Source organism: Watersipora subatra, chromosome 8 (assembly GCF_963576615.1).
Source record: "Watersipora subatra chromosome 8, tzWatSuba1.1, whole genome shotgun sequence".
In the NCBI taxonomy this organism is placed as follows: Eukaryota; Metazoa; Bryozoa; class Gymnolaemata; order Cheilostomatida; family Watersiporidae; genus Watersipora; species Watersipora subatra.
The window spans coordinates 32,687,400-32,805,535 of record NC_088715.1 but is presented as its reverse complement, the minus strand read 5'-3'; the positions used below and the strand labels follow the sequence as shown (position 1 = coordinate 32,805,535).

The following is a 118,136-nucleotide window of genomic DNA, read 5'->3' as shown; positions in this document are numbered from 1 at the left end:
ATTTATACCTTATTGTTTATTTATTATAGTTTTATTTATAATATAGAAACGATAATAGTATTTGTCATTATTAACAATGATAAAATTACATTAACAATAAGTAGTATAATAATGTTATAGTATTGTTGATAATATTATAATATCATCATTAATATTGTTTAATATTATTAAACAATAATATAAAAAATTATATTATTCATAATATTATAAACAATATACAATTGATAATAATATATGTTAATTATAATGTATTTTATTATAAATATTAATATATATTATTATTTTCTTGCTATTAATTGCCATTAAATGCTAATAAATGCATTTGAACACCATATAGGTGACATATACTGCTGAGGACTGGACAAACATGTTAACTATGCTCTTATCCTTAGATATCAATGTTCTTTATTACAACCTTATGCGTGCTTTTCTTTTATACCCTATTATGTAACACTGCATATCTAGGCCTGCCTCACAGGCCTGCCGCAACACAATTATATGTTATATAATCATTATGTAAGTGGGCGGAGTAAGACCCATATATAAGGAGGAGGCGCAAGCCACCTCATTGGGATAATTATTGCGAGCTTGATGCTGTTTGACACTGTGTTACATGTATTCATGATTATATATAATAAATAGACTAAATTCACTCACACGGACTAATCACGTTTATGCCTGCCTGGGTGGCTTAGTCAGGACCATTCTACCAGAACTGATCTAGCTTCAAGTAAAGACTGCTTGGGAGATACCTAAGGAAGGCTAGGGGTTGGCTACGCTACAACTAGAGCTCATCAGAAATGCGATAGCATTAGAGATCAGGCCCTACAGTAAGCTAGCTTGGGACCTAGACTAGCCAAGATAGGGTCTCAGAGAGCAGACCGTGCTAGCCTTCCAAGTGAGCCTGAAATTGGGGCAACCAGCCACGGCCTGATCAGACCACTAGGTGTGTCAGGCAGGCCGACGAGGGGAAGGCCCAGAGTTCAGGCTGCACCGGCTTGTTAGGAAAGTAAGGCTGGCTCAGCTACCGGGGCCAGACCTTTACAATACACACCTTAAACAGATTTGCCAATTAAAATGTTACTCATGAAAAATTGTTAAATATTTAATCAAAAAGTACAGTTATTTTCTATCATTGGAAATTTTGTTTGCTGTATTATGTGATCTGACTGCTCGGATGTTTTAAGATGAAAATCGGCATAAAATTATCATGAATTATAAGCTTATTAAAAATGACGTCAATAGACATAATTTCTGTTTGTCTTTTTAGCTATGACACCAGCTATAGCATTCAAATCGCAGTGTTTTGCAACTTTATTTACACATTGTAATTTTATTTGCTTCTGATTGTTGGAATAAAACTTTAATTATAGTGTCAGATTATATTGCAATTCATGTTAGACATCGTTTTATTGCTTTTTTCAAAATAGTGTGTAAACATATCAGTGCCTGACGTCTGTAAGACTGTATATTATCACTTAAAAACATATAAGTAGTATGTAGAGAGCAGATCTACACAAAAAAGTGACGGATCCAGCGGGGGGATAGAAAAAGGGGGGTTGCGAATTAAATTGGCTAGGGGTGTAGATTGAATTGCGTGGAGTTGAATGAGATGTTGGGGTTTGGGGGGAAATTGTGGTGTAGAGTAGGGGGTTGAATTCGAGGGGGTATGGATCCGCTCCCGGCGTAATCGGCGGATTATCTGTGGATGAGTCATCCGATTAGTGGGGGATGAGTCATCCGATTAAACGTGGATTATCGCGGGATTAGTCGGGGGAATCGTTGCGGATTAGTCGGCCGAATCGTCGCGGATTATCGGTGGATTATTGGGGGGGTGAATATCTGGGACATCGAGGGCTGGTTGGTTTTCCGGAGTAGATCTCGCGGATTATCGAGGAGAGCGAGAGGAGAATGTTATATATTTGGTTGAATGAGAGATAAGTTTTTATTATAAAATATAAACTATAAATGTTACAAAAAATTCAAAATCATTCTGTCATTCGTTTTAAAAAGGAAAGTTTTGGAATACATCTTTCATCAATTTCTGTGTCACATCGAAGAACTAAAATAAGAGTTGATTTTCCCAAAGAATTGAGAAACTGAACAGGAAGTAACAAATCTAACCCTTCATTTTTTCCAATATTATCATAAATGAAGGTATCTTTAGGTGTAGTAGAATTTGAAATAGGCTGAAGATTACAGATAAAGTCAATATCTTGAAAATTCGATCCTGGAGGACATTGCAACATTGAAAGAGTAGAGTTATATCCACATAATTCTCCTCTGTAGAATAATTTGAAATCAATTAGAATATCGATTGTGGAATTTTGAACTGAATATTCACATTCAGAATATGTTAGAACTTGTTCCGATGAAGCTGACACTATAGGATTAAGGTATAGGTTTTCTCCATCTGTTTCATCTTCATTTAGTAGTTCTTTACATGCAAATCTGTGATTGCCTGGTAATGGATAACCACAATGAAAGTAGTCTGATGGAAATATTCTTCCACATGTTTCATTATTCTTGTGATATAAAGTAGTTTCTTCGAATGGAAGTAGTAATGAAACTTCAAATTCATTGAGTGTTCTGCTTAAGCAGCTATTCGCATCGGTAACATATTGAATTCTTTGATTTCCATTTATTATTCCCGTAAACCGTAAAATGAGAAATATTATAATGTGCAAATTCATTATAGTCATAGTGTCTTTTTAAAATACTACTCTCTTGACTGAAGTAGGCAAAGAAAATGAATAAAAAGTATGTCGATATAATATATATAGTTCATTCTTCAAAATTATCTTGAAATAGTATACAAAAAAGTTATTCAATTCTGTTTGATGACTCAATCCTTCTTGGAAATGAAGTGAATAAATATAAAGAATTATGCAAAGTCTAACTGTGATGTTTATCAATTCTTCCCATTGATATGTAGGAGTTCACTGAAGTAATGATTTGTAACTTGTTGATCATTGGCTTCTCCTCTCAAATATGGATAAAGTCTTGATTCGGTTAATATTATGTTTGAAGGTGTGTTCCAATCAAGTGAGGATAATAATGATAGTTGGACTTTGTCACTCCTTGGTCCGATTTGAGCAGATTCCAAACACGTTCCAATATCGAGTTCGGCAAAAGTCTCATGAAGTTCTTGTCGAGTCAATCCTTCATTTCCATATCGTACTTGCATTATTCTAATACAATGTTGACATCCTTGAGCTCCCTCGAAGCATCTACACTGACTTTCTAAATATGTTACGAAGCGTTTATAGATATAGAATCCGATAACATAGTAAAAAGTTTCTTCAGTAACTCTTCTGATGAATATTTTTGTGTTTTTCTTTACAACCACTCTTGATAATTGTCCATCCTTAAGATGAGCTGGAATAAACTCCTCTAGAAATATAACCGACATTGTTTCTGTTTTCTTTGTTTTTGGTTCCTTCACCATCAGAGCTAAATTGAGGAATGGTGGAGAATTCTAGAGGAGTAGACTTAATAACATTCCGAATCTTTTATTATTTTCATCCAACAGTTTTTTCATCTATAATTACATCATCAATTTCATGCTCGATTTCCTCTTCCAGTCTTTCTCCGATTAATGGAAATTGTGCTATATGAAGGAGTCTTCTGAAGAGCAGTTGTTTCGTTTCTTCACGTTGTGTAGGATGAGTCATGTAGTGCCGAATTCTATTCCAAAGCATGGTTTCAAAAATCTTTTCTTCCATCGTTTTAAAATCGATCGCGATAAATCTGTTAATCCATTCTAAATCAACCTCTTTTCCAATTTTACCTTCTCGAATGGTAGCTTCAAGATCAACCCATTCAAAGATCATCTTCAAATCTGAGGGTGTTATCGATATTTCTTTTACAGATATTGTTGATTCCAAACATTCCCTGCATTCCATCGCACTGCAGACACAGTTGGACTTTAATCTTTTCAATGACACAACTTTTCTAAAAGCAGCTGTTCCTAGAATGTAGTATAAACATTCCTCGGTGAGATGTGTACGAATTTGTTCATTTTCGTCAAGTTGAACCAAGATGTTATCCGGGATTATTTCTGCAACCTCGAATGGAACAAAATCTTTAATCAGAATGTTTTGAGCCATGTTACTATGAGAAAGTCTACATTCGAAGTGATTTTACATTGGATAGTATATTGAATTTATATGAGCTTAGTTATATATTATTGATATTGTATATACGAAAAGAAGAGTCAATGAAGAAAATAAAATTTTATAGTAATAATACATCGTGGAGCAAAACTCTACTATCATATATACTTAGCAACAAAATCACTTCTAAAAATTATGCTAAAATATATTCTGTGCTCACTCCATCGTTACATACTCTTCTTTTTGAATAAAAATATGTTAATCCTGTTCTGAGTTGAGTGTATGAGAACACTCTATTGTCTTTTTTTACAAAGCCTTTGTTTATCCCTTCCTTAGGAAATCTTGATTGTAATACTTTTAAAAAAGTGTCTTTTGTAAAACTATTCGTAGTTTTACTTAATCCTTTACTGCCATGCTTTGTAGAATGAGTTTCATCATTCCAGCAAAAGTAAGTCTTAGAATTTAAGGCTACTATTCCATGACCTGAAAATTCTACTTTGAATAAACCAGGAGTCCTTATATCATATTGATATACTTCTTTGCAACAATTTTGTAATTCCCACAACTTTGTAGGATCAGATTTACAGAGTTGGAAATCATCCGCGTGTCGTTCGCAATACATCCTAGGAAACCATTTTCCATATTCTTTGTAGTATATATCAGCAATCTCTTTTCTAACGATATTATCCATAGGTGCTGAAAGAGCCATGTAGGCACTATCTGTATCCATCGCCACATACTGGAAGTCCTTTCTGTCGAAGTATCTAAAATAAAAAAATTTCAATCCTTAATTCTTGTTATCTTAGTATTATAATACTCTCATTTCAAAAATTTATCATTCAAATGTTTACCATTATACATATTTTTTCTACAAGATACAAATGAGATTACTCACCTATCCATGAAGTCATAGTAGAACTCCAACATCCGAAGTTTAGCCAGTTGTAATATGGAGAATCCGATATGTACAGGTATATCCATCTTCATCTGAATAAATATATATATACAGTCTTATTAGATTCCTTTACATATATTACTCCAAGTAAATTTTTCATTATGATTCAATTATATCAATAAGATAATAAATATATACTACTAACCGAAGACTTGTGTTGAGTCAACTCATAGAAGCTATCATCGATTTCCTCCAAAGATTCAAATCTGTGTGATCGTATTCTCAAGGATGCTTCATAATCTCCTTGAATATACTTGACATTTCGATGTTTTAATTTCTCAGTGATTGTTTTCCCGTACGATGAATTTCCAATGAGTTTATTGGTTGTGGCTATCAATTCTTGGTCAGGATCTTTGTCACCAGCTCTTCTAGCATTTGAGACAGATTCTCCAAATGACTTGAAAACTCTTCTAGGGGTGTATTCTATGAGTTGATATATTTTGGTTATAATCATCCCATGATTAAGATACCATTTTGCTAAAGTGGTGAGTAGTAAAATTTTTTGTCCAAACATACTCCCCACCAAAGTTCGTTGTTCTTGAGGTAGCATTCCTTCCTTTTCAGCAAATTCTTTCATACTTTCACTAAGATGATTTCTATTCAAAGATGTATTCTTGAAAATGGGGCTCATTTCTGAAAACTTTTCGTATAAGTTTTCAGGAACAGATATATCGCATTCAATGAATCCATATATCTCCCCTTTTATAATCTGCTGAATAATCTCATCCTCGGTGGCAAAGGAATTGGAAGGATAAAACTCTTCGTTGAAGATACTAATAAAGTTCTTAATCTCGGTGTTATCCTCAATCATCTTGTCCCATTCACACTCCCAGATTCTTACTAAACGATATCCAAGTTCTTTAACATATTCTTCCTTCTTTTTCGTTTCCTCCAGAACTTCACTCATGGGTCGATTCTTATATGGATGTATACTTATTCCTTTGGTCTTGTTACAGTTATGTCCATGCCAGAAACATCCATGAAATTGAAACACTGTATTCGATTCTTCACAATATCCATCAACAGGAAGATTATGTTGTCCAATTCTAAATTCTTTATCATTGTTTTCATGTAAGATTTGAATATTGTCCTTCCAAGTCAAAAATTGTAACCATCCATGAGCAGCCTTGCTATTTTTTCGAGGATGAGTGTATGCAAATCTATTTTCGAATCGCCTTATTCTAGGGTTTCCAGTAGGCATTTCTTGCATCATACTCCACAAATATAATGCATTTGCATCAACTCCTAGAATAAGTTCACAAAGTTTGGATTCCTTTCCAAACTTTCTTTCTCGAATCAGTGTTTTCTTCGACTCATGAAGTCTGTGAAAAATAATGCTAGGTCCACCTACGATATTGTCCTTGATGGTAAAGTAAATATCTTTATCGTTTTCCTTGATCAGACAGACAGGTTGACAAGTTTTGAAATGATGTGATGAGATCGTCTGATGATGAGAACTCATAGGATGAGGAGGTGAATCTGAAAGTTTCAACATCCATTTTACCGCCAATCCAGGAAGTGAAATGGCGTCTTTCAACATATCGATTCCCATGGTTCTGTAAACTTTTTTTTGTTTTTCTACAGCTTCAACAAATGGTACTACATCGAGATTGTTGTACCATACTAGAAAATCTTTTAACGTTTTCATCTTTTCTTGTTTCCAAATGTTTAAACAGATTTCATAATCAGCATCCGAAATATGTTCATCTCTCAAAGAACTGTAAAAGCATTCTTTAGGTGGTAGAAACGGTTGTTTCAACTTCTCAAGATCATCCATATATTCATAAGGATAGAATCCTTTTTGTTGAGAACATTTGAAAGCTTTGAGATACTTTGCATAGGAAAATGCTGGAGCAATGAAGTTGGAAATATCCAAGAATTTGAATCTTCTTGATTGAATACAGCTCATCTTGTTTGTTCTTTTCACTACTAAATCAAAATCTTCATCTTCTGTGTCTTGAAGACATCGAAGTAGAGGTCCTTTCATCACATTCAGGTCGTAGTTTTGTGAATTAAATCCTAGAATCGGATTACATGAGATGAATTTGTCGAAACGTTCAAATAAATGACGAAATCCCTCTCTTGAATGGTATACTCGAGGATTGGAAAATTTGCAGAATTTAAATCTTTCTTCAACTTTTCCTTGCTTTTCAGCTTTTGCCTTCATCATCTGTCTAATGTAGTAAAGTTTTTTTTCAAGGATATCCCGGGCTTCATCAGCAATTTGGGAAATATACTGAACAAAAAAAGATATACCAGAATCAGTATCTCCCTCACTTACAAAACACTTTGGATCCTTAAATCCGGGTACATTTGAACAAACTGATATACTCATCAATTCGTGTCTCGATGTGAATGTAACCGAATTGGAATTTGGTGGAAGGTCGGATTTTGGAAGATAACACTCGATATCATAGGTGATTAAAAAAGGATAATAAGTATCTTCCTCAGCCACGGATATTCCTATCTCTCGTTTCAGTTGTTCGAAAATTGTAGGTGTTGCCTTAAACTTTCCTCCTTCGAAGATGAAGTTTGTTACTGTTTCTTGACTACATTTATGTCTCTTGAAATTTCCTCTTTTTGTAAAGCTCACTTCACAGGAAGGACAACTAAACCCTTTAGTATAAGCATTAACATCCTTGATGAAACTGAAATGAGAGTTCTGCAAATCGAGGAAGAGTTCCTTTCCCTCTTTTTGGGTCGATGTCCAGATGACTGTTGAGGTTTCATCAGCATTCAGAGATAATACGGTTATACGGATGTCAAAACACTTCTCAAGAGAAATTAAGTCTCCTAACTCAATTCCAGGAAAATTCTTCATCAGATCTTTGGAGGATGAGGAAGGAGAAGAAATGTGTTTCGAGTACTTTTGAAATAGCATCTTCACAAGTTGCTGTTTTGGTCTTTGTCTGGTGCAACTACATCGCTTTGAACACTCACACATCTCCTTCAATGCTAAACATCTGAAGAAACAGAGATTGTCTGTGTAAGGAGTGCAGCTCATAGTGATTACATGTCGATTGTTAAGAATGTGAGACGGAAGATCTGAAGCCACTCCTATTTGCCCCATTCCAATCAATTTATAGAAATAGAATGAAATATTGGTAATTACATTCAATTTCCAAGCTGTATTCGGGCGTTCTCGCATCGCTATAGCAGCAAGATCTTGTCTTGTCAATTCTTCAAAAAAATTCTGTAGTTCCTGTCTTGTTGTAATCAGTTTTGCTTTTTTGAAAATTGTAGCATTATTCGATGAAGCATGAAAATATCTTAATTCTCCTGAGGCTTTATGTTCAAGAATGCATCCCACACTACAATTTAATTTAGCTCTTGTTTGTAACCCATTCCAAGTTGTCAACATTTCGTTCCATATTTTTTCCGAATGGTTTGGAGTTGGAAGTTCTGCTTGAGGAATATTTCCATTCCAGAAATTTACGTTTAACGTTTCAACAACTCTTCCTCGTCGTCTTTTTGTTTTCATAGCATTCCAATATCTTCTTATTAACTCATCCCATGCCTCATCATCATTAACAGGAATGATATCCTGATTAACTTGTTCTCTTTCATTTTCGATAGGAACGATGGGCTCGACTCTATCATTAATACCAACTAAATTGTCATCATCAGCGTCCACTTCATTTTCGTTTCTTTCGATTTGATTTGTAGGTTGATCAGATAAATATCTATTTTCTTTGATTTCATTTGTATTTTCTTCTTCTGATACATCTGATTCATCGGATTCATCATCAGCAAGATTTTGAGTAATAGGAGTTACTGTTATCTTAGATCGTCTAAGATCTCCTCTTCCAATTTGAGTTGAAGCAGAACGAAATGAAGAATGATGAGAAACAATCTTTACTTTTTCGAAAATGAAAGGGGGATTGGAAACTTGTATAATAATCGAGGCATCATCATCATCATCATATTCGTGATATTGTTCCGAAGAATCATTAGTTGATGTTGTAAACGATTCTGAACTTTCATTCGATTGGAGATGAATGTGTTTAACATGTCTTTTGAGGATTGATTTTTTGTTAAATGAAGTCGAACATTCTAAGCAGATATATTTATTAGCTGAAACGGATGATACACTTCTTTCCCTACTTCTGCTTCTTTCTCTATTATCAATTGAAGTGGAAGGAGCAGAATTTTCCGATGGAATTAAATTATGCTCTCGTGAAAGCTTGAACATCTTTGAGGAAGATTTCCAGCTGCCAAGAATTAAAAATCTCATTTTACTATTCTCTTTACATTTATTCATTCATTAAAAATTTTTTCCACCAATTATTGTAAATCAACTCACCTCATCAGATTTGCTCCAGTCTCCTTCTGAATGGGAAGATGCCGGATACATTTCCTTGATGTATTCAAATTTCGGAAATATATAATCCAGTGAAACAGAGATAATCCAAAGTTCTGAGAGAAGATTATACATAGATATCCAAATTGTAGAATTAATCCAAACTTTTGTGAGATATATAATCCAGTTAGTTCGGAGAAATATAATCCAGTGAAACAGAGATAATCCAAAATTCTGAGAGAAGATTATACATAGATATCCAAATTGTAGAATTAATCCAAACTTTTGTGCGATATATAATCCAGTTAGTTCGGAGAAATATAATCCAAAGTTCTGAGAAAAGATTATACGTAGATATCCAAATTGTAGAATTAATCCAAACTTTTGTGAGATATATAATCCAGTTAGTTCGGAGAAATATAATCCAAAGTTCTGAGAGAAGATTATACGTAGATATCCAAATTGTAGAATTAATCCAAACTTTTGTGAGATATATAATCCAGTTAGGTAAAGAAATAGTTCGAAGATCTGAGAATTTCATGTATAATAACTCCAGGAAAAAAGTCTCGATAATGGTGAGCCCATCAAACTTAGCTGTATTTATACTAGTCAAGTTCAAGGAGGTGGAACCCGGACAAAAGTTATAAATCTCTTCTAATCCATCTTGTCTCACTCAACTTTCGTGAAAATTGAATTTCGCGAAAGTGAATTTCGCGAAATTGGATTTCGCGAAATTACACATTATATATATATTATATAGTCAACTTTCGCGAAATTGAATTTCGCCAAAAGTGAATTTCGCGAAATTGGATTTCACGAAATTATATATTATATAGTCAACTTTCGCGAAATTGAGTTTCGCGAAAAGTGAACTTCGCGAAATTGGATTTCGCGAAATTACACATTATATATATTATATAGTCAACTTTCGCGAAATTGAATTTCGCGATTTTCAATTTCGCGAAAAGTCTTCTGATATTATGGATGATGCAGCTAAATTTATCAAAACTCATTAATCATTTGATGAGGAGAATTGTATATAACCAGCAGAATTTTACTAAAACGATATCAGTTCTTCATTCAAACTCAGAGAATTAACACACTACACAACTATGGAGGATAATACTCAATCTGGAGTGATAAAACCTGGATCGAATAGTTCAGTGAAGATGATGAAAAAGAGAATTTCACCTGTAACTCTTTCTAACACGACTCCTCCAACGAAGAAGAAGAAATCCAACCAAATCGAAACGAATTTGGAGCAAAGGGCAAAAGATGTGGCAGACAAGTTAAGAACATTAAGTAAGGATACTTTAATGGAGGCAAAATCACTGCAGAAAATGACAGACCTTTCAGTAGGATTGATTATGGAGGTGACAAAAACGGAAGAAGCTCATTCGATCCATGGAGCGTGCTGTATCATTCACTTCAACTATGTGGAAAATGGGATTACTAAATCTACTGCTGTATTTGCTCCAAAACGATTTCTAGATGAATCGCTGTCTTATCCAAGTATTATGGTATATCTTGGATTAAAACCTAAGAGTAATGGACAGGGAAGTTACCATGACTTAAGACGAGTAACAGAAGGAACCTCAACTCCCTTGGACATGAAACGCACTCTAGCCAATCTGAGATCGAAGAGACTTGAAAAACTTATACAACTTTTCGAGACTCGTCATCTCAAGGAGTTCAAAGCACCATCTATTTTCTACTATCACAATGTTGGAACAAGTGAATACAAAGATGCTGAAGGCAAGGTGAATGTGGTACCAACTGTAGCATTTTCAACCAAAGTTGATGGAGAGGAAGTTCAAGGAACTTTAACGATGCCTTCGAGATATGCCCTTTCGTTGAAAGAAAATTATCCGGGTATCATTATATACAAGGGACTAGTAACATCTCACAATATTCGCGAATACTACGATGTAGTAGTCATGGGACATGAAGAAGCAAGCAGATTTTACGAGAGTTCACAATGCAAAAAGGAATCTGCTATCATAGATATTTCCGATGACGATGAGTGAATGATAAACAACTCGATACAAACTTCGTTATAAAGATTGTACATGAACATTTTCTTATTTATATATTCAATGTTTCATTTATACTATATTATCTTTATTGTGTCCTATCTACTTGAACATTTTCATATATTTCAAGTTAAACATAAACTATTTTATTTTTATTGAAACAAAATGATGATGGAAATAATGAATAATACATATAAATATATCTTTTAAAGTGAATAATTTTGTAATAAAACTGATCTTTCATTCAACATATTAATTTCTCCAACAAATTTCAATCTTACATACAAAAAAACCGAAAATAAATTCCTTAAAATTCTTAACCATTCAAGAGCTTCAACATTACAAAAACATCAAATCTTCAAAAAATAACTTTGTACATAAACACTTTCTCATATATATTCAATGTTTCAAATATATAACAATCTCCGGAAAATCAACCCCTCGGTGTCCCAGATATTAACCCCCTCACTCATCCGGTAATCTCTCGCTCTCCTCGATAATCCGCGAGTTCCACTACGGAAAACCAACCAGCCCTCGATGTCCCAGATATTCACCCCCCACTAATCCACCGATAATCCGCGACGATTCGGCCGACTAATCCGCAACGATTCCCCCGACTAATCCCGCGATAATCCACGTTTAATCGGATGACTCATCCCCCACTAATCGGATGACTCATCCACAGATAATCCGCCGATTACGCCGGGAGCGGATCCATACCCCCTCGAATTCAACCCCCTACTCTACACCACAATTTCCCCCCAAACCCCAACATCTCATTCAACTCCACGCAATTCAATCTACACCCCTAGCCAATTTAATTCGCAACCCCCCTTTTTCTATCCCCCGCTGGATCCGTCACTTTTTTGTGTAGATCTGCTCTCTACATACTACTCATATACATATATAACTACTGACATCATTTTTATATATGTATGTTTCTCCAAGTTTGTGTGTTCATCATATTGCTTGTCCAGCTATAACTATTAAAATCTTGATAATGAAATTACGCATTTCGATGGATTTGAACTCGCGACAAATACCACAAACGCATTGATAAGTTTCTTATCCGGATACTCTCCCACTGAGCTAGAACGGCATAGCGATCATACCTGCGTTTTCATATAGGGTATACACAATGCGTGTGCTAATTACTTTAGCCTTGCATCCACGAGTGACGATGCCTCTGTTCAGAAATACTTTGGGACCTAAGTATATGCAACGCGATGCTTCTTCAGTATTTTTTTGTTAGGGCTAATTTAATCTGCCGAACGATATCGACAATAAACTATCTCGAACTTGAAATATGGTGAGTTGTGTACTGATTATATACGTACAGTGGAACCTCGGTTCTCGAACGCTTTGGTTCTCAACCAACTCGGTTTTCGACCAAAGATTTTGAGAGTTGTTCATCTCGGATCTCGAACATAAATTCGGAGCATGCACATTAGAATTGGAACAGCTCTGGAAACACCATAGAAACATTCGCTAAAAAACGGAGAAGCAATTTACGCTTCATAAATCTTTTACAAAAAGGGAGGAACCATCTGGGACGACGTCTCGTCTACCAAAGAGATTTCCTAGAGAGATAACCCCTCCAGTCGAGTTACCCTAAATTGTTTTGGAAGAAGATTCTCCTTCAAAGATGTGAAGTAAACGTGCCATTGATGTTTATATTTTCTGTTTTAAACGATTTTTGATGTAATTGATCTGTTGCATTTTTGTTGCTGTTTCCTTATCAATTTCTGCAATTATAGTTATTGGATCTAAACTGGTAAGTCTTCTGATGTTTTAAAAGCAAAAAATACATACAAAAAAGTTACTTTGTTTTTTTCCATCATCTTAAATAGTAAACAATTTTTTTCAAATTGAACACAATCTATATCTACCCATTTTTTAATTATAGTACGCAGTGTACAGTTTTTGGTGTAAAATGTTGAAATAAATACTTTACCGAAGCTGTTTTCTAACATTTGAACGGATTAAAATTTACATAATTTTATTCTAATGAAAAAATTTGTTTCGGATCTTGAACCACTCAGTTTTCTTCAAAAACTGAGTTATTTGAAATTATTTTGTTAACTCGGTTTTAACATTGTTAAAACCGAGGTAACAAAAACTCAGTTTTTGTTATGGTTCCACTGTACGCTATTAAAAGATATATGTCGCTGAAAGTTATGAGATTTTAAAATTACAGCAGTTTGAAAACCTTTACAGTTGTTTGCTTTGTTTTTAATTTAGTTGCCCTGCAAAAAACTTTTTTCTCATGAAATAAAGTTTTAAAGTTACAGTTGTTTAACAAAGTTTGAAAACCTTTCAGTTGTTTTTATGTTCAGCCTTAATTTCTTTCTCTCATGATAGGTAGTTTGTATGTTAGAATGGTAAATGTTTTTATATGTTAAATACAAATCAATTTTTTTCCAAAGACCATTTTATTACCCGGGCAACGCTGGGTAGCACAGCTAGTCACTTATAAACATATACATATGACTACTGACATCATTTATAGAGATGTCTGGGCATGTATATTATGGACATTTTAATCGTGATAAAGTTTGGCCCATTTTATTCTTGAAACATTCAGGCAGTATTGTCACATAAAAAAATCAAAAAATCTCAAATGATAGAGAAATATTGATACTTTCTTATGAAATATTTTAAAAAATGACATGGGTGACCCTTAAATATCTTACAAATCAATAAATCAGTGGTGCTAAAACATACTCTGCAGGTGAATGTTCAAAAGTTACACCTAAACAGATTTACCTGTCAGAGTTGTAGTAGGACTAGTCATCCAGCTTGATGACGGAGATGCTGTTGTGGTTGTAGTCGTCTTTAGAACAACTTCGCTTTTTTGAGAAATCTGATCATCTGTGGCATTACCAGAAACAGCTACGGTAATATTCTTATCTTTCCCGAGTTTGTCAATGTTTTCTTTCAAATGTTTATTGAGAACGTCTGCCAGGCTAAAACCAGCCAGACGTTTAACCCTTCTTACTGGTATGCGCAACCACTCTACGATACATCTGAAGTCTTCATTACTTTGGTTATCCGAGGAGCAACTGACGGATGTGATGTTATGAGTCTGGTTGGAGGTACCATAATACTGCTCTAGCTGTAACAAATATTTTGGAAATAGATTAGCATTAGAACTCACAAAAATACATTGTACTCTATGAGAATATCATAATTTACTTATCATACAAGCAGATGAAGAGCAAAGCAAGAAACTAGGGTAAACATTTATTAGGAATTCTAAATGAAACTTGAAACCACAAACTCATAAAGAGATGTCACACTCTATGAAATCTATGGAAAGGGTATGTTAGATAAGACTAAAAGCTAAAGAGTACTTTTGTTGACACTATATTTAATAAGAACTGCATAACTTGAAATTTCAATTTTAAACTGGCAATAAAATGCTCAAAGCTATTATGAGAGCTGTAATTAAATAAGTAGAATACATTATAGTCTATGAGAAAATCATAATTTATTTATCACACAGGCAGTTGAAGAATAAAACAAGAGACCAGAGTAAAAAGTTTTTGAGAATTTTTAATAAGAATTTGAACCACAAATTTAATAGGAAACACTCCATGAAATTGAGATGGAAGATATGATTAAAAACTAAGGAGTATTTTTGTTAGGACTATTTGATGTGAATTTTAAATTTATATTTTACAACTTGCATTAAGATGTTCAGTAATTGTTTTGATCACCGTATTAATAACAAGATTTTTGTCATAATATGAATATTTCTTTTAATTTTAATAAAAGGAGAAGAGAGATAAAGCTAAAAGTTAAAGAGTATTTTGGACTGTTTAATAAGAATTAGTAATCAAATTGGAGAAAAGCTTTAAAACTATGGGTTGACCTACATGTAGACATTAAAAATACGCACACTATGAGGTAGTCTACACAGAAAATGGTAAACTGATTTAACTGGAAAAATTAGCTCAAATTTATTGAAGAACACAAGAGGAAGGGCAATAAATGAAATGGTCAGTACAGAAAAACCGCTACAAATGAAATTATATTATTTCAAAACCTGCTAAAGCTGTAACTAGTAAAGATAAAAATGATGAAATATATTATTTGTGCAAGAGAACTACCTATTGGACAACTCTGTTTCAGGTTTAATTGTTTTAAAACTTCGAGTGAAATAGTTTGAAGCTGTATTGATTAGCATATTCTGTATTAACTTTTGTAGTAATTTACATGAAATTTATTGTTTGAAGATGTTTGTGATGCACACGTCTAAGTCTCGCTACTTCGCGGCTCACCTTTCACGATTTCAGTACTTTGCGTGTAAGAATGTTTATTAAACAATGACAAATAACAGAAAATTAATTTTAGAGAGCATTAAAAATTGAATAAATATAAAATGTATAAATCTCTCTAAAGACTTTGTTCTCATAACAAACACAGTTAATCATAAGTACGAATATTCAGTAGTTTATGGTAAATTTGGTAGTAATTTACATGATATTTGTTCTTTGAAAATGTTTGTGATACACAAGAAGTCTAGCCAAAACGAGCAGATTAAACAGCATCATTTGTAAGTTTTAACAAGGCGTCAACAAACAGACCTTGGTTAAAAGTATTATTTTCATTGTTTTACCTTAAAAAAATTATAAACCACCATAAATATATCTGACATATCTATATATATATCTACATGTATGATGTAGATGTAGAAAATATTTTTCGCCTAACTATAAAACATGATTCTTTATTGTCTTCACAATACTTTATTTTACAAATTACAAATTTACATTTCGGCTAGTATATATATGAGCCGTATGTATACTAGGCGAATGCCGGGCATCGCACAGGTATTAAAAACAGCTTATAAACAGCGACAGGCAATACACAAGCGACAGGCGTACCGCACAGCGTTTAATTGAACATGATGGCGGTCTATTTTTCAACACTTTTTCTGACAATGTATTTTCCAAATGGCTTGTCAGATTTCGGGAAGATAAATTTAGCCCTTTTACAGGCGTAGTGAATGTCGCTTATATTTTGCCCTCTTTTTCCGGCGGAGCGATATTAAACCTTTAGAATGCAATAAATCTGATGACTTACCTCCAAATTGTCAAAGATCTTTTAATAAATATGCAATGAGAAACCGAAAAATATTTCTACCAATTGATATCTATCGCTTGCAATTAACCTACAATGATATTGTAGCCGGTGTCTGGCTTTGCAATTTGCTCGAGCTTTTAATCTTCATTTCATTTTAAGTTTGAAGACAATTTTTATTTTGTATTTATATTTACTAATGTTGCATAAAAGCTCATTGCACTTATTGATATGTTTGCTACAGTTTGCAGCCAAAAATAGTTTTTTATGAGCAATCGAAAAGGAGTTACGAGCGTCGATCAATTGTAGGATCAGATTACCACAATGATGCTATCAATGAATATGCTATAAATCTGCAAACTCATAAATTATATAATGATAATCTATCAAATGCTACAAAGATATATTCATGACTAAGAGACATAAATGAGCCATACTTATGCTAAATGCACAAACAAAAATTTAACGTTTTTAAAACAAAAATATTTGTATCGTTTGCCTGGATAGCTGCGTTTTGATGGATGCATTCGATGGAACGAACATCTTCTAGTTGTCTAATAACTTCCACCTCAACCTTTCATTTGACCTCAACTCCCCGTTTGCACAGCATAACTAGTCAACATTACCATCAAGTCATCTTTTGGCAGAAAAAAACTTTTACTCGTTGGATTTAGCGCAAGTACAATGCCTAAAGGTTTGCTCGCTAAACGTAACCTTTGTACCATCGGAAATGCAAACCATTTTTATATACATGTACCGTAGATCGGGCTTACTTTGGCCAGCTGGGGTAACTTTGGCCACTTTATTTTTTTATTAAAATACAAATGTAATTAATTCAATTGATTAATTTTATATTTTCAATCCTTCTTTCATTGCATAACTATTATTATAATGATTATAACTTATTATCATAATGTTTACCTGTAATTATCTTTGTAAAATATGTTGTTACTATTAGCTTCTTACTTTCTGACATTTTGAGTGGCCAAAGTTGCCCTATGAACTGTCAACTTTGGCTTATTACTAAAACCTATGGATGGCCAAAGTTACCCCAAATGTGGGGTTACTTTGGCCACCCCTTTATTTCTTGTGTATTTCTGAATTGGATTATTATCTGAAGTTTTGAATAGGCAGTAACTGTAAGAAATAATAGTTTCTTTATTTACAAAATAAAACAATTACTCAAATACTATTTGTACTTCTTGACCATTGAAACTATCGCTCAAAAACGGCCAAAGTTACCCCGTTTTATGGTACTTTGAAGTATCAAAACCACGCCAAAGAGAAAACTACTACTAGCCTGAGACCGTTATTAATTATTTTTATGATGCTGCGTTCAAATCTTTACAAAACAATAAGCTAAAAGCTTTAGAGGGTGACAACGAGAGCGAGAGAATTAATTGTTATTAATGTAAACGATTCATTATTAATACAATTTTGTTGACACTTTTCTACTGAGCTTTTGATATTATGGGTTCGTAAATATCAAAGACTGTCAAAGTGGCATTAAAATAAAGGTGGCGTTCAGTAAGAGGTTTTAAGGTAGTTGCCTGCCACTTGCCATTAGCCTGGCGCAATGCCAATGACTAATTTGAGTAAGCTACTATATGTATGGCGAAAGCTACTAATAAAAGCCTTGAGAGCGAGCTTAAGGGACGGTGTGCATAACGCAGAGTGCTATTAATAATTTAAACTCGATAACGACTCGGATTGCCAATGAATCTATTACATCTTGTGTAGCTTAGTGGGTTAGGTTATTGCCTGGTGAATGGGAGGTTTCGAGGTCAAATCTACTGCAATGTTTCGATTTCGAGGACATATATACTGAAAGATAGATTTTTCACATGTAAATACTATTCACTATAGGATATATTGCACACACGCAGGCACGCATACACAATGTCTAAATTGAATCTCATACACCAGTAATATTACTGATGTATGAGATTCATTTTAGACATTTTATCTTAAGAGTGTGATACTGATAGAGTTAGAAGTTAGAATAGATATGAGTGTAGGGAGTATACATTATAGGATGAGACACACACACATACATGTATGTGTGTGTGTCTTATTACATCTTTTGTTTTATATTTTATGGAAGTTGAAGTTTTCTATGTTTTTCTAGTTTTTACTATTTTATAAATATATAATTCCTATTCAAATTTAAATTTTACTCAAATTGGTCCTGAGAAAAAGCGCATTTAAAAATAACAAGTTAAAAAATTTACCGTTTTGGCAACAGCCTGTCGATAAATCTCGAGGGCTTTCAAATTGTTGTCCTCCGTCATTAAGGGCACATTAATTGAGACTATAGACTGGAATATCGGAGCTGTTGTTGTTGTGATTACAGTAGATGTCGAAGTGGTTGTTGTTGGTGGTGCTAAAAGATAACAAAGCGATGTTTATCGGTAAGTAATATAAACACAAAACATATGTTTGTTTATAGATTTTAGAGTAAGTAATTAGATGTGGTAATCATTTTCTCATTTGCAATTCATCTTTCATGGTTTCAGTACATATTGGAGTAAAAAAGCCGTTAAAAATGAACAATAACTAATGATAAAAATACATGAATCTTTCTCATACTCTGGCCCAGTGAGATCCCAGTTAATCACAAGCCCAAACATTTTGACCAGATTAAGTTCAAACTATGTACGTACTGTATAAGTGCTGTATTCTGTGGCTTAAAATACCAGAACTGAAATTAAAAGACAAGTTTAAAATCTATCAAGAAAAATTCTATTGTCTTATTAGATATGAAACTCCTGCAGCCAATACAATAAGTTTAAACAGAAATCTAAGCGTTAAAATATGCTAAATTATGATTCATGCATGAAATTTAAAAACTTTGTTTCTATTTTAGAGATTGTCACATATCGCGAGGTCAGCAGACCGGATTAAACACTGAACGAGAATGACTACTGTAACAACTACTAAGGCAAAGCTCTTTAAGACCTCTACTAGAACTGACTTGGCTACTCACCACATCATCTACATCTAATGTTTTTTATTGCTTTACTGATCACAGCATCCTCTCCTCAATGACGCTGCTCTAGTATATATATATACAATAGTTGAATGCCAGGCACTGCCCGGGTAATAAAAAAGTATTTGGACAGTAAATTTATTTTTATTCAATATATACAACATTTACCATTCCAACTTTTAAACTTCATATCACAAGAATAGTGTTTTTAGTGCAGTTTAAATGAATTAAGAGAAAAAATAAAACAACTGTAAGGTTTTCAAACTTTTTTAAACAACTATAACTTTTAAATTTCAATATCAAAATAGTTTTTTTATGACAAATCTAGTATGTGATGCCCTAAGTAAACATCTACCATATTTCTATGACTAAATACTCCAACCTTGCCAAATATGTAGCCTATTGTTGTCTTACCATTGCATATCAATAAACCATCTCCGGTGAAACCCTGAGGACACCTGCATATGAAACTTCCATTAGTATTCTCACAAGTAGCGTTGTATCCTCTGCAAACTGTAGGGTCTTCCAAACATTCGTCAATGTCTGTAATAAAAAGTTTCATAAACATTAATACCCAGTGCCCGTTTGTCCGTCCGAGGTCATACTTTGAGCATTGAGAAAATTATTGCCTTACACAGGAATTGTACTTAGGTTCTCCTAATTACAATCCTGTTGTCTGAGCACTACATCACTTGGCTGCCTTGTATCATCACAAATTAATTATGCATATCCTGATTATTGATTACTATCTCTCATGGTGCCCGTAACTTTGAGGCTATGTGCCAATAATAACTAGTAATGCTAATAATAGCAAAAATGTAACAAAAACATTTGTAATAAGCATGCTAGGTATTCCTCATACAGAAATTGCAGTTTTCATCAATCTGTCTGTCCGATGTCAAATGTAGAGTGTAAGGCAGACTTGCTCCCAGGTACTATGATTTACAGTCCTGGGCTCTAAGCTCTACACCATTTGTCTGGCTTGTACATTTACCAACTATTATCCTGATTACCAATTTTGATCTCTCATGGTGCACGTGGCTGTCGAGCGTACTAGTAATAATAACAAGAAATGAACAAGAAAAATCAAATAAGAAGGTTAGATAATACTGTTAAAGGTAACCATTAAAATACGGACTGTCATATAATTGTATATTGATCTGGTAACAGAGCATCAAACTCTCAACTTACACAATAATACAACAAGTGCTGACTAGCTGTTAACTTTATAAGATTTGACTTGTTCTCTAAAATCATAGTTTTGAGATTTTAAGCTAAAATAGAATTTTCAACTAGCAACTGACAGAAAATACTATTTTACTATTTTAACTGTAGTATTAGATATTTTCACTACTCAGATTGTTCACTGTATCCCTTTGCTTGAATATCAGTTGTTTTGTACTCATGCTATTGATCAAAGTGTTTCACCTGTGTGATATTTCTCAGACTAGTTTTTAGTGAGTACAGTATTTGGAATAGCAAAAAGTTAATACATCTACTTGCACCAGTATGAGCTAATTTAGTCTGGCTACTCGCAGTATAATCTGAATACATAATAAAGTATCTCACAAACTCAAAGCAAACAATTGATATATTATCTCTTTCGCTATCGATATGATTTGTTACCGGGACATAATTAAAAGTTCAGTAAAACCCAATATTTGAAAAGGGCGTGTATGAAATGTCATAACTTTCGAACTACATCTCAAACAAATTTTGATACCAAATTAATCATCATCAAACTTTACATCAGCTGATGCCATGAAAAATACCACAAACGTGTTTGTGGTAAGTTTGTTGTGTAAGTTTAACACTGAAGGTGCGCGTGCGGTGAGTATAAGCACGATAAGAAAAATAATACAAAAATATTATTAAAACTATATGTTATATAGTGACTAATTAATTATATATATATATATATAATTAATTACATATAAATATTCTTGAATATATAAAAACTCAAGACTAGTTTTTAATGAGTACAGTATTTCAATGAGCCAAAAGTTAATAGATGTACTAACAACATACAAGAGCAAGTTCTGACTGGCTACTTACAATATAACCTGAACGCTTAATAAAGTATCCAACAATCAATGTATAAACTCGTTCGCTACTGAACTGTTTATTTTTGCCGGGACATAATTACGTATTCGCTAAATCCTAATATTTGAAAAGGGCGCATGCGAAGTGTCATAACTTTCCAACTACGTGTCAAACAGTTTTTCATACCGAATTAATCAGAATAGAAATTTTCATCAGCTGATGCCATAAAAGCACCATAAATGTGTTGCAGTACGCGCTCGGACACTTTTTTTTGCATTTTTCACTACGACTGCGATTATGTCAGGGTCGGATAATTTATCAATATTATTACAACTGACGGCATTATTATTATTATTACTACTGCTAAAGATAAAAATATTCACTTCCTGTAGTGATATTGTTCAATAAAAGTCACAAAAAATCCATAGATCTAAAATCAAAGAAACCTTAGCAGCTGTAAAGTGTCTGACAGCACTCGCCATCACTAAACAGAAATTGCAATAGAAAATAAAGTTTTTTGCAAAATGAAACTGCACTCAGGATAGGCTGTAAGCATTATTTATATTGGCTAAATCCATGCGAATAATTGTTTCATTTTGTTTAAGTACAGGTATTTCTTTCAATTACAGGTTCGCTACACTAATTAATCAACCTATCACTAATCATAAAATGATTTCCAAGAAGCCTTCGCTATATGCAAATGCTATACCAAGCCACACTATGTGGCTCATGGCACACAAAGTTGAACAAAAACTAACGAATTGATTATTGGCCTCAGTAGCACTGATAATCGATGGTAACCTTACCTGTACAGCTTGTCACTCCATCTCCAGTGAACCCGGGAGGACATGCACATGTAAAGTTACCATCAGTGTTGGTGCAAGTTGCATTCTTTCCTGTACACGGTGAACTTGACTGTTTACACTCATCAATATCTACAATTAGTTTGTATATTTCAATATAGCGTTTTTTCAGTATGATAGTTGCTCATTTAATTACGTGTGGTATCAGTTTACAGATTATATGAACTAGCATCACAAGAGAGAAATTATGCCATTTTTGCCAATTAACGATATAGGCAAGAATAGTTAAAACACCTTCCAGTGTGAGTATTATAAAACTTGGTAAAAGCTTTCTAAGTATTGCAAAATACATTGTCATGTATTATCAGCTCAGCTAACCATCAAAAATTAAAAATGAAGGTGCTGAAAAATGATACTTATAGCGATTGGAGTGCGTGGGACAATATCAAGCAACCTTGTCTTATATCTTACTGAGGTCTGTGCTTAAATGTTTTCAATAAACAATTCAGAAGAGCGCGCTACTAGAGACTACACAGGTTTCAAGAAATACTCTTCAACAAAAAATAATTCTATGGCTTCAAGCTAAGATCCAGGCTTACTTGCTAGCAACCGCACGGTTGGGAAGACAGTTTTTATAACAATAGTAATAACAGTAATGATGATAATAATAATAATAATAATAGTGCTCGTGCACTTGTAATACTAGTAATACTCACCTCTGCAACCAAAAGCATCATCTTGTTTATATCCTTCAAGACACTCGCATGTGTAGCTACCTTCAGTGTCAACACATTGTGAACCAACTCCTCCACAAAGACGCTTTTTATTCAGGCATTCATTAATATCTGAAAAAGAAACGGTGAGAAATTCGATTGAAGAAACAAAAAACGTGTTGCATTGCAAAACCAGAATTCAGACATCAGCCAAAATATTACTTGAGTGTGTTAGCTTTTGAAGTTGTTATTTAAATGTTAAAACCAAATAATCCTTTTATACTAGTTGATAATTGATTATATTTGCCTAAAAATTGCATCCTTCATAGCAAACCAGGTTGCTATTTCATAACACCAACATGCTAAACCAATCATTAGATTTTCAGGTTATAAACTCTCTGTTACTATGACCTACGAGGATTTATAGCAAAATTTGATTTATCAGTTTGTTTCGTATGTGCTATATCAGCCATTTTACGTTTCAGGTTATAAACTCTCTAGTATCACAACCTAAATTTCACTATCCGGATTCTTTGTCAATTTCTTGTATCAATATATGTACATATATGTATATGTACATATATATACATGTATATATGTATATATATACATGTATATATATATGTATATATATATATATACATACATGTACATATACATGTACATATACATGTACATATACATATATACATGTACATATATATATGTACATATATATATATATATATACATGTATGTGCATACATATATGTACATGTATATATATATATATATATATATATATACATGTACATATATGTATGTACATACATGTATATATGTATATATGTATATATGTATATATATATATATATATATATATATATATATATATATAGCAGTACCCAATGACTACAGTACCCAATGACTACAATATAGCCAGCAAAGAAAAAGAAAAGGTAGAGAAATATCTCCCTCTTGGAGAAGAAATTGAAAAATGCTGGTATGTAAGAACAACTGAAATCCCAGTAGTCATTGGGGCACTGGGCGCAATAACACCGGCGCATAAAATGTGGCTTGCCCAAATACCAACAGCAATCAACTCAGGTGAGTTGCAGAAAAGTGCGCTATTGGGAACAGCTAAGATCTTGAGGTGAGTGCTCAAACTCCCAGGTCTCTGGTAGGAGACCCAAGTTAGAGCAGAGTTTACCACCCATATGGGGTATCCAGGGTGAGGAAACAATTTATATATATATATATATAAATTTATATATATATATATATATAAATGTATATATGTATAAATATATATGTGGCCTGACCACATATATATTTGGTCAAGCCTACTGCTAACAGCACTCTACGCTCTAAAACTAAGTGTTATAACTAACTACAGCGTTGGAATAGGTGAATGTTACTTATCTTTTTTCCATATTGGCGTTTTTCTTTGGGGTCACGACAGGTCTGTTTCGTGACCTTGTCGAAACAGACCCCAAAGACCAAAGTCGTGACCCCAAAGAAAAACACCAATCTGGAAGAAAGGTAAGTAAAATGAACTTATTCCAACCTCTAGTTAGTTATATATAAATTATATAATTTATATATAATATATATACATGTATAATATATATAGACAGCTACCATAGTAGGGCAAGGTGGCCATGTGGCACAGTAGTTGATGCACCTGTCTGCAGAAGAAGGTGTTTCCGAGTTCAATTCTACTGCGAAGTAGTTTTTTCATTCATATTCATAGTTGCTATAAACATATTGCTATAGTTGCTGGACTATTTTAGTTGCTATAACAGACTGGACATATGACAGATCAATAACGAAAACAATGAGAATTATGTTTATAGATAATATATAATATAATATATATATATATATAATATATATATATAATATAATATATATATTATATATATATTTAATTATATATTATCTATATATTATCTATATATTATTATTAATTTATTTGCTCTATATATAGCTTATTAATATATTTGCTCTATATATATAATATTATATATATATATATATAATATAATATATATATTATATATATATTTAATTATATATTATCTATATATTATCTATATATTATTATTAATTTATTTGCTCTAACTTGCCATACTAACAACCCAACATCGAGAACTATATATATATAGATATATATAATATATATATATTATATTATATGCTACCATCAATGTGCACTACACTCCTCTCAAACTAACTCCATCTTTAAACATGCAAAAACTACAATTTGATTTTGATTTTGTCCACATTCATCATTTATTCTGATGAAGTCTTTAGCAAAGTAGTCTCTATACCTAACAAAGGTTTTAGCAAAGGTTGTTGTCTGTTTGTAACATATCAACATGATAACTGATATTGTGTATTTTACTTACTACTACAATTGTAGCCGTCACCGGTGTACCCAGGATTGCAGGTACACTTTAGACCAAGCGTCAAAGAAGAAGAAAGCGTCGAGTCAAAGACACACTTTCCATCTAAGGAACAGCGGTGTGTATCATCAGGGCAGACAACTCTCGCATCTACAAAATATCTATATTTTGTACATCTCTAGTCTAAAGGTTATAAGAGTATAGGTTCTCCAACATTGTAGAGAAAGGGTAAATTATTTTATTAGATGTTGGATATGTCTTGTGTGAGTTATATGCAGACCAGCAAAACTCTATTAAACTGGTTGTGCTTAATATAATACTGCTAAGCTGAGAAATAGACCTCAGAGGTACAATCCTTACTATTTTGTATAGAACCAACATATAGCTAATGTTCCCTGTAATAAAAAATGAAACAATATTTCCCTTCGTCATCCAATTACCTTTTATACTTACAAACTTGACTGATAAATTGGCTCTCCGAAACAATTGGCTCTCTGCTTTCTAAGGTGAGTGCTAGTAAATGGTAGTAGTTAAAACTGACTAATATAATATATTCAACATTTATCTTACAAATGAACTTAAAAAAACTTTTAATATATTTTATCAGAAAATATATTCTATCATTTGCGATTGTTTTTGATAGGTGAGGTGATCTGACTGCCAGGATGTATCAAGATTAAAATTTACTAAACTTGACCGAGGTTGGAATGCTCAACTTACGCAAAAGTACAAGTTACACAATTACAAATTACAAAGAGACTGACAGAACAGAGACTAGTTACTTTGCAGCATGAGCACAATAGCCGATGTCAACTATAGCAGCTAGTGACGTCATTTTGAACTTATTTTTCTTCTAACCATTTTAACTACGATCAAGTTTTGCCGGTTGTAATCTTGGATCATCCTGGCAGTCAGATCACCTCAAACATAAAAAAATCCCAAAGGATAGACCAAAAATGATTATATCAAAATCTACTAAAATTTGTTATGAGTTCTTCCTTAGCACAACAGATAGAGTTTAAATATCTACTTTAGTTTAAGGTTTACGGTGCCTTTAGAGCTTTTTGTTTATGAGTAAAACAATTTCATTGGCCTAAATATTATCTAACCTCATCAGCTGCTAAAAAACAAGAATCTAGTCTACCAATCAAAAGCATAAATATATCTTTGAAGGTGATAGCTCACCAATCACAAACATTGATATATCATGAGAGCTAGTTCACCGATCACAATTATTGACCATCATAGTAGAAGCTAGTCCACCCATGACAAACATGGGTATATTACGCAATAAGCTAGTTCATCAATCACAAGTGTTAATACATGTATATATTGCAGCAGAAGCTAGTTCACCAACCAAAAATAAAGAGAAAAAGCAAAGAACAATTTGATCCATCTATGAATACAAGAACAATTTGATCCATCTATGAATACAAGAACAATTTGATCCATCTATGAATACAAGAACAATTTGATCCATCTATGAATACAAGAACAATTTGATCCATCTATGAATACAAGAACAATTTGATCCATCTATGAATACAAGAACAATTTGATCCATCTATGAATACAAGAACAATTTGATCCATCTATGAATACAAGAACAATTTGATCCATCTATGAATACAAGAACAAATTGATCCATCTATGAATACAAGAACAAATTGATCCATCTATGAATACAAGAACAAATTGATCCATCTATGAATACAAGAACAATTTGATCCATCTATGAATACAAGAACAAATTGATCCATCTATGAATACAAGAACAAATTGATCCATCTATGAATACAAGAACAATTTGATCCATCTATGAATACAAGAACAATTTGATCCATCTATGAATACAAGAACAATTTGATCCATCTATGAATACAAGAACAATTTGATCCATCTATGAATACAAGAACAAATTGATCCATCTATGAATACAAGAACAATTTGAAGTTTTTTTTATCAGAAATACTGTGGTGGACGGTGGGTCAGTAAACACACTGACGACTAACTCACCTCGGACCAGCGCAGCCCAACAACCGACCTGAGACTGACTCAAAAAATGATGCGGAGCCAAAGCCCTTGATAAATTATATAAAGACCAGGCAAAGACAACGATACTCAGAGTTGTTTTGCACTATTCTGCTAATGCATGCTCTCTACTATACTTCAAGTGAAGCAAAATATATGCCGATTTGAAACATACTGCTTGTTTCTGCTAGGTTTGGCGCAGAGCTAGTGAAGCTAGCACTTTTCCTATAGCGAGAAACAAAAAAAGAGGTGTCAAATAGGACTGAGATAAAATACAAAATGTTTACTATAATAAGATCCGTGGCCATCCATTTGTCTGACGCCACACGAAAAGCATCAAGAAAAATAATACCTCACATGGGAATCGAACCCAGGATGACTGACTCCAAGATAAGAAAACTACCAATAAACCACTCAGCCACCTCAACACCTCAGTATGTGATTATTATACTGATTCAATGCTGAATTGAATAAACCATAGTAATAATGACATACTGAGCACTCTTGCTGAGCCCTCACAGAGCACAGACTGACAAGTGTACTATAGTACTAGTAATAATAATAAACAGGTTAATGAAAATATAATAAAAATATAATAGAAACACTCTATTCCAACACAATTATTTAGTCCAAGTTCATACAAACCTTCGCATTCTGCCCCTTTATGACTGATGTAGCCTCTGGGACAATGACACATAAAGTCTCCTTCAAGATTCTCACATGTTGAGTTGGCCACTTTGCACGGAGAGCTCAAGCACTCGTCTGTGTCTGTTTACAAAATATACTTTCATTAATAGTTGAAACCCTGAGAAGTGTAATTAAGATAAACACTGCAAATCTGCAAGAGAGTCTTTACTATATTAAAAGTCATGTTCTTACATCTGTCTGTTTGTCCAATGCCATGCTTAGAGGTTAAGAAAAAAGATTGCTTTTAAAAGGACTCGAACTCATGACATTCACCTTGGTAGAATAAAGGTTTGGCCATACATGACGATTTTTTCATGGGTTCTGGCCGAAATCAGGAAATGAACAAAAAACACAGAGTTATTCGGTCGAAATTCACAGAATTCTCAGAGCTGCGCATGCACACCGAAATCGTCAACGAAATGCATTTAATTGGTTGAACAAATTGTTAGCGATTGCGATTTCAACAGCTTTTGCAATTGGTATAGTCCAAGAGACGTATTACGACACACAATAAAAGTACCAGCGCAATTCAACATAGTACATACGATGCAATAATGCCTTAATTGTGCTATTGTTGGTTCTTTATCGTTCGGACAGATCGTACAAAACATATCGTTTCTTTTTTAATAATGGCAAAGGTTTATTCTTAACAGCAAAAGTTCCGTTGTAAAAAGATTTGCCATATATAGCGCAATCAAGTCAGTTGCATCATATTTACTATGTTAAATCGCGTAATTTTTTTGCGTGTCGCGTTATAAGTCTTGGACTACATAAATTGCAAAAGCTGCTAGAATTGTGCTCACTATCTGATGCCTGTCAGAATAATTTTGTAGTTAATTATTACAACTGTCACCACACAGTGGACTGCTAGAGGACATGTTTTAATAACATTACTAACCCTCATCCTCGTATAAATGTCTAGTTAGAGAATAATTCTGGTTCCCTAATAGAGAATCTTAATTCCGACTATCATTAAAGCAACTCGCACAAACTTTCAGTATATTTATTAGAAAGTATCAGTATTTTTCAATCATTTGCGATAGTTTTTTTGTGTTTGAAGTCATCTGACTTCCATGAGGTTTTGAGATTAACATCGGCAAGAGCTTGATCAGGGCTAAAATTTTGAGGTCAAACGAAATTGTGATTATGACATCTATAGTTACCAAGAGACAGACAGAAAAGAGGCATGTAACACTGCAACTAGAATGGAATGCCCGGGTATTAACCATAGCAACTATTGATTTCATTTCTCTCCAACTTTTCTTCTGAACGTTTTGACGGTGATCAAGTTTTGTCAATTTTAATTTTGAAGCACCCTGGCAGTAGATCATTTCAAACATCAACACTGATTGCTAATGATATAAAAATACTGTTACCTTCTGATAAAATCTACTAAAATGTTGTGTAAGTTTATCTTTAAACCCTCTGATGCCCAAGATGTCTTCCATTTTTAATCAGATAACTTATAGGTGGACTTTTAGATGGCTGGTATTCAAAAATCAGATCAAGACTTGAAACCAAATATTTTTAGCGAACTCGTAGAAGACCTGAAAGAAACACGTGGTAAGTTTGCAGGAAAACAACAAAAATTGTAGAAACATAGTATTTATGCAGACTAACAATATGTACTGTGACATTATGGGATTATTTATAGATATTTAAAAGCATTAAATAAATCTAAAAGTTATATAAAAAAACATCAACTATGTTAAAATTCGAAGCAAACGATTCTTTTCAGTTAATGTTCTGCATCTTGTACTATTGTTATTGCTTTAGTTATTGTTATTGTTTCCTTAAACTATCAACTGAGATAACTATACAAATAAAATTATACACATAAAATACTATGTAAAAATACGCATGTTGTAAAACTGTTTTGAATGAAATATAACAGGTCGTACTATTGCTCACATTGACACTGATCAGCTGATCAAAATAGCATTAACATCATCAGCACTATCAGAGTTAACAAATAGAACATAAGTGTTAAAATATTAAATTTAAAAACCAATTAGTTTGTTCAGGTGATTTTGCCTCATTATCCACATTGGCACTGATCAGCTGGGGCTAATACACATGGGAAGAAAGTTGCCTCACCTTTGCATCTGAACTCTCCATCCTTCTCAAACCCCTTTCTACACTTGCACTCGTAACTACCTGGTGTGTTCACACATGACACATTAGTTCCTTGACATGGTTGGTTTTTTACCGAGCATTCATCAATGTCTGGAGAAAAAGAATGACACGCAGTGCATTAAACATTTACAAAGTAATAGAAGTGCACTTACATAAAAAAATTGCTTATGTTGCAGAAAATATGATGTGTTTCTGACTACAAACTCACAATCTAAAGTTCCCAATTGCGTAGGTGAGCGTTGGAGTCTATTTCACCTGCTATTCACATTTCACTATGTCATTATCTTGTCAGACTGACTTTGATTTTCCACTAACAATTTATAAGTGTAAATTCCAAGGGGAATAAAAAGCTTTAGCTCCAATGGGTCTCGTTTCTTTGCCGCCTTTGAGAACATTGATTTTTTTCAAGTGTGAATCTAAGGCTAAGAATTAGAAGTTATATAGTAAATATATACAATTTAACTCAACTCACAACTAGCAGTTGATAAGAAATAATGAACAATAATAGTTAATAACAATAATAATGAGTTATCGAATTTGTGATTCACGAAAACTGAAAGTAGACATTACCTGTACAGTTGATTCCATTTCCAGTAAATCCTTCCTTACATTTACAGTGGAAGCTAAATCTCCCATTATCGTTAGAGATAGCGCATTGAGCATTCACAGAGCAGTTAACTTTGTCACACTTTATGCGTTCTATAAGTGAAAGACAGCATTTCATAGAGCTAATTCTCCGACAGTTATAGAAGACCACCAGAACACAAACAAAGTTAATAGTGAAATGATAATTCAAGAGTTAACTTCCACTCAACAACATGAGATTCATAAGGAGCAAGATGAATCTATTAGAAGATAACAGAAATGGTTTAGTGTTGTATCAGTTATTATTTAAGAATTAAAATACATTAGTTCATAGACAGGCAATCAGTTATAAATGACCACTAGAACATTATAAAATTCACATTTTATGCCTTCAAAACAAGAAATGTTGTGAATTAAGTTGATCATAGACAATTAAAAATAGACATTGTTACATGCACTCGTAAAATAATGAGTGACTGAGTCAGAATTTAGGAGTTGTCTTCCATTCACCCGATAGTATACCTATTAGGGATCTACAAAGTGAATCAACTTTTCATTCTGAGCATTTTCAGATTTCGGATAACAAGAAAACAGATTCGTAATCAATACATTTACAGTCATACACCATATGACCTGATCCAGCAATATTTGTCCATTTAGTCACTTTTGGTATTTTAAGTAAAAAGATTCTACTATTTAAATTACTGTAAAGATTGTCCAGGTTTCAATGTTAAAATACAAAAAGATTTACTAAAATTGTCAAAAAACACAGCCCTGTCAAACTGAAAGGAAAATAAGATGCTGAAACCAATCATTGCAGTCCTATGGCAGCACGTGAATTGGCTTATATTCACCCATGATGCATCAGTAGTATACAGGAAGTGGCAGACATGCATTTGATAGCTAAAAATAATAGTATTTAATGGCCGATCATAAATAAATTGAGGAGCTGGAAATGTGCCAACATAGACCAACTTGGTACATAAAGCTTGGAGATAAGTAAAAATTATTAAAATTCCTAAAATTCTACTACAGTCGGCCATCACTTAATTAATCGGACCATGAATTGTAATTTCCGTTGCTGTTACTACTGTTATTGATATTACACCCTATTTTATATATAACCATAATCTACTCTCACATATATAGTGTATGTGCATATTGTACCATATTGTAGTCTAGTAGTTTGTGTGTGGGACTATAGAGGTTGTTTAATGTATAGTACTCAGTTCTCATTGTTCAGACTTTTTTCAAAGTCTAAACTTTTTAAATGTCCGTACATTTTCCAGTCTGTATTAATTAGAAGAAATGAGAGCTGTTCGTATAGTAAAGACAGACATTATTCACAAACACAAATTACATTTTACAACATTCAGATATAAAACTGGCAACCCATGGTTTTACAACGACTGTTGCTAACTAACATTTTGTTTAGAAGCATTCTCCGAGTAGTAACTTTTCGTTGACCCAAAAGTTTGGGTTTTGATCAGCTTTCGAACAAGCTTTGTTGGATGTCACACAGTAGATGTGGTGACACCCCGAGTTCTTATATGCGACCCCTTGTGCGGGTCTATCAAGAGAAGATTCAAACTTTTCATTAGACGTTGTCTTTATTGAATTGTGAATAACGAATATATCCAGCTAGCAGTATGTCAGTCCTTATATACTAAAACATTATTCCGGTAATTTCTAGAAAAACAGCATTATTAGTCAGTTGCTAAAAATAGAATATTGCGTAATAACTAAGTAAGTGAACTGTGTTATTAAAGAAATAGTATGACTCAACCATGGATTGTGCAATACTACATCAGCTATTTAACTATTGCGCAACATGCATGTACAAAGTTAGCAGTCTGATGCAGATTATATTGACATTGGACCATCATCATATGCCTAGCATCACGATGTCGACCGAATTGTGCTTTTCAAGGAATATAATTTTTATACAATATGAGTAATTAGTGGGTCAGGATCAAGAAATAAAAGTTCTCCAGATCGCTCGAACCCTCAAAAAAGAGAAATGTTTCACAAAACCACTTTTCAATGCAGACACCTTTTTAGGGCAAATTTTCTCTAAAAAGGTGATGTAATGCACGTAAAATGTCTGCAGTGAAAAGACCGCATTTGTATTTCAACGGGCTAAAATTTGGTACTTTTAAAAAGGGAAAGAATAGTGATTGCACATTTAGTGTACTCACTGTTATAATACTTCTTTTCCTTAGTAACACACAATATGATAAAGCATTATTATTAAAACTGTAATAAAACTTTAATAAAGTAGTAATAGGGTATTATTATTAAAAATATTAAATAATTTTTCTTATTATTTAAGGTTAATTCAATATAATTTTATTTATAATAAACAAACAATAATAGTATTTATTATCATTAATAATAATAAAATTATATTAATAATAATTAGTATAATAATATTAGATGATTGTTAATAATGCTGTAATATCATTAATAACATTATGTAATATTATTACACAATAACATAAATATTATATTACTTATAATATCATAAACAATATAATACTATTAATAGTATTATATTATACTATAATATATTACTTAAAATATTAATATGTATTATTAATTGCTGGCTATTAATCGTTACTAAATGCGATAGAACACCTTATATGTGATATCGACACACCCTAAATGGATGTGCCCTTTAAAAGGTCCCTCATGACAAATTGTTAAAGGTTGACTTGCAAGAAAATTCACATTACAGTTACTTGGTATCAAAAAATTCACCATGGCTTACTCTGCTGTGTTGTAGGTGTAAATTATGTGGAAATGTGATTACAAGCTTATAAAAGCTTAAAAACCCACAGTTAATTGCCACCATTACGAAACCGCCGTAGATTGAAATCAGTTTATCCATCTGACGTAGTCATTACATTTGGTGGTTGTTTTGTCGTGATCTCACGTAAATTGAAAGGCCAATAAAAGACGCAATATAAAACTTCTCGTAGCATTAGTTTATGACAAACACTTCGGGTTTTACCGAAGACCTTGTATCAAATATAGATGCTCGCTACTTTACAGTTTGTTTAGGCTTGGTCTAATCGTCAAGTCGTAATCTGATCATGTGACCCATACTTCGCGAAAAATTTCCGCAGCATTTTTCGACTATCACAGATGACCAACAGGCTCGTCATGTCTATCAGAGAATGATATGTACTCCTTCGAGCTAAAGTCAAAAAATTCAACGAATTTTCACGATAGGTTATAAGATATCAGTGCTGAAAGTGACAGCATTATAATGGCGATGAAATATACGCGTAAGAACAATAGACATGGTTTTATTGAATTCGCGAAGTATATTTGTAAAAACATTTCGACGAATGAAGTTGCGTGAAAGTGTAAACAGAAGCTATCTTGTACAACTACGTCCTATTTGAGCCATTTTGGAAAGACATCCTAATCTACGGCGGTCTCGTGATAGCGACAATTAACTGTTCGTTATTGAGCTTTTAAGAGCTTGTAATCATATTCCCATATATTTTGCACCTACAACCTAGCAGAGTAAGACAGTGAATCTTTTGATACCAAAAAACTGTAATGTAAATTTTGTTGCAAGTCAATTTCTAAGCAAGCAGATTCTATTAAAAAGTACAGTTGTTTTGCATCCTTGGAAATTTTGTTTGCTGTATTAAGTGATTTAGTGTATTTAGCGGTATCATGTGATCTGACTGCCAGGATGTTTTAAGATTAAAATCGGCAATACATCATCATGGTTCACAAGCTTCAACAAAAGTGACGTCAATAGACATATTTTCTGCTTGACTTTCTTGCCATGAAAATCAAACAGGAAGTACATTTCATACAGATCGCATTGCTATGCATCTTTATTTACACATAAATATTTTATTTTCATTGCTTATGATTGTTAGAATAAAACTTTATTATATAATTAATATAATATATAATAACAATTATATATAATAATATAGCCTCAGCTTATATTGCGATTCATATTAGAATTTGCCCCAATGCTTTTCTCAAAATGGGGTGTAAACATATAAGTGCCTGATGCCAATGAGACTGTATATTTATCACTTATAAACATATACATATGACTACTGGCATCGTTTTTAGAGAAGTCTGGGCACTGTTTTTTCTGGGCATTTTAACTGGGATCAAATTTGGCCAATTTTAATCTTGAAACATCCTGGCAATTAGAACAACTCAAATATCAAAAGATCCTAATTAATAGAGAAATAAGTATATTTTTGTATAAAATATTTAAAAAAATGACACAAGTGACAACTTACAAATCAACTTCATAATTTTTTGTTACTAGGTTGGGAGGCATATTTAACCCTTTCACTGCCGTAGACGCATAAATGCGTTTTCGTGGGACGACTGCCGTAGACGCATTATTGCGATATTCCCTGCAATTGCGTAGTTACCTCATTTTATTATTCGTTGACACCATAACCCACGGTCTTTAGGACTTTTATGAAATTGACAGTGTTGTCCGAATGTTTGTCTATAAAATTAGCTTAAAGTAACGAAGCAATTTTAAACTTTTGTTAGAGAATTTCTAATTTAATAACGAACATTTTTTGTGTGAGTTCATTAATAAACGCGCGCGAGTCAGAAAACAGGTAATTAGTAATGTTGATGACATTATAGCCATTTCAGATTCATATTTTCGTGATTATACAGATAATTAAAGCAGCAGCACTGTCTCTGAGAGTGTTAAAAGTAATAATTTTGTAAGAATCAGAAACATGGAAAATCGTTTTAGCTTTGCATCGAACATAGCATCACACAGCTTTATCATCGCACAAGGTATAGATCCATTGAATTTTTGCATAGCAATGATGGCTAATATGTTAGCAAATTAAAATATGTAACAAAATTGTTCTAAATAGAGGTTGAAATTGGAAAAAATACTGTTTATATATCATGAAGCTATATCGGCAATTTTCGGTAAAATGGCTGGCACTTAGCAGATAACCAAATTTGTACATGCTCGGCAGTGAAAGGGTTAAACAAGAGTGCTAGAACATACTCTGCAGGTGAAAGTTTAAAATGTACACTAAAACAGACTTACCTGTCGGAGTTGTAGTAGGACTAGTGACCAAGCTTGTTGATGGAGTTACTGTTGTTGAAGGTGTTGTTGTTATTGTTGCTGTTGTTGTAGTCGTCCTTTCAACAATTTTATGTGTTTGAGAAATCTGATCATTCGTTAATGTGACATTACCAGAAACATTTACTGTAACATTTTTAGCATGCGCGAGTTTGTCAATATTGTCTTTCAAATTTTGATTGAGAAGGTCTGCCAGATTAAGACCAGCCAGACGTTTAACCCTTTTTACTGGTATGTTCATCCACTCTACGTTACAGCTGAAGTGTTCATTACTCTGGTTAACCGAAGAGCAACTGACAGATGTGATGTTATGGGTGTGGTTGGAGGTACCATAATACTGCTCTAGCTGTAACAAATATTAAGAAAATAGAATAGCAAGGTAAATCATAAAATATATTATATTCGATGAGAATATCATAACTTATTTATCATACAAGCAAATGAAGAATAAAAAACCTAAAGTAAACATTTATTAAGAATTTTAAATGAGAACTGGAAGCACAAATTGTCACACTATAGAATCTATGAAGTTGGGAAGAAAGATAAGATTAAAATATAAGGAGTATTTAATGGCAATTGGATAAGATTAAATTTTAAGTTTTACTTTTAAAACTTGCATTAAAAGTTTTTGAAGCTGTTATGATGACTGTATCTATAGCATAATTTTCATTATAATATGAAGTTTTGTTTTGTCAAACAAGGAGAAAAAAGATTAAAGCTAAAAGCCAAAGAGTATTTTTGTTAGGAACATTTAATGAGAATTAGTAGCCAATTTTGATGAAGACATTAAAATCTATTAAATTACCTTCATAGTAAAAGTACTAAACTTATGAAGTAGTCTACACAGAAGATGGTAAAGTGATTTAGCTGGCTAAAATTTTATTAAAGAACAGAAGATAAAAGGCAATGAATAGAACATGAAGTGATCAGGACAGACAGTAACACTGCTACAAATAGAATTATTTATATTTAAAAACCTGCTAAAACTATAACTAACAGAGATAAAATGGATGAAATATTTTAATAGCACAAAATAACCACCAACCGATTACAACTCTGTTTCATGTTAAATTGTTTTGAAACTTCAATTGAAATAGTTTGAAGCTGTAATGATGAGCATATTCTGGGGTGACTTTTGTAGTAATTTACACGAAACTTATTCCTTGAAACTTTTGCGATGCACAGAAAGTCTAACCATTTGGGCAAATTAAACAACATCATTCGTAAGTTTTAACAAAGCGTCAACAGACAGACGGTTAAAATTATTATTTCCATTGTTTAAACTTCAAAAGATAAATAAACCAACGTAAATATATCTGAAATATCTATATATCTACATAAATGAATAATAAATCTATAGCTATGAAAAAAAATAATCACTTGCTACTTCGCTGCTCACCTTTCACGGTTTCAGTATTTCGCGTTTAAGAATGTTTATTAAGAAACCACAAATAGCAGAAAATTAATTCACAAAAAGATTGAACGTTGAATAAATATCAAATTCACAAAACTCTTTAAAAACTTTGTTTTCACCACAAACTCAGTTAATCGTAAGGATAAATATTCAGAGCAGACGAGGTGTAGCCGATTGCCATACTATGTACATAAGTACATTCTCTGGCTTAAAATACTGAGACTGAAATACAAACTAAAAGTCAAGATAGCTTAAGTTTACTTACTTATTATACAGAAAACAATTACAATTTGTTTATGAAGCAGTTTAGCTGTTTTGGTGTTTAAATTTTGGCTAGAACATGCACATTAAAAATGAATTTCGATTTCACAGATTTTTATTTATCAGGGGTGACACCGATCCCATTGAAAAGTGAGGGTATACTGTATATATGTAAATGTTAATGTATAGATATATAGTATTTAAATATACTAGGTGAACGCCCGACATTGCACAGGTATTCCAAAACAGCTTATAAACAGTGGCAAGCAATGTACTTGCCTACCACTTGCCATTAGCCTGGCACATTGACAATGGCTAATTTGATCAAGCTTACTAATAAGAGCTAACTACTTGCTCTCATGGTTGAGCACACATAAAACTACGCTACAGCTATACGATATAGCAACATATATAAATATTTATATACACATATGTGTGTGTCTTATTGTGTCTTTTGTTTTAACTTTTTATAGAAAGTGAAGTTGGAGTTTTTTGTGGTAGACGTTATAAATATATAATTCTTATTTACATTGCAGTTGTTGCTTGAATTTTTCCTGAAAAATGTATTTAAACAAAATGACATAAAAAAAACTTTACCGTTTGGGCAACAGCCTGTCGATAAATCTCGAGGGCTCTCGGGTTTGTGTCTGCCGTCTGTAGAGGCACAGTAATTGTAACTATAGACTGGAATGTCGGAGCTGTCGTTGTTGTGATTACAGTAGATGTTGAAGTGGTTGTTGTTGGTGCTAAAAAATAACAAAGCGATGTTTATCCTTATCTAATATAAAAAAGAGAAAATAAAGCTTCATTACAAACTTTGGAGTAAGTAATCAGATACAGTAATCATTTGCCACTTCATGATTTACTTTTCGTGGTTTCAGTACTTGTGGGGTGAAAAATAATGGTTAAACTTAAAAACAACTAATGATTAAACTACATAAATCTTTCTCATACTCTGACCCAGTGAGATTCCTTCGCAAGCACCTGTGTGCAATTGCAGCAGTTTGCTACTTTCAGTTACATTTATTTATCTGAAGTTCAGAATGCCTCTAAAATGACCAAGACTCTCAGAGTCCTCTGATGAGCTTAAAAACAAGACAATGCTCGTCGTGCTCTTTAGACATATTTTATGATGTCTTTAAAAATTGAATGGCATTCATTTTTATATGTATGTATGTATGAATGTATGTATGAATGTATGAATGTATGTATGTATGTATGTATGTATGTATGTATGTATGTATGTATGTATGTATGTATGTATGTATGTATGTATATCAATACGCTGTTAGACTCTTCGCTTCGTGATTTATTTGTTTGCACATCCATATGCAGTGTGAATACCGAGAGTTATCCTTTCTCTCATGTTCACATGTTTCCTTCTCGCAACAAACCAAGTTAATTTTAAGTCCAAATATTTTGACCAGACCAAGACTAAACTATGTATGTACTAAACAAGCGCATTCTCTGGCTTAAAATACAGGAAACGAAATTGAAACATAAGCTGAAAGTCAATTAAGAAAGATTCAGTTTACTTATTATACATGAAATTCCCGTAGCCAATACAATAAGTTTAGACCGTAATTTAAGTGTTAAAAGATGCTAAACTTTGGTTCATACATGAAATTTAAAAAATTTGCTTGTACTCCATGGATTTTTATTTATCATAAGGTAGCCGAACCTGATTAAACACAGAAAAAGAAAGATTACTGTAACAACTACTAAGGCAACGCCCTTCTAAACCTTCACTAAAACCGAGTTGATTATTCACTACACCGTCTAGAAAATTTTGTTATTGTTTTACTGATCACAACTCCTCTCCTCAATGGCATTGCTAAAATATTATTTATGGTTGAGCAATATCATGATTACAGATCGCAAGAGCTAGATGGCAGCTGTTCTGTACATGGTGCACAAACTATATGCTGTTCTGAACATGGTGCACAAACTATATGCTGTTCTGTACATGGTGCACAAACTATATGCTGTTCTGTACATGGTGCACAAACTATATACTGTTCTGTACATGGTGCACAAACTATATACTGTTCTGTACATGGTGCACAAACTATATGCTGTTCTCTACATGGTGCACAAACTATATGCTGTTCTGTACATGGTGCACAAACTATATGCTGTTCTGTACATGGTGCACAAACTATATACTGTTCTGAACATGGTGTACAAACTATATGCTGTTCTGTACATGGTGCACAAACTATATGCTGTTCTGTACATGGTGTACAAACTATATGCTGTTCTGTACATGGTGCACAAATTATATGCTGTTCTGTACATGGTGCACAAACTATATGCTGTTCTGTACATGGTGCACAAACTATATGCTGTTCTGTACATGGTGCACAAACTATATGCTGTTCGGTACATGGTGCACAAACTATATACTGTTCTGTACATGGTGCACAAACTATATACAGTTCTGTACATAGTGCACAAACTATATGCTGTTCTGAACATGGTGCACAAACTATATGCTGTTCTGTACATGGTGTACAAACTATATGCTGTTCTGTACATGGTGCACAAACTATATACTGTTCTGAACATGGTGCACAAACTATATACTGTTCTGTACATGGTGCACAAACTATATGCTGTTCTGTACATGGTGCACAAATTATATGCTGTTCTGAACATGGTGCACAAACTATATGCTGTTCTGTACATGGTGCACAAACTATATGCTGTTCTGTACATGGTGCACGAACTATATGCTGTTCTGTACATGGTGCACAAACTATATGCTGTTCTGTACATGTTGCACAAACTATATGCTGTTCTGAACATGGTGCACAAATTATATGCTGTTCTGAACATGGTGCACGAACTATATGCTGTCGGCAACTTACCTGCTGGAAATAAGCTGATATTCCATTTTAGAATGAATCTAGTATGTGACTTTCCAAGAAAACCTTTAGCATCTAAAAGTTTCAATCGTGCTAAAGATGTAACCCCTCTACAATCGTTGTCTTGCCGAATTACCAACTGAGTATCGAAATAGTTTTTCGTGACAAATGTAGTGTGTGACGTTCTAAGTAAACAGCTACCATATTTCTATGACTAAATACTCCAACCTTGCTAAATATGTAGTCCATTGTTGTCTTACCATTGCATATTGATAAACCATCTCCTGTGAAACCCTGGGGACACCTGCATATGAAACTTCCATTAGTATTCTCACAAGTAGCGTTGTATCCTCTGCAAACTGTAGGGTCTTCAAAACATTCATCAATGTCTGTAATAAGAAGATTATTAATTTTTAATACAATAAAATCAGCGTCTATCAATCCATCTGTCCGAAGTCACACATAAAGTGTAAAGAAAAAAACTGCCTCACACTGGAATTGTACTCAGGTTATTTGATTTATAGTCCTGCGCTCTAAGCACTACACCATTTGGCCACCTTGTACATTAACCAATTATTATGCATATCCTGCTTACTGATTATGACCTCTCATCCGAACGTACTAGTAATACTAATAATAACAAGATTGTAACAAGATTGTAACAAGAATATTTTTAATAAGAAGGTTAGGTAATACTATTAAAGATAGCTATCAAAATACGGGCTGCAGATGTCATATCAATGTATTATTTTGATTATATTGATCTGGTAAAAGAGCATCAAACTATCAACTTGCACAACAATACAACAATCGCTGACTAGCTGTTAACTTTATAAGACTTGATTTGTTCTCTACAATCCTAGTTGTGAGTTCTTAAGCTAGAATAACTTTTATAACTAGCAACTAACAGTTTCAAAACAGAGTTTGAGAGGAAAAAAAGCTGAGTTTTTAAGCGACTGAACAATTCAGTCAATGATGATATTAACAACAATGATAATATTATGATCACTACAAAGAAAACCCATATTAAAAAGCAGACATAGTTTTTAGATTTTTGAGAAATTTAAATAAATCTACGCGAAACATCATTATTTATAATTACAAACGACAATCACATAAAATTGAACTAACAAGAGGAGACATGGACAAGTTAGGTAAAGTTGAGGCATGAATGTGGGTACATTTTCATAACGTACCCACACTCATTTGCCTACCCATAGGTAGATGTAGGGCAGGTTTTTATAACTTTAGTTTTACTTTATTTTTGATCCTGTATCTCAGACTAGTTTTTAATGAGTACATTATTTGAATGGGCAAAAAGTTAAACCATAACTGTCACGTACAACTTTTATCGTTTGTATTAGGTAAATCAGACACGCTGATTTCTGATTTTGTACTCAAAATAATGATTGGTCCACTAACTTTCAGAGTATTGAAGGCTTTTTTACAACATTTTCATATCGGTCTTGAAAACAACACGATCGGCGCAACAAGCTCCGCCCATAAATACGTGACGTAACCTAGCTTTTTAGGAACAGAATTTAGGAATGTTTAGACCGATCTAGAATAATTGAGATGGGTGTTTTACAATCCATTGTTATCTAAACTTGGTCTTAAAAATAATCTCAGTCTTTTCTGAAAGGTAAATAAGCTATTTAAAATTGCATATTTAAAGTTGAGCTCAAAAGAGTGCGTTAACAACGCTAGCTTGTAATAAAACCACGCTTTTTTAAGCTCATTTTTCTCGGCGTTCAGCCTATTTAAACGTCATGTAACAAGCTACGAGTAATTTTAAATAGTTTATATACCTTTCATAAAATACTGAGATTATTTTACAGGCTGGATTTAGTTAATAATGGGTTTTAAGACACCCATCTCTATTATTCTAAATCGGACTAAACATCCCTAACTTCTGTTCCTGGAAAAGCTAGGTTTCGTCACATATTTATGGGCGGAGCTTGTTACGCCGATTGTATTGTTTTCAAGACCGATATTAAAACGCTGTAAAAAGGCTTTCAATACTCTGAAAGTTAGTGGACCAATTTTTATTTTGAGTACAAAATCGGAATCAGCGTGTCTGATTTGCTAAGAAAATACGATAAAAGTTGTACGTGACAGTTATGGTTTAATAGATGTACTCACAACATACAAGAGCAAGTTCTGTCTGGCTACTTACAATATAATCTGAATACTTAATAAAGTATCGAACAATCAATGTATAAACTCTTTCGCTACTAAACTGTTTATTTTTGTCGGGACATAATTACATATTCGCTAAATCCTAATATTTGAAAAGAGCGCATGCGAAGTGTCATAACTTTCCATCTACATGTCAAACAGTTTTTAATACCAAATTAATCAGTATAAAATTTTACATCAGCTGATGCTATAAAAAAGGCCACAAATGCGCTGGAGAATGAACTTGAACACTTAGTTGGCAATTTTCTCTTCGACTGTGATTACGCTCGAGTTAGATAATTTATCAATATTGTCAATATTATTATTATAATAATATTACTACAACAATATTATAACATATCATATATATTATTATAATAATATATTATATATAATATGTTATATGTATAATATAATATATATATTATATAATATATTAAATATAGTATATAATATATATAATAATTAATTATATATATTATTATAATCATACATTAATATATTATGTCTAATATGTTATATATAAAATATTGAATATATATTATATAATAGATTAAATATAGTATATAATATATATAATAATTAATAGTAATATTATTATTACTGCTAAAAAATCACTCTCTGTAGTACTATTGTTCAAGCCTTAGCAGCTGGAATGTGTCTGACAGTACTCGCCATCACTAACCAAAAACTCTAATGAAAAATAAGGTTTCGCAACATGAAACCGTACTCAGGATGGACTGTAAGCATTATTTCTACCGACTAAATTTATGCAGATAACTGTTTCCTTTTGTTCAAGTACAGGTATACTACACTAATTAATCAACTTATCACTAATCATAAGATGATTTCCAAGAAGCCTTGGCTATATGCAAATGCCGTGCCGAGCCACACTATGTAGCTCAAGGCACACAGAGTTGAACAAAAACTAACGAATTGATTATTGGCGACAGTAGCACTGATTATCAATGGTAACTTTACCTGTACAGCTTGTCACTCCATCTCCAGTGAATCCTTTAGGACAAGCACAAGTAAAGCTACCATCAGTGTTGGTGCAAGTTGCATTCTCTCCTTTACATGGTGAACTTGACTGTTTACATTCATTAACATCTAAAAGCAAAATATCAAACTGAACTTATATCTGATTAAAATCTGTTAATGATGTAATCTAGCAGAACACAACCCTCTACAAATCTTTCATATTCAACAAGTCACCACATACTTTAATGAACTTGGAAAATTTAACTGACAGATGGTTTTCATAAAATTTTAGAAAAGATGAGACTTTCATCGCTATATATACGTATATATGTATACACGTATATACGTATATATGTATACATGTATATACATATATACATATATTTCAGTCTGTCGTTCAGTCTTTCCAATTAGAGCTGATTAGTATCTAGCAATAACGAATCCGTATCGCAGAATATTTGATCTCGGAAACTCTCGTTCACCAGGCAATAAACTAACTCATTGAGCTACGCAAAATGCAAATTCATTGGGTGATATGATTGTTATCTAAATTAAAATTTGAATAGAATTCTGTGTTATAGTGCAATGTCACTAAGGCTTGCTCTCACAGTTCTTATTAGTAAGTTTAGCAATACAGATACTAGTTTATTCAAATTAGCCAATGGCAACCACATTACCTGCCACTGTTTATGAGCTGTTTTAATAACTGTGCAACAAAATAAAATTTAAAAATTCCAACAAAATGCAAAGAAGGACACAAGCAGTAATATCATCGCAAATCAATTGCAAGCAATAAAAAATAAGTGGTAAAGAAACTCGTAGTAATTATCTAATGCAATTACTGCCTGTTAAAAATCATCATCATTAAAAAATAGTAACAAAACAATATGTTAACCTTAGTAACTATAATTACCTACAAAGAAATTAGTGCATTTTGTGGGTATGATATGCAAAAAAATGGAAATTAACAATGTACTACATGCAGAGTTCCTACCTTCCAGACAGGCGTGTAAAATAGATGCTGCATCTAACTTACCGAAAAACCTCCAACTGAACCCCATGGCGCTTTATTTTTTAAACCCTTCCTCTGTAGTGGTGGTCAATTAGAAGCGGCGTTCAAATAGAGGCTGACGGTCTATTTTTCAAATGTCTTGTCAGAATTTTCGGAAGATAAATTTAGCTCTATTACGGGTAAAGCCAATGTTGCCTATATCTTGCTCTATTTTTCCGGTGGAGCAATATTAAACCTTTGGATGCATATGGAGTAATTATTAGTACAACTTTGTGAACACTCTTTTACTGATCGCTATCTGTTATGGGTTTGTAAAAATCGAAAAATGTCAATGTCGCGGTCAAATGGCTGTGGCGCTCTATTTTTCAACTCTTCTCCTAAAGTGGTAGTGAAATAGAGGTGGTGTTTAGTTAGAGGTTTTACTGTATATACCGTAAATATATATAACGGTATATACATAACTGTATATATAAAACCTCTAATTGAACGCCACCTCTATTTGAATGCCACTTCTATTTGCTTGCAACTTTGACTATCTTTGTTCTTTATAAACCTACAATATTAAGTGATCGGTAAAAAAGTGTCCACAAAATTGTATTAATAATAATCATTTACATTAATAACAATCAACTCTCTCATTTTCCAAATCCAAAGTTTCTTTGCTTTTTTTGTTAAAGGTATAGAACACCATAAAAACACTATAGAAACAAACTATAAAAATAATTAATATTTGTCTCAGATTAATAGTAGTTCCTTGTTTAACGCAGTCGTAATACGTCGAAGTCTGTATAGATATATAAAAACGGCTAAACTTTCTAATTATTAATGAAAATTTCAGAATTACCAATTCTAGATTTGTAATTACTAACTGTCACAGGCTGAGCGCTTCTTGTTTAATGCGGTCTTAATATTTCGAAAAGCATGCGTGTAAAAAACGGTTTGCAAGTTATAGGCCAATGGTTGCGTTTAGCCAGCAAACTTTTAATATTTTTGAATCTTTTGAATCTCCATATTGATAGCTGATTGATTAGCCTATTGTTGTCTCTAATTATTATCCAAACTAATCAAAAACCATCTAACTGCGTGACTGATGAGATAATCATATGTATATACATGTAGTAATAAGCTAAAGCGCTATAAGTCACCAGCAGAGGCAAACTTACTCCACAAATTGCAGAAAAAGAAATTACAGATGGAATCATATGCACAGGTACAAAAATGCATTCCAAGCTTCAGCGTATTGAAGTTGAAGCTGAGTATTCCTAGCCTCTTTACCATCTCTACATCAAAACAAGCTATAATACTGTCTAGCACACAGCTTTACTAACCAGTGCAGTGGAATGGCCCGTCTGCTGTAAACCCTGGAGCACAGCTGCATGTGAAACTTCCTATAGTGTTGGTACAGGTCGTATTTACTCCAGTGCAAGAGGCAGGATTTGTTACACACTCATCAATATCTAACAACGGCACAGGTTTTACATTTTGTGATTTTATTCAATATGTGTTCACAATGTATACCTATACATAGTGCAATCACAACTTACTAGTTTAACCGTTTCATGAGTGAGGCAATTTTTTACTCAATAATATACTCTTACAAAACATACTGTAGATTCTTGCATATTAGCTCTGTTTAATGCCAAAAAATACTAAACTAAAGGGTCAGCTTTTAGATGCACAACTCTTATCTTACTCCAACAAAATGAATTATGCTAACTTAATCCTAGCTACTACACCTCGGACCATACCAAGAATGTGCCTGGTAGTCTGTGATTTACTTTTTTAGTCTCTTCTCTTCTACCCTGAGTAACAAGCCAAGCATTTCCGAGTCAGTAGAAGTGACAGCTGTCAGTAGCTAGTTAGTAGGTAACAGGTTACCAGGTAACAGGTGCTTCGAGTTGTATTTATGACAAAAATGTGACAGCTCCAAGGCACTCTGCATTGTTATATGAACCATGTTTGTCTGAATCCATACTAAGTATGTTAGGAAAGAAGAAAGCACCATACAGAAATTGAGCCTGCATATTTGGTTTCTAAGCTAACCACTCTACTATCCGCACCACTCTACCGCCTTACTGCATTACGTGATAATTATGCACATAACTATTACACATGATTATTTCTCACTGTGCATGGGATTGCCTGCACAGTGACTTTAATTTAATCATCAAGAAAGATTCAATCAAATAGTTTGTAATTATATTCTAAATCAACTCTTCTGATAGGAGATGGTTATGAACAAATCTAACTTTTTTCACAGTAGAAGATATCATCCGATGATTCCGTTTAAAAAGAATGTTGAGTGGTGCATTGTGAGTCTCCAATTTTTAACAATACAAAATATAGCAGAGCCTTTGCAAAGGAATAACTTACCTGTACATTTATATCCATCTCCAGAGAACCCTTGATTGCACATACAGTTAAAGGCAGTACCTTTTACATCACATCTGGCATCAAGTGAGCAGCGATGATTGTCGTCAGGACAAGGAATTCTGTGATCTATCACTGTAATGTACAGAGAGTTGAGATTGTAGACAAAGCACTGTGTGTGCCGTGTGAGTGTGTGCATTCATATGTGTGCGTGTGTGGGCATGTGAGCATTCATATGTGTGTGTGTGTGTGGGCATGTGTGCATTCATATGTGTGTGTGTATGCATTTGTGCATTATATGTGTGTGTGTATGCATGTGTGCAGTCATATGTGTGCATGTGGGCATGTGTGCATTCATATGTGTGCTTGTGGGCATGTGTGCATTCATATGTGTGCGTGTATGCACGTGTGCATTCATATGTGTGCTTGTGTGCATTCATATGTGTGGGTGTTATGCATGTGTATGTGTGTGGTGTCTGTTATGTGAAGTGTTCAAGTTGATAACAGAATACTTTAACACATTAGCAATCAAAATTCAAAAAGAGCAAAAATAACATCAAGGTAAGAAACTTAATTCACACTCGACATGAAGATTCATTGTTTAAGGAAGCTGATCTTTCACATTTAATTTGTGGACTCTCAACATCTATATATATATGGTACTTCTAATATAGACAGTGTGTACACTTGGCAACAGCGTAGAGCAACTAACCTTTACAGGTGTTCACTCCATCTCCAGTGTAACCAGGAGGGCACTGGCAGGTAAAGCTACCTACTGTATTCGTACAGGTAGAATTCGCTCCCTTGCATGGTGAAACTTTGGAACTGCATTCATCGACATCTGCAACGAAAGATACAAGAATTTTATCAACCATTAAGGTTTTAGAAGTCATAATTTAAAAAACTAAGAGTATACAAATGGGTAGGTTCAGTCGAACTTTTATTGAATTGTATAATTTATTGAATAAAAATTTGGCAGTCTCAACAACTCTATCTAGTCTCTAAGTTACTTTAGTTACTATTTTGAAGTGTGCTGATAATGTTTTCTGCAACCTTTAGATAAACCAAAGCTAATCAAAAACCGGTTGAACTTCAATTATAAACAACATATATATAATAATTTATATAGTAATATATAAGCTAATCGATAATGACTATGTGACAGACAAAATTACACTAAACTTTCAACTGAAAACCATCAAATCCATTTATGTACCAGCCGACTGCGAATTTAGCTTCTAATTACATAGTAACCAACTTTGAAACATCTACTTATGAGAGCCATGATTTAGTGGCATGTACAAATTTATCTTACATTATTCAACCAAAACATTCAAAACCTCCTGCCAACCAGATCAACTGCATATTTGGATAAAATTGTAAATTTAATATATAATGGAATAATACCTGGGTTATTCCGGCAAACTTACATTTCAATTTGAGAAAATAACTTAAGAGGCAGTTTCAAACTAATGTGCAAAAAACATTTCTATGCAGGAACAAAAAAGCTTTTCAAGTGCTTATGCAATGAATCAAAGCCATGATAAAAAGTTCAGCAACTGATGAAAGTTTAGCAGTGACCAAGAGAAACGCGTTTTTTTAACATATTCAGATGTATTTATTAAATATCTATATGTGTATCTACATAAATGCATTTCTATGCTGACAGTGTCATAGACAATAAATATAATAAATATTATACATGTAGGTACTACAGTAATAGCCTAAATTGAATAATTAAGAATTAAAGACAATGATAAAAAAAGTTTTTAGCAACACTTGTACCTTTTTTATACCTTTGCCGTTTTGCATTAGAAAACAGTAAAGAATAAAAGTAGTTTATTTCACTGTCCTTACGATATAGATGAATGCTTAAAATAAATTAAGTTATTACCAATTAAAAATCATATCAATAACTTGTGTGTTGAAACCTCAAGCCAATGAAATGCCGCAACATGACAAGCTGAAGTTGCAAGCAGAACTTATCACATTGATATAAATGCCTTAGATTCATTACATACATATGCATGTACTAGGTCGGTGAAAACTCTTTTCCATATCTACATTAAAACTATCTATAATACTAACTAGTGCACAGTTTCACTAACCAGTGCAGTGGAATGGTCCATCTGCTGTAAAACCTGGAGCACAGCTGCAGGTGTAACTTCCTATAGTGTTGGTACAGGTCGTGTTCACTCCAGTGCAAGAGGTAAGATCTGTTACACACTCATCAATATCTAAAAAGAATGTAACCAAGTATATAAAACAGGTAGTGATATCTACTGACTTTAAAAATTCTCAACTCGATAGGTGAAGTGAATCAGATATGGAGCACCTTGCGATGCATGCTACAAAGTGATGGCCGGTGGATATATTTGTTTGCAATTATAACAACCGTGTCTATAATGTTTATAGATAAGTGTAAGGAAAAACTGATGAATCTTAGTAGCTCTTAGTGAAACAAGGTAAAAGTACATATTTCTATGTTCAAGCTGAGATAATAACCTTTAGTTGAGTGCAAAGAGATATAGAAATTCAAGTTTTTTGTCCTCGTGCGCCAAACTGGTTTTGTAAGAAATATTGATAAGGAATTAAAAGTCTCGCATAAACATGAACAGCAATGACTGATCTGAAAAGTTGGTGTCAGCCCTAAATACATTTATGCTAACACATGTACATTTATGTTAACACATGTACTTTTATGTTAACACATGTACTTTCATGTTAACGCATGTACTTTTATGTTAACACATGCACATTTATGTTAACACATGTACTTTTATGTTAACACATGTACATTTATGTTAACACATGTACTTTTATGTTGAAACATGTACATTTTTATGTTAACACTTGTAGCTTTAAGTTAACACATGTACACTTATGTTAACACATGTACTTTTATAGTAACACATGTCCATTTATGTTAACACATGTAAATTTATGTTAACACATGTACATTTATGTCAGCACATGTACATGTACATTTTGTTAACACATGTACATTTATGGTAACACATGTAGATTATGTTAACACATGTACACTTATGTTAACACATGTACATTTATGTTAACATATGTACTTTTATGCTAACACATGTACTTTTAGGCTAACACTTTGATTGAAGTGATGCTCACATGTCTAAGATTAGATTAATTTTAAAACTTTAAATTCAAATTGTCAAATTGTTAAATTGTTCAAAATTTTGTTCTAAATATTGTTCAAATTTAGAACAAAATAAAAAAACTCAACTCTACAAGCTACAATGACTCTAATATAATATAATCAACTAAGCTTCAGTTTTATTTCATTGCAATGTAGTTATTCTAAACCAACTCTTTTTATAGAAACTAGCAGTAGTATGTAGAGAGCAGATCTACACACGTTTGCACTTAAAGTGAGATTTTGGGTACATTTTAGCCCGAGAACCTCGGAGAATGGTGTTGTCTGATGGAAAGTTTGGGGGGGGGGTAGGTGTGTGAGTGTTGGGAGCTAAGGTTATGAAGTTTGAGAGGAATTGTGGGAAGGATGCGGTGCTGGTCGAGAGGAATTGTGGGAAGGATGACGTGAAGAGGGCGATGGTTTCGGGTTTCGATGCGATGGGTTTGGGGTTCGGGTGTCGACGAGTTGAGCGATCGATCGTCGAATGGTTGGGGTTGGGTTGGCGACCGGTGGGGTGAACGGTGTTATGTCGTTTCGGTTGAATGAACGCTGATGTTGGACGAGTTCGGCGTGTCTATTCGTGGAATCGGTTAAATCTCCCTTCGTTATAAAACTCTTTAAAGATGAGTAATAAGAAAGGGGAAAGTCGAATGATTTATTCATTATGAAAAAATTCTTTTGAGAAGACATGAAGAGTCTTTATAGAAAACTAGATGATATAATTCAAATTTCTCCAATACTATTTATTAGTTTTGGATTTTTTTCGGTTAACGGTGAATTTTTACGAAATATAATTCAATTAGAACATAACCCTCGGATTGTACTTATGGTATAGCTAGTTATGAAATTATTCAAAGGTTGGGAATTACTGAACGACTTGTTCAATGGGCTAATCCATCTTCACGGTTAGCGAGATATTGTGTAGGCAACTCAGCTCGTTCAAGGTTTTGTGGAAGGAGAGCATTGCCTATTAAGTTTGTTTGTCATCATCCACATTTCGAAGAAAATAATGGTAGATTTACAGCACCAATTAATACTTCCACTACTCGATCCACCATCAGAACTACACACACATCCAGAATTCCTACCACCACCACAACTACACTCGCTAGTACAATTCCTACTACCACCACAACTACACTCGATACCATCATTCTAGCAAGTGGAATCACAACTCTTCCATCATCTGAAAATCTTAAGGAAAATATAACTAATATCCCATTTGTACCAACAACCTCAAGATTATATAATCCGAATAATGAAGAAAGAGAATATGGAAATGAAAGTTTTTTTGTAGAAAGATCCACCATCAGAACTACACACATTTCCACAATTCCTACCAACATTGCAACTACGGACGTTACCACTATTCCAGTGAGCAGAATGACAACTCAGACATCATCTGAAAATCTTAAGGAAAATATAACTGATATCTTATTCATACCAAGAGCCTTAAGATTATATAATCCAAGTAATAAAGAAAGAGAGTATGGAAATGAAAGTTTTTCTGTAGACAAATTACAGGATGTCGAAATTTTTTATCATAATCACATGCTGCTGCTAAAGTTGTAATCTAATTTTCATGCTTTTCTAAATTTTTATTCCACAATGAAAATGACATGTGAATATTGTATTGATTTTATCTTAATAATAGTATCTTAAAATATACAATAAAATATAAATTCTCCATCTTTGGAGATGAAGATTTTATTTCTAAAGGTTCTATTGATTTGCATATATATTCATTAAAAAAAAAAAAAATTCTTTCTTATAAATACTAATTGCCAGTTTTCTGTGGAGTTGAAGAGCTTGTCACTTCAGAATATTGTAATTCTTTCTTATCGAGATAGAAGTATGTGATGCTTGACTCGCTTTTCTCATCAACTTCTTTTTGTTTTGCATCATTACTGTTTAAATATATAAAACATTGAGGATTGAGAAAGGATGAAATAAATGGATAACTATATATCTTTGGATTTAAAATTCTCAAAATCTACTTACCAAAATATACATTGAGCTAAGCCATCGTATACGTCTTGTCCACATGTACAGGAAGGTAATCCATCTATAGGATAATCCAATGGTAAATCCAATTGCAACTCCGTTTCACTATTTTGAGAGTTTGTTTCGTTCGAGTTGTTTTTTTCATCAGTTTCCTTACCATCTTCTTGATACCTGTTTAATTTTTTTTGAAAATTCATTGAAAATTGAGAAAAGATGATGTATATAGAATGAATAATTATATATTCATATAAAACTTTAGAATTTAAAATTTCAAAATGTACTTACCAATGTACACATTGTGCTAATCCATCATATACATATCCACATGTACAGGAAAGTAGTCCGTGTGTACAATATTCCCATGGTGTAGCCCAAATTTGAAGACAACTATCTGTACATTTCCATTCTGACATTTTACCCTTCTCAGAATTCTGTTAGCTTATGAAGAGTGTTATGATAATAATGATTTGTTCTCGATTGCTTTATATAGTTGAACGTCTGTAAAACGCTTGAGTGAGTTTAATGAAAATTTATAAATAGATTACAAAACATTCCTCTATGCTTACAATTTCGCGAAAATGAATTTCGCGAAATTACACATATATATTATATAGTCAACTTTCGCGAAATTGAATTTCGCGAAAGTGAATTTCGCGAAATTGGATTTCGCGAAATTTCACATTATATATATTATATAGTCAACTTTCGCGAAATTGGATTTCGCGAAATTTCACATTATATATATTATATAGTCAACTTTGGCGAAATTTCACATTATATATATTATATAGTCAACTTTCGCGAAATTGAATTTCGCGAAAGTGAATTTCGCGAAAGTGAATTTCGCGAAAATGGATTTAGCGAAATTTTACATCATATATGTTATATAGTCAACTTTCGCGAAATTGGATTTCGCGAAATTTCACATCATATATATTATATAGTCAACTTTCGCGAAATTGAATTTCGCGAAAGTGAATTTCGCGAAATTGGATTTCGCGAAATTTCACATCATATATATTATATAGTCAACTTTCGCGAAATTGAATTTCGCGAAATTGGATTTCGCGAAATTTCACATTATATATTATATAGTCAACTTTCGCGAAATTCAATTTCGCGAAAATCTGTTTACTATTTTCACCTCATTAATTCCTTTGGACACACCCATCATTCTTCAATTCATTATATAAGCGTTGCATGAACTGATGGAATATTCTGCCTCCTTAACCATCTCTTGATGCCTACTTATATACAGACTTGAGAATTTGGGTCGATCGAGCGTTGATACCATAAGGCTTGTATGCTTCAGCTAGAATTCTGTTAGCCGGCTACTCGCGATTAAGTTCGTTGAGTGTCGCTGTGTTCAGGCTGTTGTGTGGACAAGCGCCTTGGCATTTGACCTGGCATTTTTCCTAGGTTTACCTATGGAATTCTCCTGTTTGGTTTGGCTTAACCATTCCATAACAGTCTCTCGACCAGTAAATAGATGAAGATGATGAACTAGTAAAGGGGCATACATGGATTAATATGTGGATTATTTTGAGGATAGCTCCAACTCAGCGTGAGTATATCAATATATAAAACTTATATCAAAAAAGTAAATAATATTCGGTTGTATTTGTCACCAAGTTTATTTCGATATAAAGTATATATGTATATTCAATTGTAAAATATAGAAAAAATTTATGTCAGTTCTTCTCGTAATTTAACAATTTGGGAAGTTCCTTGAATATGTACATTGTCAACACCTTCATTTTCTTCGTTATTAAGACTTTTACTAATTTTTCCATTCCAATCATATCTATCTAGTATAGTTTTTCGAACTACATGATCTCGTGTATCTGTTTCAGAAATTTTTAGCATAACTGTTAGAAAATCTTCTATTGAAAATCCTCTGCTCCAAAATATTGCAAAGAGAAGACAGTAATCTCCACATGTTGTTGAAAGAAATCCTTGGAGTAGAACATCATTCCATTTAATTAACTTTATTCCAGAAAGTTTTAAGATTTGAGCGACATCTGGATATGTTGAAGGATCTCGTCCTGTTGAATCGAAACAATTAATTTCGGATTTTGTTCGAATAACTCCTATCCAGTGTTCTCCTGGTTGATAAGAATAGTGTGTGTTAAAAATATATATTCCTTCATTCGATAAAAATTGTTCTTTAAATTCATTTCTTGCACAGACAGCAAAAAAATGATTATTAGTCATGTGATCTTGGGAAAGAACATCGAAAATATTTGCTGTATTCATCCTTAGAATATGCTTCCACCACTGAGTCGAACGCTAAAGTCAGAAGCGATTTCCATCATTTTGTATATATGTATTAAGATAGACATTTTCTGGTGTTGCAGTCCGAAAACCGATATCGATTGTTAGTGAAACATGTCTCATTAAATGAAAACCTTCGGATGAGAGATCTCCTGTCAAATCGAAAGCGTATATTGCAAGTCCAGTTTCATATTCAGTCAGTCCAATTCCACTTCCTTCAGAAGAAAGATCTTTTCCCATTGCATTTAGAAGTTGTACATATGGTCGAGTATACATTCTATTTTCAAAATTTGGAGTATATCGTTTTCCAAAAGGTAGTCCATCAATTTGTAGTTCTACATGACTCACATCGTAATGACCAAATTTGAAAGGATTACGATTGTATGATCCATTTTCTCCATCGTGTGATGAAAGTGAAACAAGTATTAAATTTGGTCTAAGTGTGTTATCAGCAATTTTTATTTGAGTATGGGTTAATCCAGTATTCACATTATAAGATCTGGTGTATACCCGAGAAAGAGGATACTTTGCATTAACACCATTGAGTAGTTTTTCGTTATGTAAAAGCTGAATTGTTTGGTTGATTTTTAATTTTCGAAGATGAAGTACACATTTCGTCAACTTTACTTTTCCCCCTCCTCCAGGAGCAGCTCCTGTTGCCATCAGACAATAACTTGGTTTACTTCGGTCTAGTTCTAATTTACAATTCAATCCTGGAATGAGATATCTTTCCTGTTGAAAAATGCTAAGATGGAGTCGTCCAAAAAACTCAAATGTGTTTGATCCTCTAATAAGATTCTTTCTTGCTGTAGACGCAGTATTATCGAAATCCGCACCATCTTTTGCAAGATTATCATCTTGAAACCATCCTTCTGCTTTTAATTGGTATTGTTTTGCTTCTCTGCTATTATTGAGAAGGGTTTCTATGAACGATCTCATAGGATAATCACTTGAATGTTCAACAACGGATCCATTAATTTTGAATGTTGCTGTTTTGATTAGCGAATGAAAAAACGCATCCCCTGGTACAACATTTACGTTACCAACAGTATTGTCTAAATTGGAACCATCGTCCTTGACTACTTTTCCTTCGATTTGCAAATATGAATTACTTAAATCGATATAGTGATCTACATCTCCAGGTATTTCAATTTCAATTGGTCCATATTCACTGAGTCGTGACGGACCTAATTCACTATAATATCCGTGCTCCACCGAACTATGTGTGCCCGGAACATCAAATATACCCAAACTTTCGTTTATCGTAAAAGGAGAACCCGTTATTTTTAAACCTGTTGAACCAATCTCTCCAGAACTCATCTTTCACTATTGATGTATGTCAATAAAATGAACTAAAAATATTGAGATAATAATATATAAAACATTTCAAATTTAAAAAAATATTTGGAGTGGCTTTTCTCCGTCGTTTTGCAGGTTTGCTACGGTTATTTAATTTTCTTTTCCCAGGTTTTCTAACTCTTGGAATTACTACTTCATCTGTTTCTTCTTCTTCTTCTTTTGGTCTCTCTACCATGTTATTAAGATAATTGGATGCAGCATCTAACCCTTTTTTCCCTAATGAGATAGCCGTTTTTTTTGCTAGAGGCGCAACAGCTTTTGCTAATTTTTTAAATATTCCTGATAGTCGTCCATTTCCCATCACTCTTTTTCCTTTATATGGTGTCAATCCGCCATTTCCTGTTTGATTAGACGTGTAATATTGAATGTAAAAGTTTTTTGAGTCTTCTGGAGTATATGGAATTAATATGGAATTCATTGTTTCTTTCTGAAATGAACCGTTAGTATAACCTTCCCTCCATCAAATGGTACTTTTTCTTCATCATCACTTGTTATAAGGGTCTCTATCACATCAGTAGAAATTTTATCTACTTCAACGTAATGCACTTGACTGAATTCTGTATAAACTCGAGAGAACTTCTTTCCACTTACTGGGACAACTCGTAACAATCGTACATTTGCATCTCCAACGAGTCTGTTACTTACAATTGATGAATATACGTATAATGATGTAAATCCATAGTTGATATCCGGAGATGTGATGTTTCCGTGTTTTCCCACATTATAAGTTATCTTCGGATCTAATCCTAAGATATTTGCGAAATCTTGTGAAAACGAAACCTGAACACTCGAATCTCTTACATACAACATAGATTTGTTGGATATTTTGTCGTATTCGAATTCTATAGTTGGATGGAAATTGAAGGATTTTAGAACATCATGAGCTCGTTGAATTACTTCATCTATATCTTCGTATCTTCCATTTCCAATTTTTATGTCGAAACGACGAAATCTCCCATTAAGTTCCGCTTTTGTGATGCTTATTATCCCTTCTACTACATTTGGCCAATTATTTAAAAACGATATATCTTTTAGAGCAACTTCCCATTGTCCTTCTGTAAAATCTACATATCTGGCTAGTCTAACTGTAAAGTTTGAATTAGTATTTTTAGGAAAGTCACTAAAACTAGCATCAGAAGGAAGAGTTACGAACTCCGACATTTTCAATTCTTTCAATGAAGTTCAATTCCTTATCATCCTCTTTTATTTAACAAAATCTCTTTCATTGACCCAGCTATTGAATGAATCAGGATATCCCATCCATTTAACGAGTATTTCCTTTGTTCTTCCTCGTTTCCGAGATTTGAGAATTTTCTCGATTCGAAAAAATGTGGGTTTTTTTACTTTCTGTAGTTCATCTTCATAAAAAGTTCCATCAACCGGTTCGTTTGCCAAATCACGTAATTTATAGATAATCGGTCTTTCAAAATCAAGTACTTCTGTAATTTGAAAAACTTCAACCGTCCAATTTATTGTGAAACCTCTTTCGAAAGCTGTTCTAGCTTTACTAATACGAACGTAATCATCAATATTGAATTTGGGAGTACTGTCAGAACTATGTTCTCCATTTTCATAAATCCTATTCCAGATTCTTTCTTGATTTTCATAATTTACATCATTCGGTTTTATTCCTAATGTTGTGTGAATAGTATTGTTATATGCTTTTACCATTTGTGGTAAAACATCAATATATCTTCGTTCATCCGAATATGTCATGAATCTATACATCTTCATCCGTAATGTTTTGTTGAATCGTTCTATGATGGAAGCTTTAATTGTCTCATTCTCAGATGTAAACCATTTTACTTTATTTTCTTTCAAAACTTTTTTGACATCTCGATTATTAAACTCTTTTCCTTTGTCTGTTTGAAAAACTCTATAATTAGTTCCATCCAATACTTTTTTTAAGACTTTTGCTACCAATATACCTGATTTGTTAACAAGAGGTTCTACCCATGCTTTTCTTGAAAAAACATCAATCAATGTAAGTAAAAATGTAATTCCATCATTTTCAGCTCGATGAGATCTAACATCCATTAAATCAGCCTGTAATTGTTCACCAACTCCTGCAACAATTGTAGGTCTTCTTCTAAATTTCGTTTTTATTTGTTTGTGTAACGTATAAGCATCTTCACCACTTAACCAATCTCTAACTTCTTGTTCGCTTTCTTTTCTCCGAAGTGCTTCAATCAGTTTTCGTGCTCCACCTAATGAAGATGTTAGATCCGGGGTATAATAGAATTCATTTAGTAAGTCGTCCATTTTCCTCTTGTTCCTACATAAGGTTTTCGTGAAGACGATCTATTCGAGTTGGATTTTGATTTATTTGATAAATTCGAGTTCGACTCCTTGATAATTTTTTCAAATAGGTTAAATTGTTTCTCAAATGAACTTGGAGAAAAGGGAGAAGATACAATTGATCTATCTTTAACACGAAACTTTCTTTCAAGAAGATTTCGTAAGTTCTCAGGTTTAATCTCTCCTGTAGATCCTGTTATTTTCCCGGTTAAAGAATCATAATTTCCAGACTTTTCCAATTTTTCCAGAAGTTTTTTCGCTTTAGTTTGATCTTGTTTCGAACCGAAGTCTTCAACTATTGAAGAAATGGAATAAGATCTAGAAGATTTTGACGATGGTTCTTCTTCGTTTAACTTCGGTGGTGATAATGTGTCTTCTTTTTTTGGCGATTCTTTTAAAACTGTAGAGTCATGAGACGAATTATCTTCGGGTAATTCAGGTGTGTCTTTCTTTAGAGTTTCTTTTGAATTTTGAGGTGCTGAAGGTGTTTGTGACATCATTGAAATCGGTTTTCGAATAGTCGGAGACTGTTGAATTGGATAACTCCGAATTGATTTCATTTCATCTAAAAAAATTTGAAGTTCAGCTGCATACAAATTAACTTTGTTAGTCTGAAATAGTGTTATCGTTATTAATTTGACGCATCCTATCTCTGGTCTCCTTAACCTTACTTACTCTTGGATTTTCTATTGGATTAAAACGAAGTGACGAACTATAGCCATCATTGATAATTTTTGAATCCTGTTGACTTTTAAATTGGTTTCTTTCGTACTCGTCTTCAGAAACCAAAAAAAATTTTTTTGTGTACTTAGGAAAGCTCATCTTCCTGCTGAATGATTAATACAAGTTGAGGGATGGCTTTATAATCCGTTTCAATAATCCTCTTCCGTTTTGCAAAATCTTTCGTTTATATTTAAGAGGTTTGTTTTCATCGATAATATTCATCAACTCCTTTTTATGTTGACTCAGAGAATGGTATTGATTTTTCGTTAAAGGTACATTCCCATATATAATATTTTTAACAATTTCAAGTAATGTTCTAATTACTTCTTCTTTCATATGAGGTAAAGCAGAACTTGCAAGTTCATCTGTAAGACTGTTCAGTATTTGCAGAATTACTCTGTTTTTTTTCATTCTCTTAGAAAGTGGAGAATTATCCATGATAACTTAATTATCTTCTTTTTCTTGGTTTAAACAATCCTCCGAGCAATGGTTCAACTAATCCTGGGAGTATAGCACCCGCGATCGGACCTAGTAAAGCCGATAAAAACCCTCCTTTTTGCAAAAGTTGTTTCTTTTCCAAATTCGATGTTTCAGGACTAATCAGTCGAGCGATGTTCGTACTTTGTCGACTCAAAGCTTTATACTGAGCATCAGTTAGTCGTTCTTTTCTTTTAATGAGTAATTTCACACAATCAATAATTGCTAAAATTAAATCCGTTTTAGCATTTTTAATAATTGAATGTTGAGAAGAAATAGAATCACCAACTAGAGTTAATAAAGTTAGTAAATTTCGTTGAATTCTTTTTGTTTCAGCCATATCTATGTGATAATTTTAGTGATGTTATAGTAATCACTCAGAGGAAGATACAGAAGTAGTATGGTGAATATTTAAAGAGAACTTGGAATATATACTTGTTTTATTTAATTATGGAATACCAATCAAAATCGATTGCTTAATTAGGCTTATAAATAATCATAGGCGTAGAGTCAACAGGAGGGAAATTTCCCATAATTCTCATTGTATCATCGGTTTCTTGTCGGAGGTCCAGTCTCATGAAGGAATATGGTGAAGATGTTGCATCTCGGTAGGATTCCTGAAAATATTTAACTTGCCCAGGAAAAACTTGTTTTCCTAAAAATGTGATCGATGTAGAATCCCTGGGGTTTTTTCCTATAAAAAATAGTGACTATTCAACGAAATTGTTCTAAGTTTACCAAAGAATAAGTTTTGTGTAATAGTAAAAATACTAATATTTAGATGGTGACTTTCTCGAGTATACAAATTGTTAGCCATCTTGATATTTGATGATAATTCCTCCATTAGATCATCAATGATCATCCATCTATTTTCTCCATCTTTGGGAAAAGTACTCGGATCTTTCAATCCTTCATGAAATTCCACTCCTTTCATATCCTCAAAAGCTTCCTGCCATATTCCATAGCAATATATAATTTCGATTGGAGAAGGGGTAGATATTAATTGAGATTGTTCAATCAACCGTTTAACGAGTTGAGTTTTTCCTGATCCTGTTGGTCCTGTTATCATAGATGTGAAAGGAGAATGTAACCTCACATCAATTGATTGTAGTCCGTCTTTCTCCATGTTTTGATAATTACTAACATTGAAGTTTTCATTTCAACTAATTATAATGATGAGGAGATGTTTTCAAAAATCACACTTTCATTATTCATAAGATTTTGAAAAAATACTTCTACATAGTTCACAGTAGCATTCATCTTTTCTCCTGTAATCCGAATAAAAAAATATTCAATCAAAGATGAAGCTACAGTTATTGCAAGTAATATTAAAACCGGTCCAAAAAATTGAAGCAAACTTTGTCGAAGCGGTTTTGATGTAGATTTAGTGATGTTATCAAAATGTTTATGTAATAATACAGCATCTTCAACTAATCCATCTGTATTATCTTTTTCTTCTTCACAAGATTTGTAAACTTTAGAATTATCCTTATGAATAGTTTCCATAATTTTATATATTTTTATATTCCTTCTAGTTGAACGAAATTTTTCATAATGAATAAATCATTCGACTTTCCCCTTTCTTATTACTCATCTTTAAAGAGTTTTATAACGAAGGGAGACTTAACCGATTCCACGAATAGACACGCCCGAACTCGTCCAACATCAGCGTTCATTCAACCGAAACGACATAACACCGTTCACCCCACCGGTCGCCAACCCAACCCCAACCATTCGACGATCGATCGCTCAACTCGTCGACACCCGAACCCCAAACCCATCGCATCGAAACCCGAAACCATCGCCATCTTCACGTCATCCTTCCCACAATTCCTCTCGGCTAGCACCGCATCCTTCCCACAATTCCTCTCAAACTTCATAACCTTAGCTCCCAACACTCACACACCTACCCCCCCCCCCAAACTTTCCATCAGACAACACCATTCTCCGAGGTTCTCGGGCTAAAATGTACCCAAAATCTCACTTTAAGTGCAAACGTGTGTAGATCTGCTCTCTACATACTACTACTAGCTATGACCAAATTAAAAATTACATACGAAAAAAGATACCATTCCATGATCCTGTCTGAAAGGGAAATTTCTAGATGCATTGTTGATTTTAAATTTTTGATGGCACAAAATAAAGCAGAGCCTTTGAAAAAGAATAACTTACCTCTACAGTTATATCCATCGCCAGAGAACCCTTGATTGCACATACAGTTAAAGTCAGTACCTTTTACATCACATCTGGCATCAAGTGAGCAGCGACGATTGTCGTCAGGACATGGAATTCTGTGATCTATCACTGTAATGTACAGAGAGTTGTGATTGTAGACAAAGCACTGTGTGTGCCGTGCGTGCGTGGGCATGTGTGCATTCATATTGTGCGTGTATGCATGTGTATGTGTGTGGTGTGTGTTATGTGAAGTGTTCAAGTTGATAACAGAATACTTTTAACACATTAGCAATCAAAATTCAAAAAAACCAAAAATAACTTCAAGGTAAGAGGCTTAACTCACACTTGACATGAAACTTCATTGTTTAAGGAAGCTGATCTTTCACATTTAATTCGTGTACTCTCAACATCTATATATATATGGTACTTCTAATATAGACAGTGTGTACACTTGGCAACAGTGTAGAGCAACTAACCTTTACAGGTGTTCACTCCATCTCCAGTGTAACCAGGAGGGCACTGGCAGGTAAAGCTGCCTACTGTATTCGTACAGGTAGAATTCGCTCCCTTGCATGGTGAAACTTTGGAACTGCATTCATCGACATCTGCAAATGAACTGCATTTAAAAACATTTTTATGTTGTCTTGAAAAAGTATAAAAAATAAACGAGGAACTTTTTTTAGAAAATATTTGTCTAAATTTAGGATAGAAAACTCTGGAGACCCTAATCTTAGGAACATTGTCCATTTTGATAGCAAATTGATCGATTAGTCTTTTGTTGTCTCTAATTATTCTCCAAACTAATCAAAAACCATCTAACTTCATATCTGACGACACAATTATATATACATGTACATGTACCAGGACCTAGGTGAATGCCCGGCGTGCTGCGGTTGCAATCACTGTGAGTTCAAATCTAGCAGGCAGCGAGTTTTTAATTCTACAATTTTAATAGCAACAGCTACACAAGCAGACATCTTTACAGATGACGACAAAATTTGAGAAATATATAGATTACCAAGCTTAAGCGCTATGACTTACCAACACAGGCATACTTACTCCACACGTTGCAGAAAAAGTTATGTATAGAATCATATATACATAGATACAAAAGTGCATTTCAAGCCTCGACGCATTGAAGTTGAAGCTGAGTAATCCTACTGGAAGACCCTTTACAATCTCTACATTAAAACAAGCTACAATACTAACTAATACACAGTTTTACTAACCGGTGCAGTGGAATGGCCCATCGGCAATAAAACCTGGAGCACAGTTGCAAGTAAAACCTCCTATATTGTTGGTACAGGTCGTGTTCACTCCAGTGCAAGAGGTAGGATTTGTTATACACTCATTAATATCTAAAAAGTATATTACTGAATATATAAAACAGGTAATAATGTCTTCTGACTTTACAAATTCTTACATCGATAGGCGGAGTGAGTTAGATTGAAGCACCTTGCGGCATATGCCACAAAGTGATTGCTGGTGGCCACATTAGTTTAGTTTGGTTGGCCACATAGTACTAGCCACATTGTCACAACTTCTATTACCTAAACTGTGGGACCAGCTTGGTACAAACACGCCTTACTTTCATGAAGCATTCGAGATGAACTTACAAAACATTCTAGTAGACTTTATCAAAAAGTATGAGTATTTGTTCATCATTTGCGATTTAGATGTTTAGGGATGTTTGATGTTTAGGGTAATTTGACTGCCACAGTGTTTCAGAATTAAGGTTGAAAAAACATTATTGCAATTAAAATAATCAGATTCAAGCGGGAGTGCGATTATTAGGTCGCACTCCCGCTCATTAGTTGCACTTTGTCAAAGAAACTGACAGAATGGAGACGCGTAACGCTACAACTTCAATATAAGAGCCAATAGCAACAACATGAGATACAGGCAGCCTGGCAACTAGTGACATCAATTAAGCACACGTTTTTCTTGTGAGCGTCTCAATCGTAACATTTTTTTATTCTAATCTTGAAACATCCTGACAATCAGATCACCTCAAACATCAAACACAATCGCAAATGATAGAAAAATATCCATAATTTATGATAAAATCTAACAAAATTTCGTTTAAGTCCATTTTTACAATTAATTATGAGTTTAACTAACTGAGACTTCAGCTTAAACAGGCATTTGCCTTAAGGAACTGTTTTTTGACATATCAGCAGGCAGTCAGACTTGTAGTTTATCATGTGGTGCCACTAAGATGCTCATCCAGGACAGAAATAAAAACTTACATCACCCCAAAATTTACAAATCAGTGAATCCATCAAAATTTTAGCGCTAAGTGAAAATTCGTTTAATGCATTGTGGGTCTTACACTTTTGATAGTACAGCAGAGCCTTTGAAAAGGAATAACTTACCTTTACAGTTATATCCATTTCCAGAGAACCCTTGATTGCACATACAGCTAAAGTCAGTACCTTTGAATTCACATCTGGCATCAAATGAACAACGATGAGCATCGTCGGGACAAGGAATTCTTTTATCGGTTACTATAACGTATAGAGAGTGTAATGAGTAAACATTACCACACTCTAAACATTTGACTGATGTAGTAGTGACAAATACGGTAGCAGCTAGAACGACCTCAATGTAAAAAAAAAAAGTTTTATGTTTATAACAAAAGATTAGCAATCGAAACTCAATAAGAACAAAGACAAAGGTAACAAACATAATGCAAACTTTAAATAAAACTTCACAGTTTAGATGATGATGTCACACATTTAGTCCTTGAACTCTCAACCTGTATAATGTACTACTAATATTAACAAAGTACTGTAGATGATGCTACAGCGTGAATAATCTGTTTCAGTAATGTTAACCTTGTAGGGTATTCACGTAACGCGTCGTCGGAGCTAGGAAGTCTTGCAAAAGCTGATGATGTCACATATTTGATCTTTGACCCTAAACCTCTATAATTTACTTCTAATATACCATACATGTAGGCAGCACATAGACTTGGAGGCAGCATAGAGCAACTAACCTTTACAGGTGTTCATCCCATCCCCGTTGTAGCCAGGGGGGCATTTACAGGTGAAGCTTCCTACTGTATTCTCACATATAGAATTTGTTCCTTTGCATGGTGACATTTCAGAACTACATTCATCGATATCTGTAAAAAAATATAAAGAAAAAATTGAAAATTTCTGTTTCTTCAATGTATTACAAGTCATGTATTCCTCTACTGTACAGCAAGTATGATACATGTAAGTACTCAATCATTAAGTCTAGACACTTGATTAGTAAGTTGAGAGAGTACATAGAGTAATTAGTATGTAGGTACAAGACTTTAGTGTTGGTTTTGTGTTGGTATGTTATTGCGGAATGTAGTAATAAGGAACACCAAGTGTTTTTCTGGTCTTGCAACATGGCATTGAGCATTTACTCCTCCAAACAAAATCAACACGTTTTTCCAAAATTCAAATTTTAACATCGTCTTTTTTGTCAAATTAGTCGGGAAAAGTTTTCATAACGTTGACTAAAAGATATGGCAAACCTGAGGCAAAATGCACCAAACTTGAAAGATATAATAAACATTTAGTAGCACAAAATTTAAGTAAGTTTAATAAAATATTAAAACTCAGCGTTCAGTGTGTTTATCAAACATAATTCACTGAAATTAAACTCAAATTTTCTGTTACGAAACGTACTAAATTCGTCCCTGCAAAGGGTCTCTCACACCGCCGCTAGCCACTACGTTTGTCACGAAAGGAAGAACTCGATACAGTACTGTACATAATGTTACGTTGTGTTAATAAGCGTGAGCGTGCCCGTGGGTGTGTATGTGAGTGTGTGTGCGTGCGTGTGCATGTATGATCAGTATCATTACCGGTATCCATTTTTTGGTGTTTACTTATGATTGGCTGCTAATTTTTACCTATGCATCTCATTGGTCCATCCTTCTTATAGCCTTTGAGACATGTACATCTGTAGCTTCCGACAGTGTTGGAACATGTCACATTCTCCCCATAGCATACAGGAGTTGTAGCCGCGCACTCATCAATATCTATACATGTAGGACAAGACAACTTCTTGTAAAACTAGCAGTTTTGGTTAGAAAATTACAAATGCTCGATCATTGGTAAATGTTTTTATTTTTTCACAACTGAAAAATGTCTCACCAGTACAGATGTAGCCATCTCCCTTGAAACCTTCACTACACTTGCATTCAAAGGTTGCGTCAGGCAGAACAATGCAGTTAGCATACACTGAGCATGTGTGATTCTTATCTGGGCACAGAATCACAACTTCTATAAAATAAAAAACAGACCAGTTTAACTATTAACAGAAAGCAAGGCATTTTAAAAAACTATTTGGAGTTATTAAAAATGTTTTTGAAATAATCAAATATATCACACCGAATTAAAGAAACTTTCTGGAGATCTCAGTATGATGCTTAAAAACAATTCCCAACTTTCTACAAACAGTGTAATGCTTCAGCTACATGAATGAGTGTAATTACGGAATCGGTTAATATAAACTCGGTATTTGTTAATAATTCATAATTTTAAAGTGTTTATCAGATGAATTATTGTAATATGCGCATCAATAGATGCCTAAAGATAAATATTATTAAATATTAACTGATTGATATTCGCCCTTGTAATCTGGTTTTCCAAAAAAATCAATAAAAACCGAGTTTATATTCCTTGACAAAGTGTGCAAAAATAAACATAATTTTTCAACATAGGCATACATACTTTGCTACAAAACTTGCTTTTTAAACATGGATAGAATGTATGGTCTAAAATAATAAAAAAGTGAAGTTGCGCCATAAATGGCAAAAAACACAAAAAATTATTATGATAATTATTATTATAGTAACTATCAGCACAATAGGAGCTCGTATTTTGTTCTCAAATATATACTTTTTTATTTTTAATCCATTCTCTGAAAACTTGAAAAAATATGTAATGAATTAATTCAACTTATAGACAGAATTTTTGGCACAATTTTGTTCACATTTCAGTTGAATTTTTAGTGAGAAAAGGTAGACATAACTTTTTAATGAGGCAAAAGTTCACCATACCAATATAATTTATACCTTGAATAAATTTTCGATTTTCAATTTTAGCTCCAACACCTCTTTAATAAATTTAGATTTTAAGATTACATTAAAATTTGTTATTTAAACGTTTCCAACATGATGCCATGAAATATTATTTTATTTTTCCAAAATTGAAAATGACAAAAAAATTAGCTTTTAGGTCCTACATACAGGCACTGGTTCAATATTATCTACTTTTATCCATATCTGATTGGTCAACGTTTTTAGTGAAAAACACGCCTTCTGTTAAGTAAAAAGTTGCGAGAAATAGTTGAACTAATTTTTAATGTAATTAAAATAGAATGTAGTCAGTCATTGGCAATGACCTTCGATGCCCTCAATCTCAATAGACCATATTTAAACAACAAGATACAAAAATATAAATTTCACATAACAAAGATCATCAGCACACACACGGGTATTGCTGCTAATACATAGGAGCAAATCCCTTAAAAACAGCCGGACTAAAAACCAAACCAATATAGAATGTGTGAGAAGAAATTCAGACAGACTTTTACTTAGAATGTGTCAGCCGTTCTGTCTGTGACATACCTTTACATGTACCACTATGTTCATCATACATCTCTCCTGGAGGACAGTGACAAATGTAGCTTCCTGGCGTATTCTCACAAGTGGAACCTGGATCCTTGCATGGGGAGTTTTGGCATTCATTGATGTCTTCAAACATAAAATATCACCGTGAGCGAGAGAGAGAGGCATGGTATAGAAAAAGTAATGAGAGGACTTTTATCCAAAGTATATGAGTTTCAGGTTTCTACTTCAAATGAATTGAATGATTGCTGAAGAATGGTCACAACTAAAACTCTCAAGAAAACCGTACGCTTGAAAAATGTCAACAATGTAGTATTGCAAATTGTACTTCCTTTAAAACTTGGAAAAGTTGAGTTTTTTATGAAAATTTTGGCTGCTGCTCATGAGTGGTCAAGTATTCTAACAATCTGTGTGGTCAATATTAAATTGCTTCTGGGCCCAAATATGTACTGTAGGTCATGTTGTAAGCATGGTCAGTGACCAACTCCAATCTCTTAGAGACCCAAATTTCCAAAAGAACTTTTAAATTAAGCAAAACCATAAAACTGCTATACAAAGTGGGAGGAGATTACGCGCACATGTGCATGTTTGTGGGCGTACATACGTGTGTGTGTGTGCGTTATGTGAAGTGTTCAAGTTGATAACAGAATACTTTTAACACATTAGCAATCAAAATTCAAAAAGAGCAAAAATAACATCAAGGCAAGAAGCTTAATTCACACTCGACATGAACATAAACATGAATATAGACAGCGTGTACACTTGGCAATAGCGTAGAGCAACTAACCTTTACAGTTGTTCACTCCATCTCCAGTGTAACCAGGAGGGCACTGGCAGATAAAGCTGCCTACTGTATTCGTACAGGTAGAATTCGCTTCCTTGCATGGTGAAACTTTGGAACTGCATTCATCGACATCTGCAAATGAACTGCATTTAAAAACATTCTTATGTTGTCTTGAAGAAGTATAAAAAATAAACGAGGAATCTGTTTCTAGAAAATTTTTGTCTAAATTTAGGGTAGAAAACTCCGGAGACCCTAATCTAAGGAACATTGTCCATTTTGATAGCAAATTGATCGATTAGTCTTTTGTTGTCTCTAATTATTCTCCAAACTAATCAAAAGCCATCTAACTTCATATCTGACGACACAATTATATATACATGTACTATGTGAATGCCTGGCCTGCTGCGGTTGCAATCACCGTGAGTTCAAATCTAGCAGGCAGCGAGTTTTTAATTCTACAATTTTAATAGCAATAGCTACACAAGCAGACATCTTTACAGATGACGACAAAATTTGAGATATATATATATATATATCTATATATATATATATATATATATATATATATATATATATATAGATTACCAAGCTTAAGCGCTATGACTCACCAAAACAGCGGGCAGCCAAAACAGGCATACTTACTCCGCACATTGCAGAAAAAGTTATGTATAGAATCATATATACATAGGTACAAAAGTGCATTTCAAGCCTCGACGCATTGAAGTTGAAGCTGAGTAATCCTACTGGAAGACCCTTTACAATCTCTACATTAAAACAAGCTACAATACTAACTAATACACAGTTTTACTAACCAGTGCAGTGGAATGGCCCATCGGCAATAAAACCTGGAGCACAGTTGCAGGTAAAACCTCCTATCGTGTTGGTACAGGTCGTGTTCACTCCAGTGCAAGAGGTAGGATTTGTTACACACTCATTAAGATCTAAAAAGAATATTACTGAATATATAAAACAGGTAGTAATGTCTTCTGACTTTACAAATTCTCACATCGATAAGCGGAGTGAGTTAGATTGAAGCACCTTGCGGCATATGCCACAAAGTGATTGCTGGTGGCTACATTAATTTTTGAATAGAATAGTTGCGCCTGTAGCAATTATATAGAAACATGAGGGTAAACTGATATATTTTAATAATTAGTAGTGAGACTGAATAGTACTAGCCACATTGTCACAACTTCTATTACATTAGTAGCATTTGAGATGAACTTACAAAACATTTTAGTAGACTTTATTAAAAAGTATGAGTATTTGTTCATCATTTGCGATTGCTTTTAATGTTTAAGGTAATTTGACGGCCACGGTGTCTCAGAATTAAGGTTGAAAAAACATTATTGCAATTAAAATAATTAAAATAATCAGATTCAAGCAGGAGTGCGATTATTAGGTCTTTGGTTGCACTTTGTCAAAGAGACTGACAGAATGGAGACGCGTAACGTTACAACTTGAATATAAGAGTCAATAGCAACAACATGAGATACACGCAGCCTGACAACTAGTAACATCAATTAAGCACGTACTTTTCTTGTGAGCGTCTCAATTGTAACATATTTTTATTCTCATCTTGAAACACCCTGGCAGTCAGATCAACTCAAACATCAAACACAATCGGAAATGATAGAAAATACCTATAATTTATGATAAAATCAACCAAAATTTTGTTCATTTTTACAATTAATTATGAGTTGAAATAACTGAGATTTCAGCTTAAACCGGCATTTGCCTTAAAGAGCTGTTTTTGACATATCGGCAGGCAGTCAGACTTGTAATTTATCATGTGGTGCTGCTAAGATGCTCATCTAGGACAAAAATAAAAACCAACATCACCCTAAAATCTACAAATCAGTGGATCCATCAAAATGTTAGTGCTAAGTGAAAATTCGTTAAATGCATTGTGGGTCTTACACTTTTGATAGTACAAAATGTAGCAGAGCCTTTGCAAAGGAATAACTTACCTTTACAGTTATATCCATTTCCAGAGAACCCTTGATTGCACATACAGCTAAAGCCAGTACCTTTGAATTCACATCTGGCATCAAATGAGCAGCGATGAGTGTCGTCAGGACAAGGAATTCTTTTATCGGTTACTATAATGTAGAGTGTAATGAGTAAACATTAGCACACTCTAAACACTTGACTGATGTAGTAGTGACAAATATGGTAGCAGGTAGAACAACCTCAATGTAAAAAGAAAAGTTTTATGTTTATAACAAAATATTAGCCATCAAAACTCAATAAGAACAAAAACAAAGGTAACAAACATAATGCAAACTTTAAATATAACTTCACAGCTTAGATGATGATGTCACACATTGAGTCCTTGAACTCTCAACCTGTATACTGTACTACTAATATTAACAAAGTACTGTAGATAATCCTACAGCTTGAATAATCTGTTTCAGTAATGTTAACCTTGTAGGGATTTCATGTTACGCGTCATAGGAGCTAGCAAGTCTTGCAAAAGCTGATGATGTCACACATTTGATCTTTGACCCCTCAACCTCTATGATTTACTTCTAATATACCATACATGTAGACAGCGGAGGCAGCATATAGACTTGGAGCATATAGCATGTAGACTTGGAGGCAACATAGAGCAACTAACCTTTACAGGTGTTCACCCCATCCCCGTTGTAGCCAGGGGGGCATTTACAGGTGAAGCTTCCTACTGTATTCTCACAGATTGAATTTGTTCCTTTGCATGGTGACATGTTAGCACTACATTCATCAACATCTATAAAAAAATATAGAGAAAAAATTGAAAATATTTGTTTCTTTAATGTATTACAAGTCGTGTATTCCTCTAATGTACAGCAAGTATGATACATGTAAGTACTCAATCATTAAGTCTAGACACTTGATTAGTAAGTTGAGAGATCACAGAGTAATTAGTATGTAGGTACAAGACTTTAGTGTTGGTTTTGTGTTGGTACGTTATTGTGGAATGTAGAAACAAGGAACACCAAGTGTTCTTCTGGTCTTGCAACATGGCATTGAGCATTTACTCCTCCATACAAAATCAACATGTCTTTCAAAAATTCAAATTTTAAAATCGTCTTTTTTGTCAAATTAGTTGGGAAAAGTTTTCATAACGTTGACTAAAAGATATGGCAATCCTGAGGCAAAATGAGCTAAACTGGAAAGATATAATAAACATTTAGCAGCACAAAATTTAAGTAAGCTTAATAAAATATTAAAACTCAGCGTAAAGTGTGTTTATCAAACATAATTCACTGAAATTAAACTCAAATTTTCTGTTACAAAATGTACTAAATTCGTCGCTGTGAAGTGTCTCTCACACCGCCGTTAGCCACTACGTCTGTCACGAAAGTTAGAATTCGATACAGTACTGTACATAATGTTACGTAATGCTAATGCGCGTGAGCGTGCCGGTGAGTGTGCATGTGTGTGTGCGTACGTGTGTGTGAGATCAGTATCATGATGCATGTTTTAATATTTACTTATGATTGGCTGCTAATTTTTACCTATGCATCTCATTGGTCCATCCTTCTTATAGCCTTTGGGACATTCACATATGTAGCTTCCGACAGTGTTGGAACATGTCACATTCTCCCCATAGCATACAGGAGTAGTAGCCTTGCACTCATCAATATCTATACATGTAGGACAAAACAACTTCTTGTAAAACTAGCATAGTTTTGGTAAGAAAATTACAAACGCTCTATCATTGGTAAATGTTTCTGTTTTTTTCACAACTGAAAAATGTCTCACCAGTACAGATGTAGCCATCTCCCTTGAAACCTTCATTACACTTGCATTCAAAGGTTGCGTCAGGCAGAACAATGCAGTTAGCATACACTGAGCATATGTGAGTCTTATTTGGGCACAGAATCACATCTTCTATAAAATAAAAAAACAGACCAGTTTAATTATTAACATAAAGCAAAGCATTTAAATAACTATTTAGAATATTTTTAAATGCTCCAGAAATAATCAAATTATTACACATCACACAGAATTAACAAAACTTTCTGGAGATCTCGGTATGATGCTTAAAAACAATTCCCAGAGTTCTACAAACAGTGTAATGCTTGAGCTACATGAATGAGTGTAATTATAGAATTGGTTAAAATAAACACGTTATTTGTTATTAATTCATAATTTTAAAGCGTCTATTAGCTGAATTATTGTAATATACGCATCAATAAAAAGCTAGATATAAATATTATTAAATATTAACTGATATTCGCCGTTGTAATCAGATTTTCCAAAAAAATCAATAAAAACCATGTTTATATTCATTGACAAAGTTTCGAAAATAAACGTGATTTTTCAACATAGTCATACATACTTTGCTACAAAACTTGCTTTTTAAATATGAATAGACATGTATGGTCTAAAATAATAAAGAAAGTGAAGTTATGCCATAAATGGCATAAACGCAAAAAAATTATTACGATATAGTTACTATCAGCACTGTAGGAGTTCGCATTTGGTCCTCAAATATATATATTTTTAATCCATTCTCTGAAAACTTGAAAAAATATGTAATAAGTTAATTCAACTTATAGACAAGATTTTTGGTACCACTTTTTTTCACATTTCAGTTAACCTTTTAGTGAGAAAAGGTAGACATAACTTTTTAATGAGGCAAAAGTTCACCATAACCGTATAATTTATACCTTGAATAAATTTTTAATTTTAGGTCCAACACCTTTTTAATAAATTTAGATTTTAAGATTATATTACAATTTGTTATTTAAAAGTTTCCAACATGATGCCATAAAATATTATTTTATTTTTCCAAAACTGAAACTGACAAAAAAGTAGCTTTGAGGTCCTACATACAGGCACTGGTTCAATATTATCTACTTTTATTCATATCTGATTGGTCAACTCTTTCAGTGACAAACATGCCTTCTGTTAAGTGAAATGTTGCAAGAAATTGTTGGACTATTTTTTAATGTAATTGAAATGGAATATAGTCAATGGCAATGACCTTCGATGTCCTCAATCTCAATTGACCATATTTAAACAATAAGATAGAAAAATATAAATTTCACATAACAGAAATCATCAGCACACACGCGGGTATTGCTGCTAATACAAAGGAGCAACTTCCTTAAAAACAGCCGGACTAAAAGCCAAACCAATATAGAATGTGTGAGAAGAAATTCGGACAGTCTTTTACTTAGAATGTGTCAGCCGTTCTGTCTGTGACATACCTTTACATGTACCACCATGTTCATCATACATCTCTCCTGGAGGACAGCGACAAATGTAACTTCCTGGCGTATTCTCACAAGTGGAACCTGGATCCTTGCATGGGGAGTTTTGGCATTCATTGATGTCTTCAAACATAAAATATCACTGTGAGCGGGTGAGAAAGAGAGGCATGGTGTAGAAAAAGTAATTACAAGACTTTTATTCAAAGTATATGAGTTTGAGGTTTCAACATCAAATGAATTGAATGATTGCTGAAGAATAGCCACAACTAAAAAGCTCAAAAAAACCGTACGCTCTGAAAATGTCAACAATGAAGTATTGCAAATTGTACTTCCTTTAAAATTTGAAAATGTTTTGTTTTTTTATGATATTTTTGGCTGCTGCTTGTGAGTGGTCAAGTATTCTAACAATCTGTGTGGTCAACATTAAATTGCTTCTGGACCCCATAATATGTAGGTCATGCTGTCAGCATGGTCAGTGACCGACTCCAATCCCTTAGAGACCCAAATTTTCAAAAACACTTTTAGATTAAGCAAAACCATAAAACTGCTATACAAAGTGGGAGGGGATTATGCGCACATGTGCATGTTTGTGGGCGTACATACGTGTATGTGTGCATGTGTGTGTGTGTGGTGTGTGTTATGTGAAGTTTTCAGGTTGATAACTGAATACTTTTAACACATTAGCAATCAAAATTCAGAAAGACCAAAAATAACATCAAAGTAAGAAGCTTAATTCACACTCGACATGAAGCTTCATTGTTTAAGGAAACTGATCTTTCACATTTAATTCGTGTACTCTCAACATCTATATATATGGTACTTCTAATATAGATAGGGTGTACACTTGGCAACAGCATAGAGCAACTAACCTTTACAGTTGTTCACTCCATCTCCCGAGTAACCAGGAGGGCACTGGCAAGTAAAGCTACCTACTGTATTCACACAGGTAGAATTCGCATCTTTGCATGGTGAAACTTTGGAACTGCATTCATCGACATCTGCAAATGAACTGCATTTAAAAACATATTTATGTTGTCTTGAAGAAGTATAACAAATAAACGAAGAATCTGTTTTTAGAATTTTTTTATCTAAATTAAGGGTAGAAAACTCCAGAGACTCTAATCTAAGGAACATTGTCCATTTTGATAGCAAATTGATCGATTAGTCTTTTGTTGTCTCTAACTATTCTCCAAACTAATCAAAAACCATCTAACTTCATATCTGACGACACAATTATATATACATGTACTATGTGAATGCCTGGCGTGCTGCGGTTGCAATCACCATGAGTTCAAATCTAGCGGGCAGCGAGTTTTTAATTCTACAATTTTAATAGCAATAGCTACACAAGCAGACATCTTTACAGATGACGACAAAATTTGAGATATATATATATATATATATCTATATATATATATATATATATATATATATATATATATATATATATATAGATTACCAAGCTTAAGCGCTATGACTCACCAAAACAGCGGGCAGCCAAAACAGGCATACTTACTCCGCACATTGCAGAAAAAGTTATGTATAGAATCATATATACATAGGTACAAAAGTGCATTTCAAACCTCGACGCAGTGAAGTTGAAGCTGAGTAATCCTAATGGAAGACCCTTTACAATCTCTACATTAAAACAAGCTACAATACTAACTAATACACAGTTTTACTAACCAGTGCAGTGGAATGGCCCATCGGCAATAAAACCCGGAGCACAGTTGCAGGTAAAACCTCCTATAGTGTTGGTACAGGTCGTGTTCACTCCAGTGCAAGAGGTAGGATTTGTTACACACTCATTAATATCTAAAAAGTATATTACTGAATATATAAAACAGGTAGTAATGTCTTCTGACTTTACAAATTCTCACATCGATAGGCTGAGTGAGTTAGATTGAAGCACCTTGCGGCATATGCCACAAAGTGATTGCTGGTGGCTACATTAATTTTTGAATAGAATAGTTGCGCCTGTAGCAATTATATAGAAACATGAGGGTAAACTGATATATTTTAATAATTAGTAGTAAGGCTGAATAGTACTAGCCACATTGTCACAACTTCTATTACATAAACTGTGGGACCAGCTTGGTACAAACACGCCTTACTTTCATGAAGCATTCGAGATGAACTTACAAAACATTTTAGTAGACTTTATCAAAAAGTATGAGCATTTGTTCATCATTTGCGATTGCTTTTAATGTTTAAGGTAATTTGACGGCCACGGTGTCTCAGAATTAAGATTGAAAAACATAATTGCGATTAAAATCATCAGATTCAAGCGGAAGTGCGATTATTAGGTCTTTAGTTGCACTTCGTCAAAGAGACTGACAGAATGGAGACGCGTAACGTTACAACTTGAATATAAGAGCCAATAGCAACAACAGGAGATACAGGCAGCCTGACAACTAGTAACATCAATTAAGCACACATTTTTCTTGTGAGTGTCTCAATCATAACATATTTTTATTCTCATCTTGAAACACCCTGGCAGTCAGATCACCTCAAACATCAAACACAATCGCAAATTATAAAAAAATACCTATAAATTATGATAAAATTTACCAAGACTTCGTTTAAGTTCATTTTTACAGTTAATTATGAGTTAAAATAACTGAGATTTCAGCTTAAACAGGCATTTGACTCTAAGAGCTGTTTTTTGACATATCATCAGGCTGCCAGACTTGTAGTTTATCATGTGGTGCCACTAAGATGCTCATCCAGGACAGAAATAAAAACCAACATCACCCTAAAATTTACAAATCAGTGAATCCATCAAAATGTTAGCGCTAAGTGAAATTTCGTTAAATGCATTGTGGGTTTTACACTTTTGATAGTACGAAATATAGCAGAGCCTTTGAAAAGGAATAACTTACCTGTACAGTTATATCCATTTCCAGAGAACCCTTGATTGCACAGACAGCTAAAGTCAGTACCTTTTACATCACATCTGGCATCAAATGAGCAACGATGAGCATCGTCGGGACAAGGAATTCTTTTATCGGTTACTATAGCGTATAGAGAGTGTAATGAGTAAACATTAGCACACTCTAAACATTTGACTGATGTAGTAGTGACAAATATGGTAGCAGGTAGAACAACCTCAAGGTAAAAAGAAAAGTTTTATGTTTATAACAAAAGATTAGCAATCAAAAGTCAAAACGAACGAAAACAAAAGTAACAAACTTAATGCAAACTTCAAATAAAACTTCACAGCTTAGATGATGATGTCACACATTTAGTCCTTGAACTCTCAACCTGTATATTGTACTACTAATATTAACAAAGTACTGTAGATAATCCTACAGTGTGAATAATCTGTTTCAGTAATGTTAACCTTGTAGGGATTTCACGTTACGCGTCGTCGGAGCTAGGAAGTCTTGCAAAAGCTGATGATGTCACATATTTGATCTTTGACCCTAAACCTCTATAATTTACTTCTAATATACCATACATGTAGGCAGCACATAGACTTGGAGGCAGCATAGAGCAACTAACCTTTACAGGTGTTCACCCCATCCCCGTTGTAGCCAGGGGGGCATTTACAGGTGAAGCTTCCTACTGTATTCTCACATATAGAATTTGTTCCTTTGCATGGTGACATTTCAGAACTACATTCATCGACATCTGTAAAAAATATAGAGAAAAAATTGAAAATTTCTGTTTCTTCAATGTATTAAAAGTCATGTATTCCTCTACTGTACAGCAAGTATGATACATGTAAGTACTCAATCATTAAGTCTAGACACTTGATTAGTAAGTTGAGAGAGTACATAGAGCAATTAGTATGTAGGTACAAGACTTTAGTGTTGGTTGTGTGTTGGTACGTTATTGTGGAATGTAGGAATAAGGAACACAAATTGCTTTTCAACACGTCTTTCCAAAATTCAAATTTGAACATCGTCTTTTTTGTCAAATTAGTTGGGAAAAGTTTTCATAACGTTGACTAAAAATTTAGCACAAAATTGTAGCACAAAATTTCATAAAGTTTCATGAAAACATACTAAATTCGTGGCTGCGAAGTGTCTCTCACACCGCCGTTAGCCACTACGTCTGTCACGAAAGTAAGAATTCGATGCAGTACTGTACATAATGTTACGTAATGCTAATGCGCGTGAGCGTGCCTGTGAGTGTGCATGTGTGTGTGCGTGTGTGTGTATGTGAGATCAGTATCATGATGCATGTTTTAATATTTACTTATGATCGGCTGCTAATTTTTACCTATGCATCTCATTGGTCCATCCTTCTTATAGCCTTTGGGACATTCACATATGTAGCTTCCGAGAGTGTTGGAACATGTCACATTCTCCCCATAGCATACAGGAGTAGTAGCCGTGCACTCATCAATATCTATACATGTAGGACAAGACAACATCTGGTAAAACTAGCATAGTTTTGGTAAGAAAATTACAAACGCTCTATCATTGGTAAATGTTTCTGTTTTTTCACAACTAAAAAATGTCTTACCAGTACAGTTGTAGCCATCTCCCTTGAAACCTTCATTACACTTGCATTCAAAGGTTGCGTCAGGCAGAACAATGCAGTTAGCATACACTGAGCATATGTGAGTCTTATCTGGGCACAGAATCACAGCCTCTATAAAAACAGAACAGTTTAATTATATTAATTTAATTATTAATTTAGTTAATTTAAATATTAACATAAAGCAAAGCATTTAAATAACTATTTAGAATTTTTTTAAATGCTCTAGAAATAATCAAATTAATAAATAGCACACAGAATTAACAAAACTTTCTGGAGATCTCGGTATGATGCTTAAAAACAATTCACAATGTTCTACAAACAGTGTAATGCTTGAGTTACATGAATGAGTGTAATTATGGAATCGGTTAATATAAACTTGTTATTTGTTATTAAATTATAGTTTTAAAGTGTTTATTAGATGAATTATTGCAATATGCGCATCAATAGAAAACTAGAGATGAATATTATTAAATATTAACTGATATTCGCCGTTGTAATCAGGTTTTCCAAAAAATTCAATAAAAACCAAACTTATATTCATTGACAAAGTGTGCAAAAATAAACATTATTTTTCAACATAGGCATACATACTTTGCTACAAAACTTGCTTTTTAAATATGGATAGAATGCATGGTCTAAAATAATAAAGAAAGTGAAGTTATGCCATAAATGACAATAAATGCAAAAAATTATTACAATAACTATTATAGTTACTATCAGCACTGAAGGAGTTCGTATTTGATCCTCAAATATATATATTTTTAATTTTTAATCTGTTCTTTGAAAACTTGCCATTTATTGCCATAAATGGCAATAAATGCAAAAAATTATTACAATAATTATTATAGTTACTATCAGCACTGTAGGAGTTCGTATTTGGTTCTCAAATATATATTGTTATTATTTTTCATCCATTCTCTGAAAACTTGAAATAATATGTAATAAACTAATTCAACTTACAAACAGGATTTTTGGTACCATTTTTTTCATTTCAGTTGATTTTTTAGTGAGAAAAGGTAGGCATAACTTTTTAATGAGGCAAAAGTTCACCTTAACCGTATAATTTATACCTTGAATAAATTTTTAATTTTAATTATAGCTCCAACACCTTTTTAATAAAATTAGATTTTAAGATTACATTAAAATTTGTTATTTAAAAGTTTCCAACATGACGCCATAAAATATTATTTTATTTTTCCAAAATTGAAACTGACAAAAAAGTAGCTTTTAGGTTCTACATACAGGCACTGGCTCAATATTATCTACTTTTATCCATATCTGATTGGTCAACTCTTTTAGTGACAAGCAACCTTCTGTTAAGTAAAAAATTACAAGCAATGGTTGAACTATTTTTTAACATAATTAAAACAGAATATAGTAATTGGCAATGACCTTCGATGCCCTCAATCTCAATTGACCATATTTAAACAACAAGAGCATGATAAAAAAACATAAATTTCACATAACAAAAAGCATCAGCACACACGCGGGTATTGCTGCTAATACAAAGGAGCAACTCCCTTAAAAACAGCCGGACTCAAAACCAAACCAATATAGAATGTGTGAGAAGAAAGTCAGACAGACTTTTACTTAGAATGTGTCAGCCGTTCTGTCTGTGACATACCTTTACATGTACCACCATGTTCATCATACATCTCTCCTGGAGGACAGTGACAAATGTAGCTTCCTGGTGTATTCTCACAAGTGGAACCTGGATCTTTGCATGGAGAGTTTTGGCATTCATCGATGTCTTCAAACATAAAATATCACCGTGAGCGAGTGTAAGAGGCGTACACAGTATAGAAAAGGTAACATACAGGACTCATATTCACAATATATGAGCTTCAGTTTTCAACTTCAATAACTTGAAGAATAGCTGAGGAATGGTCTCAACTTGCAAGCTAAAAAAATCTTACGCTTTTTTATAGTTAATAAAGAAGTATTGCAAAATTTATTTATTTCATAATTTTGAAAAAAATTGTTTTTTTTTAATGAAATTTTTGTCTGCTGCTTGTGAGTGATGAAGTATTCTAACAAGCTGTGTGGTCAATATTAAATTGCTTCTTGGCACCATAACATGTAGATCATGTTGTAAGCGTGGTGAGTGTCTGACTTTAATCCCTAAAAGACCCAAATTTTCTACAGAAATTATTTGTCCTAACTACCCGAAAACCACAGAATGTGAGCTAATTTATTCAAGCATAATTTTTCATTCTCAAATCGGTCATTTTATCACAATCTTTCACCTTTGCACTTTCTTGGCCCGTCATTTTCAAATCCTGCATCACAGCGACACTCAAAAGTTCCCTGATGGTTGACGCACATCACATTATCTCCTTGGCATGCTGTCTTACTCAGGCATTCATTGATATCTAAGAAGGAACATGTTAAACAAAATATAAACTAGGTTGGCTCCGAGAAATATTATTATGGCATTATTTGATTTTAACCAGTATAGATTCTATCACACAACTGCCAAACGATTTTTATCATATAAGTGGGGTATAATGTAAATTGAGATGAGCAAACGCTCTCATTGGTCAGCATACATGCATGTACAGTATGCCTTACTACCATGGTTCTAAATAGTTTTATAGTAGAAAGGAAATCGTAACAAAAGATCAAAGACAAGAGAATAGCAAAAAGGAAATCTTTACAATAATCTTTATTATAAGAGTAGCTGTGTCCGTCCATGTGAAGTGACACTAGGAGCATTAGGAAACAAACTGCCCTGCACAGGAATTGAACCCAGGTACTTAGCTTCCCAGCCAACTACACTACCAACTAAATACCACTCCACCACCTTGCTCCATTGTGTAATAACTATGCATATAGTTATTACACAATGATGATCTCTTACGGCACAGGGACTGCCAGTGTATTAGGACAATATCATAGCACCTTTCACGGTCTCTAAGATCACAAAAGAACTATTTCTTTATGAATGAATAGATAAACGAGTATTACTATATCACAATCTTTCACCTTTGCACTTTCTTGGCCCGTCATTTTCAAAGCCTGCTCCACAGTGACATTCAAAAGTTCCCTCATGGTTGATGCAAGTCACATTATCTCCTTGGCATGCTGTCTTACTCAGGCATTCGTTGATATCTAAGAAGGAACATGTTAAACAAACTATAAACTAGGTTGACTCCGAGAAATAGTACCATGGCATTATTTGACTTTAACCAGTACAGATTCTACCACACAACTGCCAAATGATTTTTATCATATAAGTGGGGTATAACGTAAATTAAATTTTACTTTCAGAAAAGATATACAACCAAAAAAAGGTTAAAAAGTAAATGCAAAAAGTTAAGCAAAAGAATAATATAACAGTAAGTGCCTTGAAGTTTTATTATTGTTAACTACCATTTAGAGAGTGAAAATCCTTCAAATATTAGGTTTGTTTTCGAGTTCGGTTACAGCTAGCAGAAACTGCATGTTTGCATTGTTGTTGCGATCACAGAACTGTTGTACAAGTAACAGCTCTGTGGTTTTGCCTGGAATTGTATGAGGGCAGTGTCAATGGAGTCTCGATGTCTGGAGACATGCCCAGTTGTAGAGAGCAACTTAAGGTCTGATGTCATTTTGGTATTGCTACTATACACAAATATTTAAGCAAGAATATCTTTTTCAGTTTCCAGAAGGTTGATGACATCATTGACAGGTGACTCACCATGACAGGTAACTCACCATGACGGGTGACTTACCATCACAGGTCTTGCCATCTCCTTTAAAGCCAGCTTTGCAGGAACACTTGAAGGATTTTGTGCCAACATCATAACTACATTGGCCATTGAGAGAGCATACGTTGTTTTTGTCTGGGCAAGGTGTTTCACCGTCTGCAACAAATTGTTTCTAGTGAAAATAAATGCAGTGTGCAGGTAAAATTTGTGATAAACAAAACAAGTTGAGAAATACGAACAACTTCAAATCCACCGCAGTGATAAGCTGCACATGGAAAATGATATCATTTTTTATTAAAAAAATTTTCTTCATTATAATTTGAAAAAGAAAAAAGTATTATATGTTGCACAGATGCATCGACAACCGCTAACAAATGAACAAAATAAATTCCTTCAAATTTAAGCGACAATTTGACTTCTAGCGACTTCTAGACAATTTGATTGTTGTTCAGTTATTTAAACATATTTTGTAAAAGAGAACAACACTATATTTCAGGCTTATTCTCATTTATAGAAACACAAGTAAGTAACCATGTAAGCATATGTGTAACGCAAACCTACGTAGATCAGAATGTTGTTGTAATTAGACCAAATTAAGTACAGTAATATCAATGCTAACAATGACAATGGTGATTATAAAATGATAAAGTATCAATAATATTAATAAGAATAATAATCAACAGCCTTGTAAGATCGGCTAACTTCTTCGGTAAGGTCCTACCCATCTCAGCTCAGTGGAACTAGCTAGATTACAAAAATAGCATCTGCTCTGATGTGATAAAACTAATAAAAACAATAATAGTATTAATCAAAATAATAATAATAAATATAATTATAATATATAATAATATTAAAAAGTAAAACAATTTTGCACAAATGATTAGCAAGGGGAGACAAGACATAGATATAGTAGAAAGAGCAAAGAATTGAGATCAGATTATTATTATTCAGCACAGACGAATCTTAGTGTGACACGATTCATATTGATACTAACTTACAGAAATACACAATGATAGTAACAAACATGTCAGGACTAGCTAGTGTGACTCTATACTTTATATGTTTCTGAAAGTAATAAACTAACCTAAGCATCCTTCTTTTCCGGCACTCAGGTATCCTTCAGGGCAGTCACATTTGAAACTGCCAGGCAGGTTGGTGCAGGTGGCATTCACTACTCCACAAACGTTCATCTGACATTCGTCAAAGTCTGCAAAAACAAACAAATGCACTGTAGATCTTCATCTCAACATCATTTGGGGTGAACAAATATAACAAAAAACTCACTTTTTTCGGAAATACACAAGCTAAAAAAACCGATTGTCTAAGTTTGATGTCTGAAATGTAGAAAAATTACGAGAAGTTGTGATTTGTTTAAAAGCCATTTTAAAAATTCCATTTACAAGTTTTGGTGTCGAACAAACTTAAATTTGTAGAACAATGATAAAGGACGTTTTAACAATAGTAGGAGTTTTCCACTCTAATCTTGCAGACATAAAGGCAGGACAACTCTTAGTTTTAAATTTTGCAATTGCTTGAAATCAATAAATATTCCAGTTCATCAGACTTTCAACAGTCACATTGCAAAATCTTTAAACATTTCACCATACGCTAAACTTGTTCATTTCTGCCTTTTCATCATACCCCAAATTTTTTCATTTCTCCTTTTTTCATACAGGTTTTAAAATCCTCCGTAAATTATGCCTACAATATTTGTATTTATCCTTGCACATATATGAAAAACATGTTTCAGTTTATGAACTTTCTATTACTACAACCAACAATTTACTTTCTAAACACCTCAGCAAGATTATTAGATTACCAAGTTTTATATCACTTTTGTTCAACTGACTCCCTAATTCCTGATTTCTGACTCTTAGTTTTTGTTTTCTTTCTTTTGGGACGTAACGGAAAATATAATTTTGCTGATAAGCAATGCTGATAAAAAAATTAAAGATACACACACAGAGGCTATCATGTAAAAATCTTAAATAACTCAGCAGCTACACTTATCGTATTTGTACTTAAGTTGTTTAGCCCTACAACAACAGTGCTATTCGACCATGTCATTCAAACTGTCAGTTTTAAGTACTTCAACTATTGAATTATAATTTTGAAATCTATACACAGATATCTGGCTAAAGACAAGGTTTGATATTTTGATATAATTATCTTTTGTCAATAAGGCAAACTTAATCGACAAATAAAAAGATATGAAACCTGTTTCTCCTCATACTAAAGATACATAGCAACAATGATGGACAGCAGATTTTTACTATTTATACACAAAAATGTTGTTTTCAGTGTTGAAGGCACAGAAAGTAGTCACTAACCATCACAAGTATGAACTCCATCTCCAGCATATCCGACCGGACATTGGCACTCAAAACTACCGGGTGTGTTGATGCAAGTCGCATTGACGCCATTGCAAGGTTTCCTCGTCGTACACTCATCAATATCTGTGTAAATTGGTGATGCCATGATTAACACAGTTCATCATGGCAGGAAAATATGCAGATGGTGCAAATGACAGATTAATAAAACTTGTGTTACACTCACTTACATCATTAAATCACTAGTTATGTAGTTCAGTTTATACCTGATGTAAGGCCAACACGTTCAACCAATAAGCATTATTATTCAGATGATCAAACACTCTCATTGGTCAGCATACATGCATGTACAGTGTAATTCACTACCACGAACCTGAATAGCCTTATAAAAGAAAGGAAATCATAATAAAAATATAAAAAATATAGATATAGTAGAAAAAAATCAAAGACAAGATAATAGCCAAGAGAAAACCTTTACCATAATCTATCTAAATGTTTCTCAAAGTATGTCTATGGATCTGTGGATCTGTCATTCCAGCTATAGCTATAGCGCACGGTGATTATTTTACCGATGCGGCCGCGCCTTACGACGCCCCTTTTAAAAATAATTTTTCCTAAGGTTCGATTACTATATCTGGGGTCAAGTCCAATTTTTCCCGGGCGGACAATTAAATTGTATTTGTATTGGAATATTCAAAGTTTTGATGGCTAGCTTCCGGTGTAACAGTAGGTAAGCGTTTATACACACACACACTTCTATGCAAGAATTGTTATTACTAATTCAACATATTCATGATTTTTATTTTGTTTTCTCAGTTCGCACTAACTGTATCATTACCAAATCATCTTTTATTGTAACTGTAGCAAAACAGACTTAATCTAGCTAATACTTGCTAATTATTTCACATTTACATCTAAACACTTTTATAGTCGTTTTATTTTTTATATCACAATATTTCACCTTTGCACTTTCTTGGCCCGTCATTTTCAAATCCTGCACCACAGTGACATTCAAAAGTTCCCTCATGGTTGACGCAGGTCACATTATCTCCTTGGCATACTGTCTTACTCAGGCATTCATTGATATCTAAGAAGGAACATGTTAAACAAACTATAAACTAGGTTGGCTCCGAGAAATAGTACCATGGCATTATTTGACTTTAACCAGTACAGATTCTATCACACAACTGCCAAATGATTTTTATCATATAAGTGGGGTATTACGTGAATTAAATTTTACTTTCAGAAAAGATATACAACCAAAAAAAGGTTAAAAAATAAATGCAAAAAGTTTGAATAGTAACATCAAATTTAGGATAGATGATGTTTATTATTTTTAAAGAGAAGCGATAAAGTACGCAGATTCTGGAACTTTTCCAAGTTTACACGTGTTTGCAAGGTGTTCAGAGTAGGTAATAGAAGATTAATCGTATATAGAGCTTACCAGTACAGCCAGTGAATGGATCTCCAGAAAACCCGTTACGACACTCACAAGAATAACTACCAGCAGTATTCAGACAGACAGCATTCGCTTCTTGACAAGGAGAGTTGGCAGATGAGCATTCATCTATATCTGAGAAATTATGAGAAAATCAATATATATATACATTGATATATACAAAATACTCTTACAATTGATATATATATATATATATATATATACGCTACATATACACTACATATACATTAAATATATATATACACTAGATATATGTATACCTTAAATATATATATATATACTAAATAGATGTATACCTTAAATATATATATATATACTAAATATATGTATATATTAAATATATATATATATACTAGATATATGTATACATTAAATATACATATATATATATATACTAGATATATGTATACATTAAATATATATATATATATATTCTAGATATATGTATACATTAAATATCTATATACTAGATGTATGTATATATTAAATATATATACATGTATACTAGATATACATGTATGTATACATTAAATATATATATATATACTAGATATATATATATATATATATATTAAATATATATATACTAAATATATGTATACATTAAATATATATATACTAGATATATGTATATATTAAATATATATACTAGATATATGTATATATTAAATATATATATATACTAAATATATGTATGCATTAAATATATATATATACTAGATATATGTATATATTAAATATATATATACTAGATATATGTATATATTAAATATATATACTAGATATATGTATATATCAAATATATATATATATATATACATATTAAATACATATATATCTAGTATATATACATATAAATATTTATACATTTGTATATACATCTGAGAACGGGTAGTTCGTCCGGTCTTCACCCACCGGGTCAAAAGTGCCCGGGAAGGAAAGGAAGACTGTAAAGGAAGACCCGAGGGTCGGGCCACCCGATCCTCGGGTCTTCCTTTACAAAGACACAGATAGGTTTATGGCTAAGCGAAAGCGATTGTATATCGCTTTTTAAGTACGATTGCAATAGAGTCGCGCATAGTCCTAACGCGGAAGGACCAGGCGAAATAAAACAAGGTGAGTCAATACTATATTTATACTACAATAGTCTTTAGACCATAGGTTTTTACGACGTTTTTGGCAAGAAATAATCTACATGTCGGTGGTCTTGGAGTTCATGAAGAAGCCAGTCATGAAAGGGAAAGACCAAGTTATTTGTACAATATAGTAAAGCAAATTAAGCTACGAAGAAGGGTCCACTTCAATACTATCGAGGCATTTACAACGAAAGCATACTGAGGAACTTAAAAGCGCGTCTAATAACCTAGCATCTAATTGTTTTTAATTTGAGTTTCTTTCACCAATGCCATAAGTTTTAGGGAAGTGATGGATTTTTGCTTTCCACTATGCTGGGTTATCTATTTCTATATTTGTAAGGTATTTCTTAACTAATCTCTTTTTGTTGATTATAATAGCAGAGTTGAAAATAAAATCTGTAATAAAAACACTTTAGCCGAAGTCATTCCATTAATCTAACGCCCATTGAATAGCATTGATCCACCAATGTCTAACCATAAATCGTAGATTGCATCTATAAACCAAGCTACAAAATATAATGATTGGTGTGATAACGGGTTCTTCTATCTTAGGTTATTGATGTCACAACATTAGGCTGTAATAGAACTATCTCTTAACCTTAAATGAATAACAATTCGCGTGTGCTGACCCGGCCAAACTCGATCTTGGCCGTCATTGTTGACCCTGAGTCTGGCCCGACCCTGCATTTCTTGGTCTCGTTCCAGCTCTAATCTGAACAGACAAGCATGTCTGGCAAACAAGACAGATATTGTAATATTGTAGTGGAAACTTTTTAATTAGTGTGTTTATACTTTGGGTTTGTATACAATTATTATACCTGTATTTCACTTCTAAAACAAACGAACCTTTGCAGCCTTTCGTTCCATCCGGGGTGAAACCAGACGGGCACGTACAATAATAACTTCCCTGAGTGTTCACACAAGTTGAGTTGTTGTTTAGGCATAGATTAGGCTTGTCTGTACATTCATTAATATCTACAAAAGGGTGGAACATGGATAACTCCACAAATTCAAACTTTGTGGAAAAAAATTCAATTTTTAAAAAGCGTGTTCATTTACTCATTAAATTTGGATCCGTCTCCTTCAGGCATACGACTACCTATACTTGCTTGTATATTGACATTGTATTTTATTCTTATTCTTTATATTTACATTTTTTTTTATAAATGATATATAAAATTTTTTTTATGTAAAATACATATATTTATTTATATATGAAAAATTCATAAGTGCGTATGTTGTAATGCATATATATGTATGTATATATACATATATACATATATTTTATATATATTATACATATATTATATTGCACTCCTTACACTCATTGGCATGTTTGCCACAGTTTGCAACCAAAACTGGCTCTTTATCGTCGATCCATTGTAATCAGAGTTTAGATAATCGCAAGGATGCTATCAACTAAAATGCTATAAATTTGCAAACTTTAAGTTAAATAATAATCTATCAAATGCTCAAAAACATAACCAAAAACAAACTTAAACAGACTTAAACAAACCATATTTATAATGCATACAGAACCAAAAATTGACATTTCGGAAATAAAAATCTGTGCACCATTTCCTAGGCCAGCAGCGTTCTGATTGTTGCTTTTATTAGCTAAGATTTCCTCTTTTTGTAGTTGTCCAATACCTTTCACAATGCCTTCTGACCTCAATTTGTGTTCTGCACTTCAGAGCTGGTTGATATCAGCGTTTCAAACAACCTTTACGTGTTGCATTTCACACAAATCATGATAAACCTTTAACAGCGTACGCACTAAGCCCGACTTTCAGCCTAAAACTAGTCGTTCATATACCATTGTACATGTGAATGTTTTTATATGCGTAAAACTATCAAGACCGATACGGTTATTAATTTCTTCTGCGGATCAAAGAATGTCAAAGTGGTGGTCAAATGGAGGTGGCATTCAATTAAAGGGTGGCACTTTATTTGTCAACCCTTCTCCCATAGTGACAGCCAAATAGAGGTGTCATTAAAAAAGTGTAGCTTTCAATTAGAAGTTTTATGGAGTATATATATATATATATATATATATATATATATATATATATATATATATATATATATATATATATATGAAGTTTATTAAAAACTACAGGTTAAAATCATTACTACTATTAGTTTCATGCAATCGTGTTGCAATCTTCAGGTAGAATGACTAAAATGTATAATGTACAAGCTATAAAATTACTTAATAAAGCTGAGGGCTTAATACTATTGTGTGATATATATATATTATAGTATACAGCAAATTATGTAGTCAAATTATGTTATTGAGCTAATTAGATGTTTTCTGGCATGCCGGCATGTGGATATTAGCTCACTTCTAGTGTTAAGGCTGGCTAACTTCGGTTCGAATATGATGAAGTACTTTTCCCATAGACATAACTGGCAAGATTGTGTTGATGTGTTGCAAGATCGCGCTCTTTTGATGATCTTCCAGGTTATATTATAGCGAATGTTCTTGTCTTTTAAGTCCCATATGTATTTACTCAATTCTGTTTGTAGCCTTTTAGTAGGATATTTAAAGGATGTATTGTGGTTGGCTAGTCTTGTTTTAAAAGTTGTTTCGGTGAGGCCTACATACGTTTGTTTCTCTTGCCCATCGCGTTCTTCAGACTCTACGGTTGCCTGATATACTATGCATTTTGAAAGGCATTCTCCATTTAGAGGGCAATTTTCCCGATTTTTGCAATTGCATTTTCTGTCGGTGTTGGTTGGTTGTGATAGTGCTTGTTTATTGTGCCCGCTAATTATGTGGTTGATATTAGAAGCACAGCTATAACTTAGTTTTACGGAGTTTTTGTTGAAGATTTTGTGTAATTTGTGTTCTGGAGCAATGGGCAAGAGAAACAAACGTATGTAGGCCTCACCGAAACAACTTTTAAAACAAGACTAGCCAACCACAATACATCCTTTAAATATCCTACTAAAAGGCTACAAACAGAATTGAGTAAATACATATGGGACTTAAAAGACAAGAACATTCGCTATAATATAACCTGGAAGATCATCAAAAGAGCGCGATCTTACAACACATCAACACAATCTTGCCAGTTATGTCTATGGGAAAAGTACTTCATCTTATTCGAACCGAAGTTAGCCAGCCTTAACACTAGAAGTGAGCTAATATCCACATGCCGGCATGCCAGAAAACATCTAATTAGCTCAATAATATAATTTGACTACATAATTTGCTGTATACTATAATATATATATATATCACACAATAGTATTAAGCCCTCAGCTTTATTAAGTAATTTTATAGCTTGTACATTATACATTTTAGTCATTCTACCTGAAGATTGCAACACGATTGCATGAAACTAATAGTAGTAATGATTTTAACCTGTAGTTTTTAATAAACTTCATACACAGCTCTAATTGACTCAATTATTGAGCACTTTACTTTACAGTGTAAACCACATATACTATATATATATATATATATATATATATATATATACATATATATATATATATATATATATATATGCAGATAATTATGTATAAATATATATAGTATTTAAATAGAGTGAGAAGCGTTAACACAGAAATAGCTTTGTAAAGCCGGGTTCCCATAAACGTCGCAAAGCACCGGCGACATACCGCAGGCTATTAGCAATGAAATGGGAACGTATGCGTCGAGGAACGCCGGTAGTTGCAGGCGGCATCGCAATAGTTTAGCGCTGTTCAAATTTCGCAAACAGCTGCAGGCAAAACCTTCCCGAAATGCACTGTACGGGTAAAGTGCACCATTATAAGAATAGCATGGCGAGCGAAAATTTTATTTGATTACGCAATTATGTTTACGATATTATTAACGAAGTGGCTTTTATGTGAACATATCCCGCAGAGCCTAGCGTCGCAAGCGTTTTGCTGCGCAGGTTACCGCCGGAGTCTCGCAATCGATATGGGAACCAGGCTGTAGGTAGTGCCCTCAGAGGTTTATACAGAGCACATGTAAACTAACTAAACTTACCGTGGAACAAAGATGTAATGGCAAAGAGATATATGCGTGATACTGCGCGCATAAGCGTAAGAATTATATAACAGTAAGTGTCTTGAAGTTTTATTTCTGTTAACTCCCCTCTAGTGTGTAAAAATCCCTCAAATATTAAGTATGTTGTCTGCTTAGACTACAGCGAGCAGAGACTGTGTGTTTGCATTGTTACACAAGCAACATCTCTGGGATCTTGCCTGAACTTGTATGAGGCCAGTGTCAATGGAATCTCGATGTCTGGAGACATGTCCAAATGTAGAACTCAACTTAAGGTTCAATGTCATTCTGGGATTGCTACTATAAATACATTTTTAGGCAGAAATATATTTTTCATGCCAGTTTACAGAGGTTTGATGGCATCATTGACCGTGGCTCACCATGACAGGTGACTCACCATGACAGGTGACTTACCATGACAGGTCTTGCCATCTCCTTTAAAGCCAGCTTTGCAGGAACAGTTGAAGGACTTTGTGCCAACATTATAACTACATTGGCCATCGAGAGAGCATATGTTGCTTTTGTCTGGGCAAGGTGTTCTACCATCTGCAAAAAAGATTGCCTATCGTGAAAATAAATGCAGTTTGCAAGTAAAGTTTGTTATATACAAAACAAGTTTAGAAGTACGAACAACTTCAAATCTACAGCAGTGATAAGCTGCACATGGAAAACTGATATCATTTTTTGATAAAAGTCTTTTTTTCATCATTATAATTTGAAAAACCAAAGAGTATTGTATGTTGCTCAGATGTATTGACAACCACAACCAAATGAACAAAATAAATTCCTTCAATTTAAGCGACAACTTCTAGACAATTTGATTGCTGTACAGCTATTTGAACTGATTTTGTAAAAGAGAACAACACTGTATTTGAGGCTTATTCTCATTTATAGAAATACATGTGACACCATGTAAGCATATGTGTAACGCAAACCTACGTAGATCAGAATGTTGTTGTAATTAGATCAAATTAAGTACAGTAATATCAATGCTAACAATGACAATGGTGATTATAAAATGATAAAGTATCAATAATATTAATAAGGATAATAATCAACAGCCTTGTAAGATCGGCTAACTTCTTCGGTAAGGTCCTACCCATCTCAGCTCAGTGGAACTAGCTAGATTACAAAAATAACATCAGCTCAAGATGTGATAAAACTAATAAGATTAATAATAATAATAGTAGTAATAGTAACAATAATAGTAAGAATAATAATGATAATAATTATAATATATAATTACAATATTATAATTATAATAAAATAATTATATATATATAATTAATTCCTCACATTTTGAGGAAGGTCCTCTCTTAGTGGAATTGAGGAAGATGTTGGATCCTTTGAACTTTTGTTAAGACCCGAACTCAACACGGACTAAAACCAGTGACCTACCACCCCACGACTGTGAAGAAAAACTCTTACAATAATATTAATAATAATAGTAATAATAAAGATAATAATGACGATGATTATAATGATAATAGTAATAATGACATTAATAGTAAATATTATCCTCTCTGCCCTACTTGTTGGATATCCCAACTAACAGATATCTAACAGGTGTTGGATATCCCAGGTTAGGGGCCCTAGCCCGATATCACTGCATCTGAAGAGCTGAAGAGCTGAGGCAATCAACAAGGACAATAATAATAATAACAATAATAATAGGAACCAGGCTCACTCGCAGCCAACCTGAAACTTTGTGATAAAATCTAGTAACAATAATAATATTAAAAAGTAAAACGATTTCGCACAAATGATTAGCAAGGGGAAACAAGACATAGATATAGTAGAAAGAGCAAAGAATTGAGATCAGATTATTATTATTCAGCACAGACGAATCTTATTGTGACACGATTCATATTGATACTAACTTACAGAAATACACAATGATAGTAATAAACATATCAGGACTAGCTAGTGTGACTCTATACTTTATATGTTTCTGAAAGTAATAAACTAACCTATGCATCCTTCTTTTCCGGCACTCAGGTATCCTTTAGGGCAGTCACATTTGAAACTGCCTGGCAGGTTGGTGCAGGTGGCATTCACTACTCCACAAATGTTCATCTGACATTCGTCAACGTCTGCAAATACAACCAAATGCACTGTAGATCCTAACCTCAACATCATTTGGGGCGAACAAACAAATCTTTGCTCTTTCAGCTGTAACTATATTAAAAAAACTCAATTTTTTTTTGGAAACGCACCTGCCAATTAAATCGATTGTCTAGGCTTGATATCTGAAGTGTAGAAAAAATTGCGAAAAGGCACAATCAGTTCAAAGGCCATTTTAACAACACCATCTAAAAAACTGTGGGACCAAACAAACTTAAGTTCGTTGAACAATGATAAAGCGCACCTTAACAATACCAGGAGTTTTCTACTCTTAATTTTGTTGATATAAAGACAGGACAACTCTTAACTTTATATTTTGTAAATGCTTGAAATCGACAAATATTCCAGTTCACCACACTTCCACCAATCACATCGCCGAATCTTCAAACATTTCATCATACCCCAATTTTTTTCATTTTTGCTTTTGTCATACAGGTTTTAAAATCCTGTGTGAATTATGCCCAGAATATTTGCATTTAACCTTCCACATATATGAAAAACATCATTTCTATTACATTATACCAACATACTACACCTACCATCATATGTTTCAGTTTATGAACTTTCTGTTACAACAACCTGCAATTCACTGTCCTGACTCCTCCACAATACTATTAGATTACCAACTTTCAAACACTTTTGTTCAACTCACTCAATAATTCCTGATTTCTGACTCTTAATTCTTTGTTTTCTTTCTTTTGGGACGTAACGGAAAATATAATTTTGCTGACAAGTAATGCTGATAAAAAAATTAAAGATACACACACGGAGGCTATCATGTAAAAATCTTAAATAACTCAGCAGCTACACTTATCGTATTTGTACTTAAGTTGTTTAGTCCTACAACAACATTCGACCATGTCATTCAAACTGTCAGTTTCAAGTACTTCAACTATTGAATTATAATTTTGAAATCTAAGCACAGATACATAGCTAAGTACCGGGTTATATGTTAGGATGTAACGATCTTCTGTCAATAGGCAAATTTAATGGACAAATAAAAAGATAGGAAACCTGTATCTCCTCATACTAAAGATGGACACCAGTTTTTTACTATTAACACACAAAAAATGTTGTTTTCAGTGTTGAAGGCACAGAAAGTAGTCACTAACCAACACATGTTAGAACTCCATCCCCAGCATATCCCACCGGACATTGGCACTCAAAGCTACCGGGTGTGTTGATGCAAGTTGAATTGACGCCATTGCAAGGCTTCCTCGTCGTACACTCATCAATATCTGTGTACATCGGTGATGCCATGATTAACACAGTTCATCATGGCAAGAAAATACGCAGATGGTGCAAATGACAGTTTAGTAAAATTGTATGTGCTACACTCACTTACATCATTAAATCATCAGTTATGTAGTTCAGTTGATACCTGATGTAAGGCCAACAGGTTCACCCAATAAGCATTATTATTGAGATGAGCAAACGCTCTCATTGGTCAGCATACATGCATGTGCAGTATGCTTTACTACCATGGTTCTAAGTAGTTTTATAGTAGAAAGGAAATCGTAACAAAGAATCAAAGACAAGAGAATAGCAAAAAGGAAATCTTTACAATAATATTTATTATAATAGTAGCTGTGCCCGTCCATGTGATGTGACACTAGTAACATTAGGAAACAAACTGCCCAGCACAGGAATTGAACCCAGGTACTCAGCTCCTCAGCCAACTACACTACCAACTATACCACTCCACCACCTTGCTCCATTGTGTAATAACTCTGCATATAGTTATTACACAATGATGATCTCTTACGGCACAGGGACCGCCAGTGTATTAGGACAATATCATAGCATCTTTCACGGTCTCCAAGATAACAAGTAACTATATCTATGTATAAATAAGCTATATGAAAATAATAAATAACTATATTTATGTATTAATAAAACTATTTGAAAATAATAAACATGCACGAATAGATAAATGATTATTACTATAATAGGAGTCGGAAGTCGCGAAAGAATAAATTGCTTTCAACAGGGTTCGAACAAAGAACTTTTATCTCTCTGTCTCGAACTTTTATCTCACTTGATCAACACTCTAACAACTATTCAACCAACACTACCTAGCATGTTTGAACAATCGGGCAGATAGTTTTTGCTGTATCAGCATAGCTGTAGGTCTCTCACAGCATACTAAACTGACAGAGTGCTAGTCAAGTCATAAAATGTAGTCAAAAATGATTTAAAATTTGTAAAAATATTACAATGATTAATGAAGGCATAAGCCTTCATACAAGAGCATTAGACTTCAGTAGACGATCAGAACAGTAAGACAACAGCCTGAGGGATCCTATGTTTAAATAAGCCATACCTATGCATTTGCGTCCGTTCCCTAAGAAACCTTTCTGACATTCACAGTCAAATCGACCGTTGCTAAATCTGCAGATTCCATTTACGGAGCACCTCAGCGTCTCATCAGGGCAAAGCGGTCTCTCACCTGCAATTGTCTTTATGCATTTAATAATTTAATAATACATTATTTTAGTACCATATTAATTTAATAAGATGTTTAAACAGTCAGGTTGTTGGAATATAGTGAATGTTATTTTATGTAGATTTTCAATGCAAATTGCTAGTTTTGAAACCAAACAGAGTGTTGGAACTAAACAGAGTATGGCAACCTGGCGGAGGGTCGGCAGGCCTCTGATTTTCTGAAAGTAGGCAAGAAATGTTGAACCGGATAATGTTTACCCACACACACACACACACGCACGGCAAGCAATAGCAAAATTTAATGATAGAGATTGAATTGCAGATAGTTAGATGATAAGCAGGCAGCAGATGATGTGATGCCATACAGGCATACACAGTACACATGGTTGTTTAATAGAGCCAATTGACTTAAAACTGAAATTACGAAAGATATTAGTGGATTTCATTTGAAAGTATCGATGTTTTCTTATCATTTGCAAATGTTTATAATGTCTGAGGTGATCTGACTGCCAGGATGTTTCAAGATTAAAATCAACTAAACTTGATCATGGTTAAAACACTCAGATCAAGGGAAAATGTGATTATAGCAACTATAGTTGTAGCTAGACCGACAGAAGAGGAACGCAAAATGCTGCAACTTGAACGAAATAACCGATATCAACTAGTGATGCCATTTTGCGTGTATTTTTCTGAACGTTTTATTCGCGATCAAGCTTTATCGATTTTAATCTACAAACATCCCGGCGATCGGATCACCACAAACATAAAAAACAATCGTAAATGATATAAAATACTGATACTCTCAGGTAAAATATACTAAAACTGTGTAAGTTCATCTCTAAGGCTGGTTCACACTATATACAAACGTTGACTACATGTTGACGATCATACTTCGATGATCGTCAGTTATAACAATGCTAACCCTATCACAAAACCATTTATTTATATCAGCGATTCGTCCACAGCTTGGCATGCTCATTATACACTGCTGTCAGAGAAACAATGAAACACTAGCTCTCCAGCAACTGTCATGAAATAAAGTATGGCTTGAGCAATCCATGAAGGCCAATCGTCAAAGTAGTACCCTTTCTGCAGGCTATCGTGGGCACTTGATGGACTATAGAGCAAATTTGAGAGTTGCAACTTTTCCCGACGTACCAGCGCTGCCTCAAAAATGGTTGATGAATAATCATGGAGTGGACAATACCGACACCCGATGAGCTAGTTGCAAAGAGTGGACAACACCGACACACGATGAGATAGTTGTAAAGAGTGGACAACACTGACACACGATGAGATAGTTGTAAAGAGTGGACGACCGACACCCGATGAGATAGTTGTAAAGAGTGGACAACACCGACACCCGATGAGATAGTTGTAAAGAGTGGACAACACCGACACCCGATGAGATAGTTGTAAAGAGTGGACAACACCGACACCCGATGAGATAGTTGTAAAGAGTGGACAACACTGACACACGATGAGATAGTTGTAAAGAGTGGACGACCGACACCCGATGAAATAGTTGTAAAGAGTGGACAACACCGACACCCGATGAGATAGTTGTAAAGAGTGGACGACCGACACCCAATGAGATAGTCGTAAAGCGTGGACGACCGACACCCGATGAGATAATGGTAAAGAGTGGACAACACTGACACACGATGAGATAGTTGTAAAGAGTGGACGACCGACACCCGATGAGATAGTTGTAAAGAGTGGACAACACCGACACCCGATGAGATAGTTGTAAAGAGTGGACGACCGACACCCAATGAGATAGTCGTAAAGCGTGGACGACCGACACCCGATGAGATAGTGGTAAAGAGTGGACAACACTGACACACGATGAGATAGTTGTAAAGAGTGGACAACACCGACACACGATGAGATAGTTGTAAAGAGTGGACAACACCGACACCCGATGAGATAGTTGTAAAGAGTGGACGACCGACACATCACCATATAGCTGTAAAGCAGCCTATACGCTAAGAATGAGCTGTGAGACTTCAAAGGCGGCTAGTTGCTAAGAGAGCTAGTAGTAAAAACATTGCCTGTTGTATACAGTAAACACAAAGTGAAGCTCCACTTTCTACATGATAAGCTGAGTCAAATCATGGTGCCATATTGCTATGAGATTGGTGATTAGGTGCAATCATGACACACCCAAAATCAAAGGGTGTAATAAGCGACGGGTTCAGAAGCTGCTCCAATAAGTTTGAGGTCTAAGAGCTTTAGTGATAACAGGTAAGTAAGCATAGCACACCCACGAATGCGTCAAAGTGAAGCGGGAGTATTTAAAAACACGCCCAGCCTAATCTCAGCTCATTGAAAAGAAAATCACTTGGTAATCTTCCAAATCTTTGCAAAAACAAACTAATAAAGAACTTGGCAAACTAAAAACATGAAAAGCTTTTGAAAAGTGTTCATCTAACTCAACCCTCATGAATTTCTGTACATTCACTTACTTTGTTTCTGTTAAATATATAAATAAATGATCGACATTTCATTTAAATTCTCTAAAAATTAAAAGTACATGTGAAAGAGCACTTCTGCCTTCAACACTTTCTCTTCTGATAGCTCGACAACTTGTTCAAATTTAATTCAAAAAGTTATTACTAAAAATTAATCACCTGATAAATTACCGAGACAGTCCACATTCTGTCCAAACTCTCCAGCTATCTCTTTTTTTTATTTATGTCGCAATCAAAAACTCTTCCGTTTTAATACATTTTCTCAAGAAATCTTTTAATGAACTTTTTAAATTAATTACAAAAAGTTCATTAAAAAAAGCTCTATATACAGATTAATGTTGATAAAACTGATTTCAACCGAGACCAGATTCATGGTGATAACAGACCATGACTGTTTGCAATCAAAGCTGAGCGGCGAAGCTAAACTTACGTGTACAGTTATAACCATCCCCAGTAAAACCCTTTACACATTTGCAATAGCCCTTTAGTTTTCCGTCATCTGTGCGTTCCACAATACACACGCCCTTCTTCCCACAAACCTTGTTGTCGCATGGTTTTATCACTAAAATCCACAAGTCTTTCTATAACTCTTTTTCCACTGTTCATCCTAACTATTATATCATGGATAATTACCGGTGCATAGCTAAAAAAAAACCTAATTGAATAGTGCTGAAATACAACTGAAATAAGGAGGAAGTATTACAACAATAATATGAAAATAACAAGAAAAGGTGGAGATGGCATCATAAAAAAAATACAAGATTTTCAAAGAGAAAAGTATTCAAAACCGACAGCTACAACTGTGATATAATTTATAAAGATGTATTTGAATTAGTAAGGTTTAACCACCAGAGGGCCTCCAATCCAGTCCACCAGGAGCTCAATATCTTAAAACCATATTTAAACCTACAGAAGTCTAACTGCACAAGTTTTACTTACATATATTTGACTTTTGAGTTTATGTTATAGTGGTAAAGGTAAATTTAACACTATAATGACGGTGTTTTAGCCCTTGGGGAGCCTCTAGCCTTAGCCCGAAAGAAACTATATAGCCTAAAACCATCCCTAGACCCATTGGAGTTGGGTCTATGGTCCTGCTAATTAAAAGTACAGTACCCAGCAAATGCCAGCGTCGAGTAAATATTTGTGAACAATGATATCTCACTTCTCTTCACCTAAAATGAGCCAATAAACTAGAGAGGCAGATGGACACTTAGCTCACCCACGATGGCAAGAAACCATCCGATCTGACAAAAGGGGATGAAATGTCACAGCTGATAGGCACTCAGTTTACCTGATTCAATTCGACGGAAATCAAGAGCATTTAAGAAGCAATAAATTTATATAATGGTAAACTTTTTCAATTTAAAAATATCTGAAAATTGAAATTAGATGCTAATTCTCGATGTGAAGGCTGATATACGAGTAATTTGACACCACAGTTCCATCTCCTTCATGTTTCATGTCTTACTTCATCAACAGTATTTAGATAAACACAGAGTGATAGTTCTCAAATGATTATTCAATCATCTCATTTTATAGAGACTTTTAAACACATCGAAGTCTAGTCTTGTACAGACAAGCAGGACCCTAGACAGTATTAACAACTTTCCTTCAAATGTGAAAACACTCAGGATAGCACAACTCCTGTTGAACTCAAAGTAGCACAATTCTTTTGAACGAAATATCATTTTTAAGCTCTAAGATTGTACGAGACAATGAAAGAAACAGAAATCGAATAGGGAGAACAGTTCTCACTTTAAACTCTCTCAAAAAGAAATGTTTTAAATGTCTTTTAGAGAGACTTTAGGAAACATGCCGTAAAACCTTTATTGATTTATTTATTTATTAATCTTCAAAACATTTATTGATCCTAAACAGTGTCAACAACTTTACAATGACTGACAGTATGTAGAATACAATAATTCCTTGTTGAGCTGAATATCATTTGGAAGCTTTAGGCTTGCAGAAAACAATAAAACAACCAGAAATCAAAGAGTGAATAGCCCTTTTTCACATGCTCTCAGAAATAATTTAGAGGCAGCAGAAGAAACAAGTATTGCTTGCAGTACATAAAATCTAATAGATGGTGTGTTTCTTTTTAAGAATAGAAATACAAAAAGGTCTAATTTTAGTGTAAAGCTCTTGTTGCTGATGAGAAGCTTTCTAGCTTTTTCCTTTTCTGGGCCTTCATTACTGAAAACTTCAGTCAGTATGTCATTAGAAACAAAGCCTTGTCAGCGGCCACTTTTCATTGATTTTCCAGTTTAAAATACCCTTAGGATTTAGGCCATGTCTCAAGAGCTAATAAATAGTTTAATTGAATTGAACCTTCAGAACTAGACCGTAAAAATATCCCGCACAGAGTGGCCAAAACGTTATAACTCTAACTAAACCTGAAGTAGACAAAACGAAGTAAGGCTATAAGGTCTGATGAGAAAACAAAACCCTGAATTATTTCTGACAAGACTTCAAGGTGTTAACCAACTTTAAACATTGCGAATATCTAAATCTATAAATGAACTTTAGAATTTTACTACTTGAAGCTAGTCTTGAACCAAGGTCAATGTATTGACATACCTGCACTTTCATTGACACAAATGCTACCATCGCCAACAAAGCCAATATTGCAGACACATTTTTTTGTGGGAGTGTCGCAGTAAGCATCCGGTGAGCACTGGGGACAGTCAGGATGAACTGTGAAAAGTGAAAAGCATTTGAACAGCGTGTGAAATATCATCTGGAATACATTCACTTACAGTTAGTAATACAGAACTGTATTAATCTATGGCAGTGTGCCAGCCTAATGGCATGTGGCAGGCAACTACATTACCTATCCTTGTTTATAAGCTGTTATTAATACCCGTGCAACGCCGAAAATCCATCTAGTTGATAACAAAATCAGCAATTTAATCTTACTGTAAAATCATAATTTTTAAAGACATAACGCTTAAAATAGTATGTCAAAATTTTCATTTTAAGCTTTAATTACCCCGAGAGAAGTTTCCTTCAAAGGTTTGATTTAAGCTCTAAAACTGTGAAATATATGTAAGTTATGTGGTGACGTTGAGTTCTAAAACTGTGACATATATGTAAGTTATGTGGTGACGTCGAATTAATAAGGTTTAGCCACCACAGGGCCTCCAACCCATTCCCCCAAAACCTCAACACCTTAAAACCATATTAACAGGTTTACCCAAGTCTCACTTGTATCTGACCACTAGAGTTTATGTAATGTTAGAGTGAAATAGGCTACATACTTTATTGATATTGTTTTTTAACCTTAGGGGACCTTTAGCCTCAGCCCCTAAAACTACATGAATATAGCCTAAAACCATCTGTGGACCTATAGAAATTAATTTTATTTTATTAGCAGCAAAAGTAATAAAGTATTGCATGCAGTACTAATAATCTGATAGATGTTGCATGTCTGTTTTATGAATAGAAATATAACGAGGTCTAGTTTTAGTTTCAAACTTTTGTTGCTGATGAGTAGCTTTCTAGCTTTTCCTTTTTCTGAGCCTTCTTTAACAAGAAATTCAGTCACTCAGTCACTAAAAACTAATGTCCTGTCAGCAGCTACTTTTTGCTTATTTGCTGGTTTGAAATACCCTCATTATTTTGACAATAAAACAAGAGCTTTTAAATAGTTTAATTGAATTGAATTTTAATACTTATACTGAAACGATATCACCCAAACAGTGGCTACAACTTTAAAACCCTAAGTAAACCTAAGTATAAGAAAACAAAACATGTGCATAAGATCTAATAAGAAAGTAACACTTTGAATCTTCTTGTACTCAGACTTCAAAGTGTTAACCAACTTTAAACATTGCGAATATCTAAATCTATAAATGAACTTTAAAATTTTACTACTTGAAGCTAGTCTTGAACCAAGGTCAATGTATTGACATACCTGCACTTTCATTGACACAAATGCTACCATCGCCAACAAAGCCAATATTGCAGACACATTTTTTGGTGGGAGTGTCGCAGTAAGCATTCGGTGAGCACTGGGGACAGTCAGCATGAACTGTAAAAAGTGAAAAACATTTAACAGCGTTTGAAATATCATCTGAAATACATTCACTTACAGTTGAGAACTTCTTTAGGAAAAACTACAATCGACTACAAGACTACAAGCATCTTTGGATAAACCAGCAGAAGTACCAGGTATTACTTAGACTATTTCGATAAAATTAGATTAGTGGGTGATCTACAACACATGTAGATCTATAATATAATTTATAATATAAAATAATATATACATATAAGTCTTGAAGTTTGTCGTCGTTTATCTGTCTGTCGTGAGTAAGTATCTGGGTTAAAATATTCATGGCGACTCGGTGTTACGCACAACCTCACTAAAGCTTGCTCTCACGGTTCTTATTCGAAAGTTTAGTAATACGAATACTAGCTTATTCAAATTAGTCATTGGCAGTGTGCCAGCCTAATGGCATGTGGCAGGCAACTACATTACCTATCCTTGTTTATAAGCTGTTTTTAATACCCGTGTAACGCCGAACATCCGTCTAGCTGATAACGCAATCAGCAATTTAATCTTACTGTAAAATCATAACTTTTAAAGACATAACGCTTAAAATAGTATGTCAAAATTTTCATTTTAAACTTTAATTACCTCGAGAGAAGTTTCCTTCAAAGGTTTGATTTAAACTCTAAAACTGTGACATATATGTAAGTTATGTGGTGACGTCGAATTAATAAGGTTTAGCCACCAAAGGGCCTCCAACCCATCCCCCAAAACCTCAACACCTTAAAACCATATTAACAGGTTTACCCTAGTCTCACTTGTATCTGACCACTAAAGTTTATGTAATGTTAGAGTGAAATAGGCTACATTCTTTATTGATATTGTTTTTTAACCTTAGGGGACCTCTAGCCTCAGCCCCTAAAACTACATGCATATAGCCTAAAACCATTTCTGGACCCATAGCAATTACTCTAAGAAGATTTGGTCCAAATTTGTTTACTGGTTTCAGAATGCCAAGAGGATCAACCAGTGAACTGCAAACAAAGACATATTACATAAAAATTCCTTATCTATTGGTAGGCACCTACATACAAGGTGAACATATCTAATGAACCCATATCTGTTACAACATGAAAGAGTTGTTAAGTGTGTTTACATAATGATAGGTGCAATCTAAACTGGCCCACCCAAGCGATATCTGCTTTTATAACAGATAAAAAGGAGAAGTGCAGTGCATACTCCTTAATGCTTTACTCACATTGCTTCTATATCTAACAACTCCCGCCCTAGTGATTCATATGAGGGAATTTCTCAAACTTTCTTGGAGTGCATCAACCATACAAGTCATAAAATTATGAATGCCTTGCCTCCTTCGAGACAAATATGAAGTGAACAACCTTGATCTTTAGGGTAAAAGACAGTTTTGTCGAAACCGACAGCCATTTTTACGCCATCACTTTTTGATAAGTACTGCTCAATAGCATTCAATCAGCCAGATTATCATTAAATAGTGATTGATACTATGGAGTCATTTCTAATTTGAGGTAGTATGACCAAGTAGATTTTATGCTGCTTCTAGAAAGGAACTTGCTATGAAATTTAATGAGTTGACCACACGCCAGCAACAAGATAGAGGTAGAGCAAAGCGAGGCACTCGGACGGACGCTGATTTGTGATGAGTAGACAAACCCCCAGTAGTAGCCTGGGCATGGCTCTCTTGGGGGTGGGGGGAAGAGAGTCTGGGACATATAGCGAAAAAAAGGAACAATAACATCTGCAAAACGAGCGACATATGTTACCTATTACGCTTAGACATACTAATGGAAGCGTGTCGATAGATTCAGATCTCACGATGTATTAGATGTGGCCCGTTTAAGAGCCTATAGTCACGGTCACGTGACTTGATCTAGTGAAAGGCCTTATGTTTTTGATAGGCTGGGTGGTTACGTAATACCATAATCCCATAATAAGAACCATAGGTTACTATTCTCTTGCGTTTTCACATTTGCATTTTCATTTCATATACATGTACTGATAAAAAATGGAGCGATTCAAAATTCATCTATCAAAGCTAGGCATAGTCACACTGAGACCAGAACTGTTACAGTCTCAAGCTTTACAACATATTATCGCAGGTTTTGACCAATTTATAGTTCTTCCTACTGGCGTCGGAAAGAGTATTTGCTTTCAGATGGCACCGTTTTGCAGTGGTAGGTCCGAGTTGTTCATAATAACTGTCGCGAGTAATCATAATACCAGAGAGTAAAATAAAACTGAGATTACTTTTTACTAGATGAACTTTTCTTTACTAGCAGCGCGCGTTTCATTTTTGTTGTTCTATTGCTATTCGTTTGCTATGTTTGTATTGTTATTGTGAAATTTTTTTATTACATTGATTTAATTTTTTGTTATAATTAAATCAAAACATAATTAATTAAACATATGAAATAATATAACTCCCGTGATTGATTTATTATGCCACCAACATTTCATACTTACCAACCAGCATCTGTTTGCTGCCAATTCAGATTAAAATAATACATAATACTCGCGAAGATCATAAATATGACCGTCACATGATACTTCTTCGAAAATTACGATTGTGACATTAGCGACTGCAAAAGTCGACTTTCAGAGTTGTCTTCCCCGGGTGTTGCTATGTGTCCCAGGCTCTCTTTCTCCCCCTCACCCCCAAGAGAGCTATGTCCAGGCTACCCCAGTAATTTCTCATTCATCGCTCATCTCATCACTGTTGTACTTCCTATCCTAATGTCATATACAGTGACTTGTAATAATAACTACATAGTTTTCTGAGTATATTTAAAATGATACCCGTTTATTATTGTTATTAGCTCTTTCACTGCCTAATTAATTTTTTAATTACATAACATAATTACACGTTTAATTACATTTTAACATAATCACATATGCACGGAGATTTGATATTTTACAAGGGTGCATATAAGTTGTAATAATTTTGAACTGCGATTAAAGGTTAAAAGTTTATCTATGAAAAAGATATTGATTCCAAATCATTCCGCATCAATCTTCATATCAGCTGATGCTATAAAAACAAGTGTACAAAGGGTTGCAGAATGAGCTCAGATATTTTGTCATTCCCTTTTCCTACTGCAGTGAGCACCAACTTGAGTTTGTCCCTAGTAGAGACAGTTCTCACTATTACTGTATTATCATTGTTAAAAATAAGATATTTACTGTCACTGTACTACTATTAAATAGAGTATTATCAGGTGTGCATTGATCAGTAATTTGTGAAGCTTTGATAGCTGTAAAACATCTGACACAACTAGTTATTGTGAAAGGGAAACTGTGATAAAAAATCATCAATGTGTATTTGCAAAGAGAAACTCACCTCAGCCTGTGCTGTAAATAAATTTTATATTGGCTTAAAACAAGCAGATAATTGTTCATTAACGGACGTCGCAAACCCTTATACCAAAATCTCATCAACAAATTTAACCATTTTTCAATGGAGTCGTTTAAGTATAATAACGATACAAAACACATATAAACCTATTTAAATATGTTACCAAGTCTTTATTATTTGTAGAAAATTTCCTAGACCTTACCCATCTGATCGGATTATACATAAATAGACAGATTAATTCGGCCTGAAATCATTATTAAAACTTGACAAGCTTTATTTTTATGAAAATTAAGACCGGCGAACGAAATGCCGAGCGACAGAGAATAGAACCATTAAGTGGTGCGCATTTCACAAAAAAACGTGCACAATTCACCAGTCTATAGTATTGCCTAATTGCCGAAGGTTTCTGTAATTAACGTAGATGTACTGAAAAATAACCGTATTTTTTGCCGATTTCAAAGTAACTGACATTTTGGACACTTATGAGTACTTTGGTATTCCAACTGATGTCCAACGCAGTGAAAGTAAAGGAAATTACAATAATATTTTTTCTAATGATTCTTATGAGATTATTACAATATTTAATTATAAGAATAATTATTCGATTTTATAAGATTTAATTATAAGAATAGTCCTTCGAATTTACAAGATCGAAGTATATAGTGACCGATGTTGGGCAATATGTTACTGTTATTATTTTTTCTAAATAGTTTTGTTAAACAAATTTTTAAAAAATCTATATAAATATCACAACTTCTTGATATTGTTAGCTATGATGTTTTAAAATGTAAACAAAATTGTGCATCAGTTTTCTATTATTACTGTATTACTATATTAATAATATTGGTTATTTTAATAATATCAGTGCATTTTACTTCTAATAGTGCATTTCTCCTATTGCGGGGGAGAGATATGAACATATAATATTTTCCTTTCATTATTGCTGTTAGTTGTACATAATTACACCCAGAACATTACAGCTACCATTGCAGTTATCCTATTGCACTGCAGTGCCATTTGACTGCTAATATTGCATTTCTCAACCATCAGTACCCTTTCTTTTTTCCAATATCACTTTGGTCGTGGGCTGCATGACAGGGGAATTTCTAGTTCTAAGTATTCAACCAATTAAAGGCATTTAGTATGTATATTACTAAAAACACAGTACATGGCTTTTGGGTAAACACAAAAGCTGTGACAAGTGACCCTACATAACGGCATACAATCGAGGTCTACAGATGTTATGTTTGGCGACTCTAACTGTCTCCTATAATCTAATGATCTGGTGGCTACTTTCTTCTTGACAGCCCATCTGTTACTCATCTCTTAGCCTCAGGGTTTATTACTCAGCTAGTCTCATACACCATGTTTGCATGACACGGTGAGCAGCGAGTCTTTGTCATACACAAGATGGAAACAGCAAAAATTGACAAGCCAAGCGAGTTTTGTTACAAATTTTTACAGATTGTTTCATGCTTGTGAACGAAAAAACAGCACTAGTGAATGATGCACAGAAACTGCCGCCAAAGTTATTCCATTTTGGACATTTTCTACGATTACGTCGTTCGTATTTCAATTTGAGCAGTTCCAAGTGTGCCGCTATGCTCTTTGCCATAAAAATCCCTATATTTTTTAACAAAAAACCCATGCTAAGCCGCAACATGTTAATGTCTTTGAAAAACCGCACAGTAACTCAATGTGCGCACAACTCCAAATTAACATCATCCAGGTCATGGAAGCATAGTGAGTGATTGCAAAGCATTAATCTAAAAGCTCGCACTTTCATGGATTGGTAGATAACTCACAGACGCACGCACGCACACAAACACACATGCAAATCATACAGTACGTTAGAGGATGTAACCAGAAATGCGGTGTTGATGCATATTCAGAGCATTTGTAGTGAAAAACATATCAAACTATACATGTATGTTTAGTATTGTTTACAGGTTGAAATTTGAGCATTAACAAGAATCACAATGATGGCCTACTTTGTACACAGCTTCTATGACTTTTGTGACACGCTTGACTGTAATGGAGATGATTACATAGATACCAAATCTTATTCATGCAAACATCAAACATTGTCATAATAGCTATTAGTTTTACTGGTGAGAAATGAATCTCCAAGTGTTTATAGTTACTCAACGAGTTCCGATTATCTATTGAACAAAGAGCTGAGCGTGGCAAGATGTAGGATGATAGAAATTAGTTGAAAGTGTTTGAACGATACAAAACTATATAAATTAGTTCAACAAAGGAATAGTTTTTGTATTTTCCTAAATAGTGCATAAATCAATTACCATTTATAAAACAGCACTTTTAGTAATGTAGGTTTTCTGACTATTCATAATCCAGCGGTTCAACACAAAATTTATGAATTACTGCACTTTACTTATAAAGGTGTGTTTACACTATGCTTGTTTTTCGGAGTTGCTTCCTCGCTGACAAAGCAGTTCAGTTAAAAATGATTCACTGTAGATACAGCTTTGTCTTAACTATATAAATTAGTTCAAGAAAGATATATTTTTTGTGTTGATGACACAAAACTATAAATTAGTTCAAGAAAGGAATAGTTTTTGCATTTTCCCAAATAGTACATGAATCAATTACCATTTATAGAACATCACTTTTAGCAATGTAGGTTTATCTGACATAATCCAGCGGTTACACACAATTTATGAATTACTGCAATTTATGAATTACTGCAATCCACTTATAAAGGTGTGTTTACACTATGCTTGTTTTTCGGAGTTGCTTCCTCGCTGACAAAGCAGTTCGGTTAAAAATGATTCACTGTAGATACAGCTTTGTCTTAACTATATAAATTAGTTCAAGAAAGATATATTTTTTGTATTTTCCCAAATAGTACATGAATCAATTACCATTTATAGAACATAACTTTTAGCAATGTAGGTTTATCTGACATAATCCAGCGGTTACACACAATTTATGAAATAATGCAATCCACTTATAAAGGTGTGTTTGCGCTAGTGCTGGGCACGAGTACTTATTGGTCAACAGGTTTAAACCCGCCCCCTTCTGTTCGGGTTTTTCGAGTATCGGGTAGCTAGTAGTGCTAGGCTCGGGTATTTCTTTGCCTACGGGTTTTTCGGGTATCGGGTTTGTTGATACGGATTTTATGTTTAAATTCTCTAAACAGATATATTTTCAAATTTACAAAGCAATTATATTTCTTTTCAATTTATTTATCATTTTTCAGTTTTTATCGACTGACATTCGTACTCGCAGCGTTAACAGGCGGATTGTTATACAGTCAAGATAGTCTGGGGCCCCAGGGAATTTTCGTGTCAACAGGTGGCAGAAGATAGGGTCTATGGTAGCTTAATACTTAAGCATGTTTTATGGACCTCTCCGATTTTTTGTAGATGGTGCTCCAAATCTCATAAAAAACTTTACATTATCGGCTTTTTCGTTAGTAAGGCTTGTTGGCTTAGTAAAACTTGGTTATAATGAATTATGTAATTCATAATAGCTGGCTGTGGTAATCAATTTAAACAGAGTTATTAAATTTTCACTGCTACTACCGCGAAGCTGATGGCAGTTTCTAACAAGGCGATAGCGGAAACAGACTAAGGACATATGTGTTATCGGTGAAAGCAAACACACACTGTATTAAAAAAGGAATGGATTTGTTTACGAAGCCGATTTGGCTAATTGCGCAAATACAATTTGATTTAAGTATTTCTACTCACGTTTTAATGACAGGTAATCACTGCTTGACTACAATATTTCTAGTAAGTATGGTAAATAAGGTATGAGATGCTTTATTCTATCTATTAAATTAAAGACTCGTTATACCCCATTGTCGTACCTCCTTAGCAAAAATGACACAGAAATGCCTTGTGGGCCCAGACTAAGAGCGCAGGGTGCAATAGACCGAGTTTTTGTTCACACTACCCGACGGATCCGTGTACCAAAACCCGAACTCGAAAGTCAAAACCCAAATCCGAAGGACTGGAATACCCGAAATCTCTATTACCCGATACTCGTGAGAAGATAAACCCGCGAGTTCAACGAGTATTACTACCCGTGCATGCACTAGTTTACGCTATGCTTGTTTTTCGGAGTTGCTTCCTCGCCGATAAAGCAGTTTAGTTAAAAAAGATTCACTGTAGATACAGCTTTGTCCCAGTCCTACCACTAAAATGGTGAAATGCTGCATCCTGTGTATGTCCGATTACAACGACCGTCATTGATGAAGTGCTACATAAATTTGACCCGTATCTCGCTGTAGTGTCGGAAATAGAATGACGATTCATTCTGTTTTCCCAAAAGATCAGTTGAAACTAGCCTCAACACCTTTAAGTATGTCTACAAAAAGATGATTTAAAGTGAATACTGATTAGAAGTTACTAATCACTATAATTGTTATCCATAAAGTTACATGGAGTGTAGCAACGGAGTGACTCTTTTGTGTTTAAACTGTTAAGCCATCAAATGGAAAGGATATCAAAATTGTATTTCATTGGCTAAAACTGCTGACATATTCTGTTTAATCAAAGTTTGTGTTGGTTTGGTGTGGTCTTTGAAAAAACGTAGTTCAAGTCATAAACAGACTAACATCCTTTCCAAATCTAAGCGTACCTAAAGACTGGTTGGCACTGAGGTACATGCTCGGCGTTGATGCCACAATAATTAGGTAACCATCGAAGATAATAATATTCACACTATCGCAAACCCACCCACGTTTGCATCAGCAAATACTCCATGATCCATGATATAATGTTTTCATTTTTTAAAAATGTTTTCGTGATGAATATCGTTGTTTTCCCGGGTGTGAATCAAATACTAGTCTAGCAGCGACTATCACAAACGGAAATAAATAAATCACGCCATCTGCAACTGCGAATTATCGTCGAAATGGTTGATATTGTACAGGTGGCTGTTGATGCTCGGTAAAATATCGGGAAAGTTTGATAGCTGCAAACTCTCCCGATGTATTCGCATTGCTCCATCGTGCTATCAGTTTTCGGTTCACATAATCGAGCAATTTACATGTATTTCACTTTTCGTATAGTGTAAAATCCCTGTAAGGTCAGCCTTCTCGGAATGGACTATTTACATTATAGGAGCGGCTACTGCATTCTAAGAAATAATTATTTCCGATTGATCGAGTTGAATTCTTTGCACCATGCGTAGGCATTTCCACCGTCACAACTGCTTCAAACAGTGATAACCACTGTGATTGCTTTCACTAAAGAAGCGACCCCACCCACGCTATATTAATTTTAGCTTATCTCAAAAGCACTTATTCTCTCCATAGACAAACAAGAACCTTCATTCCTACCTCAAGATCATTCTTGAGACACTTGATTGTACGCAGGATAGGGGTAAGATACGGTGAACTTTATAAACAATTCATTTCAGCAGCCAATCACGGTAAGATACGGCTGAAGAGTGACGAAAAGATTTACACCTACTGACAAAAAACTCAAACATTCACTTTTTAGGTGACCGCACTTAAACTGAAGGCAGTTCATACTTAGAGTAAAAACTGCTTTCAATTTGATTACCATAAAAGATGCAACTTGAAAACAAACAAGGAAAACTATAAACTGCTCTACTGGTTCGGTTGTTGTAAATCACTGGATTTCTGTTAGCTGATTGATATAACTTAATAACTGTTGCGATGTATTTATAGAGATAAGGCCACCATTCTGATAGTTGTTATCCAACCCAGAGCCGTATAGTTTCACAGAGTCCCGTGACCAAAAGCCGGAAACAAAAACGCTTGATTCCAAACAAACCCGATCGACATACTGGTCTCTAATGGAATATTCTTACCTCGCTCTCAACATCTCACTCTTTTGCATTTATTTTACTCTATTACAAAAAATCACTGGTAGTTTCTTGTAGAAAATTTTGTCTTTCTTCAAATGGTGTATAATACAACAATCAATTTCATAGCGACTGCCAATGGGAGTAATTTTTGTTGGTTAGTGTTGCGGCCTCTCCATTATAACTTATATAAAACAATAGTGAGCGCGGCTTATTTGTTTGGAGCCGTGCGAGCTCCGATATGCGCATCCGTTAGCAGCGAAACTGTGAAGTTATACAGCTCTGTACTGGCAGAGTCATATAGCTTTAAAAAGTCTCGTGATCAAAACCGGAAACAAAAACGTCGGATTCCAAACAAACCGGACCGACATACTGATCTATAATGGAATATTCATACCTCGCTCTCAATACCGCTCTTTTTTGCATTTACTTTACGTTTTTACAAAAACGTTATTAGCAGCTTTTTGTAGGGAATTTTGTTTTCTTTCAAATGGTTTATGATACAACAATCAATTTTAAAGTGACTGCTAATGGGAGTAGTTTTTGTTGATTAATGTTGCGACCTCTCCATTATAACTTATATAAAAATAATAGGCGTGGCCTGTTTGTTTGGAATCGAGCGAGCTCCCGTATACGCTTCTGTTAGTCGCGGGACTCTGTGAAACTATACGGCTCTGATCCAACCTAGGTAACACGCGCGGAGGTAGTTTCACAAAGACTATAGGAGGAAACTATGTTGGGTGGCAGTTTTTAGCTTAGCTTCTTTAATCAAGGACAACCAAACATTGCACTTAAAACAAAAATGAGAAGCTTACCAAAGGAAGTGGACGACCTTGTTATTAAGGTCACATTCATGATAATACAAAACAATAAATAACATTATATAGACAATAAAGATACACGTATAAAATAACCAGAGAATGTTGAAGAAAGTAAAGAACCTTCTAGAAGCCATTAAGGGGTGATGAACTATGATGATACTCTATGGTTGCAGCATAGACCTATTAACTATACTTAATATAATATAGTATATATAGTATAGTTAATAGGTCTATGGGTTGCAGTGAGTTAATGAGATTACTTATGTTTTACTTTGAAACGCTGACTGGTTTAGCATACATCCCACTAATACTATTTTAGTAAACATTTCTAGGCTGAAAACAATACTGACATGATATATGTCAATACTTTTGTAGCTGTCAAATATGAACATACACAAAGTTTTTTTTATAGATTTTATCAAAAAGTATTTTTCTATCATTTGAGATTGCATTTGATGTTTGAGGTCATCTGATTGCCAGAATATTTCAAGATTCAAGTCGATAAAACTTCATCATGGTTAGAACTCTCAGATTTCAGCGGAAGTGCAATTATGACGTCTTCAAATGAACTTAGGCAAAGAGGTCCTTAAGATACGGCCACACGTGATGATATTGGTAACAATCCAGTTGCATCACATTTACTATGGCAAATTGCGTTATTGCGTTACGTATTTCAGACTATATAAATTGTAAAAGTTGCTAGCATCGTGCTTACTAATAATTTGTTTCGCCAATTAAAAGCGTTTCGTCGCCGATTCCAGTGTGCATGCACAGCTTTGACAATTCCGTTAATTTTGGCTGAATAATTTTTGTTCATTTCCTGATTTCGTTCAAAACCAACGATAAAATCGTCCGGTGTAGCCGTATCTTTAACGCTGCAAATTGGAGACAACAGCGAATATCACGAGAGAGATAGTCAGCCACAAAACTAGTGATGTCATTTCAGCACGGATTTTTCATCCGTGCATTTTAACTGCGAATCAAGTTTTGTCGATTTTAATCGTGAAATATCTTGGCCCACAGATTCCCTCAAACATCAAATACAATTGCAAATAATAGAAAACAACATACTTTTCCACTAAATACACTAAAATTGTGTGTAAGTTCATCTTTAGATAGTTCTAATATTTGTTGAACTCACAAAGCCGACTACTAACAGCTTGGTGTGTCTGCCCAGCAGTCTGTATATATAGTTTAGAATCTGTTTATAGAATCCTGTGACAGCATGAACGCGCCATTCCACTATGTGAAAATACACTGTAGTTAATATAAAGCTACAACAAGAAAGCATTTTGCCTTCAGCTCGTTGGGAACATCGTCGTTAGATATGGAACAAAATTCACATGATGATATCACAGAAGAGATGTTCTTTTCTGTCAAATTACCTTTAGCTGTAACTAGGAATAAAACGATATTCAGTCACAACTAGGCATGTTAAACACTCTCTTCCTACTGCATCAATACCAAACCTAGTGTTTTCATGTTTTTTGAAAAGTGTCTCTATTGCTTGCTTGCAGCTCATTGGTTGTTATTATTGTTGAAAAACATGCTCTCTCAATTAGGTTGCGTAGTTATGAGCTTACTATAAGGACAGTTGCATTCACAATCAATAAAAAAGAATGAGTAAAATTGGTTTCATCCATAATATCAATGTCCAAAATAACATCGCTGTAGATAGTACTAAAGAGTTAGTAAGTGGGCAATCAATCAAAGAGAAAACTAATGTTTCCCTTGTATAGATAACAATTGAACAGTGTACTGTTTCCATTTCCTGAGATCCCATGATTCCGAGTCATAGGCATCTTATCATTGGGAACTTTGCTTTTCTCATGACAATACAAGGCTGGTGTCCAATGACAGCCGGGTATCTTTTAGCCAATATAACGTAGATTGGTACGCAAAAGGCTCGGCATACCCCTGATTAGGGTTTACGAAACAATGAAACACGGAACTAGCTTTGCGTTACCTCAACTTTAGGCAGAGCAAGACTATCGCTAAACTTTAATTTACGTTCTATAAGTAAAGCTACATCATTTTTGAAAATTCCCAAGCGATTTAATATTGCAAATGGACATTCGGCGATGTATCACGATGTTACAATTGTGTAAAAAACTTGGAAATTTTTAGTAATACCTTTGTATATTTTCACTTAAAAGAAACTGTTTTAAGTTTGTGATACGGTCATTAGAAACGTCTATGTCATGTGTATCTGCGTGCGAGGAAAGCCATGGGAAGAACTTATTTTAGAAATAAAAGGCTGAGGCATTTTGGTTACAGTATCAGTTTGAAAATCGTCAGACGTAAGGTAAATCGTCATAACACGATTATATCATTTATACGATTGGCGATATATCTTTAATCGAGGTGATTTTCAAATCGTTTACTTTAAAAATGGCCACCAAACAAATTAAATCGTCATACCATGAAGCCTTTATTTATGGGGTCTTCAACAATCTCTGTTGAATAAAACAAAACCACCGAGTACCAACCCGATACATAAAAGTTATTAGTTTTATGTATATGCAGAAGATAAGAACCAGAATTTAAGATATTAGTATATCTAAAGACTAACACTGGGGACTATTTGAGATTTGACAGACAATGAAACTCTCATAAGCGTCTGCCATGCGTTTAGTTGAAACTTTGTTCCTACTTAAAACTCAACCATCAAACTCAAGTAAATTAATTTACACATTTTAATAGAGTTTATCAGAAGCCTCAGTACTTTTTATAATTTGCGATTGTTTTTATGTTTGAGGCGATCTGACCCCAGGATGTTTCAAGATTAAAACCCGCAAAATTTGATGTCAGCAAAAGTGCTAAGAAGAAAAACTATGTGTCAAAATGGCATCACTAGTTGTTCGGCTGCCGGTCCCTCTCATTATTGATATCGGCGAATGCATTTGAAGTTGCAGCGTCACGCGTCTTTATTCTGTCCATCTCTTAGCAACTACAGACGTCATAATCGCCATTTTTGAATATGAGTGTTTAAAGGTTGACTTACAACAAAATTCACATTACAGTTATTTGGTATGAAAAGATTCATCGTATTTTACTCTGTTGTGTTGTAGGTGCAAAATATGTGGAGATGTGATTACAAGTTCTTAAAAGCTCAAAAACGAACCGTTAATCGCTGCCATCACAAAAACGCCGTAGGTTGGAATCCTCGCAAAACGGCTCATACGGGACACAGCTGTACACGACGAGCTTCTGTTTACACTTTCATGCAACATTATTCATCGAAATATTTTCACAAATAAACTTCTCGCATTCAATAAAACCATGTCTATTGTCCTTATGCGTCTGTTTCATTATCATTGTAATGCTGTCACTTTGAGCATTGGTATCTCAAAAACTAGCCTAAAAATTAGTTTAATTTTCAACTTTAGCTCTAGGGGGTGCATATCATGCTCTGATAAGCATGGGGAGCCTGTACAGTTGGTTACCTGTGAGGGTTGAAAAATACGGCAGAAATTGTTCCGCGCTACTTGGGAAGAACATAGATATATAAACCTAGATAAACAGATATATAAAGGTTTATATATATATGGGGAAGAAACCTGGGTCACATGATTATATTATGACTAGGTGATTAGACCAAGGCGAAACGAAACTGTAAAGTAGCGAGCATCTATATATAATAAGGGCTTTCCGGTAGAACCCGAAGTGTTTGACATAAACTAGTGCTACGAGATGGTTTATATTGAGCCTTTTATTGGCCTTTCATTTCACGTGATAACATCACTTGTCAAAACAATAACCACGTCGAGTTGAGTACATCGTCAAAATAAAGGGATTCCGACCTACGACGATTTGTTTCAACTGTTCATTTTTGAGCTTTTAAGAGCTTGTAATCATCTTTCCACATATTTTGCACCTACAACACAGCAGAGTAAGACATGGTGAACCTTGTGATACCAAATACCAAATAACTGTAATGTGAATTTTAGTGCAAGTCAACTTATAAACATCAAAAACAATCGCAAATAATAAAAATACTGATATTTTCTGATAAAATCTACTAAAGTTTTGTGTAAGCTCATCCTTAACAGTAACAATAGCTCATCTCTGACTTGTAGCCCTAATATACAGCTAAACCGAAAGAGCTTGATCTCAGTCAAAGTTCTCAGAACTCAGAAGCTCACTAGTTTTTTGGCTGCCAATCTCTCGGTACTGATAACAGCTGATGCAGTGAAGCTGTAGCGTTACGTCTCTCTATTTTGTTGGTTTTTTGCAACTACAGACATTATAATCACCAATATTAAATATGAGCATTTTAACCACAATCATGCCTTTTGCTTTAGTTTTGAAAACATTCGGGCAGTCAGATCCCCCATAAACATCAAAAACTATTGAAATCGATAAAAGTACTGATATTTTCTGATAAAATCTACTAAAGTTTTGTGTAAGCTCATCCTTAACAGTACAGATTGACTCATCTCTGACTTGTAGCCCTAATATATAGCCCTAGAATTGTTGTAACAAGAATATAATCCTTCAAACCTCCGACTCTGATGACAATAGATAGCTTGATCACTATTGTGTATGTTTATTCGCACTCTACGAACCAAAACTCGTTCGCACAGGTCATAAGTTCTATGAGAAGTAGGCCGAGAAGATAAAAATCATGTCATATCAGACTGATTGACTGTTAATACGGTATATATTTTATAATGCATCAGTGCTGGACAACCAAACTTGATATCACACTAATTACCTGTTATTGCATATTAATAATGAATCAGTATGTACCAGATTGAATAAAGCTCATGAACTAAAGTCTGATCAGATAGAAAAGATGACTCATGTGTCATACATATTATGGAAAGTCAGACTAGTATAATAGAGTACATCTGGTAATAAGGGATTTCTAATTAAAAAACCTTCACTAAAAATGGTTTGATTTTTTGGAGTGAATCTTCCCCGCCCCCAGTTAGTTACTGCATTGGTATATTGAAGCTTAGCCTAATTTTGTTTGTTTTATAAATAGCATATGAGTCATTCAGTTGATGGTAGTTATCCTGTGTTAGTAAAAGTGAATCCAGCTTCCAAGCTCCAATAACATAACAGTACAGTTGGAGCACATTTGCCAAAAACTAACCAAAATGATTGACGCTACAGTTGGGAAAAAATATTGCATCATACGGGATTTGAACTTGCTACTCTCAACATGGTAGGCCAATACTACAACAACTGCTTTACTAAAATGCCCATCGGTTATTTTGAATAATTGTATGTATAGTTATTATACCTAATGATCTCTCACGACACACTAGACTGCTAGGGTATTAGTCACTCCCATAGTAAGGGCCGTGGACATATATGCAAAACCATCATCGAAAGAATAAATAGGCTGCCAGGGTATTAATCTTTACTATAATAAGACGTCTGCCGTCTGTCTGAGGCTACAGTTAATGTTCCTAAAAAAGATTGTATTCTATGAGATTTCAACCTTCCACATTCCTCTTCTCTACCCATCAAAACGGATGAAGTTGTTTCATCTCATCCTACCACACAAAACAGAAACCAGATTCAGGAGACAAAAATGTATGATTAGTAATCCTCACCTGATAATGTTTTGTTGATCACAATGAAAGCAGCTAAACCAATTATCAGTTGAGAAGAGATCCCTCTCCAAAGCATTATTAATATAAAATATATTTTGTTCTTATAAACTTGTTAGGCATAAACCAGCAGGAGGTTACAACTATTTTCTGGTAAAAATGCAACCTTTAACTCGCAGATGTTGTTCTCCGAAGATACTGTTTCGCCCTCTACCAGTATACTAAATTTCCAAAATGAAAGCAACAATATTTAAGATAAGAACCAGCAATGCTGCGTTACCTGTGGGTGGAGTTTCACTCACAGGCAAATATTTGCTACCGTTATCTCGTCTTTATGTAGACAAGTTTGTTATCAAGAAACTGATTTGGAGCTTTATGAATCTTAACCGCCCTGGCTTAGCTCTTAGAAAAGGAACATATAATCTGCCTTTACCTCACCCTAACAATAAATAAGGCAAATGATAATGTAGAATCTACATTATAGATCTACATTGTAGATAGTGGCTCTGATTCAAAATATGTTTTATATTACCCTGGTACCTGACATCTGAAAGATCGTCTGGTGTGCCGATAAAGATAAGTACCGGAAAAATCTCTATTTGAACTCCATAGAGATCGATTTTTCAACTCTTGTCCTATAGTGGCATTTAATTAGAGGTAGCATTCAAATACAAGGTTGCGCTGTATTGTTTGTCTACCTCGTCATATTTTTGGGGAGATAAATTTAAAGGTTGACTTGCAACAAAATTCGCATTACAGTTATTTGGTATCAAAATAATCACCATGTCTCACTCTGTTGTGTTGTAGGTGCAAAATATGTGGAAATGTGATTACAAACTCCTAAAAGCTCAAAAACGAACAGTTAATCGCTGCCATCACGAAAACGCCGTAGGTTAGAATCTAATTGTTCAGCTACGTCCCATTTGAGCCGTTTTGGAAAGGGATTCTAATCTACGGTGTTTTCGTGATGGCTGCGATTAGCTGTTCGCTTTTGAGTTTTTAAGAGCTTTTAATCACATTTCCACATATTTTGCACTTACAACACAGCAGAGTAAGACATGGTGAATCTTTCATACCAAATAACTGTAATGCGAATTTTGTTGCAAGTCAACCTTTAACTCTTTGACGGGCAAAGTGATGTTAATTTTGCTGGAACCAGCATTTTTTCTAAACCTTCTTTTCTTATACGTCAAAGTATTATACCGAGTTGAACATGGAGCTACTTTGATTATAAAATAAATAACAGATCAAAAATGTCAAAGTGGCAGAGGAGG

General features: G+C 33.9%; 1 protein-coding gene across 1 annotated transcript; it reads right to left on the bottom strand.

The window, feature by feature from the left end:
- Positions 1 to 14,155: 14,155 nt before the first annotated feature.
- LOC137402469 (fibrillin-2-like) lies at positions 14,156 to 105,998 on the bottom strand. Its single transcript, XM_068088969.1, has 54 exons — positions 105,899 to 105,998; positions 102,977 to 103,061; positions 102,155 to 102,321; positions 101,213 to 101,329; positions 99,877 to 99,993; positions 97,727 to 97,858; positions 93,490 to 93,615; positions 92,224 to 92,346; positions 90,668 to 90,799; positions 87,079 to 87,207; positions 85,082 to 85,210; positions 84,599 to 84,724; positions 83,638 to 83,763; positions 82,392 to 82,514; positions 81,332 to 81,463; positions 80,604 to 80,729; positions 79,865 to 79,990; positions 79,243 to 79,368; positions 77,601 to 77,729; positions 77,355 to 77,483; positions 76,632 to 76,760; positions 76,010 to 76,141; positions 74,814 to 74,942; positions 73,997 to 74,125; positions 73,125 to 73,250; positions 71,671 to 71,799; positions 71,424 to 71,552; positions 70,544 to 70,672; positions 69,894 to 70,025; positions 68,736 to 68,864; positions 67,927 to 68,055; positions 67,140 to 67,265; positions 65,662 to 65,790; positions 65,418 to 65,546; positions 64,524 to 64,652; positions 63,901 to 64,032; positions 62,755 to 62,883; positions 62,002 to 62,130; positions 61,523 to 61,654; positions 49,161 to 49,289; positions 47,765 to 47,893; positions 47,056 to 47,187; positions 46,011 to 46,139; positions 43,671 to 43,799; positions 40,772 to 40,900; positions 38,242 to 38,390; positions 35,934 to 36,315; positions 30,239 to 30,367; positions 28,100 to 28,222; positions 23,040 to 23,168; positions 22,327 to 22,455; positions 19,892 to 20,020; positions 18,720 to 18,871; positions 14,156 to 14,518 (listed from the first exon to the last, which is right to left on the bottom strand). Exons 1-54 carry the CDS (start codon positions 105,996 to 105,998, stop codon positions 14,156 to 14,158), a joined length of 7,419 nt encoding a protein of 2,472 aa, XP_067945070.1.
- Between the last annotated feature and the right edge of the window lie 12,138 nt (positions 105,999 to 118,136).

Coding starts and splice junctions, on each gene's coding strand:
- LOC137402469 (XM_068088969.1), bottom strand. CDS start 105,998: ATGAGTAACAGATGGGCTGTCAAGAAGAAAGTAGCCACCAGATCATTA. Junction 76,142..76,631: donor TGGGGTGAACACCTGTAAAG/GTTAGTTGCTCT, acceptor TATACGCTATAG/TAACCGATAAAAGAATTCCT. Junction 28,223..30,238: donor TGGAGAGTTCAGATGCAAAG/GTGAGGCAACTT, acceptor TTTTGTAAACAG/ACACAGACGAGTGCTTGAGC.